The 144,179-nt window shown below is 31.3% G+C and overlaps 3 protein-coding genes across 5 annotated transcripts; all 3 read right to left on the reverse strand.

The window, feature by feature from the left end:
• Positions 1-4,186: 4,186 nt before the first annotated feature.
• On the reverse strand, positions 4,187-8,546 carry LOC139483214 (protein HtrL-like). Its single transcript, XM_071267246.1, has 2 exons — positions 8,474-8,546; positions 4,187-6,165 (listed from the first exon to the last, which is right to left on the reverse strand). Exons 1-2 carry the CDS (start codon positions 8,544-8,546, stop codon positions 5,366-5,368), a joined length of 873 nt encoding a protein of 290 aa, XP_071123347.1. The 3' UTR covers positions 4,187-5,365.
• Positions 8,547-35,172: 26,626 nt separating this feature from the next.
• On the reverse strand, positions 35,173-107,659 carry LOC139481781 (uncharacterized). Of its 3 annotated transcripts, none has more exons than XR_011654683.1 (6): positions 66,840-67,007; positions 52,378-52,455; positions 47,465-47,683; positions 42,350-42,784; positions 39,480-40,576; positions 35,173-36,262 (listed from the first exon to the last, which is right to left on the reverse strand). XR_011654683.1 is itself a non-coding variant. In XM_071265282.1 (6 exons), exons 2-6 carry the CDS (start codon positions 66,880-66,882, stop codon positions 39,567-39,569), a joined length of 1,785 nt encoding a protein of 594 aa, XP_071121383.1. In that variant the 5' UTR covers positions 66,883-67,007; positions 107,499-107,659; the 3' UTR covers positions 39,443-39,566. The 3 variants fall into 3 exon arrangements, 2 of the variants coding, with proteins under 2 accessions (XP_071121383.1, XP_071121382.1); XM_071265282.1 differs by lacking the exon at positions 35,173-36,262 and adding an exon at positions 107,499-107,659 and having other exon boundaries at positions 39,443-40,576; XM_071265281.1 differs by lacking the exon at positions 35,173-36,262 and adding an exon at positions 82,605-82,712 and having other exon boundaries at positions 39,443-40,576.
• LOC139483215 (uncharacterized) lies at positions 77,500-79,384 on the reverse strand. The gene is made up of 2 exons (XM_071267247.1): positions 78,676-79,384; positions 77,500-77,565 (listed from the first exon to the last, which is right to left on the reverse strand). The coding sequence occupies exons 1-2, from the start codon at positions 79,378-79,380 to the stop codon at positions 77,500-77,502; spliced, it is 771 nt and encodes a 256-aa protein (XP_071123348.1). The 5' UTR covers positions 79,381-79,384.
• Positions 107,660-144,179: the final 36,520 nt, after the last annotated feature.

Genomic DNA, 144,179 nt, shown 5'->3' on the forward strand with positions numbered 1-144,179 from the left:
GCATATATCTCCCGGTTGATAAACTATTCAAGAAATAATAATAAAGAACGCTATCATGATGTGAATACTGATTGACTATTTAGGTAACACGGATATTATAACACTGTTAAATCCACCATCCAAACCTCTTTTTGTCAATTATTTAATTACGAAATTTGACTTTTCTCTAAATTTTGACCATATTAGAGCCGTTTTATGTGCCAAGTCAGGAATTTAACAGTTGTTGTCCATTCGTTTGATATGTTTTATCTTTTGATTTTGCCATTTAATAAGAGGCTTTCCGTTTCCTCGGAGTTCAGTTTTTTTATGATTTTACTTTTCACTATTAACCATTGGATGGGCACTTGACACTATTCTCGGATTTTTGTGGATAATATTAAAAGTATTTAACTAAAGGTTTAACAACTATTGTAGACTGTTGTTTTACCTTTTTGTCATCGTGTCTTTTTTGTTCTCTTCGATTTTTCTTATTGATAATTTCTGTTAATTTTCTTAGACTATAGTCTATGTTAGGATAACCTTATCAAGTATGATTGAAACAGAATATTTTCTTTAGTTAGATTTATAAAACATTGAGTGCATTTAAATAACGCAAAAACTCTGTCTAATTGTAGAAATAATTTTAGATCATTGTCCTGTTTTACTAAATATATCCATTGTATCCTTACACATTTAGCATCAATAGAAAAGACACATATAATTCATATTAGTTTTAATAGCTTGTTTTTAGTAATTATGTTTACAATACCCACTCATTATTCTACGATAAAACGATAACAGCGGATGCGTTATAGTATCTAAATGCTAAAGTAAAATATTAATAGTTGGACATAATGATTTTATGTTTAAATTTCGCTTTATAATTAACTGTTACGTAGTTTATACATATAGATATATTAAAACATTGTTCTTTTAAGGAACAAAATTAGAAATAATTCAAATATTTGAATATGTTTTGGTTAACCAATGACATTATTTGTATTTAATACAAGTATTGCCATACAATCATTAAAGTTTGATATTAGTAATAAAATAGGGTGTAATTATAGGTTTTTGAATTGTATTTAACAATGTATCAACGTAATAAGAATCTTTAATTATTTATTTTTCTGAAATTACATATTTGAACGCTTCTTTGTGTTTATGAACTATTATCTACATACATTGAAATTACAATATTCTATAGGATATAAAGGTTAATTTGTCGATGGATGTTCATGCTCTTATGTTAAAATCCAGAACGCAGAATTACATAAACTTTTCTTAGATACGAAGATTAAGATTTTATACGTCAGACACGCGTGTCGTCTACAAAAAGACTCATCAGTGACGATCAGTAATTAAATTTAAAACAATTTAAATAAAGTACTTATTAAAAGAGCACCGATGACTCCTAATTTCAATCAAGGTTTATCAAAAACAGTTAAGATAATCCATTCCTAAGACATTTTGTGGGAGGTATACATGCATTTCAAACTGGTATAAAAAGTAAAATCACAAAAATACTGAACTTAGAGGAAGATCAATTGGGAAAGTCCATAATCACATGGCAAAATCAAATAACAAAACGCATCAAAAACGAATGAACAAGAACTTTATTTTCTGAAATTACATATTTGAACGCTTCTTTTTGATTATAAACTATTATCTATATACATTGAAATTACAATATTCTATAGGATATAAAGGTTAATTTGTCGAAGGATGTTCATGCTCTTATGTTAAAATCCAGAACGCAGAATGCAATAAATTTTTGCTGTGCATGTACCGATTTATTATAGTCATAGATGAATACCCCAAATCCTTTGGTTCTATATTTCTCGAAGGATTTATATATTTCTGGTCCATATAAAAATATTCTACGTCAACTATAGTATATGAAAAAAACAGTCCTAGTCAACAGTTAGTACCGATAACAATCTTTGAGAAATAATCATGAAATTAACAATTTATAATCTAAAAGATTCATTTTTTATTCCCAAAAATGAAAATAACGTAGCGCCACTTGATGAAGTTTTAGTGATTTTTTAACGTTGATACCCAATCAAAACATTTTTTGTTGTACGCTTTTCCAAAATATTGTCACTAAAACGCAAGAACCTGAAACAGATTTTTTTTTCTATTTGGAAACAAAAATCAAATCTTACAATTTAAAAAATATGAATAATATCTCGAGACTGAATATATTAAGTATGTTTTGACTGTAAAGATTGTTGTCTGCAATTTTATTGCAGTGAAGCAATTGTACGACCTGTAAATATGCAGATTGTGTCTAGGTTTTTTATTTTAATATTTTCAACAGAGACTTGATTAACATGGCGTTTGTGGTGTGTGCTATAGAAGACATACATTCTGTCGATACATCATGCTATCTTCATAATAATTTAAGTACACAAAATATTTTAAAATGACGTCTTCAAAATTATTTATATTGTTAACTATTCACACGAGAGAGAGAGAGGTTAAGCGCTATAAAAGCCGGTTCAATCCACCATTTTCTATATTCGAAAATGCTTCTATCAAGTCAGGAATATGACAGTTGTTGTCCATTCGTTTGAAGTGTTTTATTTTTTTATTTTGCCATTTGATTGGGGACTTTCCGTTTTGAATTTTCCTTGGAGTTCATTTGACTTTTTACCCCTGTATTAATTTCGCTCATAGGGTATATACCGGGAGGATTATAAGTTCTATTGGTCTAGGAATGCTCAAATCACCACCAACATCGAGTGACATATTGTGTTTTCGTCTATCATTGCAATTTAGTTGAGGTTTCCGATTAACAACTGCTTAATGACGATTTTCTCTTATCGTATCTTAAACCAAGTTTTCTGCAATCGGTGCTGACCTGTACATCATCTTGACGCAAACGATGAACCAATTCAAATAAGTAACTATTTAATTGCGTATTACATTGTAATAATTACATTAGATGTATGTTTCATTACAATACGTTATTCTGATTGGCTAACTAGCAATCTCGTGATATTCCTTAATCACTTGTATCACTCAATAAAACTTCTCATTCATGATGACACGAGTGCACAGGTAAATGAAATAAAAACTTGATAAAAGGCGTGTTTTCATGATCCTATAGGTAAAAATGTAATTATAAGTATTGAATGCCTTTTTTGGTAACTTTATAGGGTTGTAAAAGCGTTGACCGTGCGCACATTTTAAGTATGAAGCGCTTCCGCGCTTCATACAAAATGTACTTCGGTCAACGCTTTTACACCCCAATAAATTTACAAAAAAAGGCATTCAATTCTTAAATAGTCACTGTAAGTTATCGATGCAAACCCACTACACCAATCAACATTTGAGTATAAAGAACTCGTTGCTCTCACAGTGATATATATGGATTCTTTAATCATATTAAGCATAGCTCTAGTCCATCTGATATTCCTTTGTTGTTATTATAGGATTATTTTATGCATATATCATTGCTCTCTTTGGTATTTCTTTAATTAAATCAATTCCATGAACCATTCGTTTTTAGATTTTACTATGTACATGACTTCCAGTTAATAAGAAATGAACAATAAATATGTCGCAGTTTTGAATTTTTCATCACGCAGTTGTTTGTTTATGACTTTCCTTGTTGACCGTTGCCATGTAATTTTCGCATCATTGCCTTGTTCCTGGTATATAGTATTGTAACTGCAAAATCATGCAAAATATTGAATGGAATTAATAAAAACTAATGTTACTAAGTTCAAATTTATTGATATCTTATATAGCAGAACTTTTCTGTTGATACACTACTTGAATCATAAAGAAAACCGTATCTCTTAAGAAATGTTTTCACATAAAACTATACAAATACACTTTCTTTGAAATGTTCGGATTTTCGTGCTATCCTTCTTCTTATTTGAGTTGGCCTTGCAATTGTTTTATTAAAGCACCACATATGAGTTTAATGTAGATGAAACGTGCATTTGGCGTACATAGTTATAAATCTTGCATCTTTGATGAGTTTTTAAAATTCAAATTTTATGGTTTAATTTTGAATTTCATAAGCTAACTAAGCAAGGCTGTAATAAATTTCAATTTACTTTTCTTCAATTTTATTTTGTTTACTATTCAGGTTTATATTCAAATGTACATTATATATTAAAATTTCACATATTGGAATTTAGATATCAGGAAAATGAGAAAAAAATTACCTCTAATCTACGATACTGGCCTTGCGGTCATAAAACTTTCGAGTCAGTTTTCCGTACTCGTATTCGAAAATCAACCAATCAAAATGCTGGATTTCATGTTTCGAGCATGATTTTTGTGCTCCAAGCACTGAGCAAAGTTTTATGACTTCAACGCCTGGTCTACTGATAGATGGCCTACTGGCCTACTACTTTTGAAGACAAAAACCAGATTATTGTTTTGAAAACTTAATTTTACAGTCGGAACGACTTAAATACACTGTATAGTCTGTCATTTTGAGGTTTTTATCGGATGCTATTTCATGGTGATTTTGCCCGCATCTTCTTGAATAATTTGGTATGTTGAATAGTTTAAGTTCTTCTTCCAAACAGCTGTTATCGTGGTCATGTAGGTCAGTTGCTCGACCTGCTGAACACTATGATGAAGTACTGGTCGATGAGTCGATGTCAGGAAGCATTATCAGGACCAAATTCATGAGACTGTGAAATGGGGGCTCATTATCCAACACTACGAATACAGGTTTACGGATGTCAGTCGGCATAACATTACTCTCCCATCAATTTGAGGTTTGGAGTGAATACTAACTCGGGCATTTACACTCATCGAATTTAAAACTTAACTGCGTTAAAATGGACTGGATTCTTAGAATAACAAAAACATATGAACACAGATTATAGGAAAAGATGTAAAACAAGATAATGCATGGTGCTAGATATCAAGAAATCATAACTTGTAGTTTAAATTAAGTACAACAAATTTATGATAGATATTGTCAAAAAATTTAAAACAACACGTATAATAATTTCATGCGCCCGAAGAGCTTTTCTGGATTTACCTTCAACGCTCAATGCCAAACATTTGAAATCCGAAGGATGTATAAGTACCGAAACAGTTGAAGAGCTATTTGATCAAAATACCTGAAAAAAATAGCCAAATTCATCTAAGGTCAATTTTGCCCGAGGAGTTGAATCCGTAGTTTCTTTATGATTTTAAAATGTATAAACGGACAATTTCAGAAAAGTTTTTGTTATAAATCATATGTCTTCTTAATTGTAGCTGCTAGTTGGTCATATAGCTCCTAAAATAAAATGCATGTATTTCTGTATCCTTTGCTTATCAAATGTTTGAGTTTAAGCTTTACAGGTGAATGTTAATCCAATAAATCGCTTCTAAAGCACAAAAATTAATTAAGTGTTAATTTCATTTATCCAAACATTTTGAATGCGTCAAACCATCCACCTTTCACCAAATTGAATAGACGTGGTGTTTCAAAATAACAAAATAAAAAGGCATTTTGATCATCATCTACAACATTTTCAATTAATAGTGATCGGAACATTTTGTTGTAAAGATGGTACAATTCTAATACAGCTGATTTATATCCACCAAAGAACCCTCCAGGAAAAGCTGGGTCAATACTTTCTTTATGTATTCTAATCCCATACTTTTTATAAATTTCCGTGTCGTGTAGTTGAATGAACGTTACTGTTTTGTTCAAGGCAAGAAGTCTTAATGGTGTCAATCCTTGAACATTACGAAATATGTTTGCATCGCCATGACCATAACCGCCATCTATCCAAAAGAAATGGGAGGAGTTGAATATGTTAACCTCCATTGCCTCCTTTAAGAAGGACAGCTTATTATTCATGAGAATGATATAGTCTACCGAAAACCCTTCTGGGTTTTGTAGCATGGTATTATTTTCTTTAAACTCATCTGTTTCCATTATGTTGTATATGATGTGTCTGTATCTTTCGAACTCAATTTTAGAAAATCGTTTCACAATAAACACAACATTTGAATGCAACAGATGTCCATATTCTTTTCTTATAAATTTTTCTGTAGATTTTTCACAAAAGACAACAAGTTTTGCATTCAGTTTCAAGATATGCAAAAAGTACTGGATATATGTCAGAAATGATCTTTTCCAATTGTTCCAGTTGCCTCTGCCAATGTCATAAATAGCTGTTACCAGTGTGGCAGAATTGTCATTATATCTTGTATCTAAAATCATAAGGAAAATCTAAAAAGTTAAAGACCTTAATAATAAATCAACATGTTTGATGTAGTTTACTATTTGATGTGATGAATTTTTTGTTTACTACATTTACGTATATTTTGTCTTTTCAGATATATGAATTTTGTAATTATCTTAAATTTATGAGTTTCATCTTATCGTTGTGAATGTAATAATGATTTTTTTACTGTTGAAAAACTATATGAATTTGCTAGTTTTGCCATTATGTTCGCAACAAACTCGCGGAAAATGAGATAATCAAAAAACGATATTCTAAAAAGAAATTTAAAATGATAGGACTGTATATGTAGATTAAATTTAATGAAGTTGTTTGTCTTTTGATCGCTTTTTGTTTTTCAAATTGCATTGTCATTTTATTTCCAGATAATGACTGTGCATGTCCCTTTCGTATCTTTACCTATCTTTTAAATACATTTTTATTTAGAACAATAACAATAAAAGAGAGAATGGTATCAATATTTTAAGTGTAACATACCCTTCATCAATGTTCATTAAAGATATTTAAAAATATATAGAACAAAGGATAACAGATAAGGAATCACATCATGCACATATTCAATTTATCACTATCAAACGAATGACAAAGTTTGCAGTCTAAACATTAATAGATGGCGTGAACAGCTTGCGATACAAAGCAGGAAGTACAATAAGAGCCTTTATCGCTATTTTGTGCATTTTTCCTTTGATCTTTTTTTGTGATAATTTTTCATATCAAGCTACTGGCTTGAGATGGAAAATTATCGCTAAAAACTAAGGAGGCACGTGGCGTTGCTAATGAAATTAACATGAAATTGACAACGTCGTCATAGGTAAAATAGCGGTAAACAGATTATCATTGGTCAACTCAACTCGATTGCGTTTCTCGCTTTCGCCGTCCCGGCTCAAGCGAAAAAAGCAATCTCGTTGAGATGAACAACGATAATATATAATTATTATAACTCCGAAATTACAAATGTTTTAGACTTCCAAATTAATGTTTATTTTATAGATAGTTGAATTGAATAGGTCAACTAACAGAACGAACCAAACGACTCCGGATATGCAACACAGAGTCTGTGATACAGCACATGCAAATAAAAATGTTCTACCAATATGCATTGTAGCAAATACGTCATATTAATAAGAACAAGTGCGAGGATTTCCAATGGGTCAACTATTCTTAAAAGACCAAGGGTAAGGAAATGATAAACTAGGGGACGCTGCTCGTCCTTTAATAATTCCTATGCTATTTATAGTGCAATTTACGATATGAGTTTTCATATCTTTGAAGGACTTAAAATATCAGGGTGCAGTTCGTATGTTGATACCATACTTTATAATACTAAAAAAACACAGCTAACCTAAAGCAAAACACTGAAGGATAAACAAGCTTGGAAGAAGATAACCAACGGCTTTTATTAATTTACAGCCAGTATGCCTTGAATGGTCAAAACAATGTAGCTACGTTTAACATGTGTATAAATAGCTAAACCCTACCATCATTTATGAGACAGTGGTATGACAGCATCACACTAGAACATAATTTAAATCTGTTGGAAATAACTTGTTTAATCAAATCTGTGAAACAGACACGAACACCATCGGTTTCAAAAGATAGATGTATGATAAATATGGCTAATATTTCAAGTAAAGTCTTGCAAATATGTGATGGTATTGTATATTTCCTTGTCCAAATCTAGACTGTATTTTTGGCTGTGTTTTTATACATTTTAAGCAAACGTTTGAGTAAATGATTCCCTGATATGTTGAGAAAAGTATTTTGAGTTTTTCTTATAATGATTCCGTGAAAGCTCTTTAGTAATTTAATAATTCTGCCATCAAACTATTGTTTTTATCTTTAGTATTAGGTCAATGTCTTTTTTGGAGCACTGTATGTCTACAAGTTATTGCAGACTATTATCGAAACACATTATAGGAAAATTCTTAAGCTACAAAAAGCCAAATTACATTCACAGTAAACGCACAACACTTTTTATTGAACTATGAATCAATATATTCATTTGCAACTATTCATATTCCCATTTAAGCTTGTTCAGCTCATCAACATTTACTTAATCTGTTTGATTCTGAAATAATGAGTGTCCAAAGGCAAAGTCTAACCATACCAATACCATTATTGAAATTGACCCCTAGAGAATCAAAAAGTGTAACAGTTTAATATTATTACACCAAAGGTGAATAATTGGTCGTTGAGGACTTTTCAAATGTTCATACATTATGTTGATAAATTACCCACACCATTCGCACTTTATATGAAAGTTTTTTTTAACTTGCCTTTCATAGAAACATCTCCAGAAGCTGCTTCTCTACACAAATAAAGGAAGATAACATATATCACTAGACCCATGCTTTATTTGAACAGTCGTTTGACCATTAATCTTACTTGACTACAGATAAGAAGATAACAGATGTTTTCATACAATTGTACTGCCTTATCTAGTAATAATACAAGTAGATGTGACCAAAGCGACCGTACTGACCTCACTATAGCATACAATATCAGGAACAACCATACACAGACATGATTCTTATCAACGCAGACATCTGGTAATAGCAGATATACACTATGTAGAGTTCAAACAATTGTGTTTAAATCCGTTGTATATGGCATCCACTGAGTTTTAGAAGTAAAAATCGTTTGCACGCAGTAAACTATATATTACAAAACACAACGTACTTAAAGACTTAACAACTGATGACACCAGTTCTATCATAGAGTTTAATTCTGTAGAAAGTTATGCATTGTTTCTGTTTATGATATATACGGCTTGTAATTTCATTTTTTATTTGGTTTCGTTTCTATTGTTTGTAAGATGACATTTGTTATTATCTCCCTGTTCTCTTTTTTCTAAATAACGTAATCATTTATTATTTACTTTGGCCATTTATCGGGTACATCCGAGGCATAAAAAGACTATTTATTCTGCTTACTTTCAAACATCTCTTCCATTAAAAAATATTGACATACTACACGTAACTCATTTATAAGTGAACATTATATTTTTATAAATAAACGTAGGAATCCACATTTAGGAACACATCATTCCTGTTTATACTTTATTTGTTTTTCTCACACATTTTTGCAATCTATTGGAATTTTAAGCCCCTGTTATACAAGTGATAACTTTGTTTAGCTTTAAAACCAGAATAAATACACCTTTTTCTACATAAAGAAATGCCTATATAAAGTAAAAAATATGACAGTTGTTTTCCTTTTGCTATAAGTGTTTGAGATTTTGAATTTGAAATTTTATAAAAAAAACTTTCCGTTTTGAATTTCCTTAGGCAATGTTAGGAGTGTTTTTTTTTTTTATTAGGTCTTTCCACTTTTCTGTGGAAAGACCTATTGTTTTTCTTCTGATTATTTTTTTTTTTCTTCCGCCTAATTTTGTTCTTGCGATAAACATTTGTTTCGCAATATGTCGCTTAGATATTTTGTATATGATATCGAACAGTTTATGCGCTTTTGAAATTTACCCTGCGTAAACGAATACTTTTCTTTGTAGGAGTTATCTCCCCAAACACTGTTTTCCTTGTTATGGCATCTCCTTCGCAACCGTTAAAGATTATGACAAATTTATTTTACAAAATTGTTCGTTACATCCTCAGTAATTTTTGGCGTATTTGGATCGAAGCGATTCGAAGAAATTTTATAGGAGTTATCTATCTTTTCGGAATAAATTTGTCGGTATGTTTTTTTAACTCATAAACCGTTAACCGTATAACCCTGGAATGTTTTTATTTGAGTCCCCTGATTCCTAACTTAGAAAATTAGGTCAAGGTCAAAGGTCAAGGTCATATTTTAGATTTTCATATGTCTTTGATTTCCCTATAACTCTTGAACGGTTATAGATACAAAAAAATTAAGCAGTGAAAAATGCTTGGTACTTCAAGGGGCAACTTTTTTTACAATGACTATATTGGTTTTACCATCATGTAAGGGACATAACTCCCATCGATGGTTTTTAAAAGGCCATTTTTAGGCAAAACTCTTAAACAAAAGGTCCTTGACCCATAGGGTCTTTTGCAATGACCTTGTGAAGCAATGACCTTGACGAAGGTTACAAGGTCAAAGGTCAAGGTCATCAAATTATGTGGTTTTGGCACTATTTAAACAGTTTTATGTGTGTTTGAATTTCAACCAACCAACCAACCAACAAACCAATCAATCAATCAATCAATCAATCAATCAATCATGATCATGATCAATCAACCAATAATGATCATGATCAATCAATCAATCATGTTTCCGTCTCATGTGTTTCTTATAGGGTTCAACCAACCAACCAACCAACCAACCAATCAACCAATCAATCAATCAATCAATCAATCATGATCATGATCAACCAATCATGTTTCCGTCTCATGTGTTTAATATAGGGTCCAAGATCTTCTTTGTGTCTTTTTCCGTGTTTCAATTGACCCTATCCAATGTGTTTAACCAACCAACCAACCAACCAACCAACTAATCAATCAATCAATCAATCAATCAATCAATCAATCAATCAATCATGATCATGATCAATCAATCATGTTTCCGTCTCATGTGTTTAATATAGGGTCCAAGATCTTCTTTGTTTCTTTTTCCGTGTTTCAATTGACCCTATCCAACGTGTTTAACCAACCAACCAACCAACCAACCAACTAATCAATTAATCAATCAATCAATCAATCAACCAATCAATCAATCATGATCATGATCAATCAATCATGTTTCCGTCTCATGTGTTTAATATAGGGTCCAAGATCTTCTTTGTTTCTTTTTCCGTGTTTCAATTGACCCTATCCAACGTGTTTAACCAACCAACCAACCAACTAATCAATTAATCAATCAATCAACTAATCAATCAACCATGATCATGATCAATCAATCATGTTTCCGTCTCATGTGTTTAATATAGGGTCCAAGATCTTCTTTGTTTCTTTTTCCGTGTTTCAATTGACCCTATCCAACGTGTTTAACCAACCAACCAATCAACCAACCAACCAACCAACTAACCAACCAATCAATCAATCAATCAATCTGTATGACTGTTTAATCATGACAGTTTATTGAAGGAACAAACTCTCAATTATTCAAGAAAAATTGAAATTTAATATTGTTCTTACGTCACTTCTGAAAAAAAAATCCACATGTTCTCTGAAACTACAAGTACAATCGACCTCAAAATTTGCAGTCAGCAGGGCATACATGTACTAAACGTTTATAAAAAAACTTGGTGCAGATATCTCTCAAAGCTTTTCCTAGAGAAAAGAAATGGCAATGCCGTAAAAATAGCTTGCTAGGTCCGTAAATCTCAGTAAAAACCTACAATAAAATGTCCGCTCCGAGTTTGAAATACTAATCTGTGTTACAAACAGGTGCTGAAAAATGTACATTATCAGAAAATAATCAATAAATGTGTTTTAAAGTTACACCGGATCAATTAAATCCAAAACATGCACTACTTGTGAACTGTCATCAAAATGTCAATTTCCTAAAATGACAAAAGAAATTACATTGTGTACATTCCATCTCTATAGATGTTGTCTGTTTAACGTCCCCACCTAAAAAGAAATAAAAAGACTATCTTTTCGTTATTATAAACCCGTGTCACGTGATGTGGCGCGCGCGCTGTACCTAAAATAAAAGAACAACTTTCCAAACTAAACATGAAACTTCTCCGGTAACAATAATATAGACCCCATACAGAAACAAACAAACAAACAAACAAACAAACACCCCCCAATTCAATTAATTTTACAGGGGGAAAGACCCCCTACAATTGCTTTTTTAAAGCAATTGATTTATATTTATTATTATTTTACTTTTTATAATCCAAATTGACGTTCAGTTAAAACAGGTATTTATATAAATGTAGAACCCTTTACATTTTTATTTTTATGTATATTTTGAGGTTCTATGTGTCTAATAAATAATATACAAATATATAAAATAATATAAGATCTTTTTAACTGTTGCTCAGATTAGAAGAAACTGAATTTGACTAATGTCTGCAGTCTTACATTTTTACCTGAATTGTCTGGTCTAAATCTTATGATTGTTTTTATTCCTGATTGTAACCTTTTGATTTGATGTGATCATGATTTTGCATGGCGTGTGATACATGCATACAGCAGACACAAATCTGACAATTTTGTCATTTTTGTTTTATTAGTTAAACAAAGAAATGGTTTTATCTTTTCATTGGATCCTTTGAATACAGTATGTCTTTAATCGAATTTTGATTTAAAATGTTGAAAATTTAAATATCAATTCTTTTCACCCTTTTCAACCTTCAAACAAGTTATTGTGAATCTCTACTTCAATCTGTAATTATCTTTGAAAATTTGATTATATGTTTGAATATCAAATCAAACCTTTGAAATGTGTTTTATATTGATGTGCATATGAGGTTTTTTTAAGGCGTCTTTCAGTAGCATTTTATTAAAGTTAATTGTTTATTTATATTTGAGTTAAAATTTCAAATAAATTCAATAGAAATACGAATGCATTTAAGTGAAGATGTAAATCAATTTCAAGTTTTAGCTACGCAGTCGTTTTGAAAAAAAGCATTTTGTTAATTTCCCAGGAGTACTGTTTCGTGGGTTAATTTATTTTCATTCAAGAAGCCATGCGAAGTAATCTTTTCTCAAAAATTGATTTCAATCAGCATAGAAGTAGAAAGCTTCAACGACTTTAAGGCAACGATGTTTTAACTTTTTAGAGGGGTATGTTTTTTTTCTGAAAATTAAATTGTTGTTCCCTTACAAGATTTTGCTAACAATTTGCAACAGTCACTGTTTTTGTTAAGCAGCAAATTTAAATATTGCCGTTACAAAACTGAAATAGAAAGTGTGAATATACGAAGCGCTAACATAACCTTGATACAGTATTTATTAGATTATTAGATTTGGAGTCTTAATTTGTGAAGGAATATATCCTCGTTCATCGGCCTTTATTTTCTTAACTTTCCTTTTTTTTAAATTGTATTTGCTTTTTGATAATTCAATTTGAAAACCGAATTAAAATATTGCATTTCAAATTTTCAACATTTCAAACAATTTTTTATTGATCTAGAATTTTGCAACGTCAATGGCCTTTCTTAGATACATAAATTAATCATAATTGAAACAGGAAAACTTTTTAAAATAGTAATCTTCATTACAAAATGCATCGAGGATTTTCTGTAACACTTACAGTACTGTAGTCCTTCAAGACAAACTTTAATGTATATTTCGCATTGTTTCATCTACGTTCCACTTCTTTTAAATGCAATGAAACTGCAAATCATCAATTTAAATTAAATGTTAAGAAACTATCAATACGAACGACCGACGCGCACCAAATATTACTTAAAGATCTCACCATGCATCTCTCTCCATGTACATTTTTATATTTATAAGAATATATCGTATCATACCAAGATGATACAAACATGAATGCTTTTTTATATTAACTTCAAATACACATCTATTCATGTCAATTAAGATTGAAATCGTACGCATCTACCACATGCGAATTCCAACATTGCAAATTTTCGAAAGGCTTGTAGTATCAAAGTTGGAATTCTATAGACCACTCGGCTACGGAGGCTCCTAAATTACCTTTGAAATTTTTATTGTAGTTTACAACGATTGTATAGAATTTAAAAAATACCTATTGATTACGACAATTTTGTTTCTTAAATGTGATCGATTGTAGAAAACATACATTTTTTGATTTGTTTTAAAATACTAAAGCTTTTCCACCTCAGGAAGAGATTACCTTAGCTGTATTTAGCAAAACTTTTTGGAATTTTGGTCCTCAATTCTCTTCAACTTCGTACTTTATTTGGCCTTTTTAACTTTCTTGGATTTGAGCGTCACAAATGAGTGTTTTTTAGACGAAACGCGCGTCTGGCGTAAATACAAAAATTAATCCTGATATATATGATACATTGGATTTTCATTTTGGTTTTGGTATTGATTGGTCAGTTGTTCCGTTTTATACATGTATAAACATGATACATGCGAAAGATGATATGATGTACCTATATTTTTTTAAAAATGTTGTTATGTCCCTACATGCCAACAAAAATGATCATCTAAAATTATAGCCGTATAATTATATACGTCAGACGAGCGTTTCGTTTATTAAAAAATATTCAAATACGCTCCAATAATTGATTATATCTTTTGTCAATAAAGACAAAGACCTTTTAAAATGCATTCCCGTGGTGTTTTCTACATAAGTCGTGTTATTTTTCAAGTCTACCATTATTAACAGAGTTGCATATAACAAAAACATTTCTAAGTGCTTGTTTTCCACAGTTTGTACAGGTATATAACGGGGGGGGGGGGGGGGGGGGCTGGGAACAGTAGCTAGTGTACATCAGTAATCAGTATTTACAACATAGCATTTTTAATATTTCTAAAAAAGTACGTAAATTTTAAGAAACTGAGATTCAATCTCCTTCAAGAAAAGTTGAAAAAATGCGATGAATATGAGTAATTTGTGTTGTCTCCTTTTGGACATGAAATATGACGTTTTTATTTATTGTCTTCAACTGTTTATGTTTATTAGTTCCATTAAACATCAATGAGAAAAGCTCTTTGTATGATTACATTTATAAAGTGTGCTTTACATGTACCTTACTTAAGGTATACAACTAATTATTCATAATTTTATTGCTTTCTATGGTAATACCTGCATAATTTTAATGCTTAAGTTTAAATAACAGGCATTTAATGTCAAAACTATACCTTCTCCTGACTTGTGCTGAAAAATTCAACATACTTTTAATTCTATACGAGAGCTTAATGAGAGATTTATGAGTTTGACTGTCCCTATGGTATCTTTCGTCCCTCTTTTACTGATTCCAGGAAGTGTAATAATGCTTCAGTATTATCGAAAGACACTTTGTAGAAGGGTCTTACAGGAATTATAAGTCTTCAAGCTTTCATTTGATACCGAACTACCTCTTTTGATAGAGATAGAGCTATGCATAAAAACTATTTTGTTTAAAATATTTACTACTTTCTTGTATTTTCTTTCGACCGGGCCTTAATTAGTGGTTCTGTACTTTCAACTTTAACAAAAATATAGGCATTAAAACCAAAATACATTTCGTCTTTCCAGAATGCCAATTTTTGTTTTATCAGAATGTAAACTTCAAGTAGTTTATATTTTAAAAAAAGCGAACTTTTATAAGAATTTGGGTAAGAAGACTTGCATATTGAAATATTTGGCATACAACTCTATTTGTAATTTGCTGTTAAAATAATTTTATCGTGTATGTTATAATTTATAATAACACTTTTAACATTCAATTTAAGTATTTTAAGTGTAAATTGCGTGATTTGGTATTAACAATGTATTATTAACTGATGGACGACATTACTTTCCCTCTGTGAGCCTCTGACATTCCTTAGTGTTCTGTTTGACTAACTACGTCACCTAGTAACCAGTGTTATGATGACCTTTTTCAGATTTCAGTTGGGGATAAAAACGTCATATATACCCCAATAGTTTCCTGAATATATACTGACATCTTTGTGTTGTTATCCAATCACATATCTCGACACATTTGTAATCCGACATCGACAGGGTGAGCATCTTCTGTTGTTCATGCTGCTTCCTCCATGTCAATTCATTTTCTGAAGAAAAAATGACACAATCGGTTAAATTACAGATCAGAGGACAGAGTATACTGTATAATAAGATCATACATTTTTTTTAAGTATAATGGTCAATTTATTGTATTACGATTACGATACGTAATTGACATATCTTACGTATGAAACAATACAATCTGACAGAGTAGTTAACATCATTTGACAAAAACAAGTAATACTCTTGGGAAATTAAAGATGTAATTTGAAAATTAATTTTGTACATTGAACTTGTTGGTTTAATCAAGCATACAGTTTTGATGAGTAACACACATGCACAACATTTAAAAGATCCTTAATTGGTATGATCAAGTTCAATGTCTTCTAAAACATTCACTCCCATTAAAAAAAGTTTTGGAAGAGTATTCATTGCTTTGGGCAGGAACTTTCAATAGTGCATTAGACTTTGCAATGTTTTATGATAAAGCTTCGAGGTTCCCGGAAAAAAAGATTTCATATTCTGACATCGGACTCGCACTTCTTTTAAGCTAAGTTTTAGTTAAAGTATTGTCGTGTGTTTGTTTATTCTATTTTAAATTAGCTGATAGTATAAGGAAGGGTTAAGCTCACATAACACATGTTTAATCCCCCAAAAAACTTTGCGTCTGTTCCAAGTCAGAAGCTCTGCTCTTCGTTAAAATATTTCTTTAAAATTCAGTTAATTAATTTTAAATATACTGGAATTAAGTGTGACGTCCATTTTCAATTAAATAATACACATGTTTGTTGAGGGGTCAGCTGAATCCCGCCTCCTGGTACGGAACGGTATTGCAATGTTGAGGACCCATTGGTGGCATTGGGATAATGTTCTCATCTTTGGTCGTGTTGTTTTGTTGATACGTTCCACATTTCAATTTTCATTTTTTATTCTGAAGGGTTTACAAACAAAAATGTGACACAGCAAGTTGAAGAGAGAAATATTTCTAAAAAACGTTTTAACCAATGCATATTTTTAGCTTTCAGGCAAAATAATTTCGTATTTAGTAGGTCAGTGCAATATCAAATCTAACAGCTAGCCTGTATATGATGTTAAACTTTTTAATAAGATATTATCTTTAAATTTGAAATTATTTGATTTTTTCATACTCTTATGCCGAGCATTTCATTCTCTTTACTTTAAAACAGTAATTTAAAATATCACTATCAGTCCCTTGATCTTCATGTTGGTTTTGAACAATGATGGTTTCTTGTTTATAATTATCTTACTAGTAAAAATTTCTTTTATGACTACCATATGTCGGAACCATTTGTTAGTTACCATACTTGCTTTATTTTTTTTAATTAACCATTTAAAGTTATCACTTTATTATGGATTACTGTAAGACATAAAGAACCATTGTCAACCGGTTTGTCTAAAGAGTAAAATTATTTAAATATCTACAAAGATAAATTTTCAACGGCAAAATATATAACTTTCATCTTTGTTGTAAAAGTAATTGATGTTTCGCAACAACTGAATTAGTTAATGGCCAAAGAATCCACGTTTATATTTTAATGAAAAGAAAAGGTCTTTTCTTCTTTCAGCAATTATATTTTTCTGATTTTTTTCTTTAATATATTTTTAAAGACAAAAACAGGTTAACCTCTGTTATAATTGTCTTCTATTTATGGATCTTTTATTATATTACATCTCATTCTCTTTGATAGCTTGAATAATAAGAATGTTTTAAAACCTTATCTGCACTTAAACAAAATTGACAGTACCTGCACGTTATCAATTATGGTCTGACGAATAGAAACACAGAAACACAGAAGTTATTTGAGGAAAAAATGGTTGATAGAGACATATTCCAGTTCGAATAAAATAGGTGTTTCTTAGTTGGTTTTCTTTGTTTTAATAAGCGTTATATAAGCTGTATATCTAATCATAAGACACGTTGATCGAAACAAACGTTATACGGATAAATAAACATCTGCACTATTGCATGTATTGATGGCGTCAGTCTGATGATAATAATACTTCTTTTTGTCAAGTACAGAAAAAGCCGTATTAGCACATTGTTTATTCCATAACATGCACGTTAGATGCAAATAGCTTACGACTCACCAAACTCTGCAATTATTTTTATGCATGAAATATGTCTATTTATCCATTTATTGCAATAACTTGTTTCCCAATCTACTATTAATAAACATGTTTATATAAACGGACTTGTTGTTCGGTGTGAGCCAAGGCTCCGTGTTGAAGGCCGTACCTTGACCTATAATAATGGTTTACTTTTATAAATTGTTATTTGGATGGAGATTTGTCTCATTGGCACTCATACCACATCTTCCTATATCTATGTTTAAATTTTCAACGGCAAAATATACAGCTTTAATCTTTTCGTTAAATTTGAAACAACAATTTAAAATATCTTACATGTACATTATAAAATGTTTGCCCTATTGAAAAATGATTCAAATACCACATTTAAGACAACCAACGTAGGTACTTTCGTTGCGTTTGTATCTCTCTCCGATGTATCATTATGTTGTTTAGTATTCTGACCTTTGTCTCTTTTCAAAATCACAAATGATCTTTTTATTCGATTATTTTACAGATATTTGTAGTTTTGTCATTCTGTATTGAAAAAAAATCTTTATTGTATAAAGTTTACATATTTATTTTCTAAAAAAGGCAGGAACAGGCCGAAAATAGTCTTTAAAAGATAACAATATAATATATTATACTCATATTGTCAAACATATTTGAATTTAACCAACATTTTAGTTCTGAAATAATAGTAGACTTTTTTTTATAAAGGCATTGATGTTGCGCAACGACCGAACTAGTAAATGGCCAAAGAATCCACGTTTATATTTTAATGAAATAAAAAAGGACTTTTCTTCTTTATTAACTATATTTTTTTGATTATGTTCTTTGATATATTTTCAAAGACTAAATCAGGTTTTCCTCTGTAATAATTGTCTTCTATTTATGGATCTTTTATTATATTACATTTCATTCTCTTTGATAGCTTGAATAACTAGCATGCTTTCTAACCTTACCTGCACTTAAACAGAATGACAAATTGCATGTTAGCAATTATGGGATGACAAAATACGTAATATAAGGATACACATGTGTACAAATGCAGTTCTAAAACAGCCTTTTTTATGAACATTATATAAGTTATATATCTAATCATTAGAATTCGTTGATCGTAAAAACGGTTACGGTTATACAGATAAATAAGAATCTGCATTAGTGTCAGTATGATAACAATAATAAGACTTTTTGGCAAATACAGAAAAAAAAACGTATACATGTAGGCCCCTTGGGTATTCCATAACATGCACCTTAGATGCAATTAACTAACGCCTCACCAAACTCTGCAAATATTTTCACGCATAAGATACGTCTATTTATCAATTAATTGCGGTCTTATACCTATTTAGTATAAGAATATGAGAACGTTTTATATAACTCTCAATTTCATAGGTTAAAAAAAATGCGAACTTGATTTGTGTCATTCCATATATAAGTCAATTTTAATGTGATTCAATATTTAATATTCGCTAATTTTTAAAAGACAAAATATACCTCTTCTAAATAAATCCCGATGAAAACGATGACAGAAATTCTTAACTTTAACTGAAAACTTAACATAGTTTAAAACTTTTTTGATCGATTCAGACTACATGTCTGTTCGAACTCAAAACGTATGAGTATGTTAAGGGGATGATATCAAATAATGGGTTTTCCTACCCAGATGCAATAGAAATTTACGAAATTTCATTATCTTGTCGGGGTGTTATTTCGTATTTCTCATTACAGCAACCAACAGGTGTAAATACTTTCTAGTATAGGGTGGATACAATTGACCATGCTTTCCAAATAATATACCGTCTTTCATTCCAACTGCAACGTAGTTGTCATAATGATGCTTGTTGCATTGTGTATCTTATATCATGTGTTTTACTTTTACGAACTAAGGTCTAGAAAGGCGGACTAGTTTGTGTCTTAACTGAGAAAGGCTATCAGGACCATCGTGTGCTTTATTGTTGTTAGAATGGGTTTTCTTGGTAAATAGTGGGATTTTGTTAATTTTTTTAGCCGATATGCAATACCTTACTATCGGTGATTTTGGTAACCTCTTCATATACTGTCTACATAGTGTTTCGTTCATTTGCATGTGATGAAAGGTACAATAGTTATAGCAGTTTAAACTGAGTACTAGTTTTCGTGATATAGGATTTTCAACGTTTAATGATCAATAGACTTTTATGCATATGGATCTTCACTATTTAGTATATTAATAGGAACATTATCACAACAATTCATTTCTTTTTAGACAACACATCTTTCTTGGGGATTGGAATATACAGTGTAATTAAATGACAAATATAACATAACACTAATACTTTAAGTAAATATAGACTTTTATAATGACAATGTTTACACGCAAACAATACAATATGCGTTTAACTATGCTGCATGCTTCGTCAATATTAAGTTCTTTTGTTGTATTTGTTTTTCGTGTTTGTCGTTACTCCTGTTAAATAAAAGGAATATAATATTTTTTGTTTTCTTCAAAAGGCCTCAAAGATCAAAGTACATAATTGATGCAGGAAATGACTGCTTATGATTATACGCTGTGAGAAAATGTCTGCAAGTTAACGTTTTGTCTTCAGAATTGGAAATAATTTGTGAAACAAATCAATTTCAAATAAACAATTCCATTATTTGGAAAACATATTGTTGAAATTCAATGTCGTCGTGTTCCTATCCGATGACAAAATAGATAAAGAAAGTCTAAAAGACACGGGAAAAATGTGTTTTGCATTGTTTTTTTTTTCAATAGCTTCTTTTCTTTAAAAAATGAAAATATGATTAGTGTGACATCAAACTAAAAAAAAAGTAAATAGGTAAAACAAGTACAAGATTACCTTAGCTTAGTTATTCATGAAATGTGACATTCTGTAGTGCTATTTAGGGATGTATCGTTTGTTAAAATAAATCAGAATGAAATTACTACCTTTGATTTGCCTTTCGTTTCACACTCTGTTCTGGGGAAAGAACATTTTTGAGGAACAGTTGCATCTGTTGTTGTTTTTATTTCTATAGAGATCTAATTTGGATATATGTTTATATTGCCCTAAATATTTATCCTGAAGTCGCTCTAGTCAATGAAAAACATATTCACTCAATGTATATAGTTATGTTCTTTTTTATTTATATATATTTTTTCACCAAATACGTCTGTAATCACAATGAATGTGACTATGGTTTTTGAGAAGACTTCAACATAAAAGATAATTCTTAGGTTGGAAACAAGTATAGGAATAAAAAACAAAATCATTTGATCACCTTGATAACTGATATAGTGACAATTACTTGACTTGATAATGGTAGGCCTTGTAACCCCAACATCTTCCTCTTTTTTTTAATGTTTCTTATATTTACCGAATATGCTTTGAAAAGGCAGGGTTTATGCAGGATCTGTTATAAATTCACCGTTGCGCTTGATGTTTATGATATATTAAAAGTGACAGCTTTAGAATTCCTGCTACACGGTCGGAGAAATAGTATTCATATATTATTGCGTGGCTTTGTCAAATTTTCTCATCGAAAATAATAAAGACTCCTTAAATGAATAAAAGAAACATTTGAGAAAGTTAATCTGAAATAACATGGTAATATGGATGCTAAGCCTGAATGACAATAAATGGTATAAAATAATTCACCAACTCACCTACTCAATTATTATATTTTTTTTTCAAACTTTGACAGAAAAAAAGTTTTCGTTCAAATTTCTGCAAACAATTTTTAAAACAGCTGTTAATTAACCATGTAGATGACAGACTTTATAAAAATTAAATGTAATTTCATTATCTAATGATTGGTATAGCCAATTTGTCCAATTTCATAAATACTTCTGCATCATTTTCATGAGAAAATATAAACAAACGTCAATATATTTCTAAAACGAAAAATGACTTCTAATATAGTTGTAATAGTGTTCCTCACATCCCAGGTCTTTAGCCTTAATTGGTCAGTTATTTAAAATATAAAATATGTCTAAGATTGTGCAAAAGGTAAAGAAATTTTACATGTTCTCAAAAATAAACTGGTTTCAGCGCAAAGAACAGCCACTCAGAGCTACACATCATTTTGACATTCAAGATATAAATATTGTAATCAACGAACATAATTAGATTGTTTACATATTTTTTTCATCAGTGTTTCTTTTTTATTTGATATTTTATAAATGATGTCTGATATTTTCTAAATTATTATCGTCTAGTCAGCAACTAAACAGAGATTGTGGGCTTTTCCCGATTGTGACATTTAATTGAGTGGGATTAAGACTTGCAGACGAAAGCAGGAGATTGTTAACTTGGCGACGCATCCGCTCCCACTCCGTTTTGAGTCCATGCAAGTCCTTCATTTATTGTTTGTTGCTTATATTTGTATCTTGTTAAATATATTACTAGATTTTAACATCGGTAACATAGTGCAGCCAATATTTTTACACGTACTTGGTTTTTTTTTTAATCACGTAACTTAAATGTATGAAATAATGTTTAACGTGATATGCTCTTTCTTTTGCGTTTGTTTTGTAAAAATTGTATTATCGAAAATCTTTTTAACCAAGTTTTACCCTGCAACATTTTGTATGTGTCTGTCTCATGCTGGCTTTGGTTGTTTTACTTACTGCACCAAGTCTGAAACACGGCAGTTGTTATCTAATATTTCGTTTCTATGTATATTCCATTTTCGTATGTTTCTGTTGCACTTCAGTTTTCTGTTGTTTTGTTGTTTTCCTCTTATAGTCTATGTGTCTCTCAGTTTTAATTTGTTACCAGGATTTGTTTTCTCTCAATAAATTTGTGACTATGGACAGCGATATACTATTGTTACCTTTATATCCATGAATTGGACATTTTTTGTTGCATTTATTATATATATATGAGCAGTTTAGCATAAAAACGTACACAACAGACATGTATTATATACAATAACTATAGCTCTTTTTAATGTTGTTCTATTTTTTGAACGTGTGATGTTTTTATACAATTGTTTTTAACTCTTTTTCATATGTGTTCTCTTGTTGTTTAATAATACTAGTGATACCTTGTAATATTTCATGTATTTAGAAGACATACAATTTATAATATGATTGTTCTCGTACTTCTATGAAGAATAGCAATCAATGTAGAACAAAAGGTCACGAATTCATTTCAATGATAATTTCATGTTGTCAACTTTATCTTTTGATAAATTGGCTTTGATATTTTTCAAAGCCGATCACGTGTTTTTCTTTCCTTTGATAACCGTTTTCTTTGTATGGAACCTTCATTTTGATCCATTTGTTTTTTTATTATTTTCAATCAGGTTTTGTTCACACTTTTCCACTGCTAGGCATCCATCAACCATCATAGCTACGACTTCATACTTAAGTGCTCCACGAAACCTCTTTCTAAATTATTAACATCTATTTTATCAGCAATCAAAGACGGGCTTCAAAGTTATTGTGAAACTGCCTATTCTAGAGGTGGCGTGTATCAGATGTTAAAACATTGTTGTGACGTCATTCTATTGTTATACCCGTTCTTTATTTCAGTGATTAGACTATCATTTACCTGCGAGAAACCATTATGTTACCTTTCACTGTCCAATATTTTTAAGAATAGCCCTCCTCTTTCTTAAAAATATTGGACAGCTGAAGGTAGCATAACTGATTCTTACAGGTAAATGATAGCCCAATCACTGAAAAAAAGATCGGGTACAACAATAGAATGACGCCAATTGTTTTCATCATGTGAATAGAAAAAATACAACCAAATATCAAATGACAATTACAAGAAAACATTTTATTAAAGTCATCTTCAAAAACAATAATTTTGTCACTCGTCGAAACAGTTTCCTGAAAACAAAAATCACTTTCAAATTGATTTTAACACAGTGACTTCCAAAAGATTTATTCTCGTCCGTCTTTGGTTATCAATATTGACCTCTGTTGTTGCTTTTATTCTTCCTAACATCATTTTCATCTACAATTAAAATGGAAAAAAACCCCAATAAAGTAATGTTTCTAGCGTTTGATAGATCATACCGCAATACAGGGACCATAACTAACACAAAACTCATCCTGTGTTAAAATGCAAATCTATAACTTGCTTCTTAAACTAGGGGACTACAATAGTTTTTATAATTTTCCGGTTTCGACGTTGATTTACAAGTTGTCGTTTTTGGAGTTTTTGTTTTATTGCTTGAATATGACTATTATAATGCAACATATCATTTCGCTAATTAACCACGATGAATATGGGAATGTTACCGCATCTTATATGTTAAACAAATCAACCGTGTGTTCGATTTGCACTTTGTTCGTAGTAACCGTTGTATGTTATAAAAGAAAATAAAAAGGTTTTTTTTGCAAAAGAAATTGGCAGACAATATAATGTTCAGTAAAAAAACAAAATAAAACACAAGGGACACCAATACACAAATTAACGCGGAAAAAGAGGTAACACGACCTTCCAGGATATTAATAGATAAAAAAGGGAGGGGTTAACCTGGTGATACCGTTTGGGTAAACAAAAACATTTTTTTGAAAATTCCGATGAAAAACAAAATAATTTCAAATGATTGCACGTTGTTTTCCCTTAATTTGATCATAATAATTATATATTTGAATCAAAATCGACTGCGGTGCACTTAATATGGTCCAACGTGTGCCGTCACGTTATGCCGTCATATGTGCTTTTCTTTTTTATCTCTCATTCAAGTAGAAAGAAATGAAACCCGATTAGAAAAAAAGAAGCTAATAGGAGTAAGGACTACAATTTGAAAATAAATTATATATAAAACTTGCCATTATTAGCTGCTGAAACTATATCCTCTTTTTAATCCACACTAAAATCGAATATATCTGAATACACATTTAATTTTAATCCAAAGTTTTAAACAGCACAATCACTAAAAAACGACACCATTATATTCGTTTTATTAGCATTAGGAATAAACTTTCCACTTGTATCCATTTTGCAACACAAAAAGCATGTATAAAAGGTATTCACTGAACATATTATGAGTAGTCCTTTCGCACTCACAAATCATGATGCGCATACCTTGAGTCTTAATCTACATGTAGCTCTACATGTTGACAATGTTTACCTTCAGCTGTACTTTCTTTTTTCTCTTGTTTAAGTTGAGCTACTGTTTATAGGGGCCAACATGTAGGATACATTTTAATGTAAAGAAAGCTTATTCACAAACAATTTTCACTTTTGATGAAAATAAAACTTTTTTATTTGATTGCATTTGTTCACCTTTTTGACTTGTTAAACAATGTTTTAAGTAAGATATAAGCCTCTAACAGTCCATTCTGTAAAATATTGAACAGGTCTTCGGCCTGCGGCCTCAGACCTGTCCAATATTTTACAGAATGGACTCTTATCGGCTTATATCCTTTACTGGATACGTAAAAATTCCAAAGATCTTTTAGAGTACATACAATCTAACTCTCTTTCATCTGTAAAGGATATAAGCCGATAACAGTCCATTCTGTAAAATATTGGACAGGTCTGAGGCCGCAGGCCGAAGACCTGTTCAATATTTTACAGAATGGACTGTTAGAGGCTTATATCTTACTTAAAACATTGTTTAACAAGTCAAAAAGGTGAACAAATGCAATCAAATAAAAAAGTTTTATTTTCATCAAAAGTGAAAATTGTTTGTGAATAAGCTTTCTTTACATTAAAATGTATCCTACATGTTGGCCCCTATAAACAGTAGCTCAACTTAAACAAGAGAAAAAAGAAAGTACAGCTGAAGGTAAACATTGTCAACATGTAGAGCTACATGTAGATTAAGACTCAAGGTATGCGCATCATGATTTGTGAGTGCGAAAGGACTACTCATAATATGTTCAGTGAATACCTTTTATACATGCTTTTTGTGTTGCAAAATGGATACAAGTGGAAAGTTTATTCCTAATGCTAATAAAACGAATATAATGGTGTCGTTTTTTAGTGATTGTGCTGTTTAAAACTTTGGATTAAAATTAAATGTGTATTCAGATATATTCGATTTTAGTGTGGATTAAAAAGAGGATATAGTTTCAGCAGCTAATAATGGCAAGTTTTATATATAATTTATTTTCAAATTGTAGTCCTTACTCCTATTAGCTTCTTTTTTTCTAATCGGGTTTCATTTCTTTCTACTTGAATGAGAGATAAAAAAGAAAAGCACATATGACGGCATAACGTGACGGCACACGTTGGACCATATTAAGTGCACCGCAGTCGATTTTGATTCAAATATATAATTATTATGATCAAATTAAGGGAAAACAACGTGCAATCATTTGAAATTATTTTGTTTTTCATCGGAATTTTCAAAAAAATGTTTTTGTTTACCCAAACGGTATCACCAGGTTAACCCCTCCCTTTTTTATCTATTAATATCCTGGAAGGTCGTGTTACCTCTTTTTCCGCGTTAATTTGTGTATTGGTGTCCCTTGTGTTTTATTTTGTTTTTTTACTGAACATTATATTGTCTGCCAATTTCTTTTGCAAAAAAAACCTTTTTATTTTCTTTTATAACATACAACGGTTACTACGAACAAAGTGCAAATCGAACACACGGTTGATTTGTTTAACATATAAGATGCGGTAACATTCCCATATTCATCGTGGTTAATTAGCGAAATGATATGTTGCATTATAATAGTCATATTCAAGCAATAAAACAAAAACTCCAAAAACGACAACTTGTAAATCAACGTCGAAACCGGAAAATTATAAAAACTATTGTAGTCCCCTAGTTTAAGAAGCAAGTTATAGATTTGCATTTTAACACAGGATGAGTTTTGTGTTAGTTATGGTCCCTGTATTGCGGTATGATCTATCAAACGCTAGAAACATTACTTTATTGGGTTTTTTTTCCATTTTAATTGTAGATGAAAATGATGTTAGGAAGAATAAAAGCAACAACAGAGGTCAATATTGATAACCAAAGACGGACGAGAATAAATCTTTTGGAAGTCACTGTGTTAAAATCAATTTGAAAGTGATTTTTGTTTTCAGGAAACTGTTTCGACGAGTGACAAAATTATTGTTTTTGAAGATGACTTTAATAAAATGTTTTCTTGTAATTGTCATTTGATATTTGGTTGTATTTTTTCTATTCACATGATGAAAACAATTGGCGTCATTCTATTGTTGTACCCGATCTTTTTTTCAGTGATTGGGCTATCATTTACCTGTAAGAATCAGTTATGCTACCTTCAGCTGTCCAATATTTTTAAGAAAGAGGAGGGCTATTCTTAAAAATATTGGACAGTGAAAGGTAACATAATGGTTTCTCGCAGGTAAATGATAGTCTAATCACTGAAATAAAGAACGGGTATAACAATAGAATGACGTCACAACAATGTTTTAATGTAACAGTATTAAAACATTTGACTGTTCTACTCTTTACACAAGTATTCCACATTCCAAACTAAAAGACAAATTGAAAAAGTTGGTATTGCTTTGCTTCATAAAAAAGAATGGCCTACGTAGATACAAGTATCTTGTCTTAGGGAGGGATAAATCCTACTCTGTAAAGGATCACTCTGATTTAAACAAAAAAATCTCTGAAACTGATATTATCAAGATGCTTGATTTCTTGATTGACAACATATTTGTTAAGTTCGGAGGACGTGTTTTTCAACAGACTGTCGGCATTCCAATTGAAACAAACTATGCCCCTCTACGTGCCGACTTGTTTCTTTATTATTATGAGGCTGACTTCATGCAGGAACTTCTTAGGAAGAAGGATAAGAAGTTAGCAATATCCTTTAACTCTACTTTCCGCTATATAGATGATGTTTTTTTACTAAATAATTCAAAATTTGGTGACTATGTGGAACGCATCTATTCCATCGAGTTAGAGATAAAGGATACTACAGATACATTGTATAGTTAAGTCGGCCTCATATCTTGACTTACATTTAGAAATTGACAATGAGGGTCAGCTGAAAACAAAACTTTACGACAAAAGAGATGATTTCAGCTTTCCAATTGTGAACTTTCCATTTCTAAATTTCTAAGTAGCAACATTCCAGCAGCACATGCATACGGGGTATATTTCTCCCAATTGATACGATATTCCCGTGCTTGCATTTCCTATCATGATTTTCTTGATAGAGGGTTGCTGCTTACAAGGAAGCTTGAAAACAAAGAGTTCCAAAAGGTGAAGTTAAAATCATCACTTCGTAAATGTTACGGACGCCATCAGGAGTTGGTTGACCGTTATGGAATAACCGTTTGACAAATGATATCGGATATGTTCCTTACGTCGTAACTACAATCACCTTCCCTTTCATGAATGTGACCTACCGAATTAGACTATTTACCGAATTTGTTATCACATAAGCAACACGACGGGTGCCACATGTGGAGCAGGATCTGCTTACCCTTCCGGAGCACCAGAGATCACCCCTAGTTTTTTGGTGGGGTTCGTGTTGTTTATTCTTTGGTTTTCTATACTGTGTCATGTGTTCTGTTGTTTGTTTGTCTTTTTAATTTTTAGCCATGGCGTTGTCACTTTGTTTTAGATTTATGAGTTTGACTGTCCCTTTGGTATCTTTCGTCCCTCTTTAAAACAAAACGCCACAAAATGGAATACGAATCAGTCGACAAATCATCAGATTTAAAACCCTATACGAGTACAGAAACAAAGCGACTATTAGATTGCAGATTTAGTTCTAATTAGAATACCGAAAATTCTTTAAAAAATCAAAATTCCGAAATATGACCAAACTACATTTAAAAAAACAACATATACAAATGTAGTTTAAATACAAAAAGTTCTATTGTTGCATAAGAATAATTTGTTCAAATCAATTTTAATAACAAAACAATCAAAAAATATCTATTTGTTCCGTCTAGATAATTTTTTAATTTAATGTTTTTTATTACTCTAAAAAATAAACTATGCAAAACAATACAGCAAAACAAAATATTTATCCATGTCTTGGAAGTCGATAATTTTATAAGATCATAGACAAAAGTGCGCTTTTACCATTTTTCTCCTACGGTCGTACACAAGGGACGAGATCAACATATGTTTTCCATTATAAGTCCCTGTATTCTAAACAGTTATAGAATATTCCTATTGATTCTGTCTCAATCTTATTTATCAAAGACAATTACTATAAAGTTCTATCACGCATCTTCAACATGTTTAAATAGATATAAGAAGATGTGGTATTAGTGCTGATGAGACAACTTTCAATCCAAGTTATAATTTGTAAAAGTAAACTATTATAGGTTAAAGAACGGTTTTAAACACGGAGCCTTGTCTCATACCGAACAACTAGATATGAAGGACCCAATATTACTACGGTTAAACTATTCAAACACGAATACCAACGATCCAAGTCTATATAAAAAAAACGTGAAACGAGAAACCACATCAACAAACGACAACAACTGGACATCAGTTTTTCAAAAGAAATAAAGAAAGAAAGATTAGACCTGTGCTTTATGATATGAAAGAACAGATTAATAAGGTATACTTTTTACAGTTGTCAATGTTAAATTATTCAGAAATTTGAAATACATGAAAATTAATTGATATGAGAGTAGTTTTTTTTTTTTTTTTAAAACCAACCACTTGTTAGATATATCTAACAAATCAGTTATAAATATGTTACTTTGAAAGAGCTTTACTGCATAGGTTTATATAAAAATCCAAGCATCTGACGCCGAGTATGTATATTAAACTCACTTGTTATCAAAAGGAATATGTTCCAAACTAGCCGATTACATGTAGTTAGTCAGGGCTACATCTTCGTTTATTTGATATTGCGATCTGGTGTAGCACGATTTGCAATTGAATTTGGAAAAAATAAAGCATTATTGGACAAGAACTTAAGTTACCATGTATTTGTAATCCAAGTTATGGAAATATAGCAAAACTATCAAAGAAATAAAATACAATTAATATGGATATTATACATCTATAAGGTACAGTTTTACATGCAGAAATCAATAACTTCCGAAAAGTTGAATTATACGAGAATTTAAATCTTTGGTGATAATTTCTGTTAATAAATAAAAACAGCAAAATATTTTTGAAGTTATTTTATCATGAATTGAATAGAACATGACCACTTTTATTAATCTAAAGTCCCATTTTTATTCAATACCATATTTTTTCAGGAACTTTCTCTTGATCTTTACCTTCTTTAATGGTCTTCTTCTTTTGTAGCCATGGCATTGTCAGTTATTTTTTTATCTATAAGTTTGAATGTGCCATTTGTATCTTTCGCCTCTTTTTTTTATATTATAACCATACATTGAATGTTTGTGGAACAATTGCGCAACTTATAACTAAATATACACTGTATTTTTAAGACTGTACTAATTATTATAATTTCTTATTTTACACTACTTTTTGCCGTGGATAAAAATCATTATCATACGGTAAGAATGAATATTTTGCCGTTCCACTACGGTTCTTTATATATGTATTCAGTAAACCCTACATTAAGAACATTAACGGTACCAATTGTCCTGTACCAGATGCGCATTTCGACAATACATGTATCTTCAGTGATGCTCGTAGCCAAAACATTTGAAATCAAAAGCTTACATAAAAGATGAAGAGCTATAATCCCAAAGGTCCAAAAGGTATAGCCAAATCCGTGAAAGGAATCAGAGCTTTGCATGAGGGAGATACATTCCTTAATTTATAATGATTTCCAAAAATTTAACGTCACTTTCCCTTAGAATCTAAAATGCACTTAGGATAACTACTGTCCAATCAAAAGAATAATTGTACCGCTACAATCTAGATGAACAGAAGTGCGACCATCAATTACATTGATAGTACATCCAAGAGTATGTCTTTGTTTAAGTCAAAATATTAGTACTACATTAAGATATGTTTGTATCTTAACATTGTTCAAGAACGAGAGTTAAAATCATTCCTCAGTAAAGGACCTAAATATCGTCCCCCGTCAATTATTAATTGGAATGAGTGTCGTAATATCATCAACGACTCACTCCATACTTACTGTATGAAATGGATAAAACGGGAAAAAGCTGCTAAAAAATCTTTGGACTCTTTTTTTAATTCAGTAATGAAGATAGTTGATATACGTATTCAACATTTTAAAGAACATTTTACTATAAACAATAACCACAATAAACCTATTTCTCGTATCAAACATAAACTAAAAGAACTAGCCAAGGAATTTGTTTTTGTCCAGGCAGATAAAGCTGCTAATAATATTATTATTGTTTGACGTAAATTTTACATTGAGGTTCTGAAAAAGGAAATCACCAATTCACCAACATTCCAACTGACTCCATTTTCAGAAAACGAAATCTGTAACAAACATAAACTTTTAGCCACCGCTTTACAAGCAGAGCCAAATACAATGAAAGTCCCAACTATGTATTGGCTTCCGAAGCTACACAAAACCCCTTACAAATATAGATTTATTTCGTCTTCAAGCCATTGTTCAACTACTAAATTGTCTATTCTTCTTACCAGCACACTTGGTACAATTAAAAACCTGATAATAAATTGTTCAAATAAGGCCTTCGAAAATATTGGAATTAATTACTTCTGGAGTGTCAAGAACTCGTTGGAAGTACTTGATAAATTGCATGCTTATATTGGTGATTTTGAATCTGTTCAAAGTTTTGATTTTTCTACCCTGTATACCACATTGCCTCACATTCTCATTAAGAAAAAATCACACACCTAATTAAATGGGCATTCAAAAAATCAGAATGTGAATATATATGTTCAAACTCTTGTAGGTCATTTTTTAGTGGCAATAAACAAAAAAACTATGTTAATTGGACATGCTTTGATACTATATATGCCCTTGAATTTTTACTAGATAACATTTTTGTTCGCTTTGGGGATTCCGTATATCGTCAGATTATCGGAATTCCAATGGGGACTAACTGTGCACCACTTATTGCGGACCTGTTTTTGTATTGTTATGAGTTACAATTTATGACAAAAATAAGCAAAGACCCATCGAAACAACATCTGATAAACAAATTTAATAATACTTTTAGATATTTGGATGATATTTTGGCTCTCAATAATGACGACTTCAGTATGTATATTAATGAAATTTATCCTGTTGAACTTACTTTAAATAAAGCTAATACTAACAATGACCACTGCCCTTTTCTCGATCTTGATATCTATATCACTAATGGAAAGCTGAATACTAAAATTTATGATAAAAGGGATGATTTTTCATTTCCTATCGTTAATTATCCGTTTTTAGATGGTGACGTTCCCTTGTCACCATCTTACGGTGTTTATATATCTCAACTTGTACGATTCGCTCGTGTATGTAACAATGTTTTAGATTTTAACGAGAGAAATTTATGTATTACTGAAAAATTATTACACCAGGGTTTTCGATATCACAAACTAGTCAAAACATTTACTAAATTTTATCATCGGTATAAAGACATCATTCGTAAATATAGCTCAACATGCAGACTTCTAATACGTTCAGGTATTTCACATCCAATTTTTTATGGTAATATTCTTTATAAAGCACAAAGGTGTCAGTATTCACCTCAGAAACTTACAAAACCTTTGAATAGACTTATTAAGAAGGGATATAATTACGATACTGTTGTCAAGTCATTAAAGATTGCATATTTTGGCGTTAATATTGAGTCACTGATAAGGTCTTTGCATCGGAACTAAACACATTATTTTTTTTAAAAACAGTTGTTGGCATGACACGGGTTATGTTCTTCTCATATATGTTATGATGGTATGATACTAAACCCCTAACGGGAAGGATTGTGCCTGATGTTCATATGATGAAATCATAATCTTTCAGTCAGTTTAATTGAAGTCTGGAGCTGGCATGTCAGGTAACTGCTAGTAGCCTGTTGTTATTTATGTATTTTTGTCATTTTGTTTATTTTCTTTGGTTACATCTTCTGACATCAGACTCGGATTTCTCTTGAACTGAATTTTAATGTGCGTATTGTTATGCGTTTACTTTACTACATTGGTTAGAGGTATAGGGGGAGGGTTGAGATCTCACAAACATGTTTAACCCCGCCGCATTTTTGCGCCTGTCCCAAGTCAGGAGCCTCTGGCCTTTGTTAGTCTTGTATTATTTTAATTTTAGTTTCTTGTGTACAATTTGGAAATTAGTATGGCGTTCATTATCAATGGACTAGTATATATTTGTTTAGGGGCCAGCTGAAGGACGCCTCCGGGTGCGGGAATTTCTCGCTACATTGAAGACCTGTTGGTGACCCTCTGCCGTTGTTTTTTATTTGGTCGGGTTGTTGTCTCTTTGACACACTCCCCATTTCCATTCTCAATTTTATTGTAGCTGGAATATAACTGCATTGTTTGTTTTGTTTTGTAAAAAGGTTTTGAAAATCTCATGTTACACACTGTAAGTGAAATGTTTTGGATTCTAACACTTCTTGATGAATACAAAGGGAATATTCCGACATCAGATACCAAAGAGACACTGAAAACGTCATTACAGATATAAAAACTGGCACAAATGCAAATAGTTCGTCAACCTTTGACAACGTATTAGCATATGGCTCTGTTTTTATTTGATTTTAATCTCAAAATATAAAATCGTTTAATTATATGATATAATCGATTTATTAGATTAGGATATATGTTGTAGATTGTTAATAGTTATCAAAGGTACCATGATTATAATTACGTACGCCAGACGCGCGTTTTGTCTACAGAAGATAATTCAGAAAATCGTGCGTTGTTGTCAATGTTAAAGAGATAAATGATGTGAATTTTATAATCTAAGTTTATTTAATTATTTTCTCCCGATTTACATGACTGAAATATGAAAACAAATCACAAAAATACGGATGTCAAGGGTGAATTATAAACATGATAAAGGGGGAGTCCATAAACACTTGGTGAAATTAAACGTTATCAACAAGCAAAACTAATGAATTACAACGGTCAAATACATTTTACCTGACTTGAAAACAGGGATGTTCATTGAAAATTGTGGGTGAAATTTTGAATTGATAGCTACACCATTGATAAAGATCAGATCGTCGTTTTTCCTGTCTGAATTGATTTACATTTGCCATTTATAGCTTGCTGTTTGGTGTGAGCCAAGACACCGTCTTGATGACTGGACTTTGACCTATAATTGTTAACGTTTAATCGTTCGTTTCGATTTTGGTTTACAGAACGAGCTTTGTGTTCCTGCGAAATAAGTTATAATTAATTGGATAAAAACCAATATGGTATAAAAACTCAAATGGTCCGGCCCGTAAATTATCAACCAAATATATTCTCATATAGTCCAAAATACTTGTCTGGTCCGGAACAATTATAAACAATCTTATTCCAGGCATAGATTTCGTTAGCCGTATTTGGCACAACGTTTTGGAATTTTGGATCCTCAATGCTCTTCAACTTTGTAATTGTTTGGCTTTATAAATATTTTAATATGAGCGTCACTGATGAGTCTTATGTAGACGAAACGCGCGTCTGGCGTACTAAATTATAATCCTGGTACCTTTGATAACTATATAAATGTTCGTTCTTATTTTCTGAATGTTATATAGCAAATTTACCTGACGATATTGGGATATCGGTATTAAGTCGGATCTTAACTTGCACATATGATTTGTTACAAACCGGTATTTTTAAAAATAAACTAACAAATGTCGAAATGTTCAGGACTTAATTAAATCTGTATTTGGGTAAGCAAACATACTATTTTTATTGCGTCTTACACTTTGAGAAGCAAATAATCTTTTACTACTTTATTAAAATATTGCGTAAAAAAAGAAATATTATTTACAGTGCGTTAGCTTTCATTAGTCTTCACATCCTATAGATTAACAACTTTTGGTTTTATTTATAATTTAGAATCTTCATTGAAGGTGGAGCACGAATGCACAGTTAATTAATAATAATGATGTGCCATTTGTATACAAGAGTGCCGATTCGAAAAAGATATGCCAGTATTGTCTCCCTTTAACAGGTTCATTATTTTGTAAATAAGAATAGGTTTCGGATATAATGTGAATACTTACAAAATGTATCAATTCAATATATTTCCGTTTTTGTTATTGGTGTATCAAAAACATTGATGTACGAATATAATTTCATAAATTTGTAATGTTTATAATGATTACATACCAATATAAAGAACCGTTCATCATTTTTGAATAGGACTATAAATGAAAGACAAATTAATTATCTCCCTTTCATGATAGATTGATTGGGAAATTAACCAGAGTTATTTAATATCAATCACAGAGAGGGACTAGCAAGCAATTTTTATTTGTAGCTTTTTTAACGTTAAAACACTTTTCCACTATAAACGATTGTTACTTTATACAAATATAAGGACTTTGTTAGCTAAATCTACAAATTTTATTAGATATTATGAATTTGTATTACAATGGATTAATATGCTATATTATGCGACACAACTTTACCGTTGGAAAACTTATAAGTGTTAACAAAAGTTACCACGAATACATACACTTCGTCAATATATCATTTACAACCTTTGATGTTCTAATTGTATTAGCAGTGAAGCCTTTGTGCGATCACATTTGATCGTTTAAGACAGAATGTATAGTAAAAGATACAGTTATCGAATAAGTGTAACATAATGAACATGAATATATATCAATTTGTAACATTCATCGCATACACTACGTCTATATTAACGGAATTTAAAATGAATAAATCGAATATTTCTTATATGAACGAAATCGATCTGAAAATCTTTTCGTCCAATTAAATCTGGATTATTGGAAAGGTTATTTTTGAAAAATTTTAGGTTTGTATCATAGGAATAATATTAGACTTGAGGTTTCGAATGCAAAAATGGTCTCAATATGTCTTTAGTAACATATCATAACTATGTGTATTTGTAACCTACTTGATTATATCTATGTGTTATAATTATAAGCCGAACGTACCCTTTTTATCTGATTACACTAAGAGCCTGTTGATTTTTTTTTTTTGAATGCCAATTAACTATGAATTTTTATATTCAATTCATAACACGGCAGCTGGCTCTATTGTAACAGGAACAGCAAACCTTATTGAGTAACTAGATTCAACAACGGATTTTGCTGGTTGTGTATTGCCTAGTATATGAACATCTATTTCAAACTGAAACTGTCATTTTGATACGAACAGCTCTTAAAATAATGATGAATACAAGATTTATTCATGTTGAATTTAGGGGCTCCCTGAAACCCGCTTCCGGTGAGCAATTTTTTGCTGCGTTGGTGATCAATTGTTGGTCTTTTTCTGTGTTCTGCTCTATGGTCTGGTTGGTGTCTCTTTTACATTTTTCTAATTTCAATTCTCAATTTTATAAAGTAATCATACAACTTTCAGACTTATCCACTTCAGTTAATTCAGTACTGCTCATACAATATCGCTTTCAGTCACACTTATTACCTTTACAAAACAACAACGTACTGAAATGTAAGAAAAACTATTGATGTATACTTGATTAGATGGAAAAATATGTTTTAACAGTGATAGATTTACTACAAAGAAATATATGAAAAAATTACAAGTTTTAGTTTAATTCTTTGAGCATGATGTTAAGATCTAAATGCAGTATTTTGTTTTTGTTTTTATTGTGTAGGTTGCTTTTATCTTTTACGGCTAGTATGTTGTTCTTCGACTAATGATTTGATTGCAACTTTAGCATCGTCAACTATATCAATCTGATATATCCTTCCAAATGTGGACAATAAATTGAACGATACCCATCACGTGACTGTCCCTTTCATGCCTTGACATATACTTGTCTTTTGGTAACAAGTAACGACTATGGTATTCCCATGTGTATTCCACCTACACACTTACAGTGTAGACGAAACGAGCGTCTGGCGTATTAAATTATAATTCTGGTATACATTTGATATAACCTTCCATCATTACCGAACTGAACAAAGAAATATCACGACGGGTGCCGTATACGGTGCAGGAAATGCTTACCCTTCCGGAGCATCTGATTTCACTTATTTATTATTTTTAACTGTTGATGTAAATGTCTTTTGGGTTTTTTTAGTCTTTGTTTACTCCTTGGTTTTGATTGTTGTCTAATTATAAAGACTATCTTAACCATAGTGTTAAATATTCAAGATCTGTGTGATGTATAGCACGTTTGACATTTACATTTCCTAGCATATCTACAAAACCTTGATTTTCGTGTTTTGAACCAATTTATCAAGACACATCATTTCCATTAAACCTACGCAATTCAATGACAGTATAGATGTAATGAAGACAAATGCAATTTTGCAGAAACCATTTATATGGCAAAAATCTTGCTGTAAAACCTTTTTGATGTTAAAGAGTGCCTTAGGGTAAACCATATGATGAATTGACGTAAAATTGTGTCCAAAAGATATCGCATTCGATATTGATTATATTGATGACATGTTCTCATTATTTTCGAATATAAAAGTTAATCATACATGTTATGCAATAAGACAATAACAATCAAAACCCAGGAGTAAACAAAGACTCACAAAACCAAAGGACATTTACATCAACAGTTATAAATAATAATTAAGAAACAACACAAACTCCACTAAAAACCGTGAGAGAAATCAGGTGCTCTGGACGGGTAAGCATTTCCTGCACCGTATAAGGCACCATGTAATAACAAGGAGGCTTGGACAACTGGATAAGAAAGACTTTTAAATCGTTCATCAAAAAACGCATTGATTTAAGCAATATGTTATACATGTTATACAAACATTTTTGTTCACACATACTACAATTGCAGTTCTGAAACGGAACAACGAAAGTTCATAACGCGTGATTAGAATGGTGCTAAGTAATTAATTGATTTATTTGTATCGAACACCACTTGTGAAAAATGTATTTTTCATGATTGTCAGTTTTTATAGGTGAATGAAGCCTTCAGAGAACCAACGAAGTTAGGTAGGAAAAGTCATTGTTATTTGTTAACATTTGTATGACTTTTGTGTATAATTGATCGATTAAAGAATTTAACAAAGATATACATTACTGCGGGTATTAATATCTACAAAAATGTATAAAGTGTATTTTATGGTAGAAAAGATCTTTTGGAAGAAATTAATTGATGTTTAACTTGTGATAAAATTAAATAAAATTCCAAGTACGCTATGATACGTTTATAATTGAGTGTATACATTAATAAATTCCCTAAAAATATTCTGTGTTCTTTAGTTATCCTTATCTAAAGGATTTATCCCAAATGAATATAAATGAAATGTAACATAACCAAGGTCGAATACAAATCGGTATTTCTTTTAAAAAAATTTAACAATGAAACATCTACCGATATATGTGTTCAGTTTTCTAGATGATACCGATTGGAATCAGGCATTTCAGGTGCATTTTGAATATTCATCATCGCAATCAAAAAGCAATATTTCTCAAAAGAAGAACTTTCGTATGAAACATACTGAATTAAACAAAAAATACCACTCCGAGTGTAAAGATATATTCTTGTTTCTCTATTTCTTAGTCGATTTATCATTTTCCTAACGTGTTGATTATGTTTATGTTATCAAAGTGTGTTTCGCTTAAACTCAGTTATTCATTGGTCAAACAGTTATAACGTCCCAATGCTTTAGTTTTTCCTATTGTGATGTCACAAACGAAAAAGGAGACTATTCCTGATGACATTACATAGGATTAAAACATCATTGATATAGTCATAATAATAAATAACTGTTAACAAAACTTTGAATATTTGAAATACAAAGGCTTGTGTACCTCAGGGGAAGATTACCTAAGCTGTATTTTGCAAAACCATAAGGATGTTATTGTCCTCAATACTCATCAACTTCGTACTTTATTTGGCCTTTTTTACTCTTAGATTCGAGCGTCACTGATGAGTCTTTTGTAGACGTTACGCGTTTTGCGCAAAAAAATAAGCAATGATAGTATCTATGAAAAATATATCTATTTGCAGATCCGTGGAAGAAAATAATTTGTTTGCATATATTTGGAAACTTATTCTGCCATCAACTATTGTATCACATTCTATGTAGATTATATATCCCAACCACTGTCCAGAAATCAAATTAATTCTACGTCATATTACAGTTAAAATAGCAAAGTCTCACTACAACCTCGCATATACTTGAGGCTAACTTCTAAACAACGATATTGCATTTCAGTGTCGTGGTTTTATTAACTTTCTTAGGCAAAAATCATTTTTTGTTTCTTTATTCATCAGACTCTAAAATTTAAATGTTCTTATGATATAAGGTTTTACTGTGTCATTTATTTTTACATTCAATAACAATTGTCATAAATAATGTAGTTTTATATCTAATTTTAAATTATTTTCTATAAGGAAATGTGTACTTCTAAACCATAATAAGGAATAACATGCAAAAATACCTATAAAAGAGGGACGAAAGATACTAAAGGGACAGTCAAACTGACAACGCCATGGCTAAAAATGAAAAAGACAGACAGAAAAACAATAGAACACATGACACAACATAGAAAACTAAAGAATAAACAACACGAACCCCACCAAAAACTAGGGGTGATCTCAGGTGCTCCGGAAGGGTAAGTTATAAATGATGATGGAAAAGGGATAGGAAACATCGGATCACTGTTGTTATTGACAAAATTAATAAGTCGAACAAATAATTTAATATTAATGAAACATACAGTTATTCTTGCATGCAAGTTGTCACTTGATGTAGTTGGCGAGCTTAGGGAAGAAGATTTTGTTGACACGTTACTGCAATATTACACTCATGTTACAAACGGCCGAATTTTAGTGTTGCGTATCTGTCGTCGCCTTCGTAAAATTTCTAGCAACAAAAAAGTTGATATAACAGCAATGACTGCAAATATTGCTGTGCATAAGGAGACTATCACAGCTATCAAATATGTGCTTAAAACACTATCATCGGCCGGTATCTCCTCGTACATAAATGGGAATATCAAACGGTTGTTAATTGGTTCTACTGCAGTAGTCTCGTTTTGAGTTGAAGTGTTTGACGTTAAATAAAACAGTAATCCAAGTTTTGGCACAGATTGAGCAGATTGGTTAATCAGTGTATTATTTTGTGACTGTATAACCGTGGAATAAGAAACGGTAACGTTCTCAATATAAGCACCAGAAAAGTGTTTTATAGGATGTGTTGAAGATACAATGTCATTTAGCACAGAAGTTTGTTCCACTAAGGTGTTTGTCGGAACGCTAGTTTCCTGGTTAAAAGTAGATGTTTCCGAAGATGCAAACATATCGCAATTCATATTGTCTATTCTGACTGTCTGGTAATATCTACCATGGCTCAAATTCAAATAATAAAATATAAGGTGTGCAGAACTATTTTCTGATTGCACAAAATAGATGCCGTCTGATAAACCACTGATTTCAAAACTGGCAGTCGTTCTATTTTGATCTACATCTGATGTATTGAATGAACGAACGATTGTCTCTTCGATATTATACATATTGACACGACCGATGCCATTTTCGGTTACAAGGTAACCACAAACGTTGTTGGTGCAATTCAAAATCGTTACATATAGACAATCATTAAATAGTTCTGATGGGAAAACACTGAAAACATTCGTTGCTGTACGATTCGTGTCTGTTTTTAGTTTATAAGTGCTAAAGACTGAGACATGTGTCGAAGAAGTCATGTGAACGTCACGTGCATGAGACACATTTATTATTTTACGTTCAAAAGCTTTTAAGTTAATTGTCGTCAGTTCATCCGGCAAATGTAACTTTAATAGGCCATCTTCATAACCTATAAGTAGAAAACAGAGTTTGTTACATTTCAAAGTGTCATATTCAAATGCATTAACGTTTGCCATTTAATAAATTATCCAACTGCATATAGAATTTCCTATTTTGATGCCATGTTTTTGTCTGTCAATTGCTTTTTGATTACATCGTGACAAAAACATTTTAATTCGTTGGAAATGTAGCTATTGAGTTTCTAAGGCATGTGTACCAAACCATGTTTTTGAATGTAATAAAAAGTATTTAAGAGTTATTTGTGTTGCAGTCTTTTAAAAATTGTTTGGATGTTATTGTATTACTTTATAGTTTGAGTAAATATTAAGGGTTTTCTCCTATTCTTTTTAAAATAGATATTTTCATTGGACGACAGCCAGAGCAAATAAGCCAGTCTATGATTATTTAAGACGGATGGTTGCTTCCTATTTTCCTCTAAAAATGCTACTGGTGAAATTGAAAGGGAGTATTTTTACATGTTGTTTATAAAAAAAAGAAAAGAAAATTTATTGAAATCTAAAGCATTTAATTCATAACTAAAGAAACATTTCATATACAGTTTGATATACTTAGTATGATCTATTGCGCAAAATTCACTATTCGTTTTATGGTCACATAAACAAAATATACTTCAATACTGTGTAGGTAGGGTCTTCGATTGCTACTTCGTGAACAATAGGTTTATTGGCCACATATATTCTTGTATGACTTTCACAAAAAATTGAATACAACCCTTTTTATCGCATCGTCTTTTAGGGGATTTCTAACAGTGATCAACACGAAAGGGGTGATAGCAAAATGTTCCATAAAAGACTAATATCTGCAACAAAGTGCTAGACGAAAAGCAGAAAAAATACTCTATTCATCCCCCGTTTGTCGACAGAACAAACACGTTGGATTACTAAAACAAACCGAATAAGTAAAACTACAAAACACTTAACAGAAAAAGTAAAAATTGAGCAACACAGACTCAAAAATTAAGTATCAACATGGTTAATCATGTGCTGCAAGACTTGCGGTATCCGTCGACTTGATGGCCATTGTTAATAAAAGAAATCAAGTTATACATCGCATTCGTTGATGTCCAGAGCTGCAAAAACAAATGGACTTTGCTACAAGTGGATACTCTTAGTTATTTGTGACAAAAATATACCGGTATCATAACGGTCATTATGGCGTCCATAAAACTTCAGGCAAGACACATTCAGCTTGAATACGGACTCTTATATATCAGGCAGTTCCATGCAGCATACGCTCATGAACAACATTAAGATTGAAAAAAAATGTGTAGGTACTTGTGGAATTTAGCTGCATAGCTTTGAATGTTCATAAAAGGAAACTGAAATATTTTTTTCTTGTTACGTTAATTTCTTTAAATCTGTCCCCTCTAAAAAAAATTTAATTTTCAATTGTTAGTCATATCAAAATGTGGAACTTGATGGCAAATGTTACAATGCTAGCTTCCCTTCATCTATTTAAAGTGCTCTCTTTTTGAATAAAAAAACTCAATTCAACCAGAAGGACCAAAATACAAAAAAAACTCTCGTACTCTTTAACATGAAAGGGATCAATGTCTTTTTCTACAGATGTTTTAGAAAATTTCAGTAGGGAGTCCACGTATTGTATATCAATAATGATAAACTGCTATTTAGTGATATTATTTTAAAAGACAAGCATAGCTTGCTATTCTATCAACTACACAATACTATTCCAACTGATAAGCCCCGTTGGTTTGAAATTTTGTTTTATTAAGTTTTGAGTGTTGGGTCTATAAAGGACTCACCTAAAACTTCCAAAAAGGCACTTTCTACATCAGTTATATGTATCATAAATTCCTCTCCGTTCTTCTCAACAGGAGGAATCATTTCCCAAAGAATATCGTCAGTTTGATCACAGACAGTGTTTCTGCTTATATCTACGTTACTATAAATAATTCCGATTTTACCCGATGCATTTATCTGATAAACATCGGACAATTCCGGATCAAAAGTTACAGTATTCCCAACATCAAGTCTATGAGCTTCAATCACAGTGTCATTCATACTATTGATAGTCACGTTGGTGTCAGAATCAGTTCCATAAATTGTAATAAAATAATCTTTATCAGAGTAAACTATGTAATTCCGTCCTAACGAATTTGAATTAAATATGTGTAGTACGTCACCGTACATGCGGTGAATCTGTGCCGATACTGTGTAATTGACGTTCCATGTAAAAACTGAAATAAAAAAAAACATTGTCAAAATTTGAATAACAAAATGACCAAACTGCAAGAAAATTTCAAATAATGAAGTCCATTATCAAATGACAAAGCAAAAGCTCATACACTTCAAACGAATGGAAATCAACTGTCATAGTCATGACTTGGTACATGAATTTCTTTTGTGAGTTTAAACGTAGTTTTTTAACCTCTTATTGTATGACAGTTACATAGAAATCAATTATAAGACATCAGTGAATTACAAATGTACAGAACAATGTAAATGTAAAGGTAGTAAAGAAAGTAAAGAAATAATATAATAGTAAGCAATTACGGAAATATTGTGAATGTGAAGAAGTGAGAGAACTTATGTAAAAAAAAAAAAAGAGGGACGAAAGATACCAAAGGGACAGTCCAACTCATAAATCAAAAACAAACTGACAACGTCATGGCTAAAAATGAAAAAGACAAACAGAAAAACAATAGTACATATGACACAACATAGAAAACTAAAGAATAAACAACACGAACCCCACCAAAAACTAGGGGTGATCTCAGGTGCTCCGGAAGGGTAAGCAGATCCTGTTCCACATGTGGCACCCGTCGTGTTGCTTATGTGATTACAAATCCGGTAAATAGTCTAATTCGGTAGGTCACATTCATGAAAGGGAAGGGGATTGTAGTTACGACGTAAGAAACATATCCGATATGTTATGTAAATGAACAGCAATAACAGAACTAATGCAAGTTAAGGAATCAGAGATGTAATGTAAATGTGACGGAATTACATAAATAATATTCATGTGAATTACATAACTGATGTACAGGCAAATTACTGACATTATCTAATATAAAGGAAGTCAAGATATAATTGAAATGTGTATTACAGAAATATTGGTACATTTAATATGAAGGAATTAGAGATACAATGTTGATGAAGGAAAGCAATTACAGAAAATTTTAAAACGGGAAGGCATTGCATAAATAATGAAAATGAAACGCATTTGTTGAAATAGTTTAAATGTGAAAGAATTACAGAAATTATGTAAATATTACAGAACTATAGGTACGTGAGGCTAATGATGATACGAAGATTTATTCTATCAGTCTCAAAAGCTTTTATTTATTAAAATTCTAGTAGAAACCTTCAAGAGTCAAAAATCACATTGGATAGGTGTAAACACGTGGACAACCCAGCATGTTGTTATGAAATTATTTTCAGATTTTTGCAAGAGGTACTTTCGTTCCTTGAACCAAGATGGTTCCAGAAACTAAGCAACCAGGCTATAAAAATCCCCAACACGACTAAGCGTAAAACAATTCAAATGAAAAATTTGACGCCCGATTTATATCAAATTATCAAATAAACAAAAATGATATACAGAAATAAACAAAAACTACTGATTTACACGCTCCTGACTTGGGACATACATATACAGAATATGGGGGGTTTAACAATTTAGGATTTTTTTTACAGCTATACACAAGGTTACCAAATGTAGTTACTGATCTGTTAGATGCATGCACTTTTAGAAACATTCACTACTTCATCATTGTCACATAAAAAAATGTTCCTGTCTAATAAATGTTAAAAAAAAAAGATGAATACAAAATAATGAATTTATGACATTTTGTATGACGTATAGTTTACAACTGCTTTTTCCACCTAATCGAGTACAACCTTGAAGATTATTCATGTTATTTTCCAAGTGATTTCAGAGGGAAAAAAACGCCGTTGAATAAAGTCAGTTCATGTGTACACTTTTTTATTCAACGGACGATGTGTTTTGGTTTTGAATGAAAACAACGTCCATTGATTATAAATAAATGTCAATTTACCGGAATAAAAAAGTCATTTATCTAAATCTCTGTGGGAATTAGTTTGTATCCTTTCTGGTTTTGGCTTTCGACAGCAAATACGTGTCTTCCAGATCGAATAATTATGTTAAAAGACAATACCGTATAATTTTCCTACCTTCGTCGCATTCAAACCTGATTTAATTATAATTGATACAGCAGTCTTACTGGTCCTTTTAATGGATAATGTTTAGCCCATGAAAAAAGTTTTCATTTAATTGGGTCTTGATAGATTAATTGATGTTGGTTTGCCATACACTGACCATTAATTGGGGTTCATTTGGGACACGATCCAATTATTGTTGACGTAAAAGGCTATTTGATATCCAAATGATTACTAGTTAAAAAAGATTGTTCATGTGAAGAAACTACTAATTCTCTATTTGGTTGTTATCTATTTATCATGTTTTTATCTGTTTTTCTTTTCAAATCCCAAATGATCAAACAAATTATGATTTGTTTTGTAATATAATCCTTGCTGACATTTTGGGCATGATAAGGACATCGTAGTTCTAAAATGATTTCATATAAATGTGCATGAATCTTCCTATATCTATGAATTAGTTCCGATCCTAAAGACTGTCTAAGCATTCCAAATATGAGAATTAATTAAACTTCATATCAAAATGCTACATTTTGAAATGTTAAAACGGAGAGATAATTTGCTCTGCCCCATAGCATATACTCTTTAAATACCATTCACAGAGACGCTTAATCAAGTACCAGTGTGCACTTCCTTAAATTCGGATTACTGTAATGTAAAAGACAAAATTATCTTTAAAATTTAAAATGTTATAGACAGAAAAAACAGGACATTCAGTTTGCTAAGATAAGAAATACCTATCTGAGATGGTGATAGAGCTGATTATTACCTCTTGAAAAGACATTGTCGACCTCAGCTCCGCCTCGGTTGACAATATTATCTCAGATTAACAATCTGCTATATCTCTTTTTCGGCTATGTGTAATTTGTATAAATCATCCCATAATCTACTAGTATATCATTATAAGACCTCTTTTAAATGTGTAACAACACTAAGATAGACCAAGCAACAACAAACAAAACTGGGATGTTTCAATATATATAAACTATAGTATAATGTTAAAGAAAATTCATCGTTTTATTTTCAAGTTTTAATTGTTCTCCTGGAGGGATTCAAAATTGAGCTGTATATACAAAGTATACGTTCGTTTGAGACATCATCAATCTTAAACCCAAACAAAATCAATAAAAATAATGTCCTAAAGACGAAGACAGATTTGAGTGAAAAATTACCTTTCTCTTTTACATTAGTATTCATGTGCCGGGGAAACGCGACATTTCCCGTCAGCAATTCATAAATGACTGCTAGTTACTGAATTGTTTTTATTCAGGAAAAATGATCAACATCCGGATGTTGATAGCTAGGATAATTCATAACACATTGTTGGTTAACCATTTCCCCGTGAAATCAGGATTGTATGGCATAATGTCAAGTCTTTCATCTTTCGCTTCTCTATTGAATTATCATGTAGAACTGATTTAAATGAGGCATTAAAAATTCTAAATCTAATCACTCGAAGACATTGATGTATGTATATGTCTGTAAATGGTAATTTCTGTGTCAAAAAAATGTAAAATATTAGGAATAAAGAATTTGTAATCGATTTGGTTTATTTTATTTTAACCTAATTGTTTAGATTGAAACTTTAAAATATGTTGGATCGCAATAGCAACGTAGCATATGGCAAAGAAAATTGAAACAATAATTCTGTGGTACTTAATTCATAAAAATAAGGACGTGGAGAGGGGTTTCAACTACCTTGACTACACATGGGGGTCCCACACGGCCGGTATTAAAAGTAATTCCAGGTATTAAATTGTAAACTCAATTCATTAATTGGTACCATTAAACACAATCTAGTAGATGTTTCGACACAAAGACAAAGACTGAAAACAAGGTTTAGTTAATTTGTCTGTAAAAAGACGAAGCGCTATTGAAATGTACTGATACAACTTGATTTTTAATATACAAATAGTTTATCTTTTAAATGGCCTACAAAAAACTAACTGGGGACAATACATCATTATAATAGCATTTATAAGCAAAACTGAGAACCTCAGCCAACCGCCTCCCGCCTCCCTACAATACGCTTTGTATTTTGATAATACAATGGGTTTGAAGGTTCTGCAATTGCCTGTGGATCAGGTATTTATGGTTCGTCAATAGGACCTAAATTCAGTCCGGGGCTTAAATGATGGGCTCGCATTCTAAATCTTAAGCTTTCCGTCTAGCGTTTATATAAACTGATGTTGTTCGTCCCTTTTTTTCTTGATTTTTCAAATGATGTAATTGTTATTTTTTTTTTAAATGAAATGTCTTTATTGTAACAAATAAACTAGTACAACATGTATGAACAAAGTTATACAGAAGTGCATATATTCACACAAAGGAAGTATTAAACAATAAAACAACAATTGAGTATATAATGGTGTAACGATTGGTTGAACATAAGTAATTATCTAATATTAATGGAATCTAATTTGTTCTTGCAACAACCATTTGTGGTGTTTAAATCAAAATTCGATCGTCTCTTTTCTTTTAATGTTGTCCTTTTGACAGACTAAATTTTCCTTAAGTTTCGAAATATGCCAACGACGGACATATCATTTTTAGTTGGTTCGTTTCCTAAGCATCTGAACATATCAGATTTCTAAAGTTTCCTTTTATCTCTAATGACAGAACATGTTTGATACATTTAACTAAACTTCATCGCAACTGTTATAATATAATATCTTTAAACGAACGACTTTCTTCTTTTAAGATGATTAAATATCATAGCTAACATTATTTCTACAAACCTTTTGAAGCATTGAAGCCTAGATACTGTTTCAAAGGCATAACAAATGGTGTTTTGTCTAAGATATTATCGTAGGATTCGTTGTAATTAGTTGTCATGGTAGCGTATAAAGCTGTTCTCGAGAAAGACATCATGTTGAATTCAATTACCATATCACAATCTTCAGTGCCATCTGAGTACATGGGAAATGTAAACTTGTCATTCAAATTGTTGCTCTGGCCTGGAAATAGAAAAATGAAAAAAATTAAGATTCCTATGAAGGGATTTGTCAAACTGAGTAATATATATATTATATATATATATATATATATATATAGATTACACAAATGCAACAAGTTTGTTATCATATTTCTCCACTCGAGACAATTGAATCTAGATATTAAGGGCGCGAGGCTTGCCGAACTTTTTAAATATTTAAATTTAAATGTTGAAAGTAGAGCTATCATAATACACTAGTTGTTGAGGTAGAATCTGTTTCTTTATAGGTTTTTTCCTTCCTTTTCTAAGATTTTTTTGGAGGCGACAACATCAGGCATGGTCGCCTTTTTTCAGGACGTCACAATAGGAAATTCAGAAAATATCAGGAAACATTCAACTTCATTATTAAATTTCGACCCACCATTCGCTGGGAACAGATTTTTCACTAGTGAGGAGAAACGTGTTTTCACTTCGCTCAAGAAATGTGAAAATAGCACAAAAATTAGAAAAGTTGTCATTCATTTTGTTGCTCTGGTTATTGAAATAGAAAAATGAAAAAAATGTCAGGTTCCCTATGTGTAAGGTATTGTCAGACTGAGTTCGAAATTGGTTATATTTGTATAATTCTAATCTTTCTTAAATGTTCTTGTTCAAATCATTTTATTTGTTTGTCAAACTGAGTAAGAAAACTTGTGATTCATATTGTTGCTCTGACCTGTTAAGAAAATATTTCAGATTCCTGTGAAGGGATTTGTCAAACTGAGTAGGAAAACTTGTGATTCATATTGTTGCTCTGACCTGTTAAGAAAATATTTCAGATTCCTGTGAAGGGATTTGTCAAACTGAGTAAGAAAACTTGTGATTCATATTGTTGCTCTGACCTGTTAAGAAAATATTTCAGATTCCTTTGAAGGGATTTGTCAAACTGAGTTAGAAAACTAGTGTTTTATATTGCTGCTCTGGCCTGTTAATAAAAAAAATTAAAATATTTCAGATTCCTATGAAGGGATTTGTCAAACTGAGTAGGAAAACTTGTGATTCATATTGTTGCTCTAGCCTGTTAATAGAAAAATAAAATATTACAGATTCTTGTGAAGGGATTTGTCAAACTGAGTAAGAAAACTTTCGACTCAAATAGTTGCTCTCGTATGGAAACTGAACAATGAAACATTTCAGATTCCTCATTGTAAGGCTTTATTTTATTTTCGTACTTTATATCAATATAATTGTTTTAAGTGTGATTATCAGCGCATATTATTTTGTAATAAGGGTTGCTTGTTATACGTTTGCTGAAAATGGATTCAAAGATGATTTATTTTTGCTTTCTTTCGTGTGATTTACTAGAGTGTACAAGATGCTAGCTGCACGTTTAAAGCAAGTTCTGTTTTATTTTTATATAAGTGATTGTGTATGTTGTTACAGTATTAGTATATCCATGAGAAAAATACAATATTCAGCGTTGATTTAAACTAATTCTACATATGAAATTTAATATTTACGAATTTGCTATTCATTATGTCAATGTCAATCGAACTTAAACCCTTCTTACATGTTGCTTAGTACTTGGGGTCAATTATAAATAAATCAAATTACTTGATTTCTCGTTCTCTTGTTACATCGTCAATAAGGTATTTATAAATTAATCAAAATTTGTTCTTCAACTATCAATCAAAACTATACATTCTTTCTCGATCTTATAATCTAAAAGTCAAATATTGTTCTATTGATTGGTTTCCACGGAAACGTGTGTTGATTCTTTTAAATATATATAGAAATGGTTTACTTAATGAAGCAATCAATAAAACCAAAATATATTTACATGCCAAGTGATTTTATTCTCAAATAAAATTACGGCTTAAAATGATCAAAGCTGACTTCTCTGCTTACAATCTCATTATAGAATCTGTAATACAGATAATCGGCCTTATTAGTCTATGAACAGGAAATTAAAGTATTGTAGCATACAATTTGACTAATAACAGTACGTCAATACAGCACAGATACATGTATTTAATTGCTGCTCATTGCGCTTATGTCATTCATTGCGTTAGTGCAAACAAATGACATATTCAAATTCCTTCACTTCCGAATGAATTGATTTTGTTTCCTTGATTTTCACTGTTCTATGTTGTGCTGTCTCCTATGGCAATCACTTTGTTACTGATTCGATCAGCGATTCTCACTATCATTATTCGTAGGAGTAGGTCTTCGTTTCACATTGCCCTGTGGATGTGTAACCTTTTGCGCTGGCATTTCGTGATTTATCGACAATGCGTTTTTCATTTAAAAGTGAAATCATAACAATACTGAACTCCTAGGAAAATTCAATCGTAGAGTCCATATTTCAATGGCAAAATTAAATAAAAAAACACACCAAACGAATGGACAACAACTGTCATAAAATTTGTTTGACATTTTGTCCTTGTTTTTCGAAGTTTTTGGTAATTATATTAGTCTTATGATTGTTCACTGCTCTATGTTGTGTTGTCTCCAATAGCAATCACTTTGTTACTGATTCGATCAGCGATTCTCATTACCATTATTCGTGGGAGTAGGTCTTCATTTCGCATTGCCCTGTGGATGTTTAACCTTTCGCGCTGGCATTTCGTGATTTCTCGACAACGCATTTTTCAAAAGACATTTGACATTTTGCCCTTGTTTTTCGGAATTTTTAGTGATATTCATAGTCCTGCATGTTTTTTATATCTAGCTCTATATTGTGTTGTAAATTGTATCTAACGGCAATAACTGTGTTACTAATTAGATCAAAAATTCTCAATACAATTATTCGTGGGATGATGTCTTCTCTTCATGTTGCCCTGCAGATATTTAACCTTTTGTCCTGGATTCCATTGGTTTCCCGAAATTTGTATTTTGTACATGATATTTCATTTTTCGTCATAGTCTTCCGAAATTTTAGCGGATGTCTGGCATTTTGTACTGGTCTTTCATAATTTGGCGACCTTACCTAATCTTGTGTGCATGTTCAAACTTTTGATCCGTTCTTTCTAAGATTTGATGACCTTACAATGTCCTACGCATTTAAGTATTTATTGCAGCTTTTTCGTGTTTATTCCATACCTTGTACAATAGTGCATTATATATGTTAACTATTTTGATGACTGTATTCCGGAAGGCAAGAGAATCGGATATTTTTTTTTCCGCAGAGAAAAGTAATACGTATTGTTAAATCAAAATTAAGTTTTGAAAGTTTTTGCTATTTATATATGTTTTCTCTAATGTTGAAAATATAAAAGGGTTTGGATGGGGTTTAAAGAAAATAGGAAGACGGCAAAATAAATATCTTGTATTATTTTAATTTCAATTTCTTGTGTACAATATGGAAATTAGTATGGCGTTCATTATCACTGGACTAGTATATATTTGTTTAGGGGCCAGCTGAAGGACGCCTATGGGTGCGGGAATTTCTCGCTACATTGAAGACCTGTTGGTGACCCTCTGCTGTTGTTTTTTATTTGGTCGGGTTGTTGTCTCTTTGACACATTCCCCATTTCCATTCTCAATTTTATCATATAGAGGAAGTTCAATAGTAAAATTATTGTCATGGGAATATAACAAAATAAGCTTTCTTCAAAATAAAGAAAAAAGCCTTATAAGTTTAAAGAATACAGAAAACTAGACCCCCTATTAAGACCTTCATTTAAGTGTAAGCAATCGAACAAATGCAGAAGCAAACCAACACGAGACGGACGGACGGATGGACAGACGGACGGACGGATAAACACTATGATCATTATACCCCCTCATATTTTAAGATTACACACCTATCGCAGGTTGCTTAAACTAATCATTTCCTTTGAGTTCAAATAAAACATCTCTCAATAATTCCTAAATGAATTTTCAGTGGGTGCTTGTTAAAACCATACTTAAACCTTAACACGTAATTACACATTTATTTAGAAACTAAACTCCTTAAGACAAGAAACAAGAAAAAAAAATAATGTTTTCATTTATAAATCAATACTTTAGCACTGATTTAAATGATAGCGTACTTAATACTACCATGTTTATGTTTAATTCATACCTAACTAATGAAATCAACTCAATAATATTCTCTGTTTTATCGACAAATTAGGAAATGTGTCAAGTTTCCTATTGAAATCAGTAAATGAAGTACATGTAGGTGATCGTAGTATTGGTTTTACACCATGCTATCACGTCTGAACAGGTTGATATTATTTGTTCTCTCAGATATTTTTATTGATATGATGTTGTTTACAAAAATGCTTCTGAACTATGTGCGCTTATATCAAATTTAAGATTCAAGTTATTGGGGGGGGGGCGTATGGGGGTCAGTCATGCCAGTATCATGAGTATGTTCAGACGGTTTCATGACTTATTTGACAATTACGAAATATAGTGACAAGTGCTACATTAGATGTATCAGAGAACCATTATAATTCGCGTGTATGACTTGCAACCAACGATGTGTACGTTAACCGACAAAAGAAAACATACGTCGCTAGTGGGAAATGATAAATTATATTCTTACGGTGCAGCAGAGTTCAAATTCCATATTTTACAGGAATTCAGGTAGTTCGATTATTCTAGTTTTCTAAATATTATTTCATATCTATCTTGTTTGCTAAAGGTGTTAATCTTTCAACGGGCATTTAATCTGAAAGGCAGTGTTTAAGCATGTTAAATTGATGTCCATGCAATAAGGAAATAAAATAGAAAAAAAAGTATACATACCTTTTGTGAAATTTGCAAGCAAGACCAGTGCAATGAAGCTTAGTCCCATAGACAGTACCAAACGCTCATTCGAGTTTACTGAAAGAAAATACAAATAATATAATATTATCATGATAGTTTAACACACGCTTATGTATATACACTGCAATACTGTCAAGGGAAATAATTTCAGTAAAACCGATAACCACCAGTAAAGCAGGGGGGGGTTAGTTTAACAATGACTGTGGTCATACTTTGTCTAGCTGCCAGTAGTAGCGTGCACAGTTTTACTCTGCTTTTAAAATACATAATATACCACCATTATAATCCTTGTTTAAGTTAGTAGTCGTGCTGTTAGTAGCTTTTTATTGTGCTGTTTAATGACACGACAAATGATCTAGAAAGGTTTCGTTTCAAACCATCTGTTGTTCCTTTTTCTTAGTCAAGTGTATATTAATGAGAATTATGCAGATGTTGGTGGTTACATGTACTTCTATCATTTTTCTGTATGTTTCTAACATTTTGAAATTCTAACAGCAAATCCATGTCTTAAATAGTGTATGAATAAAACAACAAAACAGAGATCTAGTTACAAGAAAAGAGATACAACAGGTGTCAAGTAAATATCACACGTCTAAGAAAAATTGACAAGCAAAACACAGCAACTTAATGAAATGAAATACAAAACAAAACAAAACAAAAAAACAGAAGCAGAAGCAGAAAAATTACATCCAGAGTTAATCAGTCAAGCAAGTTTCTATATGATATATCAAGGTGTTAAACAACTTAAGCCAAATTGAGGGGTTGAACTAATTTTGAAGATTTCAGCATTTCATTAAATTCCATTCATTTGAATTAACACTGTCAAATATCCTCCAACAAAATGTAAATTATAGGTCAACTATTCGTTTGTTCTATAAGATACCTTTTAAAGGCAAAAGCATAAACGGAATGTTTTACTACTACTATAGGATATCCTTGTTGTTTTAAGGTTTGATTGGTCTTCTGTAATCAATTATTCTCTTGATTATTGAATCTCAATATAGCAGGAAGATAAATTTTTTCATCATTCATTGTAGCTTCCTTGTCCTATTTTAAGTTATCTTTTTTTTAGATTAATGAAACACGTCTTCCGAGTGCAAGTGATCGTATTGTGTATAAAGTATTGTACTCGATCACATTTTATATTAAAACTTTTAGAAAATCTATTTGATTTGTTGAATAAACAACAAGATGCATACTGTAAACGGGTAATTAAAATATACATTTTTGTTTTATTGCATTGTATTTGCATTTGAGTTACACTTAAATATCGTGTTCAAAGTAATTAAACGCCCAGAAATGTGTTTCATAAGTTCGCTTGGAGTAAGGTTTTAACTATTGCTTTTTGATAAAGGCCATGACTTTTCTGCGCTTCGAGATGACAAAAAGCAATAAAAAGGCTGTTCGTTTGATATGGATTTGTTCTAAGAGTATCGGATGTGTAGATAGAATCATAACACTATATTCATTCTTTTCCTAAACGAAGTAAGAGTCAAAAGTAAAATGTGTCAAATGTATTGGACCTTTGTTCAAGCGTGAAATGAAAATAAATTAAATATATTTGTGTTTCTTCCTGGGCTGTTTACCATGTTGAATGTGTCAAAGAGACAATAACCCGAGCAAAAGGGCAGAAAACAGCCGTAGTCAACCAATTGGTCTCAAACAACTCAAGAAAATCCCGCACACGGAGTCTAGCTTTTGCAGTTAGCATTTATAACTTCTGACAAACAAACCTGTACGAACAGTGAAGTTCCTACACTACAAGGTTTGGAACGGAAGCGTTTCTTTTTAAAAAAATGTCATAATCAACATAAAAGACAATAATATTCCTCATAAAGTTGGCAAAATTTTTCACTCACATTGAAGATAATCGATTACTGTGTATACCTCGTTGACCTCGTTGACTTAATATTCCTACCTCTTTTCTAGATATTCATATTTGCTGTCTTAGATGACTTTGATTATGAAGAAGAGGAAATTTAAAATTCTATACTCATTAGACACATTTCAATTGACTAATTGATATAAAATTTCAAAGCGGTGTTGAATTTTGTGTTAGAAAGCTTTCTCCAAATTCTGATTAAAGCATGTCATCAGTTGTTTTAATTTTTATGAGAGGGAAATATTTGTAAAGATCTGCCTCTTTTAGAGATTGCGGCACGTTCCTTGCACGTTACGAACCCTAGCAACAACCGTAGGTGGCCTGTTGTAAGGCAAAATTTCTGTCCAATTCAAATTAACTCCACTTTTTCAGTTGCAGTCTTAATTTCCCCAACCTGCATCCCTGGCGGCTTCTATTACAGGACAAATATATACGACGGGTGTCAACTGTGGAATGAATCTGCCCACCCTTCCGGAACACCTGAGATCACGTGGAGTTTGTTTTTGGGAGATTCGTTGTGCTCATATTTTAGTTTCGTTGTGCTCATATATTAGTTTCGTTATGCTCATATTTTAGTTTCGTTGTGCTCATATATTAGTTTCGTTGTGCTCATATTTTAGTTTCGTTGTGCTCATATTTTAGTTTCGTTGTGCTCATATATTAGTTTCGTTGTGCTCATATTTTAGTTTCGTTGTGCTCATATATTAGTTTCGTTGTGCTCATATTTTTAGTTTCGTTGTGCTCATATTTTAGTTTCGTTGTGCTCATATATTAGTTTCGTTGTGCTCATATATCAGTTTCGTTGTGCTCATATTTTAGTTTCGTTGTGCTCATATATTAGTTTCGTTGTGCTCATATTTTAGTTTCGTTGTGCTCATATTTTAGTTTCGTTGTGCTCATATATTAGTTTCGTTGTGCTCATATTTAAGTTTCGTTGTGTTTTGTATACTGTTGATTGTCTTATTGTCATTTTTTGCAATGTGTTTTATAATTTTGTTTAATAACACGTGAGTTTGCTAATCCCTCTGGTAGTTTTTGTCTCTCTTTTCTTAAACGATTTCAGTTACCAATAAAGTTAAAGACAATTTTTTTTTAAGGTTTAAGTATGTTTTTTTCTTCTATTTTAACTATAACTTGTTCGTGGAAAAAACATTTTTCACAAACATATCTCTTTCTTTTAATATAATCATCAAAAAGATGCCAATCGAATTATATTCCTTTGTTAAGCAAGCTGTTAAACCCCTTAGGAGATTATGGAGACTTACATCTGCGAGAAAATATAATTCCATTGATGTGGGGAATTTAAATCATACAAAATTCAATTTAAAGTAGGATATCTGATGATTGCTCTTATAAATTGTGAGGCTTCATTGTCGTCTTATAGATAAGTAGAAAGAATAAATGATTTCATTCGCGCCAATTTTGAATCGATATCAATTTGAACAACTTCAAGATCATGATGAAGACTTTCATCAATAATTTACATACTCTTATATTCAAATAAGTGGGAGCTATTAATAAATGGCAAACAATTATCTCATTTTCCCACGTTCATGATAATAACTATGTAGGGCACAATTCAGGTATTTTAATTCCAGAAAAGATGAAATTCTTATTATATAGCTGCCAATCATTGGTATGATTTTTCTCATTGTTGATGGCCCTACAGGAAATACCCATAGTTTGTTAGTTGCTGTGTCTCTTGTTGAAAGTTGTCTCATTGGAAAGCATAACACATCTTGTACTATGTATTTTCCCTTCCGATTTGGTTTTTACTTTTGTCACTTTACAATGTAATTCAAAGGGATCTGGGATTTATCTTTTTACATGTTTCTTTGACAAAGGTCAAAAGTCAATAAGTCAGAGGTGAATATTACTGTAACGTGAGCCAAGGCTCCGTGTTGAAGACCGTACCTTGAACTATAATGGTTTATTTTTATAATTGTGACTTGGATGGAGAGTTGTCTCATTGGCACTCACTCCACATCTTCCTACATGTATATCTAATGACTTCTCAGACAATTGTTTTTGTCTTGAGTTTTTTACATCGATAATTTGATGTTTGCTGTCGTCTATTGCCAAACAATGTTTATAATCATGTATCAATAATTCAACAACAAAATTACCAGAAGACAATTTGAAGTCAGTAACAGACGACAAGTGTTTACCTTTAATTAAATATAAAAAAAGATGTGGCGTAATTGCCAATGACACAACTCTTCACACGAGACCAAATAACAAAGATTAACAAATGTAGGTCATCGTTCGGCCTTCAATAATGAGCAAAGACCATACCGATTTTAAAATTTCCTAAAAGCTATGAAATATCTGCCGTCAACACTTAATTTCAGAAATGAGATCAAACACAAAACTAAATTTAAGACAAATGTTGCCACAGTACAAGCATTGGAACAAACACAAACAGCGTTGTTGTCCATATATCTTCTACCTTCAACCAAAGAACAGCAAAAACTATAGACGTTAACGAATCAAAATAAATCGTATATATACTTTAATGAAACTATATAATATCTATTTAAATGTTGTAGAGATAGTGTTTCAAACGAATCTAGTAGTTCTGATCGATCAATTCCCACTTATTAAACTTCTTTACTAAATTTTAATATGCCGTTTTGATTAAATTTGGAAATGATACTGATAATATATTTGAAAACTAAAGACATATAACTCCGAAAAATAGTATATAATATGATCAGAAATTAATTAAACGAATAAAAGAACTAGGACATTACCATATTAATAAAAATCAATGTAGATTACGAACGTGATGTAGAACAACACCAAGTTTGACAGATTTCCTTGTTTAGCATCCTTTTATTGTAGTTTTAGAATACTTGTGTCTATTTTCTGCTGCCAAGTCGGAAGCACTCGAATGGCTTTTGTAGGCGTACTTGACTCCAACACTTCATAGACAATAATTCTTTATGACAACTTTCCCTGATGGAATGCAACGTCAATACCGATATTTCTGCTGTCAATTATTAAATGATTACTCATGAATAATAAATATCAATTTAAGAAATGGCCACAATCAGACAGTTTCTTGTGAAACTCTGGGTAATATATCAAACCAAACCTGCTAAATTCAATTATTAACGGTAATGTTGATTCCAAATTGATCTAAATTCCATTGCATAGCAATTCTAAAGGGACAGCTGATTTCCAAGAGAAACTTAAAAATAATCAAATATTCAACTTTTATGATTTTATTAAATGTAATTTCATGATTTGCAAATCCCCTGTTTTATTGTTTGTGAGGGAATAAAACAATTAGAAGAGATAATTGAACAATGACGTTATAATAATTGAAATCGACATAAAAACTAGAGACCAATATAGCTTTATTACACAATTCATATAATAGCTGATCACTTGATGCATTGGATCTTGAATCAAAATAGCTTTAACAATTTTCAAAGAATATATAATATATAAATGTATACTAAAAAAAAGAATAGTTAAACTTATTTTACTTGACAGGGCGCAATGAAATCGACAAAGATATGCGTTAGATTAAACTAATTTCCTTTGCCAGACACAACTCTTTAATTTGACGCTGGTTTTGACGTCATCTATACTTTTAATGGGCAAACTAGATACCTTTATTCTTGAAGGACTAACGAGGGCATTGTGTGTGCTTTAATGCTACAAGCATATTTGGTCCCAATAGATTAGCATGTAACAAAAACATTTTAACAAGCTTTCAGTATAAGTACTGCTAAATTGGTTCTTCTTGTCTTTATTATTTTGTTTTTTTAATTTAATTTTGTTTCAAATAATGATTTTTCGCGTTTATACTATTGAGATAATTATACGTTTGTCTTAATGGCGTTGATTCAAACACCTGTACGCCATTAAACAATAAACAAAACCTTATCAAGTTGTAAGCTATACAAAGCCTTGAAAACAAATAAACAGAGTAATTTAATATATCATGCTCCTGGGACAGGTACATACATTATGTTACGAGGTAAACATGGTATTAGTCCCCAACCCTCCCCTAACCTGATAGTGGTGTAACAGGGTAACATAAGGAAACTTTTTGAAAAAGCTTGTATTTATTACCGATCTGATCATGACCAGCCGTTTCCAAATATATTTTTAGTTTGTTTAAAGGTTACATGTATGTTGTTACCCCACGTTCCTACCTAAAGGAAGGGAGCACCAACAAACATTTTTTTCCAAGTTGCGGTATGTGTGTGCCAAACCAAGTCCAGACTAAATCTATTGGCTATTATTACATGTAGTTAATGTCTTTCGTAATGATATTTTGTTTATTGGTGTACATGTAGTTCAGGCCGTTGTTTTTTTTTTTTCTCTTTAAATAATTTGCTTTATTTGTCGTTTCGAGATTTCTATAAAATAATATGTGGGATGCGTTTTGCTCATTATTGCAGGTCGTACGGCCACGATTTGGGTTTTGTCATTTAGATATTTGTCTCATTTGCAGTAAAACTATACTCCTAATTTTTATAATGATTGCAAGTTCAAAATGTGTTAATGAATCTGGTATGTGTTAGTGCGATCAATATGTTTTATATCCTTTTTCTGTTTTTACATATGCAGCATGCTGCTTAATCAAATATTCATCGAAATGCACTCTGAAAAGAACAGCACTGATTAAATAATCAAAAACAATGGAGCAGCGACTTATTGAGTATTGTGTATTAGAAAACGAACATCTTGTTAAGATATGAATAAATAGAACCGTTTGTACTATTTATTCCATTGCAGTTCCACTTCTGCCCGAATGTCTGCAATATGTGCTTAAAGTATCTATTGTGTAACGTGCCAGATTATAAATAATAGAAAAAATGCTGTGTCAAAGAATCACCGGTTGGTTAATAATTATTGTTGACGGGAATCAATTCAAACGAATAAAAATCAAATCTAATTTGACAGAATATTCCTTTTTCGTAGCAATCGAACTGCAGAGCGATTGTCTGAAAATAGGTCAATAAGTCGTTACATCTATTTAACAACTTTTTTGCACTAGAGTTTGAAAATAAATTGTGAAAATAGTTGTTTCGTGTCCATTATGCTTATATTAGTATAAATAATTAGGTTAATTGAAAGGACTGGTATACCTTGCCATAAACCTTCTCAAGTTGCACTGACACAAAATTGCAGATTTTCACGGAGTAATTCTGTGCTTTCGGCAAAAAATTGATTACATATTTAACTGTAGCTATGTATATTATTTTCATTAACGTATAGGAATAATATTTTCCGAATCATTTTATCTTTGATTCCTCCATGTTGCTATGTATTTGGTATAAAATCAATAGGATATATTTACAAGTCATTAAAGAATTATTCATTTGTCTACTCGTTCAACTTTTCTCAGAAAAACGGATAGTTGTAATTTTTAAAATCCAAACAGTGTCAACCAGGAAGACAAAATAGTATGCCTTTAACAATTCTATATGGAATGCAACTATCAGAGCTAACTAAGAATAATTCTCCGTTAATTGAACTGAGCATTTGGTTGAATTTGCTTTTATTTTTAGATCTATTTTTGGTCATATAGCTCATGACTTTTTTCGGTACTTAAACTTATTTGCTTTTGCTTTTCTTATATGTGGCTTTAGGCTTTCATGGTGAAGGCAGAGTACTAAGATAAGCGCAACAGTCGGGGTCTTTTATAGCTGACTATGCGGTGTGGGCTTTGCTCATTGTTGAATGCAGTACGGTGACCTATAGCTGATAATGTCTGTGTCATTTTTTTGTCTCTTATGGACAGTTGTCTAATTGGCAATCATACCACATCTTCTTTTTTATATTATGAAATTAGTAAAGTATTATATTCATTTTGTTTTCAATCTCAATAAAAACAAACAGCTACAGTCACATTTGTATAAAGACCGTCTCTTGAAATAAAAAGGAACCTGGGCCCAGTTTCACGAAGCTGTCTTAGGACTAAGACATGTCTTAGGATGGTCTTACGACATATCTTAGTCCTAAGTGGGTTTCACAAAGCGGTCCTAAATTAGGACTTCTCTTAAAGTTGGTCATAAAGTTAGGACAACGCGAGAGGTGTCTTATGATGGTCTTAGGATAGTTATACGTTTATTTATAAAAATTACACTCATTTTTATATTAATTTTGAAAAAAAAATATCTTATTATTATCTAATTATCTATTCTCCTGTTCCTGCTTAAAACATATATACATTGACGGATTATCAGGATTTGTCAACAATGAAAATTCGATGTATTGATATAAAAATGGCACGATTTTATCTCTTAACCTTTTATAACCAATAAAGTCGAAATTGAATCCAACTCACTTGTACCAAAACAATGTCATAATTTTATATTCTTTTTTCTTAATTTTGCATTGAAAATTTCATATTTATATTGATATATTGTTTAAAGATGATTTATATATAAATTACTTTTATTTTTTTATATTTATTTTGCAAATCATGTCATTATATTAATCAATACGTTTAGAATAATTTATGGTAAGACATACTACATTTACATGATTTTTTCCGTAGATCATATTTATATTTTAAAATTTAAAGAACTTGCGACAGGTTTAGGATGTCTTAGCTAAGATGATCCTAAGACAGCTTCAAGACGAGGTCTGAGATATGTCCTAGGATAGTCATAAGAGGATCATAAGACATGTCCTAAGATATGTCTTATGACATGTCTTAGGATAGCTTCGTGAAACCGGCCCCAGATGAACTAAAGAAAGTTATTCTTTTTCCAATATAAGAATAAGAAGATGTGGCATGATTCCCATTGATGAGGCAACTTATAACCAGCGACCAAGGACCGAGGATCATTTGGATAAGTCATTACTCTTCAAAAAGTTACGCAGTTCACAACCAACTGACAAAAGGATATATAAAATCCCAATTACCGACAAGAATATCAATCATTATATTACCTCCTATACTTTCCAGGAATCTGATTGGTTTGGAGACCGTGTATATTCCATATTAGGTTAGAAGGGAGGCGGGGATTATTTCAATACACGGTTAGTAGGGGTGTTCCGTCCCTTTATAAAAACAAAACGGTACTCAGAAAATATCTTAAAGTTTTTAACAGACGAATGAATTGATAAAGATTAAAATAAATAAATTAAACACTTTTAAAGCTAACAAGTTTTTATTGGTGGCATCTGTTTTTGTATGATCATTTGAAGTAGTTTCTTATGTTAACGAAATTGAACACTTGCTCATTTTGATAGGTCACTAGTCTAAATATAGTCGGTAAGATAAATTTGTTACATAGTATGCTTCGCTCTCACTGACCCCATATATACCGTGTTAAGTCATTAGTACACTATGTAACTAATAATACACACCTATCTGACTGAGTGTACATAAAAAATCCGAGAGCGAGTTAATGAACGGCCTTGTGCAATTGCAAACTATAATCGGTGACAGGATATAGGATCATAAGTGCTTATTCACTGTATAGCAATCCATAGTCAGTCCACGCATTGTATTTATTCATGGTTCACGTGTGTGAATCTAGTTTACTTTTAAGTATTTGGATAATAAATTTTCCGTTAAGATGCAAAATAGCAAATTTAACACAGATGACTTAAATGATTAACTTATTCAAAGTTATACTATGGATATGATATTGGTATACAATCACATCAATACCATTATCTTACAGTCAAAATACTATATATATGTTTAAATAATAAACAATAAGTTGTAATCCCATACCAATGAAACTGGCCAATAACAAGGCAACGATAGAGTAAAGAGGAAGTGAAAATTAAATACAATTAGACGAAAGAAAGCAGACAACTTAAGGTAAAAAAAATACACCTTAATACAAAAACAAGCATTCAACAAAACACTGCACACAAATTTAAAGATATAAAAGCAAAATAGACCCAACAAACACAGGGGTTAACTCATGGGAAAATGTTATCTGTTCGTTGCTTCTGGTTTAATATTGTTTTCATAATGCTATCGTAATGTGAATAATGAAATGAAATTATATACATTTAAAGGTAACAAAAACAAAAGAAGAAATGCCATTGCAACTCAATCGGTCAAATTCGACCCAAGACGGAGAAGACGGGTTGTTTTTTTATCATGTTTATAGGTCATGTCTTTTGTTTAAAAGGTTTTCTCAAGATTACAACCTTAAGGAGATTTTCCTAGTAAAAGACATGACGGTACATGTATCGTCCGTCTATATTGCAGTTACAAATTTTAACCAATCTGGTTTCAATTCTTTTCTTAGAATGTTGGCTTGTTTCTGTTTACTATAGAATACGTGACTACTTTTTCAATATCAAAATATTATTATTTTAAAATAAACTGTCGTCAATATGGCGCGGTGAACTTGATCTGCGAAACAAAATTTGTCAACACATTAATGAAGTTCAACATTTAAATGTTTGTCAAACATGGTAATTGTTGCTTTGATTAACTGAAATTCCTTATAACTGTCAAACATTCTCTAATTGACTCTGGCAGATATTTGATATCAAACCTAGAAATGCATTTCAAAATATTCTTTCAAATATAATTATGATCTAGATTTTCAAACTCCAGGGATGTACATTGCTGGAGCTACGATGATCCCTTTTGTCTTTTATAAAATGTATTAAAACCAACTATTCTTAAAGTACATGTCGAACTTGAAACAACAACAAAACTATGCTATGAAATAAGTTATGATACTATTTACATTGGAGGAACCAGAATTATTAGGATCGACGGATAAGATTGTCTTTTTTATCAGGTACCAATCGACAGAATATTGGCTGTACTTCGTAACAACCCTTTTATCTTTCCCTACACTTATCTTTTAAACAATATCTGAATCTGAATCCTGTGTTTCGTAGAATCTACAATACTAACTTGTGTGCACTAAAACTTAGTTTGAAACTACTTACTCAAAGTTGAACTGAGCTGATTTTGCTTTATGGTTTAGGTCCTTTTTCATTTGATCCTTTCAAATAATTGTAGGTTTCTTACTATTAAAAACTGTAATTGCTAGCTTACTCACAAATGTTTTTACAAAAAAATCACGCCAATTTAAACGCCTTCGACTTGTAACAATATATGTTATTCGGGATCTTTCACAGTGTATATAAATGGACTTCTCTGATATTCTCTGACTCTGTTTTTATACCACCTGAGACGTTGGGCGAAGGTGATGAAGGGCAATGATATTCATTTGTTAAATCTTCGTTTATAATTCACGGTAACCAAACACGTACACAATTAGCCGGGATATTCCACGCTGGTGAAATACACGTGTATATTACATTACAACACACATTTTAAACGCCCCAATGAAGATAACTACTAAATAATAAAAATAAGAAGTGTTCACACTGAATGGATAATAAATGGCTATCATATCATATCTCCTTATTTTGAAATCCTAAACAATCACTCTAAACCCAATCAACTTGAAGTTGATAGACTAAGAAAAGAGAAAATGTCAGAATCAAAGGAATATAGTGGAGATCACTTCTAACCTCTCATTAGAACTGTTCTAACCTGTCCTAGAACAGTTCTACCTAGAACAGTTCTACCTAGAACAGTTCTACCTAGAACAGTTCTACCCTAGAACTGTTCTAAGTAGAACTGTCAGAATCAGTTCTAGGTAGAACTGTCAGAATCAGTTCTAGGGTAGAACTGTCTAAATCAGTTCTAGGTACATGTAGAACTGTCCAAATCAGTTCTAACCGTAGAACTGTCAGCAGAACTGACTAAATCAGTCAGGACTGTAGAACAGTTCTAAATGACGTCACTGCAGTAAGGGCACTTTAGAATTTAGAAGAAATAAATCACTTCCAATTACTTTGCTATAGCAGATTTTCTATATTTTTTACTGATCAAACGTTACATGTACAAATATCGAAGTGAATAGAAGGTTATCCAAATCATCGGAGAAATATTTTTATAAGATTGCATAGGAAACATCATTGTTTACGTTTCTTCGTTGGCTTCTCCGTTTTTAACAGTCTCTTCGTAAATATAACTCTGCATTTAATTCATGGAATTTTAATCGTAATTTACCTTGTTTGCCTTGGATTTACATTCATTTAAGATTCTGTTTTGACAAATGTTCAAACGAAAATTGTACAGTGAATGAATTATGGGATATTAATGACAAAAGTGTTGTATTATAACGTAAAAAAACTATATACATTTGCACCATCTCGTCAATTTAGCCAGACTTATCCATAACGATTATAAATGATACCAGGGAGTCTGGAACTCAGAAAAATATACTCATCTGAACATGAATGCAACTTTTGCCCCTGGACGTTCGGCTACAAACAAAATCATGCATTTTTCTTTGCCTTCTTCAAATTATATTAACAGTATACTATTCCAAGAAGAGAATTTCCCATACATGTACTTTTTATTTTAAAATAAAGTATATGAATCAGTCATGTGAGTGTTGGATGATGCTTTAAAGTAGTTTTGTGTTTAAAAAAACAACATTACTAACCTGAGACTACTATATACTACTATATAGTAGTCTCAGTACAAACTAACGGACTTAAAAAGTCACTTTAGTGACGATTCATTATTATGGATACAGAGAGGAAATAACGGCGCGCTAAATTTTTAGATATGGTATAAATACACCTTATCGCTATTTGTCTGCCATTACTGGATATCACACAGGTTCCCGTAAAAATTTGACATCATAAAACAAAATATCTGACGCCACAATGGAAAAGTGATTGTTGTATGCTTTAAAAGTTCAAGAGGCCGGGTCAGCCAGGATTAGCAATAAGGTGTATTGTGTTCCAAAGTTGGTGTCATTTTGAAGCAGTTAAGTAAACGACCCTTGTTTGTTTTTACAAATATAGTCTTTCGTTTTTGATATGATATTCTCCGATGATAATTCAAATCAGGTCAAAGTTGGTAAAAAATATCTCAATCCAATCCTTCCAAGTTTTAGGGTATAACTAGTGAAACATTAACCTACATATAAAAGATATTAACGTAGATAACTTATAGTATCGAAGGATGCTATAGGATGAAAGACCTACATAACTTAAAGACAGGTTTTTTTTTATATAGATTAGACCGTTGGTTTTCCCGTTTGAATGGTTTTACACTAGTAATTTTTGGGCCCTGTATAGCTTGTTGTTCGGTGTGACCCAAGGCTCCGTGTTGAAGGCCGTACATTGACCTATAATGGTTTACTTTTATAAATTGTTATTGGATGGAGAGTTGTCTCATTTGCACTCACACCACATCTACCTATATTTAAGAATTTTGAATTTTCAGGAGCATACATTATACTTGAATAAGCTGGATATAAAAAAAAAACAGCTCAAAAAAGACTTTTAATTTGAGTGTTGACAGTAATAAAATCTAAGACTAAATTTTCCTATTACTCACTTCAGTCTTGTATCGGTAAATCGGAAAATCAATAAGCAACAATAATATGTCTTTCGTGTTTAATGTAATGGATATGTCTTTAATACATTTTATTCCAAAATATGTGAAGCGGGCTAAAAAAAAATGACGCTATTGATCTGAAATTGATTTGGTAAACTATTGTCATTGATCATTATAGTTGAATATTTTTTTTAGAAATAATGACAATGTCACTTTATTTAGAATGTTATGCGCTCCAAGAGCTTTTGTGGATTTTACTGCAACAGAATTACCCAAACCTAAACACTTAAAATAGAATTGATAATGGAAATGGTGAATGTGTCAAAGAAACAACAAACCGACCAAAGGTAAAATAAAACGGAAGGCCGCCGTCTTCAACACAGCGAGAAAACCGCACAAGAATGCAGGTTTCAGCTTACTCCTAATTCGGAACAGGCGCAAACATGCTACGGCGTTAAACATGTGTTGAGAGATCTCACCCCCTCCCCCCCAATAAATACCTCTACCCAATGTATAATAAACAAACACACAGAAATATGTACAGTAAAACTCAGTTCAAATAGAAATCCGATTCGAAAGCCAGGTTTGTGAAAAAAGGTAGCATCCAAACTTCAATTGATTATGATTATTTTGTATATTTCATTTCAATTTCTTTTTGTACTGAGTTTTACTGTACGTATTGCTGTGTGCATGTTTTGTTTTTATCTTCATTGGGTAGAGGTATGGGGAAGGGTTGATATCTCAAAACATGTGTTTAACCCCGCAGCATTTGTGAGCCTGTCCCAAGTGATCAGGAGCCTTTGGTCTCTGTTAGTATTGTGTTGTTTTTAATTCTACTTCATTTATATGTTTTAGAGTTTAATGTGACGTCCATTTTCACTTCAAACAAGTGCACATTTTGTTAAGGGGCGAGCTGAACCCAACCTACATGTGAGGGATTTTCTATATATATAAAACAACTTTTGAATTTTGGATCGCGAATTATCCTTTCCTATATTAAATCCCTATTACTGTAATTAAGTTTTCGTTGTAACAATTTTACGTTCAGTATAAGCATACTCTGCATATTGAAAATGTATGATCAAAATATCAAATCGTCAAATAAAGTTCCTGAATAATATTTTATATTAAACAAAGATAACAGTACAATATTAAGTATGCAATGTAAATGTAACTTACCAGTTTTGATGTAATGTATTGACAAAGTAATCCAAATAGACATCTTAAGCCATCTGGTCCTATGAAATTTGCATTTCACATTTCACTTAATAAGATGGTGTAATTCCTTCTTTTTATCTCCATTTAAATGTGTGTAATTGTATTCCAATTTTAATTATTCATTCACATCTGAAAATAAGTAAAACAATAACTTTAAATACAGTTTTGCGGAATAATTTTTAAAAAAAATAAAAAAATTTAGCGACGCTAAAATTTCCATTTAATTTTCTAAAATTGATAAAAAATTAAAGCGTTGATAATGAATTTGAGAAATGTTTACTGCTTACAAAGTTGACTAATAAATTCCTATTTTACTCGACACAGCGTTTTCTATCCACAACGAAAAATTCCAGCAGTCTTTTTAATCAACTTACGACAAACGGAAACAGTTAATAAATTTACTATTAAAAGTGAAATTATATTTATACAAAAGAAGTTCCAATATTCACTGTTGTTCCTACTGATTGCAGTTCGTTCTTAAACGGTGAGCTGTATTGGATTTTGTGTCGCTGTCAGCCAATAGTATCGGTATCCAATGTCAACAAAAATATATATCAACTATAAATACCGAACACAATACGGGCTTAGTTTCCGTCATTGTACATACCTGAAGTATAGAATATCATTATGGATACCCTCAAGACGCTGAGAATTTAATATACAAAATTCTATTAAGAACTGTATTAAAAATGTACATCAACTATTTATACCGAACTAATACACGGGCTTAAATTTCTGTCATTGTACCTGAAGTATAGAATTCCATTATTGATACCCTCAAGACGCTGAGAATTAATACGCAAGATTCTATTAAGGTTTAGATTTCTATACGGGTATTTTAATAATACGTTTCCGAGATCAATACGAGAACTCTTCAGAGTATAATGGTAAAAGCGTGCAGGCTTTTTTAAACTATTATTGGATTTGTTAAGAAAGCCTGTAACCATGGATTTTATGTTATGAAATATAATACATTCGGATGTTATTAAGATTATTAATTTCTTGTGATATACAACTTATTAAATGAGGGTATAAGATGTTCATATAAGAGGATTTCTGACGCAGATAGTGATTAATTCCGTTTTTGGTTACAATTATTATCAATATTCTTGTATTTGAATTAAGCATACAATTTTGAGGACTGTAAAATTCCTTTATGCGAGGTTTAGAAAAGAAAGAAATGCCAATTTCGCTTACATGTAGCTCGTACAATAGTATTATCCTAGTTGTCCCAAAGCCGTGTAAAATACTAACACGTATGAATGTTCCTCCAATACTAAAACGCCTTAAACTGTTATTGAGGTACATGTACATATTCGTGAAATAAATATGTTTAAGATCACCAAAATGTCTTATATTGTCAATACATATAAAAGTAAATTATATATTTGATTTAACTACCCAGATAACGCAGTTTAGAAAAGAAATAATGATATTGAGACCTTCAGACAGAGAGACAGACATAAAATATCTTCTTTTTATCACATATCATTTATTTTTTACGTCATACTTAAATTTGTCATTTTTATTTTTAAAAGTTATGGTTTTTAAATTACTTATTTTGATTTCTTTTTATGATGCGAAAAATCCGGATAATTTAAAACATTTTTGACATTTTACTATGTTTTACAATTTGAATTTGTAAAATAGATATTATATTTGTACATAATGTGTCTCATAAGCCTACATGTATCTAGGCTGGGTATTTGTCTTATTTTATTATTGTGCAATGTATAATATATAATCTGTATAAAAATCTCTAGACAAGTATGTGACACTTTAATAAAATAAATTATTATTATATTATTATCATAACATTTTGAAATAATTTAATTTTGGATGTAACGCGTCTTCTGATTGATTGACGTTTTTTTGTTATCAGCCAATAGACATAATTTAGTCATGTGACGTTGATGTCATCAACGTTTTTTCATGGTTTTCTACGATTTAAAATGGAATTTAGAATTAAATTATAAGAAATGACTGTAATATTTTTTCTGTCTATTCGAAATAACATAAAAAATGTGATGCACAGTGTTAAATAACCCGTTACGCGCGTTATTCAGTGTGCATCAAATTTTTTATGTTATATCTTCATAGACAGAAAAAATATTACAGTCATTCCTTAAATAGATCGCATTGGGCTAACAGCATATATGAATTCACTGATGATTCTGAAGCTTGGTTGACCTTTATTCCTGTGTATATTCCATACGTTTTGTGTTCAATGTTAACATATGTAGTAGTTGACAGAGCTCGAATGGTGAACACATGTTCTACTTCGGGTCGGCAGTACTGCCGAGCAGTAATCTAGAATCATATTTTGATTTAAACAAACTCATCCCCTTTTCCATATCTAATCTATATGTTGTTCATATAAAACACATAATAAAAACTCGTAAAAACTCCTAATGCAAAGAGAAACTGAAAACAGACGATTTTATACATGTGTATCAATTTGTTTTTGTTAAAAGTAAAATCGAATCGTGTCGTTTTAAATTAGAATTATTTTTGCTTTATTTTTTGTTGCTATGGCAATCTCTTCTTAGATTAAAAACAATTAAATATTTATCGTTTACAAGATTCGTTTAAGATATGATCAAACACAATAGCGTTGTCAATTACATGCATGTAAGATGACGGCGTTGATGAACATTTAAATGTTTTAAAGTATTGATTTGTACCGAATTTCCCAATTACTGTTTTAGAAAACGGGGTTGGTAGAAAAACTAAATTAAATCTAGACGTCTTATAGAAAAATATATACATTCTGTGAGTAGGAACATGATAATAATACTCTCAGATACTAAAATGTCATTGTCTTGCTAGACAATTCCATTAGAACTAAAGTATTTCCCACCTACATGTAGTACATTAAGCTTATATACCAATTATATCAGTTCCAGTGTGCATTACACAATTATACTGATGCGATGTTTTATCTTGATGTCAAAGAAATTCATTCGACAAGAAGTCCATCGATTTTAAGCAGTTTTGAATATGAACAAGGCTAAGCTTATTCAAATTCCATATAGAGTATGAGAGTTAGATTTTTAAAATCAGATTCTTTCTTTGAAGTAATATACTTTAGAAATAATATTGTAATTGATTATTGATTGACATAATTTAATTCATGAAGATGTTCAATGTAGAATTTCATGACGAACCAAAAACAATTTAGAAAACAACAACCAACGACAACTACAATGTACTATACATAGAAGGAATTTCGTTTACAAATATAGAGTTATTTCATTACACACGTAATAAAAAGTTAATGGACGTCGGACCCCAAGTTTAGTACATTCGATATGAAATATTTCTATCATATGCCTCAACAGAGAAGAAAACACATTAGTATGATATATTTTGATATGAACGACTCGATAAAAAAATAATTCAGCAATGTACATAATGAACACTGTTTGGAAAAGTCAACTTTTTTAAAAGTAACTATTTGAAACTTTTAAAATATGTATTTAGTTGATCATTTATTTGTTGTTATTTTTTTTCTTTATTTTACACAATATACTTTCCAGTATCCAGTTTTGTACCTTACTTTGCAATGTTTTTAACTGAAAACGTACAATTGAGGTGTATTTTCCGCAATTTGACGAGTATCACTGGAAAGCCATGCGATAACGTTATGGAAAGGCATTTGATAACCGTCGAAGCATGTGATAAACTTTTCATATCAGCCCGCTAAGCACCAATTCGAAAAATATGGAATTTACGTTAATTTAATGCTATTATCATACTTAAAATTATATGTTATTTATACTAAGTATATGATAAATGTAGTTACTAAATTATTGTTGGTATATTAAATATCATAGGATGATGGTTTGGACCCTGAAAGACTGGTCTTGGTGAGATTTAAGATCTCAACATAAGGATATCCAAACGCAATGTTTCTATGTATGAAATATTCAATGCACATTTGTAATTTCAGGAGATGTATGATACTGTTTGATTTGATAAAGCAAAGTAGTGCTGAAAGTGGCGTTAAACAACATCCAATAAATTAAATAAACACTATCGACGCACTTGTATCATCAATATGATTCTTACTGTTTGAAGCACTTTATTATGTTTAAAACTGATTAATAACGGTAACATTAAATTCGCGTTTACAAATAAAATCTATAACATATGATATTTTGTCGATATGGTGTGCTTCTTAAAATTGCTGAAGTAAGTTATATTTGATTGGGGTTACAATAACAGGACAACACATCATGGTTTGTTTACATTATATGATGAAGTTGTTTTCGCTTCATATGTTGACCAGTTCAGACGAGTGTGATGATTTACTGCGGATTGCAAAGCAAAAAAATTATTACGTCGTAAAAAAATGGATGGCTTTTATATAGATTTGATTAGTCTGGTATGAGATTTCAGAAAACGCTCCCAACATATAAAAAATACATGAAAATCCGTGAACACATCAAAATAGCTTTTTAAGTCTTTTTAAATCCGTCTTATCGTCAGAGTTTACAAACAGTAATCTGGTCTAAACTTTTTATTTCAAGTCTTTAAATTCAAAAAAAAAGATAAGTTCCTTACGGTACCAGTCTTGTATTACAGTCTTGTATTACAGGTGCATGTCACAACATGGAGTGAAACAAAATAGTGCATTTTTTTTCTGAATTTTTTTCTGAACTCAATTTTTTTTTGTTTGATTATAGGTTTATACTGAATTGAAACATATATATAGACTTTAAAAAAATATTGCATCTTTCTTTTTTTTTGGGGGGGGGGGGGGGGGGGTAGATATCAATCCAGGAAATTGGAAGAATATCATGTTTTTTGCTGGCAGTGCGGCCTAGTGAAAACAGCAAACAGAAAGTAGAAAAAAAATGTTTTGACTTCAGGATTACGTAATTTTTTACTCTTCGTGGCATGACCAATTTTTTTTTCTCGAGTAAATCACAATTTCACATTAGTACATACATGATATGAACATGATTTTTTTTAGCTTTTTTTCAGATTACCTTACCGGTTTCAACAATAAGCAAAATAAATACCATTTCGTTGACCAATGAAAAATGGGTAATAAAAACAATTCAAAAAATTAAATGATCTGATTTATATTACAACAATAACTTCAAAGACATAAGACAGACAATGACCGACGGATCCATGTATTGGGACAGTTCTTCAAATTTCAATTTATATATGCATCTATTAAGCAAATAGTGAACGTCCCTGGTAAGAACACATCAATATACACAAAGATAACTAGCACAACTAAAATGAAAGGCAAGGCGGGCAAATTTTTTAATTTTTTTTATTTCAGTGGGTATAGCAATATTGCATTTTGGGTTGCTGTCTGAATTACTATTCACTACAAATCTTTTTTGTTTAGGTGATTTTCCTCACATATCCGTCTCAGTTTGTATTAGGTCAGCTGACGATAAACTATATTTAGATTCTCATTCATCATCCCAGAAAAAAACGATTTTCATCTTTTTGATGGCTTAATCATTGCAGAAAAAAACAATACTACAAAAGGAAGATGATAAAAATGTAGAATATTGATGTCTTTATACTTTCTTTCAAATACCTATCGATTGATAATTCTTATCTTTTCATAAAAATATCCGATAAATTACATAGAAGGAAATGCACTAACTGTGACTATCGTTTCTAATTGCAGCAATTTCTGTCATCACACACAGTAACTGCCTCGGTTTCATGTTAACATATTGACAGATGAAAAAGGCAAATCCATCCATTCGGATAGAACGGAAGTAAAGAATAAAAGAGAACTTTATCGCCTGAATGCCTCCTCCGTTCATAATTAATCTCGACATGCAGACAAAACTGAGGCATCGAGCTTCTACAGAAAATGTTCAGAATCAGAAATAAGAACGCATTAAATGATTCTTTTTCTGGTTAAAGTGCAATTTGCATCGGAATTCTAAGGTTTTCAAACAATACATAATGAGGGTAATCACTAATTAGACAATACACTTTGACTTTTTAATCCGGATATGGGAGAGGTTTAGAATTTAATGCCATATATAGAAAGCATTTCATGTGCGTGGTTTATATATTCATTACGCAATATTGCTATTAAGAGCTCATCTTTTTTTTTATTCTACTTGTATTGTAACAAATGATACCACGTTGTTCGTTAATTCCGCCTGAATCGCCATGATGGATTTAATGCAAATGTTGGAGGTCGTTAATAAGAATCCTTTCGGATTACAGATTTTAAAAGCTCACTGGTATTTTCTAAATCCCAGTTTTCAAACACGCTTCATTTAAAATATCTTCCAGATGCATGTCTTCGCTAAAATACAGCATCCTCATTTTCAAATTACATAAAAGATCGTTTAATTTCCAATTCTACAACTAAATCGGCATTACAGTTACAGTCTGTACACAATAATTTAAGTCTATCAAAATTTGTTACCTAGATGCTAAAAGACATTACAATATACTGGTACATGTAACGCACTCAAGTCGGCTTTTTATAGTAGCGCCAAGAACAGATTTTCTGTAGAACAGTTTTTTTTAACGTGAACATAATATCAATTGAAGTATTATGTTTTATTAACATCATTTGGTTATGGTTAACATGTAAACAGTGATACTGATATGCCGAAACGTAATGATTCTGGTAATACAAATTCAGAATGACTAAAATCGGTCGATGCAACAGTTATAATGGTCGTTTTACTTGATTCGAGTTTGTATCTTAGGCAAATCCGTAGGTAAACAAACAAACAAACAAACAAAAGAACCAACGGACACAAGGTATACCATCGTTAGAGCTACATTATACTTCTTCTAATTGTAGATCTTGCCATTCGTATCAATACGAACTACATGTACTACTACAACACTTTTAAATTAATTCGAACATTCGGGACCCTGCGACTGTTTCTGTTCTCAAAATGATCATATACTTGAAACATGAGAATGGTTTCACTAGCACAATTGACTATCATGAGGTCATTGTTTTTATTTTCCAGAAATGAAGAAGTGTTTGTTAACTCATTTATTTTCATTAACAATTCAAAGACATTTACGAGTCATGACATTCAAAACATTAACTACAATTAATCGTCTATATTGGATTGGACATAACTGTTAATTGATATTTATATCTTTTTGAGTACTATACCTTTAAGAAATATTTCTACAAAATTTGTGTTAGTAAAATGATGTTACAACTAGATGTGTCAAAGCGACACGAATGGCCCCGTCTCAAAAAGTTGAAAAATCTGCAATTTCAATAACACATGTGGACACAAACATGTTGGTAGTCTCACAAATTAAAAATCGGCTCAAAATCTGGAGGTGTATAAAAAAAACTCTGTATAACTGTGGTTTTCAACAATTTTCAAAGTTGTAAACCCTTAATTTTGTCAAAAATTAGCAGAGCGGAACGAAACTTAAACTTGATCTGTAACTCATCATGAGTAACTCACATACCAAAAATTAGCCCAATATCTGATAACCCGAATAAATCGTTCGAGTTAAATATCTGAAAGAGTTTAGAAAAAGGTCCGTATAACTGTAATTTTTAACAATTTAACAAAGTCCAAAACCCGTAATTTCGGCAAATATTAGTGGAGCGGAACAAAACTTAAACTTGACCTGTAACTCATCATGGTTAACTCACACACCAAAAATCAGCCAAACATCTGAAAGAGTTTAGAAAAAAAATCCGTATAACTGTGATTTTCAACAATTTATCAAAGTCCAAAGCCCGTAATTTCGGCAAAAATTAGCGGAGCGGACGAAACTGAAACTTGATCTGTAACTCATCATGGTTAACTCACATACCAAAAGTCAGCCCAATTTCTGAAGGCGTTTAGAAAAAAACTCCGTATAATGGCTTGTTGCGGAATGGCGGAATTTCGGAATTACAGAATTTCGGAATTACGGACAAGTGTAAAACTATATGACACCGACAACTTCGTTGCAGGCCATAAACATGCTGTTTTACACTATATCATATCAGCCACTTTCAACTTGGAAATAGATTGCAAATATCACCGTCATGAAAGTTACGGAAAACATCTTTGGTTGCAATGCCAACAGTACAAGAGCACAAAATGCATGAACAAAAACTTTAAACAAAAATGTTTTGTTCAATTTGTCAATATTCAAACCGTATATTTTTTCAATATGCCTGCGTCAACACTCTTTTCAGAATATGCATGAATTTTTCAAGAAGTTAAAATGATTTTCAGTACTGTTTACACTCATTTTAACTATATATATGATATGAAAATTGAATTGTATATATAATCGTGTCGTGTTGATCGCACATTACTAAAATATGTTTATCTGTCAATATTTAAACTGTATAATTATCTTTTTTAATATGCTCGCGTCAACCTCTATTCAGAATCTACATACATTTTTCAAGATGTTTAACCATTTTCAGTACTACAAGTATACTATTCATTTAAACTATTATAATATGAAAATTGAATTGTATAAAATCGTGCAATATTGATCGCACATTACTTAAATATGTTTATCTATTAATGAAATAACATTTCATCTACAATTTCACCTACGTAAATATGGATTTTGATATCTTTTAATTGATACAATTTAAATACGTATGTAGTCTATTAATGCTATTTTAGATATAAATTGTGAACCAGGAATAAATTGAGCGTTACTATGTCCATAAACAAAGGAAGTATGAAAGTTTTGAGTTCTATTTAGGTCTTATAGGAAACGATTCGGTCAAAATCAAACAAGAATGTCAATGATGGGATATAATTAATATTCCATAACTGCGATCGGTTATTACAAAATGAATCAACTACAGCAAAATTCTTGAATGTGGTTAACAGCATGATTGATTATGGTGTCTTGCAACTTTGAATGCACTTCAGTCCCGACACGAAAATATGGATAATGTGTTTTTATAACTTGCTTTTACAATTTCAAGAGTCATTTAGATTGATTGGTTGTTGGTTGTTTGACGTCCAGTGACAAATATTTCATTAAAGTTCAGGACGATAGGAGATATGATAAGAATCATTTAGAATTGAGGAATTTATTATATATATACCTTCCTCATGAAAATGTCTGATTCCTTACCCGGCTTTTTCTATATCTTTTTGCATATTTTGTTATATGCAAATGCACAAGTGCTTTATTTTTTCAATCAGTTTTTGATTTTCGGATTTTTGGCCACGGGAATAAGGAATAAGTCATCTACACTGTCAAATTACTCGACTTTTGCAGTAAAGCGGGTACACTTATAATGTTCTTTGAATAAAATTATTGTTACTTTTGTAAGTAATGAATTATGATTACTCAATTCATATCATTCGTGACAATGTACAATGTAACACTTTGCTAAAACAGTTCATACGTTAATATAGTCTTTGGAATACATTTTAAATGGTATATAATCTCAGCCAATATAGGAAACTCGAATATTGGATCATTGTTGACCGGTTGTTAAACTTTTAAATCAATAGTTTCTACCAAACAAACGATTCCCGTGTGAACAACTTGATGTTTGAATAATGCAAGTAATTTCGTAGAGTATTGGGAAATCTTTAAGCAGTTATATGCTTTCTTCGTTTTTAAATACGACTTAATACGTTTAACGTTCTATTATGTTTGTTTGTAATGTCATGATGAGTGCTTTTAATTGATAAATATGGAAAATAATACAATGACGGTTTAGAATTACATGTACATGGTATGAACATGTATCTATAGAAGAGATTACGACGGTACCAAAGGGATTATTATATTCAAACTCACAAATCGGAGACAATTTCAAAGGGTTAAAAAAAAAAGACAACTGTAGCAGACTTTCAGCCTTCAAAACATATAAAACAGAACATAGAAATATTAAACGAACAACACGAACCCCATTATAATCCACTGGTTTTTGCATTCGAATAAGATTTTTTTTAATTTTAAAATTTATTTGGCTTAAATTATTTGTATCTAGTTTTTTTTACTAACATCGAAACGTTTTACAGAGACTTTACTGAAATTATTTGATGGTGGTTTGTTCTACCTTTATATTTTCAAATACACAATGACTTAACATTTTAAACAAAGCTTCAATTTTTTGAAAACGTTAATTTTCCCATTGTTACAGGCAGCGACCAACCACGTTTTATTTACTATAACTAAGTCTTACTAAATCATACCTTTCATTTACGTCAGGGAAAGAATATAATATCTGCATTTTCTATATCAACATGACAAATTCATAATGATAGGTTTTATTTACAAAAATTTAGGTTAACCAAATTATACCTTTCATTTATTACGTCAAGGAAAGAAATTTTAATATCTGCATTTTCTTTATCAACACGACAAAAATCATTATTATCAACATGTTTAACATTTCGTGCGACCTTACAGTTAAGCAAATAAAACTATTGAGAGGAAAATACGTAATCGTAAGACTTTAGGCCTTCTATCAACACGGTAATGGCAATTAATGTATTGATATATTCATTTAATGTGGTGATTACTGTCAATATAATAGCAATTACTTTATTTTTGTAATACCATTATCACAATGTATTTACAAATCACTTCGGAATATATTGACCCATCACGACTGGTTCCGATCTACTTCTCAGTGCAAAAATGTTGCAAAAAGCATTTGTCATTTGTCGAATGACTGTCCAGGGAGTTGAATAAACATTGATTTTTGTTTGTTTCTGGATATGGCCTGAAAATAATTTTACGATTATGTGCTCACAATGCGAATCATTTTTATGTTTTGGCATGGCTACTGGACCGGACACTTCGAGACCCGATATTGTAAAATAAATGAAAATTTTCTTGATAGTTATAGTATATCTCAGTTAGAAGAGAAAATGTTTGATAAATATAAAAAAGACTGGTGTACAAGAATTTTTTCATATAGTACCGGTTGTAAATTGAGAACATATAAACTTTTTCAGTAATATATCTTTATTTACAAAAGTCATAACAACTATAGGCATACAACATATAAACTACACAAAGTATACATAGATAGCAGAAGGTAATGTGTTAAACATATTACATCATGTTACTAGATCTTAATTGTTGTGCACGAAATATAAATTTACCCAAATTACATAATTCTCTAAGATTATTAGAACTCATTAATTGTATATATTTATACATAGAAGGTTTTCTCCAATAATATGGTTTTATAAAATAAGATCTAAGACCTTGATAAGTAGGACATTTTAAAATAAAATGCATCTCATCTTCAATGTCATTTTTACAGAAACTACATAGTCTATTACTTCTTGGAATTGCAGAATAGCGACCACATTCTATAGCTAAATCATGGCTACTAAGTCTTATTTTGGTAATACATGTCTTATAAATAACTGGTATTGGTTTACATAAATAATTTTGTAAACAAAAATTTTGAACCATATATCTATAACTTGTACATTTAACTAAATTATTCATTTGGCTGTCAAAATCTTGCTTCCGACAATCAAACAGGCGTTGTTTAATTATCAAGTAAAAACTACTGGAGAGCTTACTATCTAAAAATAAACCTTGATTATACCAAATATCACCTAAGGGAGCTACCATTTGATTTTTATGGGGGGGCTAGGATGAAATTTGAAAAAAATAGGCAGGACAGGAGTTTTGAGTAAAAAAAAAAGGCAGGATGAGACACTTGCAAAAAAAAAAAGTCAGGACGACAATTTAGGTAATAAAAAGTCAGGATAAACTAAAAAAAAAAAGGCAGGACCGAACAGAGTGAAAAATAAAAAGGCAGGACAGAGATTACAGCTAAAAAAAAATGCAGGACAAAATTTTTCATCCTAGCCCCCCCCATAAAAATCAAATGGTAGCTCCCTAAACCTATACTGAGCAACTCATTTTTAATAAAATACAACCAATTTGTCTTATTATTTGGACATTTTTGTAAATCGTCATATAAAAAACAGTAACAGTTTTTCAAAATACAGTTTGTAGTACATAACAGCTTAAACCAGTATTTAAAAATTCGACATTTTCTGGTGTGCAATAATGGCAATCTACCTAGCTCGTAGTACACCATGACATTACTAGTAGAGCTTTTTACTTTCATAATATTTTTACAATAGCCCAGATGTATCCTTTCTATAGCTGGTGCCTTGTGAGTACCCCAAATTTCACAACCATAACAAAGTATACTGTTTATATAAGTATCAAAAAGCGAAAGTAAAGTTACAAAATTCAAATATATATCTTTTACATTTCTCCTTAAGGCAAACACAGCTTTTCTACCCTGTTCTGAGAGTTTCTGCTGTAACACATTATATTTACCATTAAAATTTAACAAAATACCAAAATAACTAAACTTATCTACAACTTTTATTTCCTGGTTATTATAATACCATTTCTCATTGTCATGTATTTTTCCACCCTTTCTAAAAACAACAATTTTCGTTTTTGCTATATTCACACTAAGTGACCATTTGGAGGTATAATCATACAAAGTATCAAGTAATGTTTGTAATCCAGATACATTTTCTGAAAAAATAACCATATCGTCAGCGTACATTTATTTAGTAAAAATAAATTTAGTTCCTTCATCTCATAAGGAATAGAGTCACTATTTATAAAAGCCATTTCACAATCATTGACATACATAGAAAAAAATATCGGTGATAATACTTCACCTTGCATCAAACCTACTTCATTAGTAAAATAATCAGAGTTGAACCCATCAACACTTACACAAGAAGTGACATTAGAATACATTGCTTTGATAACCATTAAAAATTTACCTTTTTAAACATACTTATAACACTGAGCAATATTTGCTACAGAAAATGCCACAGCGCCATCGTAGTGCTTTTTCAAAGTTTAGATGTGGTGTAGCACCATTGAAAATTGAAACTGGTCGATATGAAAAGAAAAATCTAGACGAAAGAGTCTGTTTTAACTGCAATATTTTAGAGGATGAAAAACATGTACTTTTAAATTGTCCCTTGTATGAAGATCTAAGACATGCTCTTTTTATTGATATATTGTGTCATAATGATATGTTTTTAAACTTGTCTGATGAAGAAAAATTTATATATATGTTTAAAAATACCAATATTTGTAATATTGTTGCCAAAACCTGCAATAACATTTAAACAAGGAGAAATAGTATTTTATATCATTAACTACTGTATTTGTAGTATTTTATAAAATGAATAAGTATTATTTGTATTTTGATAGTCTCTCATAATTCTTTTAAGAATGGCACATACATGTATTTTATTGTTTTAACTATGTTTACTGTATAATTAATTTATATTTGTATCTTGTTTTGATCATGTTGTATGTGGTGAGACTTTAATAAACTATTGAATCTGAATCTGTGTTACATGTACCCTCGTCCGCCGTCTGAAATACAACCGATTTGTCTGGTCATTCTGCATGTACATGTACATGTAGGTACAATGTATAACCTTTGTATTTGAGTTCAATTACAATGATTAATTTTACATATTGAGTTTTCGTTCCAGGCGACAAACCTTACGAGGAATGGTAGGACTAAAAATTTTTTGCAAATTGTAATTTTTCGCCATTTGTTATAACTTACTGCAAAACTTTTTTTTTTTTTACATGTTGTACTTTATTGTATTCTAATGATTTACCAAATCGAGTATACTTTCTTATCCGTTTCATCAGCTTTTCGCGAAATATAGGTTTGAAGTTTTCCAGTATGTCAGAAGAAATTCATGGGTTAATATTGTACATGTACAATGTACCCCGAACAGAAAAATGCATGTAACACTAAATTTAAAATGTTACATTTACAATTTAATGTGGTTAAGAAACAGGAATCCTTCTTTGTGTCAGTTTTTTTAAGGAAGCATTTAAAAGAATTAAGATTGGTTTTCCTGCTCTTTTTCATTTTCTACATTATTGTATTAAATATGACTGTTTTACTGTCAAATACAGTTCGGTTGTTTCTTGTGTGTTTTGCTATAATGGTTTTGCCTGAGTTCATTCTAGGATTTGACTGGCCAAGGGGAACTTGCATTATTGCACAATCTGTTTTAGTTTCCTATGAAGTGTGTTGTTGACTGTTTGTTTTTATTGTTTGTTTGATGTTTTATATTTTAATTTTTGTCATAGAACTATTTGTTCTTTCTCGACAAGTGAGTATAATAATCTAGTTAGAATATTCCAAAATTTAATATCTTCTATATTCAATGGAGACCTGGGTTTCCGATCTAATCCTTTTCCTATTACTGGTATCCTAAGTAGTACAACAAAGTAGTAGGAGTTATATATGAGGCATTACAGGTTGTTAAAACAGCACCCCAAGTCATAAAACTTTGCTCAGTGCTCGGAGCACAAAAATCATGATCGAAACATAAAATCCAGCATTTTGATTGGTTGATTCTTGAGTCTGAGTACAAAAATCGTGCTCGAAAGTTTTATGACCGCAAGGTAAACATACATATTCTTTCAATTGCCCAGAGATTATTTTCCAGCACTTACTTCTGACAATCCGTAAGTGTTGTAAACCGCTCGCGACAATAAAGTAAACTGCTCGCCAGAATCCGTAAATAAATAGAAATGTTTTATTTTAACGATAGGAGTCTTACAGTTAATTTACTATTTGTTTACGGATTGCTACGAGTGTTAAAATGTTGGTCACGATTTCATTCGGAACGTGTGATGGTGGCTTTACTGATTATAACGTGTTATTACAAATACTTCACGAATAGATACGTATACTTTTTTATATGTCACCGTACGTGTTCTATACGATTTGGAGAAAATAAAAAATACTGCTAATCATGCGAAATCGTAGATACTCGTACTTTATTTGTAACTTTTCGTAACAACGCGTAAAAAGGTGTTACTAAAACGTTAGGGTTTCGATTTTAAAATATAGAAAATCCGTAATATATTCCAAATCTGCAAAAAGCTCTTGCAATGCCCATAAGTTGCTCGAAGTTATCCGTTTGAACTCTTAACAATTGTTAAATTTTGCCGTACATCGTAATTGCCATTAAGTTAACTACTCGTTACAACTCCTAAATCGGTCGTACAAGTGGCCAAATGGTAGTGATGCGTTATTTGTGCTATCCACGAGAACTCGTCAGAAATATATGTGAATGGGACACCTCCAACACGGAGAACAAGTATGCAAGTGACAGTTCTGATAGAACGGAGAAATTACATGTAAAGGTACTTGTATGGTCTGCTCTAAATGAACTAACACAACACCCGTTACAAGGCAATTTTTGAAACATCACTGTAAGAATTTTCTTTACCAAAGAACGTCAGTTATGTGCAATTCAGATAGAGATAAGGTTAAGCCGAATTTTTATTATTCATATGCAGTTTAAATTCACTTCAAAAACAGAAATACTTAAAAAATGTGTTTTAGTTTTTACTTGAAATGTTAGTATCACAGACTCATGTAAGCACTCTGCGATTCTATTACCATTATATTTGTAATCGAATTTTGAAATGCTTTTGTTGCATACAGTGTAGCACTGAAAACTGCAAATTTTGACAGCTTAATGTGTTTTTAATCGATAAAATATGTATGAAAAATCTCAGACCAATAGAAAATTTTACTGAAAGTACAGGTATCATGTATCGTCTTTATAATGTCATATATATTTTCCGGATTTATTTCCGATTTACATGCTGACTTTCCTTAATAGAAGATGCAACGCATCTGTCCAATTTCTATCTTATTTGTTTAATGATGTTTCACAAAAATGTATATGAAGAAAATGTTAGCATTCTTACCTCTGAGCTTTTGTGAATTATAAAAACAAGATATCCTACCCAAGTAGATGCTGACTACCTTATCTCTTTATAATATAAGGACTTTTACAGTAAGCACTAGCTTATAACTCCGATAAATGACAGTATTGATAAATTAAAACAAGTCAACATAATTGGTTGACTAAAAAATTGCAACTAAATTGACCAATCAAAATTATTACTGTATATATTAATTTATTGATCGTGTATTACTAGATAGAATATTAATTATATATTTTAGCGAAGAATACATAATATTAAAAACAATACAAAGAAAAAACGCACACCAAAGGCAACAGGAAAATTGCAAATCAAAGCAGAGACTTAAAATGCAGAAATATAAAGGAGGGGGGGGGGGGCAAGGGGCTTAACTGTTATGCTGTTATGGGGCAATTTAATTCTTTGTTATCTGTTATTTTGAAAATATATTTGCTGTTAGCTGTTATTGGGCTTTTAGTTTTTTTTGTTATCTGTTATTGTGATAATGTATTTGCTGTTAACTGTTATTGAAAATTGGAATGTTAGCATTTTTTTTTACAGTCAATATTCGGTATAGTCTACCACTACTAATATGTTTGTCCCGTATTGAGAGAATGATTCCATTAACATATATATACCCATCACAGAAGTGAGGTCCAGGGGCCTGTTTATCGAAACTGTCCTAAGATCGGTCCTAAGAATTTCTTAGGACAGAAGTTAGGATAAAGTTAGGACCGACTTACGACACGTCTCAGCATGCACATCGAAACTATCTTAGGAATATCTTAGCTAGAACGTCCTAACTGATGTCATAAGTATTAGCGGAAAAGAAAATACAAACCGAATATGAAAAAAAAATAATTATGATATCATATTTTATCAATAACTTTTATTCAAATATGGTTAATTAGAATCTAATAACTAATATGTAGTTTTAAATTAAAGGTAATAAATATTTTTTTGTAAAATAATTGTACATTTAAACTGTATGAAACAAAACATGACACAAAAATAAAAAATCAACAAACTAACTGTAAACAAGATATATAATACGTAAAAATCGTAACATGTTTTTGAGTGAGTTGAATTCGAAGTGTTACATTTTCATTCTTTAACAGTTCAAATGCAAATCTCGTGCATTATTCATATCATTACGGAGAATTTCAACTATCTTTACTACTGTTTTAAAAATAAGACGCGCGAAAATGAACAAAAGACGAAATTCGAATGTATCCTAAAGTTAGGACCATCCTAAGACCATCTTAGGACACCTAAATTGGTATCCTAAAGTTAGGACAATTCCTATGATTTTCCTAAGTTGCGACATGTTTGATAAACCCATTTAGGACTAAGATGTGTCCTAAGTTGGTCTTAGGACACGTCCTAATCCCAAGAGAGCTTCGATAAACAGGCCCCAGGACAATTCAAGTATATCTTATGATTATATATCCTTTGTAAAAAATACCATTTTTTTTTATGAATGTGTATTTAGAATTATCCTAATTTTTTGTATGAGAATAATGTTCCTTGTTTACCGTACGAACATATTTAATTAAAACAATTCTTAATATGACAAAAAGGAAAACATATGGCCAGGAATATCTGACAATGATGTCAATTAAGGACTAGGTCCTAACAACCACTTAACCTTTTATATAATATGGTACATAGACTCAGCTCTGTGATTCTTTTCAAAGCAGAACCAAATGCATTGTACAATGATAGTTCCAACCATGTACTTGGGTCCGAAGCTGCGCATAACTCATTACAAACAAAGATTTATTTCGTTTCAAGCCATTGTTTCCCTACTAAACTATGTATTCTACTTACTAGTACACTTGGTACAATCAAAAACCTCAGCTGATAAAAAATTGTTCAAATAAGGCCTTTGAAAATAGTGGAATAATTTTTTTCTACCCTATATACCACTTTGCCTCATAGTTTTATTAAGAAAAATTCCTCATTAAATGGTCATTTAGAAAAAGTCAGAATATTCAAACTCTTTTAGGTCACTTTTTTGATTAGCAACAAAGGGAGCTTCAGTCAATATATATAAACAATACACCAAAGTTTCATGAGAACTGCTGAAAACATTTTTGTGTTAATGTCTGAAAACTGAAAAATCACCCCTTTTTAATTAAAGAAACCTGTTAACTCGGAAACATAAAATCTAAAATTTATAAAAATTGCAAGTTACCTCATGTTAATAGATATAAACAATTCACCAAAATTCCTTGCTTTTTGAAAGCATTTTTGAGATATTATCAGAAAACTGAAAAAAAAACACCAATTTTATTGAATAAAAACCCATTACCCAGAAACTTAAAATCTAAAATTTATAAAAAAAAAAAGGAAAAAAAGGGAGCTCACGTCAATAGATATAACCAATTTCCCAAAGTTTAATGCAAATGGTTAAAGAGTTTTTGAGTTAATGTCCGACATGTTGACAACAGACGGACAACAGTATACCATAATACGTTCCGTAAACGAGCGTATAAAAAATATTATAATATATTGAGTAGTAATTTAAACACATTATATACATAAATTAATACTAAAAACATAGTCATAAAAATGGAATGCATTACAAAGGATTATATCCGTAATAAGAAATACTGATTTGTCAAAGACCGAATTATTTTAATATTTCATTTACTATTATCTGTTTTTGTACATTTTAATTCCTTGTTATCTGTTATGAGCCAAATCAATTTGCTGTTTTGCTGTTATTAGGACCCCCCTTGCCCCCCCCCCCCCCTCATAAAGTTGTTTGTGAAACGTTCATTAGCAAATATTTCACGAATATTAAGAACGAGAACAAATAAAAATAGTACGTCCAAGCAGAAATGTTTTAAAGATTTATGCTTATACTCGTATCACATTTTTATCTTATCTTCCTTTATTTGCATCGAATTTGCCACTGGACGTTAAATGGACATTATTATAGGGTTATCATGGTCCATGTTATTGAAATATGTAATGAATGTTAGTCCAGTACAATAGATGATTTGAAATCGGTAAACCATTCACTTATAACGTGTGAAAACAACAATGTTATCCTATGCACTACATAAAGTAATTTGAGGAAAAATGTGTTATTCCCCTCCTTAAAACAGAAAAATACTAAGTACAACAGTTAATTTACATTTATTAGAAAAAATTAGACTTAAACTTTTAGACATTTAATGTTGGTCTCAACTTTATACTATGACAACTATATTTATGCAAAAACGGAACTCTTTTAAAATTATAGGAATCAGCATTCAATCTTAAAGAGAGAAAAGAAACAGCAAGTATTTTGCATGAAATAGGAAAAGAAAATAGTTGCATAATGATTATTAACTTAAATACATTTGTCACTTGTTTTTATAAAACTGTATTTCTAAATAGGTAGAGCGTTAGTTGTTTGCTAGACCCCATTTAACCTTTTCCGAGTGTATTTATTTATTGCTGCACATCAATACTTATAACGTTCTGAAGCACTGGCATCACCGCCGGATCTGAGTGTGAGAGGTCCACGAGTGGTCAAAATTATAAACCAGTCAACCTTAATATTCTAGTAAGTGTTGCTTAAGGTGGTACCCAACACTTTAACTAAAATTAATTTGGCTCGTTAAATTTTCTTAAATTTTGACAAAGTATTTACTTTGACCCTTTGAAAAAAATATAAAAAAAAATTAAAAAATTGAACCAACCGTTTAATCAGAAAAATTACACTGGTTATATAGCAGTTTGACAAGCACTCATTTTAATCATTGAGAAGCTTAATATTCCCTTAAGAACACAACGTCATTAAAACGTTCTGCTGATTTTACAGAGTTATCTCTTAAAACTACTTTCATAATTCGACATAGATTCTTGGTTACTTAAAAACTAACCATTTTGAAACTGAAAAGAAACAAAAACTGGTTATCTATGCTTAACTTTGTTAACAAAATTATTGCCACTTAATCGGTATCATGTTTCGCATTTTCTGTCTCCTTTAAAGAGTATGGCGACTCATACTTTTCAATTAAATGTAAATGGACAATAGAATGTACTTTAATAAATGTTTTAAATACAGAACAAAATACCACAAGTAGCATAATTTCGGGATATTATCAAAATCTCACTTTCAGCATGTCCATATGGGAAATCGTATTCGAATATTTACTGATAAACATCTAACAATTGTATTCAATGTGAACATTATATATTTTTCAGTAAAAAAAACATCACTTACCCATTTGTGCAGATTCCAGTTGTTGATGAAAAGCTTTCAGACAGTTCGCTAAATTGATTTGTAGCTGTTTTTATTGAATAAACAATTCCTAGGGCAAGAGTTTTATGATAATTTTACGAGAATGTTTCCGTAAATCTGAAGTAACTTATATTACTTCGTATTTAATTGGTTTGTTTTGATATTTTGGATTTTTTTATCACAGTTTTATACAGTCATCATTCTTTAGTAAAAGCTGCATAATGTTTACAACATAATCCGCTATGCAGAGAGTTACGACAATAAAGAACAATAAAACATGGGTTGAAGACACTTGTCAAAAATAGACTAACAAACCACGGGGGGGGGGGGGGGGGGGGGTCTCAACATGGGATTTTGGGTACAGGTGTGCAGCTGGGATTTTAAAAACACCCCCCATTCATATATTGAATAATTGTGAAATCCCTACCTATACATATATTTCACAGCGAAATCATAACCCATTCATATATTTATCACCCATTGATATATCACAATCGGTCAATTACTACCTATTGATATATTTCCTCGGTAAAATTGCACCCCATTGATATATTTGACGGATCAAAAAAGGGACCCATTCCAGCGGCACATATGTATATACCTTTATATAGGAAGAGACCCCCCCCCCCCCCCCCCCCCCCCGTGTAACAAACTCAGTGTCAAAAACGAAATAAGACAAACAACATTCTACAAAACTGCACTTAGAATGTGTAATGAATTTTTAGAGTTATTGGACTTACATGTACGTCATTGTGACGACAATTCAACGACACTGAATACTTAAAAAATAACGAATATTAATAGCCTTATCTGTATAAACAACATAGTGAATACATATAAATGGAATTGTATAACAATATCATTTTCTTTTTATTTGCTAGAAATATGATTTGACTACTTTAATTACATGTTTAACTACAAATTACTTTATAAGTGAAATTCACGGTAAAATTGAAAAAAAACTCTTTTTGTTGACATTTCAAAGTAGTCATCCGATAACGTTTTTTTTTATGTAGTTGAGGCTTAACTTTTCTGATTGGTCGACACTCCAGTTGATGAATATGGATTAATACGTTGTTGCTTAGGATCTTAGAAACTAGCGATAATTTTCATTTTCAAGCAAGTCGAGTGAGAATAAAAAAATACACATGTATCCATTACCCTTAAAAGAATTTTTTGTATTCTACAATTTTAACAACACTATAACAACACGTTATTACGAGAGTAGCCATTTTCGTCAATAGTTCTTAATCTTATGGGATATTTTACCAATCCCATTTCTCTTCATATACGTTCTTTATTAACTCTCTAAGACTTATAGTAATTGTCGACTGATTGCAGCTCTTACAAAAATATAAAAAGTATGTAAGTCACGGATCCAATTCCGTCTGCGACTATGATAAATAGACGGGTCGAAATTAAGTCAAACCCAACAATAGTTTTTCAATCAACTATGATGATATTTTCTGGATTAGGCTGTTATCGCAGTTTGTTTTTGTAAACAAATTGATGTCTGCCACCTGAATAAAAAGAAGATCAACGATTCATACCAACAAAGGCTAATGGCTTTTTTCTGATACTTGTTTAGCAGTTTTAGAATTCCGATGACAACTTATTACTGTTTCATATGAATGGTTTAATATAAAGTTATCAGTTGGTCCTGATATAATCTATTGTTGTGAACTGAAATTGCCACTATTATTATCAGAAAAATGGCTTTTATAGTAAAATACAATGACCTATCATTGTTGGAAAGTAAACACTCAAGATATGTTTGTTCTCTCTAATAAAATATAATATTTCGTAATACAAATATCAAATCAAATCTTTTACAGTAAATCAATATAATAAACTGAAAATTCTCAGCTTTATGAGAATTTTTTTAGCAGATGACAAATCACTTCGTCGACTTAACCATGATTACCGCATGTTCTCCGTGAGTAGGAGACATAATCGGTTGTTCAAAACATCGACTTTAAACTTGAAAAAGAGGCTTCTCCTCGATATACACGTGCTGTAGATATTAAATTCGAATGAAAAAAAAAAATAGAATTGATTTATGGAAAAGGAAAAAGGGTCGAAAGATACCAGAGGAACAGTCAAACTCATAATTCGAAAATAAACGCAATGGCTAAAAATGAAAAAGACAAACAGACAAATAATAGTACCTAAAAAACAACATAGAAAACTACGGACTGAGCAACACGAACCCCACCAAAAACTGGGGGTGATCTCAGGTGTTCCAGAAGGGTAAGCAGATCCTGCTGCACATGTAGCACCCGTCACATGTGAAGGCGAAAATAGGACAACTTGTTTTCTTTAATTCATTTTCTTAATCATGGTGGACATTTAAAGAGATACACAATGACACAATCATGAAAACGCTACATACAAAACTAGAAAGAGAGCTTCACAAACCCCACTAAACATTGGGTTGATCAGAGGTGTTTCCAAAAGGTAAGTAGATCCTGCTCCATGTGTAGCACCCACCAGATTGACCAGATCTTCATTTAAATGATAATGATGGATATACGGAAAGTACAGTGTTCTAAAAAAAAAACCCACTTGGAACCTGTACTTTTGAACGATGAAAAGAAAATTTCAGAATTAAGTGAAAATGATAACTGATTGTTCGACTGTCCTTTACTGAACCTCTAGTTGCAAATATAATGAAATCATTCAGAATCAATAAATGAAATAGGTTGGTTTGTCAAAGAGATAAGGGTATGCAAGGTGTCAACCAAATTTCACTTTTTTTTATATAACTTTAGATAATTTGTAGAATGTTTGAACAGGGTATACATTATCAAATACTAGTAATCTATTTTGTCTTTCGTTTTCTGACAAAAAAATTCAGGAGAAGATTATCAATTAAGTTGAATTTGTGTTTACACTGAATGCGCTGTTGCACTTGTCGTGTACTATTCCAAGGACGTCTTCGTATCAATAAAGGTTACAAATAACGATGTTTATAATAAGAATATTGACGGACAAGACTTCAACTTGAATGTCTATGCTTATTCCGTTAATTAAAAAAATGTCCTTTTATATTGGAGAATAAACTAAAAATATCTGCTAATGAGTACTACGTCTTTAAAGCTTATAACTTCCTTAGTAAAGTCATATTAAGTTGAATGATATCACGTACAGTTAATAAGTATGTCCTTTACCCGATAACTGGTATGTACTTAGTATTCTAGAGTTAAAAAAGTCCGAGCAGTCCGAGCTTTAAATCGAAAGGTTAACCGGGCGTGTTTTTTCTTATTATTATTTTTGCCTACGCCTTTTCGCTTGATGACGTTTTAGTCGAATCCAATAATTATATTATTCGTTAGATTTTTTAAATAAAATTTAAAATCATTCTCGTTATGATTTTTAAAAAGTGGCATGTTTGATTTCTTTTGTCTCAGCCTAAGCCATTGTTTTTTTTGTTGCAAGTTCTATGCCACCGCGAGGTTAGACGTGATGAAATGTTATTACAAATACAACCACAATATCTGCCAGACATAATAATTACTTAGATAAATTAAAAAAATATCCCAGGTGATAAAACTATCGTCAGTTACTTCCAAATACCCTGATCAATTTTCCAACTTACATATTCCTCATTTAAAATTCAGAAGAAATCTTTTAACATATCAACAACATAGTAACCTAATAGGAAAAATTCATCTTAAAAAACTTTTCCTTGTCTATAGGCAAATAATTTAATTTGGGATGTAACGCGTCTTCTGATTGGCTGACGTTATTTTGTTATGAGCCCATAGACATAATTTAGTCATGTGACCGTGACGTCATCAACGTTTTTTCATGGTTTTCTACGGTTTAAAATGGAATTTAGAATTAAATTATAAGAAATGACTGTAATATTTTTTCTGTCTATTCGAAATAACATAAAAAAATGTGGTGCACACTGTTAAATAACCCGCTACGCGCGTTATTCATTGTGCACCATATTTTTAATGTTATTTCGAATAGACAGAAAAAATAGTACAGTCATTCCTTAAATGGGATAAGATACATTTATTTCCCTGACTAAGGGAGATATGAAGATTTGTTCACCCAAGAATATTCATATTTCATGAGGACTTTGATTTGAGGTTTAGAGGGTGAGCAAATCTTCAGTTTGTTTTTATACAGTAGTTTCTATTGTTCTTGTCTTCAACTAGTTTAGGACGTCAATAATTTAAACAAAGGTAATAATTTACTATTCTTTATACTAAGAATATTGATGGAAAAGACTTCGTTATTATTGTCTATACTTAATCAGTCATTAGAGAGTTGTTTGAAATAAAACCCTTTTATTGACAATTTAAACATAGAAACATCTACTAATGAACCCTGTGTCTTGGTAGTTTATTACTCGACTTGATAGTTTCCTGTTAAAGTCATAAGTTAAATAATATCACGCATTGTTGATAAATATATCCTTTTGCTCGATAACTGGTATGTACTTAGTATTCTAGAGTGTAAATAATCTGAGCTATCAATCAAAACGGTTAGCGAGAGGTGTTTTTTATATCGCTTTTGCGTTTTTTGGATATACTATACAATTGAATCCGGTCACCCTAAAATTCATTTTAAATCAGTTTTAATTATAAAATTGATATCATCACAACTATTGAACATTTCTAAGTTGACTAATTAGTTAAAACACGAAAATAAGAAAATATACTGTGATTGCAAATGGGATAACCTTAAACCAGAGATAAACTGATGCAGAAGGTTAGCAACTATGGGTCACCACTTTTAAAGGACAGTTAGCTACAGTATATGTGGAACAAAGTATAAACATTTTTGACCATCAATTACCCCAAACGATACCTTAATCTATTGCTTACCTTACATATTCATTATTCTCAATTCGAAATTAAAATCTTTTGAAAAGGAGATTCGAAAAAACATCAACAATATAGTAATCAAATAGGACAAATATGCAACCCCAAACTATCAACAGTTACTGTACTTTATTTTCGTACTTGGTCGTACTAGTTTTGTCAAGCTAAACATATAAATGTGCTACTTGTCGGTCATTGATTATTATTTTTTAAAAAAACCTTTGACGTTTTCCTTAAAATATAAGATGCGAAAATTCAAATGTTCAAGATTTGTTTTTTTTTACATATTTGTTTTCGTCATATGTCATACTTTATTAAATTTGAGGTTTTCCGTTAACTGTAAGATAAATTTTAAAATTATAGAGCCTGCTAAATCTTCAATTCACCTTACAACAAACTCGTGAAACGGTCAAAAGGGTTTATCAGACTTATCACCGGGTTTTTTCTTATGTGAGCAAAGCAACAGTGCACCATGAGTAGTAAGATGTGTTAACTGTTGCGGATCAACCCCCAGGCCTTGAAGGCATAAAACTTTGCTCAGTGCTCGGAGCACAAAAATCATGCTCGAAACATGAAATCCAGCAATTTGATTGGTTGATTTTCGAATCTGAGTTCAAAAATCATGCTCGAAACATGAAATCCAGCAATTTGATTGGTTGATTTTCGAGTCTGAGTACAAAAATCATGCTCGAAAGTTTCATGACCGTGCCTAGGTTGTTGCTTCTCAGTTTACAATATTCGATGCTGTGTTTTGTGTACTGTTGTTTGTATTTTTTTTATTTTTTTTTTATCTATTTGACATTGCGTTGGCGTTTTAATTTCGATTGAAGTTGAAAGTCTCTTTTGTAATTTTCATCTCTCTTTTATTAAGATTAAAATTCAAAATCATGCTTGCTGATTCGACATTTTTAGATTTTTGACAGAATTTTGTATACCGTAGAATGTTACCATCTTGGATTGTGATTAACATCTGAGTGTTTTATATCATACAAAGATATTATGTTATAAATCCTGATTTTGATTAATGTTTGGAATGTACTGAAAATTCCTGATTTGAAATATTGCCCGCTAGTCTTTGTAAGTTAAACATATTTGCATGTTTACTTACATTATCTATAAAAAAAAAAACAAATCAGACGTTTTTTATCTTTTGACCATGAAGGTAATACAATAAACTGCATAATATATACTAATATTGAGGGTAATAACGTATTATTGACAGATATAATGAATATGAAACAAAATGATAAATTCCCGTATGTGTTAATATGACATTTTGATTGCAATTTGTATGGCAACAAAATTGGCAATACCAATACTATCGTATTTACAAAGTCATTTTATAATACTTATATATAAACTAATATTGCTAACAAAACACTTATAAAGGAGACGGATTTATATAAATTCTTTATTTTTGCTGAATCACTGTTTTTCTTTTATATAATTTAGTTTGTGTACTTTTGGAGAAAAAACAACTTTTGTTTGAACTAATTTCTGCGAATGAGTTACTTTTCATTCTATATTTAATTGTTTAATACCAGGATTTATTAACACGATAACAAAGGTACATGTATACAAATCTCGACAATATCTGATATCACTTATATGTTAATTGATAATGCTTACAAAACATTATTAAGGGGGACGGATTCATATAATTTCTTCTTGTTTCCGAGTACGTGTTTTATATTGTTTAATTGTAATCCACTTTTAGAAAATAATATTGTTTGACCTAATTGCTGCCTTTGTTCTATATTTCATTTTCATGACAAGGATTTAGTTACACAATATCAAAGTAATGTTAATCTGGAAAATATATTATATAACATGCACATGTTAGTTTTAGTGAGAAATCCAGCTGTTTGGTATGATTTTAATTTGATATTTTAAAGAGACATCAGCTGCATAAAATATGTTTTTGTTGTATTAAATTCTGCTAGCATGTTTTCTTGTGCAGTAAAATATTCTTCAGACGGACTTTAATCGAGAATATAAAAGGTAAAATAACAAAGATACCGAATGTCGAGAAAAATTATATAGTCCCTTAGCAAATGGCAAAGTCTGAAGCTCAAACACATCAAACGTAAAGCCATAATAAAATTTACAGTATCTTAACCATGTTAACAGACATATTGAATTTAAAGATAAAGCATTTCAAGAAAATTAGAAAAATAAAGGCAACAGTAGTATACCGATGTTCAAACTCATAAATCCATGGACAAAAAACAAAATCGGGGTAACAAACTAAAACTGAGGGAAACGCATTAAATATAAGAGGAGAACAACGACACAACACTACCATGTAACACACACAGAAACGGACCAAGCAACAGACAAAATCCCACGAGAATAACAAATATAACATCAAAACCAAATACATAAATTTGGGATAGACAAGTACCGTGACACGTCTTATCGCAATGTGACTTTACACTCAAAAATAAGAGAAAACAAACGACGCAACGTTAAAATGTAACACATACAGAAACGAACTATAATATAACAATGGCCATATTCCTTACTTGGTACAGGACATTTTTAAAGAAAAAAATGGCGGGTTGAACCTGGTTTTGTGGCATGCCAAACCTCCCCTTTTATAGCCATGTGAAATACAACATTATTAGAAACCGTATATTTAAATTACAAATAGTAAAATAACGAAAAAAATACCGAACTCCGAAAAATTCAAAAGGAAAGTCTGTAGTCAAATGACAAAAACAACTAATGAGTTACCTTTTGTTCTATATCACTTATATTTAAATTTATAACGCTAACAAAACATTAATAAGGGTGACGGGTCTATATAAATTCGCTCTTTTTCCGAGTTATTGTATGTCTTCTACATGATTGTAACTTCTGCAATTTTGGAAATAATATTTTTGACCTAATTGCTGCCTTTATTCTATTTTTCGTATTGATACTATTTAGTCCCTAAACAAATGGCAAAGTCAAGAGCTCAAACACATCAATGGTCAAGCCGAATAAAATTTCCAATATTTTTTCAGACACATGGAATTTAAAACTGACCAATGCAAATAAGAACAGTAAATTAAAATAAAATACATTTTATTGTAGAAGAAAACAAATTCTGAAACCGTTCATATTCAGTTCCGTAATTCAGTTTCATAAAGTATAAAATGTAAATCAAATTAGGCATACTTTCAATACCGAATTAGCAATTTGTATTTTTGAAGAAAATTACATTTAACACAAATCCGAAATCAACAGTCAAAAGAAACACTGAAACATAAACCGTAAAAACGAGAGAGACTAAATTTCTAGACCAATCAGAGATATCAATATTACTTCAAATCGATTATAAAAGTTTAAGCATTTAGATACAAATAGATTTGCTATTTTTGTATTCTTATATTTCCTACCGGTATTCTGACTTTCCACGAAAATTAAAGTTACATGTATTTTATTGAAACAAATGAACAAAATAATATCACATCATTATATAAAGTACTTCGAGGTATCTTTTGAGTATTCTTTATTAATGCATGGTTATTTTTGTTCTGTTGTTACTTTTTTTCTGCGATAAATTATGATAAAAATAATTGAATTATGATAAAAATACAGATCATGAGTCAATGATTTGACAATACTACATTCTACTTTCTGAACTGGTTATTATTACGCATGTCAGCTTTTCAAATTGTTTAAGATGTGCATCATTATGATAAAACATAAGAAACCAGAACAGTCATCATAACAGAAAGTAGACCAGCACGTTGTCAGATCTTTGAACTGTTTAAGAATGCGACACTCACTTTGCGTTACGACCAATTGCAACATTCCTTTTATGGGTATGTAGGTTATCTTTTGTAATGGAACACTTTCAAGCGAAACCAATACTCTTTTTTCCCGAGTTTAATTCAAGCACTAGCTCTAGCACTTTTTATAGAATCTGAAAGTAATGTTATTTATTTATGGTTATGACATATTTGTCATTTGGAGTAAAGCAAACAATAATGTTTTAAACAGTTCATTATAATGTCTTTCCAAAAAACATGGAATCTACCAAAAAACGGTATCTAAGAAATAAATATCATGTTAGAAATGATGACTGTATTCGTAAACGTGAAACTATCATACTCATATGCAATACCATAAAATAGGAAAATTATATCATTGACATAAAGGTTCCTCAACATTTACAATGAATACGAGTGCTTGAAACAAATACAAATTAGAACATTACTTATTTATCGTAAAAACATAGCACGGCAATTTATTTCAACAGAAATGTCATTTCAAATAAAAAAAACTACAATACCTTCATTAATATCGTTGATTACTTCTCTCACCTAAGGGACGTGGTATTTTAGAAAGTTCCAAAGATCAATTCACGATATTGCCTTTTGTCAGCTAAAAAAGGAAATTTAATTGTCATACCAATATAATTGTCAATTTTTATACAATATCTCATTTATTAAAAAAAAAAAAAAATACACAGGAATATTTCATCTTTTTAATAAAGTACAAACAATGGATTACCAATATAAACCTAGAAGAGCGCTCAGTGATAACTCAAATGTCTGAAGTAAATCATTATGATAATGTCGTGTATGATGTTGGTATCAATCTCTTTCGACATCAATTAGTAAATTGTTTCTAATATAACGTAATAACCTTATCAAAATAATGTTATAAATACGCATTAATGTATTGATTCCTTTATAATAAAATAATGGTTTTGATAGCAGGTCTTTGACAATCTTTGTTAAATTCGGGTTTTTTGTTTTACACCCTAGTTTTAAAAAAAGAAATATATATTAGGCAAGAGTGTAATGCATGTTTACCCCTTATATAATTTATATTTCCACGATCTGCAAATAATTACAAATTTATAGAAAACAATAATGACAATCGGTACCCTAAAGATATAACCGGTCTTTAATCAAAGCGCCCTTTGAAAAATCAACAGCAAAAAAAAAAAAAAATCAAAAACACAAAAACAGTGCTATCAAAAGCTTGTATTCTTTTTTTAATTTTGTTTTGATTTACCAGCCCAAGATTAACCGGCACTCACTGATCCTCTCAATAAGAATCAAACTACGATACTACATCATGTCTCTAAAATTAAAAAGACAGACTTGTGAGGGACAACTTAAATAGATGATTACACTGCAAACAATCAGATCGTTCGTCTACAATATCGAATTAAAAATTGTATTCCATGGTCACCTTAACAGGTATACTATGTAAGTCATCCTTGTAGTTTGCGAATAGTTGACTCATTGGCAAACATGTCATATTTACACATGTTTATATACTATATATGAGAATTAAACTTCGGTATATAAAGAAAGAGGAGTGCTCTATACATGTAGCATAAATGTAAGAAAGACACATCAATACGGGTTTATAGATTCAAGTAGTCATTGTACACAATGCAGTGATGTTTTTATGTAACAGTGAATACCATGGATTACGACATTTCCACATGTCATTTCTATTCGATATATTCATGGTACAATATGACCCCTTTCACCACAAAATGAGCATATTAAAAAAAACATCCATTTTACTGCATTTTAAATACATTCATGGTCATGAACTGCGAAAAAATGTAGACGGCGAGTTCTATGACAAAAAAGCGCATGCAAATCCAGACGCAGAATAACTCGATAAACTATGATCGTCAGAGGAATAAAATGCTAGATACATTTTCAAGGAAACATATTTCAGTCTCCATTCCGATATCTAATTGATATAATTATCTTTTGCCTCTTGGGTTTCTATGTTATTGAAACAGTTTCAATGTATGTTTAATGATAACTACTAAGTACATATTAGGTGACATGAGGAACTTATTTTTTCCTTTGAATTTTTAACCCCAAATATTAAAATATCAACTATTCAAATATCATTTTCAATCCCATGCGTTTTGTATTGCATGTATTAAAAAATTGAGCTAAGTTCTAAATTACTTTTAAATCAAAGGGATATTCAAACCCTATCACTTTAGTTTATTTAGCAAGTGACTGAAAGGAGAAGGTCTGGTTAGGACTAATTACTATTCTTCAACATTAAATTAAGGCAAAAGTAGTATACCGCTTTTCCAAATTCATAAATCGATAGAGGAAAAACAAATCCGAGTTACAAACCAAAACCGAGGGAAACGAATCAAATATAAGAGAACTACGACACAACAGAAACTCAACATTAAAATGTAACACACACGGAAACGAGCTATAATATAACTTTTGCCATTTCCCTGACTTGAAACAGGATATTTTAAGATAAAAATGGTAGGTTGAACCTGGTTTTGTGGCATGCCAAACCCCCCGCTTTAAGGGCAATGTTAATTATAACATTAAAATGACAACATTACATAACAGGACTACAATACAAATCAAAAACCAATTCTTCAGAGAACAATTGAAGGTCTTTCCACCTCGATAATAAGAATTAAATTTAAAAAACGATGTTAGAAAATGTCACTCCTTGTTGATGTAATTTGGTTCTTCAAATTGATATAAAAAATAAGATTAATAGGTATAGGCAGAAGACTTAATTGTTTTATTATGAACAGAAAATAATTTTTTTCAAAGGTCAAAATGTAGAACGTCAAATTGACCTTTGATCTTGACCTCAATTTCAAGGTCATAGGTCAGTGATCTCAAATCAAAAGACCCCAGGTCAATCATTTGTATGGTTGTGGAGAAATACTGATTTCAAATACATAAGGGGAGAAAACTCATAAAAGGGTTAACTAAAACACTTCGACTGAAATAGGTTGAAGTTTCGCCTTTTTGTAAACAGTAATTTGGCAAACAAATCATATCATTAACTGTAACAGTTTCTTTTGAATAATGTTAACAAGCAAAATTTAAAATTTATAACATGACCTTGACCTTCGACCTTGATCTTAATTTCAAGGTCATAGGTCAGTGAACTCAAAACGGAAGACCGGAGGTCAATCACTTGTATGGTTGTGGAGAAATACTGATTTGAAATACATAAGGGGAGAAAACTCCTATAAGGGTTAACCAAAACACTTTGACTGAAATAGGTTGAAGTTGCGCCTTATTGTAAACAGTAATTTGGCAAACACATCATATCATTAACTGTCACAGTTTCTGTGTAATAATGATAACAAGCAAAATTCAAAATTAAGAACATGACCTAGATCTTTGACCTTGACCTCAATTTCCTTCAAATTGATCAAGGACTTCATATCAAAAGTCTGTAGGCCTCTACGACTTAATACGTATGAATTTATCCAACAAATCGCCTATCTTTAATTTTCAAAGGGAAATAACTCCCATAAGATGTCTTCCGATCACTCAAGTCAAATAAACCAAATCATTCTCAAGAGTAGACGAACAATTTAGTGAAAACAGTTTGCTAAAATCTTTTACGGTTTTTAAAGATATGATGTTAAAGGATGAGTTTTGAAACCCCCATTACTGTACAACATCATTGGCCAAAAAATCCATTCGATATGTTGTAAGACAAAAAAGCATCTCAGACGGCAGAAGAAGAAAAGAAAAATAATCAGAAGAAAAACAAAAGGTCTTTCCACGAAAAGTGGAAAGACCTAATAGTCAGAAGAAAAACAAAAGGTCTTTCCACGAAAATTGGAAAGACCTATATAATAAATGGGAGAAAAGTACTGGTTATTGTAAAATATTTGGACTGACTTGGTCATAAAAAAAGCACAAATTCCAGTTAAGGTATGACCAATCTATAAAACATGATATTTCCTTTTACCCGATAACTGGTATGTTCTTAGCGATCTAGAGTAAAATTAATCCGAGCTATAAATCGGAACGATTAACAGGCGTGATGTTTTCTTCTTTTTGCCTACGCCGTTTTGCTTGATGACGTTTTGAGTCTAATCCAATATTCCTAATATTTGTTTTTTATCAACAGAAGAAATCATAAAGGGCCATAATTTAAAACGAATGAGAATAATGGACAAAACAAATAAAACCATAATGAAAATGGCATAAAAAAATAAAAATAAACAATTGAAGGTCTAGGACCTACACCCTTATGTGTTTATCGGTTTAACTGTTTCTCTGTGTCTTAAATGGTACTTCTAACAAATCATAACAACAATTATTTTACACGGGGGACTAGTTTCCACTTTGAATCTTTACATTCAACAATTGAAGTATCAACTATAATAATTGTAATTTTATTTTCGATCTCAAGAGTTTTGTTTCGCATGCATCAAAGACAAAGTAAAGTTTCATTGATTCTCTAACGCAATTAATAATAAACAAGAGGCTCTCAAGAGCCTGTGTCGCTCACCTTGGTCTATGTGCATATTAACAATGGACACAGAATTTTTTGTGTTTTGGTGATTGTGCTGTTTTTGTAGATCTTTCTTTACTGAACATCCTTGTTGCTACAATTATCTCTATCTATAATGAACTTGGCTTAGTAATTACAGTGGAAAATATTTCCTTAAAATTTACAAAAAGTAACAAAAATTTATGAAAATTTTTAACAATTGACTATAAAGGGCAATAACTCCTTAAGGGGTCAATTGACAATTTTGGTCATGTTGACTTATTTGTAGATCTTATTTTGCTGAACATTATAACAGTTGATCTCTATCTAAAATAATATTCAAGATAATAACCAAAATCTGCAAAATTTCCTTTAAATTACTAATTCAAGGGCAGCAACCAAACAACAGGTTGTCCGATTTGTCTGAAAATTTCAGGGCAGATAGATCTTGACCTGATAAACAATTTTACCCCATGTCAGATTTGCTCTAAATGCTTTGGTTTCAGAGATATAAGCCAAAATCAACATTACACCTCTATGTTCTATTTTTAGCCATGGCGGCCATCTTGGTTAGTTGGCCCGGGTCACGCCACACATTTTTAAAACTAAATACGCCAATTATGATTGTGGCCAAGTTTGGTTAAATTTGGCCCAGTAGTTTCAGAGGAGAAGATTTTTGTAAAAGATTACAAAAATTTACGAAAAATTGGTCAAAATTGACTATAAAGGGCAATGAAAATTTTGGTCATGTCGACTTATTTGTAGATCTTACTTTGCTGAACATAATTGCTGTTTACAGTTTATCTCTTTCTATAATAATATTCAAGATAGTAACCAAAATCTGCAAAATTTCCTTCAAATTACTTATTTCGGGGCAGTAACCCAACAACTGGTTGTCCGATTCATTTTTGAGAGTTTCAGGGCAGATAGATTTCCACTTGATGACCAATTTTACGCAAGTCAGATTTGCTCTAAATGCTTTGGTTTAAGAGATATAAGCAAAAATCTACATTTCACCTCTAGATTCTATTTTTAGCCATGACGACTATCTTGGTTGGTTGGCCGGGTCACGCCACACATTTTTTAAACTAGATACCCCAAAGATGATTGTGGTCAAGTCTGTATTAATTTAGCCAAGTAGTTTCAGAGGAGACGATTTTTGTAATAGATTATTAAGATTTACGAAAAATGGTCAAAAATTGACTATAAAGGGCAATAACTCCTTAGGGGGTCAATTGACCATTTCGGTCATGTTGACTTATTTGTAAAACTTACTTTGCTGAACATTATTGCTGTTAACATTTTATCTCTATCTATCATACTATTCAAGATAATAACCAAAAACAGCAAAATTTCCTTAAAATTACCAATTCAGGGGCAGAAACCCAAAAAGGGTTGTACGATTCATCTGAAAATTTCAGGGAAGATAGATCTTCACATGATAAACAATTTTATCCCATGTCAGATTTGCTCTAATTGCTTTGGTTTTTGAGTTATAAGCCAAAAACTGCATTTTACCCCTATGTTCTTCTTTTAACCATGGCGGCCATCTTGGTTGGTTGGCGGGGTCACGCCACACATTTTTTAAACTAGATACCCCAATGATGATTGTGGCCAAGTTTGGTTTAATTTGGCCGAGTAGTTTCAGAGGAGAAGATTTTTGTCAAGGTTAACGACGACGGACGACGGACGACGGACGACGACGACGACGACGACGGACGCCAAGTGATGAGAAAAGCTCACTTGGCCCTTTGGGCCAGGTGAGCTAAAAATGTAATCTTATAATGCATTTTGCAAGCTGTTGATGATTGTCATAAACAAGTCTATTCTCGGATACGGTTTAAGTATATAATTCGCTCTTGATGGCACACAATTTTAGAGAATAGATCTCTACACACAACATTTGTTGTTGCTCTTATCTACATCTAGTGACAAAGATATGATGCATTTTCTGAGCGAGACAAAATTTAAGGATGTCCCATGTGGGTTGACCTGTATGAAAGGGGAAACTGTAGGCTGCATCATATACCAATTTTACATATTTATTTATAGAATATGTTTTGTTGCAATATAATAAATACAAAATTAATATGAATTACATTGATTTTTTAATATTTGTTCGCTATTATCAAATCTTTTTGTATTGAACGCATTGTAGAGCAAAGCTTTACGCAAATGTCACTGTGTAAATTTTATTACACAACAGTTGTACTTAATTAAAAAAATTTCATAAGAAAATCTAAAAAAAATGAATTACAATGCAAAGAAAAAAAATCGCTCATACAATATATAAAGCTGAAAACACCCATAAAATACTTTTTGTTCACTGATTGCATAACGTTTACAAAGACTCATCAGTGACCTTCGAATTGAAACAGTTTAATTTTCAATGCACATTTTGTAATTATCCCTCAGTGTCATTTAGTCTTTGGCGAATATTTGTCTCAATGGTAATAATACCACTTGTCCTTAATGTTTCAATATACCATACAAGTTTAACCTTCTCAAATGGTACGCATCCTGTGCACCACCCTGAATCACGATCCAACAGGAAGCAATATCATTGATAGCATCTTGAAATCCCATACTGTAATGTGATATCTTCTACTGTCGGGAGCATGTTCCCAATATGATATCCCATTCTAGCTACTCCTATATATTCACATAGTACAGCAACCAATCAGAAGCAATATTTGTATGTTATGATATTAAGACGGCTTGAATATCCAAACAAAACTGATAGAAAGACTTAAATATTCTACCTTGGCCCTTAAACAAGGAATGTTACTAATAAATAAAGGGTGGAATATTCATTATCTTTAGCACAATCTCTTTGGTTTTATTTTCAATATATTTAAGGTACAATGTTAAAAAAATAAATGTATCATACTTTAACATTTACACATCCTTATCAATCCATTGTACACATGTACATGATATGAATTTGGAAAAATGATTTAAAGCGAAGAAGATGTAAATGTCCATTATATGACCCATACCTCAAATAATGCAGCGAACATATCGCGACAAACGGTATATGTAAGAGGAATACAATGTTAGATATGATGTTTTAAATATGAAACATTCCATTCGTAATTTCATTATTGATTATCTAATTGATATAACTAATTTCTTCCTCGTGGGTCTGATTGTGTTGAAACAGTTTCCCTGTGTCTTTAGTGATAGCTATAAAACACACATTACGTTACACGAAGGATTAATTTTCACTTTGATTTAATAACTGAAACATTAAATATTCACATTTATTTTTTCTGTCTCAAGAGGATTTTTATCGCATGAATCAAAATTAAAGCAAAGTTTTCGTTGATTCTGTCCTTAAATTAAGAGGTAATTTGAAACGTATTCTTCTTAATCCATTAAGTAAATTGATACTTATTATCGTAACATCTCAGCTCCTTTGTTCTAAGGGATGATCTGAGCCTGATCACCCTACCAGATCACCCCAGTTTGAGTGTCTTTGTTATGCATGCTTTCCTTTTTTTCTGTAACATTTTGGCGGGAATGTATAATCCACTATAAAACTTATAATTAATTATGCGAAAAAGAATATCTATCAAAATTCACGTAGAAAAAATCCAGTGTATATGCTGGGATTCGAACTCAAAACCTTTATCATATCAAGCCACGACATATACACTAAACCAGGACGACTGGATACGAACTAACAGTAATTTAACATGCTCAGAGGAAGCAAGATATTTTTATAAGTTGGGCGAGTTGGCAGACCTTTATTCAGTGGGTTTCAACCTTTTCGTTAATTAGTGAGTTGCCTGACTGATTGTTCAATTTGATTTTACACTTTTTAAAAATTGGGCGAGTCGGTAGACAAGAGTGGGGCGATTTTTTATTAAGTGGCGATATAGTAGCATATTAATCTATTGTAATAAAAATTCATAATATCTAATAAAATTTGTAGATTTAGCTAACAAGGTCCTTATATTTGGATAAAGTAACATTTGTTTATAGTGGAAAGTTGTTTTATCGTTAAATAAGCTACCATTAAAAAATGCTTGCTAGTCTCTCTCTGTGATTACCTTTAGATAACTCTGGTTCATTTCCCAATCAATCTATCATGAAGGGAAGATAAATAATACGAATTTCAATCATAGTCTTTTTCAAAATTGATGAACGGTTCTTTATATTGGTATGTAATCATTTTAAACGTTTCAAATTTATGAAATTATATTCGTACATTAATGTTTTTGATACACCAATAACAAAAACTGAAATATATTGAATTGATACATTATGTAACTATTCAAATTTATATCAGAAACCTAAACTTAATTATAAAATAATGAACCTGTTAAAGGGAGACAATACTCGCATAACTTTTTCGAATTGGCACATAATACAACGGAATGTCACTCTTGCATACAAATGGCACATCAATATAAATAATTAACTGTGCAATCGCGCTCCACCTTCAATGATGATTCTAAATTATAATTATAACCAAAAGTTGTTAATCTATAGATAGTAAAGACTAATGAAATCTAACCCACTGTTGAAATATTTCTTTGCATTTTTTTTAAAACTTCCTCGGTAAAATGCTTGAGCCACTTGACTTTCATAGCTCATAATTAACGTTTTTACACAATACTTAAATAAAGTAGCTAAAGATTATTCGCTTCTCAAAGTGTAAGACACAATAAAAATCGTATGCTTGCACCATCTTACCCAAAAACAGATTTAATTAAGTTCTGAACATTTCGACATTTCTTCGTTAAAACCGGTTTTAAACAAATCACAAGTACGTGTTAAGATCCGACTAAATACCCATATCCAGATATCGTCAGGTAAATTTGCTAGATATAGTGAGGGCCCATTGGCAAGTGGGGCGAGTTGACATTGTTTGATAACTACTCATCGTGTTCGGGGATCATAAAGAGTATACAACATATAGTAATGTATAAAGTATATTATAATAGTTGCGTGGTGTTCTAAACTAGATGTTATGAATTGTAAATGGTTTTTCGTCTAATCTAAAACATCCGGGATGTAAAATAGTCATCCCAGTCGGACTTGGTGTGTCAGCGTTAGAACACACTCTGGCCTCCGGCCATCGGGGATGATCTTACACTGACACAACGCGTCCTTGTGGGATAACTATTACTAAAACTTCAAACTGCTTTGATTCGAGTACAGCTGGTGAGTCTTATGACTGGTGACAGTTGTTCAGTGGTTGGCATTTACCGATGATTGATTCGTAAGTTTTTTTCGTTTCTTGTTTTTATCTAAAAGTTAGAACGTTGCTTTTTCTTTTTGAATCATTGTTTTACACTATTGATATCGTGACCTTATATAGCTTGCTATTCGGTGTGAGCCAATGTTCCGTGTTGAAGGTTGAACGTTGTTGTGTAACGGTTTATTTTTACACATTGTAACTTGGGTGGAGAGTTGACGCTGATACCACATCTTCTTATTTCTATAGACTGCAAAACGGATATGTGGAATACCAAAATATAACCCTGATATCTTTAATGAACTTCATAAAATATTTATTATAAATATGTAGGTATAAGATAATAAATTTATGTAGAAATAAATCTAACTAGGCATATTATTGAAATTAATATATCATATTGCATGAATCATACTAGTCTTATACTAGATCCTCATAAACAATGTTGAATTATTATGAAAGTGAGTATGTAGATCACGTGTATGCTTGTTTGTTTATGTTTGATATCAAAGTATATTTGAATGGTTTCTGGTCAAATATTGAGAGATCAAATGTACCCGTCATCGTCTATGTCAAGTTAGATTTAACCAATCATTACCCGTCATCGTCTATTTCAAGTCAGATTTAACCAATCATTACTACGCATTTAAGTAGGAGCGCGAATAGTATCCATTTTCTAAAATGGTCAAATCAAATATGTATATGGACATTAAATTATATTGAAACCATTCATACGTATAATTAACTCTTGGCAATTGTGTTGGTATATTCTATTTTTTGTATTATATTTTATTGATGTTATACCGTTCAATATATTACGTAATAGACGGAGTTATCAAACTGGAAATGGAATTGAAATTATCAATTATTTACAAACTTAAATGACTTATTTTGTATTTGTCCTTTACAAACTATAGCAAAGGTTGTTATACATTTCTGCTGTGTTACACATATATACATCTTTTTTATGTGCAAAACATATATTTCTATTCAGATCTACTTTATCACAAATCATATTAAATGCAATTTAGAAGGGGCTTCTATATAGATAAATTACTGAACATACAACAAATTAACAGGCATACATACAACAACAGATGACTTATGAGATGCAATCGAATGCAACTTAATCTCTGTTTGGCATACTTTGTCTTACCAAATTGTTGCATCGACTAAATATCGTCAATATGAAAGTACAAAAACTGGGTGCATGATTTCAAAACCACATTTAATAAGATGAACATAAAATATAATTTGAATAAAATTGATAATGAATGCAAACATCAATATCAAGTAACAGTTACGATTAATGTTTGTTTTTAGTTTTCATACCTAGTTGTTAATTAAATTAAAATTCGTTTTTATAGTAGTACATCAGATTCGATCTGTAAGTTGGTTGTCCGTACTGTTCGTCTGTATCAAATGATAGTCGCATTTGTCTCAGTAGAAAGTAAAATCACAAAAATACTGAACTTAGAGGAAGATCAATTGGGAAAGTCCATAATCACATGGCAAAATCAAATAACAAAACGCATCAAAAACGAATGGACAAGAACTGTCATATTCCTGACTTGGTACAGGCATTTTCAAATGTAGAAAATGGTGGATTAAACCTGTTTAGCAATTATACATGGTTTTGTGACAAATGGCACTAATCCTTATCTGGAAATGACATACACAATGACACGTTTTCATCTACTTCTATGTGAGCGGTACATAACAAGGGACCAACAGGCCACAGTCCTGAATTCCATTCTTTAATACAGATGTTTCAATTATGATGTGCAATGTATTTTGTCTCATCCAGTGATATTCAAAAACATAAGAGTATGAAATAAAAAATAAAACAAATAAAGCAGAAACTTATTGTTACACTTGTTATATCTACAATAATAGTTAGATCGCAGGATACTTTAACATATGCAGATATGTTTATAGATCTCAATAACGCTATCCCTTTTGACATGGATGGCCCGACCATGAAAATAAAACTTAAGATAAAAAAAAAAACAAAGAAAAGAAGACGAATAAATAGAATTAACTGTCGTATCTGCAATTGCTGGATTTTTTTTTAAAGTTCCTTGAAAAGAAATTATTCTTTTGAATTAAAATTCTTTTGTTTTATAACGCTTAAAAAGTTGTTTCAAATTTGAAGTGATCTTGATTCAACGTTGTGTTCGAAAGCACACATTGTATTTTAAAATTGTATTGGGCACTTTTCAAATAGTAAAAATATCATTCATCAACAGTGTTCGTTTTATACAATAAAAATAAAAAATGTTTTTTTCAACAGTTAAACAAAAATAAAAGACGATATTATCACGATTCTCTTAAAGACAGTTTGATTAAGATAAACATACCTCAATGCAACTTGTATTCTTTGTTAATCCAATAAAGCCTCAACACCTCTCTTATTACTAACATTTCTGATTGACAACAGTCATGTTTCTAATTTCTTATTTCAACAATAATCATATCTATAAGACGGCAGAATGACAGTGCTACTTTATCCCGTTGGTAGCTAGTCGATCAGAGTTATCCGTTAAGCATTTGAGGTCTGATACACCAATGTTTTTAGTTCGTCATGGTCTATTTTAAGATTTTTTTTCTGTTTTATATCAAAGAAAAAATAAAAATATTTTCTTGATTTTTGTAGCAACTAATTGTCACTAACGTACGGTTTTGATCAATTAATAACGAAGCAGCTTGATACCGTAGGCGATGCGCGATAATTAATTGAGATGACTCAAAAGATAAAATTGAACTTAACAATCTGATTTTTGGTATGAATATTCCCTAATTAATTGATTTATCGACAGACTACGGTGACAATTACCAGAGATGTTTTGTATTACTACGCGCAATTTCTCAAGCAACACATAAAAAAATGATCATATTATCGATCACTCCCAAGAAAATATTCGACATTGCTTTAGATATTATAGATTCAGAACTAGTAGTTTATTACTTGGTCTTTGTTATGTTTACATATTACTAGCTTGAAATCAATATGCTGCAAGCGAATTCAGATAGCAGTTTCTGTTTAATTACTGTTATTGGATATATTTTCAATCCATGATCCTTGACAGTGTCGACAGAGGCCGGACAAAAGGTGTACTATTTGTTTGTTTTTAATATGTTTTTTTTTTGTGATCTCGTTATAATGTAAATACTTTTGAATTATATGTATATGAGTATATATGTCGAACGTGCTGATGATGCGTTTTTCAGTTGAGTTGTTATCATGAAAGATTTTTCAAACAAGATCGGAAAAAGTAAAGATACTAATTGGATAAGAAATTGTGAATAGAATAAATTCACATAGAACCAATCAATCATCCACAAAAGTATTTCGATATAAATGATCAGATTGAATTTAATATATCACAGTAAGAAAAAAGTATTCATAATACAGAAACACTGAGAAAATCTTCAAATATTTTTCAAAATCATTCCGTTTGTAACTATGGATATACGAAATTGCATCACGCCGAAAACAAAAGCTTTTTCATTAAATACCTGTACAAAATGTGAGATTTTTAAATCAGCCAATGAAACAGGAGGGAAAGTACCATTCGTTTATATCTTATTTCGTAGAAAATATAAATATATTTTGTATTTGCTGACAATCTCCTTCTTTTTTTGTATGCAATTAACCTGTTTCATTCAATACTGTTCCTTAAATTCTAAATCGTGTCTGGTTTCTATAGAAATCGAAATGAATTGAAAGTGGATGACAATGAGGACTCAAAAATGAAAATCGAAATTCAAAGTATTCTTTACATTTTCATGATTCTTATCGCTCAAAATAAAAACAGGATTACAGGGATTGGTTTTATGTACTTAACAATTTATACAAATATACATTATGTATATCAGGGTTGAGTTCAATATCGTAGCGGATACGAAGCTGCTATCAATATCTATGTAACAACTAGTATATAGCTACACGTTCAATAGTCGAAGTATACGTAGCACTACGTAGCTGCTACGATATTGAACTCAAGCCTGTTCTTTGGACACTAATCTGCTTGTTGCATGCGCAATAACTAAGGATATCTAACACACATAGAATGTTGAAATCGCTAGACAATATTTATACTCTGAATAAAATTACATTGTTAAAATATTCACAATATTCATAATACACGCCATGTAATCCAATCCAACTATCATACAATTAAAATAAAAACTCTTCTTGTGGTTACACTGTTCAGCAATCGGCGTGCAAACAATTAAACAGTTCGAAAATATTCAACCACCAAAAGAATTGAGAATTAGCCAACATTATTACTATGTACAGTTTAATTCCTAATACTAGAAAAATTGCACAATCATACTACATTCCTTTACTGTCTGGCGTTATTAATAACAATATTAAAATTATACTGTCAGGCAGTATGAATAGTCACAATAAACATTATCTATAATACTAAAATAACGAGGTCCAATTTGTCAGCCGTCATCGGGTAAAAACGACAAAGAAAAGAATTCAACTTTATATATAGCTAACATAGGACAATGGTGTAGATTAAAAATTACACCACTCCAGACCTTTTTGTTTTCCACATAATTAATATTGCCAATAAGTAACAAGTTCCGGGTCGAATCCAATACCGATAATAGTATTTTCATCTGTTACCTCTTACCTTATCAGTACGTTCACAGGGTTGACACTACTAAATTCAATCATTGTCAAATTGTTCCCTATTGTAGTATTTCAATCAGTAAGACTGTCTAATATAACAATACGAATTTTAAAAATCTGGACTTAAAATAAGGCATATAGGAACAGATTTCAATTTGTTAGCGGGCATGCCGTAAAACAGCGAATAAAAGAATTCAACTGTATTTATAACTAATTTAGGACAATCCTGTTGATTAAACATACTCCTTTCCAGGACCTTTTGTTTTCCAAATAATTAATATTACCAATAATTGATCAGTTCCAGGTCGACGGGTTCAAACAGAAAGATTTTGAAAGCTGAGAAAACTGTGTATCTCATAATCGGCATGACTTTATCAGATGACAATACCAATACTTGAATAAGGCTTACGCATAGTTATATACTTTAATTCAGTCACGGACCCACGATATCATGGGTGTGTTCTAGTGTTCATATAAAACTATAACAAAGTCATTCAATAATTCTACATTGAACACATTTACACTGTCATTAAAAAAATAATCACGTCGAAATACCCAGAAAAAAGATTTACCTTAGCTGTATTTGGAAAGAATTTTTGATCATCAAAGCTCTTTAAATTCGTATTTTCTTTTGCCTTTGTACCCTTGTTTGATTCAAGCGTCACTTATGAGTCTTTTGTATAGTACATGCACGTCTGATGCAAGAACAAAATGTCAATCCTGGTATCTATGATGAATTTATTAATAACTAAAAATAAACAACTATACTTTCATACACAGAAAACAATTACACTATCATACACAGAAAACAATTGCACTGCCTTACACAGAAACAATAACACTGCCAAACACAGAAAACAATTACACTGTCATACATAGAACACAAGAAGACTGTTATACACAGAAAACAATAACATTGTGATACACATGACACAATTACTCTCTCATACATAGAAAACAATTACTCTCTCATACACAGAAAACAACTAAACTACTACACATAGAAACAATTACACTGTCATACACAGAAAACAAGTACACTGTTATACACAGGAAATAACTACTCTGTCATACACAGAAAACAATTTCACAGTTATACACCGACAGGCAATATTCATAAAATTTGATACATTGTACAAAAACACTTTATGAAAAATTCAAATATCATATTCATGTCGTCGTTCGATAAAATATTTTTATCTTACAACAATTTCATAGGTAAACAATTTGAATTACATATATTGTATACAATAACACGTGCTGATAATATTGAACTTCGTACTTTTTTGGAATTTTGGACTGTTTAGATTCGAGCTTTACTAACAAATCTTTTGTAGACGAACTGTGCAGCTGGCGTACAACATTTCAATTCTGGTGTTTATGAAGGTATACCTTTGTTTTAGAGACTATTTTATTTGTTTTGTTAACTGAAACCTAATGTTTGATGTTATCTAATACAATGATATGTAGAATAAATCATAGCTTTACTTCCCTTGTAGATTCGGTGAAATTTAAGATCATCTTTATCATGTTTATTACAATGATTTATTTAAATCTAGGATACAGAATGACAAAATATCTATAATTTTATACAACTGACATTAGACTATGGTTTTTAGGGGTCTTTAAAGCTTGTGTTATCAAACAATTTCTCAAAGATCGATTTACATTTTTTAACTAAGATTTTACCATTTACGTCTTCTTAGTAAATCATTGACATATATATCAATAGTATTTTCTGAAAGGAATTGAGTATTTTTGTGATATAATTCTATTTAATCAAGATGAACTTTAAGCGACCAATCGTTGTTTCAGAAGCATTACGAACCAAACTTCTAAAAGGATTAAAATGTTATGATGTAATAGTTGTTATGACAACTAATATGTATCTAGTGAAGGTTTCTTGTAAAAGTACATATTGCATAATTTCATCTTATATACGTTCACAGGGGTTAATTGGTTAATAGGTAGTATAATTCATTTACCTATTATCTTTTCACAAATGGATGTCATAAATATTTTACAACACAACCGTGACTTATATATTTTTAACCTCCCTTTTTTTTACTTTGCTTCATAAAAAAGAATGGCCAACGTAGATACAAGTATCTTGTCTTATGGAGGGATAAATCCTACTTTGTAAAGAATCACTCCATTTCTAACAAAAAATTCTCTGAAACTGATATTATCAAGATGCTTGATTTCTCGATTGACAACATAGTTGTTACGTTCGGAGGACGTGTTTTTCAACAGACTGTCGGCATTCCAATGGGAACAAATTGTGCCCCTCTACTCGCCGACTTGTTTTTTATTATTATGAGGCTGACTTCATGCAGGAACTTCTTAGGAAGAAAGATAAGAAGTTAGCAATATCCTTTAACTCTACTTTCCGCTATATAGATGATGTTCTTTCACTAAACAATTCAAAATTTGGTGACTATGTGGAACGCATCTATCCAATCGAACTAGAGATAAAGGATACTACAGATACAGTTAAGTCTGCTTCATATCTTGACTTACATCTAGAAATTGACAATGAGGGTCGGTTGAAAACAAAACTTTACGACAAAAGAGATGATTTCAGCTTTCTAATTGTGAACTTTCCATTTCTAAGTAGCAACATTCCAGCAGCACCTGCATACGGGGTATATATCTCCAAATTGATACGATATTCCCGTGCTTGCATTTCCTATCATGATTTTCTTGATAGAGGTTTGCTGCTCACAAGGAAGCTATTAAACCAAGAGTTCCAAATGGTGAAGTTGAAATCATCACTTCGTAAATTTTACGGACGCCATCACGAGTTGGTTGACCGTTATGGAATAACCGTTTCACAAATGATATCGGATATGTACCTTACGTCGTAACTACAATCCCCTTCCCTTTCATGAATATGACCTACCGAATTAGACTATTTACCGGATTTGTAATCACATAAGCAACACGACGGGTGCCACATGTGGGGCAGGATCTGCTTATTCTTCCGGAGCACCTGAGATCACCCCTAGTTTTTGGTGGGGTTCGTGTTGTTTATTCTTTAGTTTTCTATGTTGTGTCGTGTGTACTATTGTTTTTCTGTTTGTCTTTTTCATTTTTAGCCATGGCGTTGTCAGTTTGTTTTAGATTTATGAGTTTGACTGTCCCTTTGGTATCTTTCGTCCCCCTTTTTTTGATATTTACCAAAATACGTAAACTCATGCATGTTTATACTTAATATAAACTTCATTATACCTGTATGCTCTTTGCACAAATGTTGTTCAAAAAATGTTATGAGGAAGATCTAGTGACATTGATACTAAATACTACCTCCGTTTGTCATAACAAATTGTTTGACTGATACCTTTAAAAAATATCCATTTCTGATATTACTTTGTTAATCCTTTTAAGCATGCACCCGTGTTTTATTCACTAAATTATATTTTATACAAATCAGGCAAACAGTTTGATTATATAATAAATCAGGAGACGTAGTATAATGAAATCGTCAATTGTCAACCATGCGCCATAGACCAGATATCAAAAATGTATAAAAGTACAACTCTGAGTATATTCCATATCGTGACAATTCCTCTAGCTTCGTGATGAAGGTTGTAAAATAGTTTTGGTCATAATAAAAGTAAGTGATAGATAAAAAAGATCTTTTATGTGATGTTTATGTTCTATTAACGTCGATGTAATGATGAGTGTTGGTGATACATTTTGACAGTTGCATCTCTTCAAGTATGCATCCTCTTCAATTGAATTGAAATATTCAAGTCACTGACATGTTGTAATTGTGTGAACAATAAATAATAAGTGTATTGTAATATTCCGTTATACATTGATATTTACCACTTTAGAAAAATACTTCAAGAGTAGAAACTATCGTATAGCGGATTATTTTTGCGGGTGTAAAATTTCTCAATTTTCATTGAATAAGGTACCCAGTTATTATTTTGTCAGATTCGAAACTTTTATCAATACCTTTGCATGTACACTTTTAAATTGGCGGAATTCATTTTGCCGATTTTGTTTTATCCGCGAAAATAATCGAAAATGTACACCCGCGAAAATAACCCGCTATACGGTATATTATAACATTGATAATGTTAAAACACTTGAAAAACTATAAAGTCATTTAATACACGATTGTGAGAATTTCTCATCAGTCGTTTTTTCAAACCTCTTATCCTTTAGGACTAAATTTATTTATGTATACAAATTTTGATGATTGATGTGCTAATGATTTATTGAAAGTGACACGTTGACAAAGTTAAAAACTAATTAACTATAAATGCAATTTAGAATAGAAACAAGGAAGGTGTCTGAGAGACAACCAATCGACAGAGCAGAAATCAGCTAAAGGCCACCAATGAGACTTCAATGTAGTGAGAAAATCCTTCACTCTAAGGCGGGTTGTAGTACGCCGCTTAACCATAATGTATACTTGTACAGCGAAAGGGACACCAGAAAGCCAATATTTCAAAAGCTTATGTAAAAATCAAACAAAATGATTTCAATGTTATCTACCAAATGCAACAATTTTACTTGGTTCGAATTTAAAACATGAATCAATATCATTAAATGTATGCCCCACCGACTTGACATGAACACGTCGGTTGTCTGATTGTTCTGCTTGTCGTGTGTTTTTTTTTTATTGGAAGCTGTACAATGGTTCCATAAGGAACTCCTTAGACGTCATTATTGCATGTTTTATGATTTTGTTAAAAAAAAATGCAAGAACAACCGACTAGTATAGCACTCCAAATGCTTAGTTTTTTGAAAAAGTCAAACGACACATTTTTTTCGCAAAAAACATTCTTCTTCAAATACTTGAAGCACAGCAGTCACTTTTCGGAGTTGGTTCTGATACCCCTTTTTAAAGTTCGAGCAAAATTTTAAATCTGGAATAAAAAACTTCCAGGAAAAGGGTATCAGTGAACTAATATTCACCTCAGCTTTCATATTAGCTATGCTATTGTCAATTTAGGATTAAATTCTAAAGAAATTAACATATTTAACCCTATACCCATATTTCAGAAACTTTCAATTTTGGCCAATAGTAGTATGTAAAAGATGCCATTTTTGAGTTGCCAAATCTTTTTAACAATTTTTACAAGATGTTTAGGTTGGCCTAGTTTATGAATGAAAAAAATTAAGAAAAATTAAACGACAGAATTTTTTTGGGGTATAGTGTTGGGTACCCCCTTAAAACATACTATAAAACCTATAATCTCATATTTAATTTCGAAATTCTATCTTATAGATTTGTTGTTATGCTAAAATGATTTTTTTTAATGAACAATCTAAGCAAATTTGAACAATTTTGAAGGACCAATAGCTTGAAAAAAAAGCACGGTGACCCATACTTTTTGTTATATTTTTGGAAAAAGCATAGTAAAATCTATATTTTGGCAAAGTATAACAACATTCTGACTCAGGAAATATATTTATGGTCTACCTTATGGGGTCTATATTTATGCAAAAGACCTGTACAGATGTTGAAATTCTAATTCAAGATTCAGAATGTGTGTTACTCAAGTAATGCAATTGTTTACCTCCTCTGCAGTCTCACTCCTATATGGTCACAAACGATAACTAACTACTAAAAATATACCTCCAATTCAGAAAAAAGAGGGGTGTTGACTAACCATGACTGTAGCAAAAGCAATGCAAATCTAGTGATTTTAAATTGGTTCGCAGTTTAATATAGCAACAATTCCAAAGCATCATAGCTGTGCTTGTATCTTATAGTAAGGTGCAAAATGAGAAATCTGTAGTCTTTGTTTTTAGTGTCTACTGCTGCTTTTCGTTGTCGTAAGGTTGTAGTTTCTTGATCTTTTTATTGATTCTAAGGTATTTTCTTCCCGATTTGTTTACAATATAATTTGAATTATAATATTGCCTAGTGAAGGTTTAATCTCAAATAGCTCAGCACCTTTTTTTAACTTTGACCTTTGACATGGATCTTTATTTTCTGCCTAATGGATCAGGCCTGTAAAAGACGTTAGGTATCTTTGATTTGAGGTTTATACATTCAAACAAAAATGACACAAGAAATAAAACATAGTATGTTATCATCAGAATAATATCAAATGGTACTTGCGCCTTAACACCAAATTATTATTTTAGTTTCATAAAACATGTTTACACAATTTTTGTTTATGATATGAATGTTTTTTTTAATGCTCAAAATTTAAGAGCAAATGAATGACACGCAGATTCAACTAATCTAAAACAATAGTATTCTTTAGTGAATGAAATTTAACGACTTTTGTTGAAAACAGCTGCCCTAATTTTTAATGACCCGACTATTGAGTATTTTAACTGTATATGTTAACCTATTGGTTATATACTAGAACCACAAATGAAAATGTAACATCAAGTAATTTATATTTTAACATCTTTATTGTCTTCTTACATTACCAGATTAGAAACCTTTCAGGTTGTTAATCATTTGATATTAGACATTTAACACAGAAACCGAAGGTCGTGTACATAAGACATGATGGTAATGCCTAATAAAGTTCATGTAGAACCTTTAACATTATTGCTATGGTATTATACTCTGTAACAAAAACAGTCGTAAACAACTACAACAGTCAACACATTGGTCACTATATTTTTAATTTTAGTAACCTGAATCTAAATTGTTTCTTTTTCTACCACTAAGAAGTGATGAATAAGTTTAACGATTCGAACTTTAATGTTCTGTTTACATTGATACAAACAAAGGTGTACGTGATATTGGTATGGCATATCCAATTTCGATTCATCCAATACAGTTAAACAATGTCAAAGAATATTTTCAATGTCAGTGGATAAGTAATTTCTTCTTGGAGACATAGAATGATGTGTTTCACTTAAGTGGGTTAATTTTTAATTGATTTTATCATAGATTGCATACGACATTTGTTTCTTCAATTAAACTTGAACATGCTTGAAAAGATAGATATAGATATCTCGCTGTATAGATAAATAAAGATTAAATTTTAAGTTTTAGTTTGTACAGCTATTTCAAACATTATGTCTCTTTTTGTGGAGGTATTTAATATGTATAACTATTTAATTTGTTAATTTAATTAACATACTGGGCTGAAAATATTTTCTATATGTTTCATCTCAAAAAGTACATAACTTGAAAATGTTACCAGTATAAATACAAATGGATAGGAGCGATATTGAATCATGAGAAAGACCAAATGGGAAAGGTCTTATAGTAAAAAATTCAAGTATTAGATTAAACTTTTAGAACTTTGGGGCAAAACAATATTGAAAATATACCGCACAACCCCATGATTTTGCCTTTGAATATAAATGTGGTGTATATCAATTTTTTTTATTCTATGATATCTTCTAACGACACTTTCACTGTTTCAGTCTTCCTATTTTAGTCCCTATGGAAAATTGCATGGTATCTTTTGACAAAAGTTCCAACACGACGGGTACCACATGTGGACCAGGGTCTGTCTACCCTTCTGTAAGCACCTGAGATCACCCCCAGTTTTTGGTCGGGTTCGTGTTACTTAGTCTTTAGTTTTCTATGTTGTGTCTTCTGTACAATTATTTGTGGTTTTATATTTAGCCATGGCGTTGTCAGTTTATTTCGATAAATGAGTTTGACTGTTCCCCTGGTATATTTTGCCCCTCTATAAAGTTAAATGAACCAAAAAATAATTCAAGTTATTGGAGGTGACATTTGAAAAGAATAAAACTATTGCAATTGTCTAAAAAAAAACCGATGCAAATGAACCATAACACATGCATAAGAACTTATTGTACGTTTGTTACTTTGACATGTGGTTGTTTTATGAGGAATCATTAAAAATTAAAAGTTCATACGTAATGAAAAAATAATATTTCTGTATTTAGTGTGAGCAAAAAGTATAAACATATTCAATCCACTACACGACGATAACTGACAAATTACTAGTTTTTAATACACCTTATTTTTGTACTATTCCACGTAATGTTGATATCCTGTATAATTTGACATATTATACCTTCTGAACGAGTATTTATCGTTCCGGACAGATTGAGCATAACACCCATTGGTTGAGTTGATTTGCTGTAGCAAAATACCACAAGGAGATCAGATTAAGTCAACCTTTGTAGTCGCTAAACCATTTAATATTGAACTGAGTTAATGTGTGTAGCAGATAAGTACATCACTCTGCATTATATTGAGCTTCCTGTCTAGCTTATAAATTAATTTAACTATTTATGGTTGTTTTTCGACAAGTGCATAAAAATAAATCCGAATGTCACTGGGTTCTTATTTTCTTGTTAATTTAAATGAGTATGACTCTTATTCGTAAGAAGAAAAGACAAGATAACAAATAATCTAAATTGTTTAATAGTAAAATTACCATTTACAATAGAGACACTTACTTACATATAGTGTAATGTTAAGACTAGTAATGCTTGTGAGTATATTAAAGCAATGCAAGGAAATAGAAAAGCGATGGATCGGTAAGAAGATAACATGAGGCCGTTGATTTTGAAAATAATGTAGATGGCGTTGATGATCGAAAGTTAGGATTTTAAAACCATCTGTGGTATCTACTATCACGGAGACTACGTCTGATTGTGAAATAGCGATCAATCCGATTGGCTGATAGTATAAAATTTACATCCCCAAAAACTCCAAGGAAAATTCAAAACGGAAAGTCCCTAATCAAATGGAAAAAAAAAACAAATGTTCCAGCAATTTAAAAGAATGGATATCAACTTACTGTCATATTCTTGATACATGCATGTTCTTAAGTAAAAGGGGGTAAATTAAATCTGGATTTACAGCTAGCTAAACCTCTCTCTATGTGTTGATGATTGTGGCATAGGAGTCTGATATGATGTCAATATTTTTTTTATAATTTGAGATAGTGTTTTTCTATTAAGAAAGCAAGCTAGAAATAGAAATAGAGTATGGACAATGATTTTTGGAAATTTGTTACATGTATCGTTGGTTTTCATTTTTTCATGTATTATTTATTTTGCAAATGTTTAGGACAAATCAGGCAATTGGTTTTCTCAAATGATTTCTTTTACATATTTTCTATGTCGCTGACTCCGGTTTAGTGACCTGTAGTTGATTACTTCTATATTATTTGGTCGCTAACAGCTATTTGTAGCATAGACATATGTATGAAATCTCCTTACCGACGAAAGCATTCGTTTTAAAAGTCTTGACAATATATTTTTTTTATTCGATAATCCGGTCCACAACCGGTCATTAAACATACTGTGTCATTAATTTGTTGTTATATATCGAATGTTATTCGTATTGTATTAAGATATTCACTTTCCAATATTTATAAAGTGAGCCCTCAAGTCTTCGACGTTAAAGCTGTGATCTGACGAATAAATGCTATTTGAAAAAAAGTTACTGAAATACACTCTAATAAATGAATTCTTTGATATATACAATCCTGTTTTTGCTTATATCTTATGACATTTGATTAACCTTTCGTGTCGTAAAAGAAAACACGTAATTTTCTATCAAAAACCCCTGGACTTAATCAGTCGTCGCCCGGGGAAACCGTCTGATATTTTGTTGTTTATGACTACGATTGTTGAAACGTATTGTTATCATAAATTGTTCTTATTCATTACAAAAGACTTATTTATATTGTTCATTTGTCTATATTGAATATCAATAGTTTATGGATGACATTGCATTTTATTTGTTTTATAATAATTTTGAAAGAATTCTTCATATTTCAATAAATGTCAGAACGGGGCTTACAGGATAGACAGCAAATTACCAAAGAATGTGAAAAGGAAAAGTTATCAAAAAATATAAATAAAAAAAAATAATGGAATGCAAAAGAAAATACAAAATATAGGAAGTACAATTATAAACAATGAAATGAAACATTCATGATAGCACGTGCTGCTGCGTATATAATATAAAACTAAGGATAACTTTATAAATTGTAGTTGTTAAATGCCTCTTTCAGCACCATAATCTATTTCGGGGCCGCCATTTTAATAAAAGGCGCAATTTGTAGAACCTTTGAGAGAACCTCGGCCTGCGGAGGGAAACTTCCGCTCTCACTAAGCTAGACTGGAATTGATCTGGTGGATTCTGTAAAAGAACTATCACTTAGTCACCGAAATCCAAGAAGATAAGAAGGTGATGTATGATAGACAACAAGAAACTCAAAGTCTAAATTATGTTGGTGAAAACAAGTAGGGGTCACAATTACCAACATGTATATCGTATCGTATAATAATCTATAAAAAGGAAACGAAAAAGCGAAGCATCTTACTAATACAGACTAATACAAACCAATATTCGATAAACTAGTATGACAAAAAGCAACTATGGACAACCACTGAATGTGAGTCTCCTGTATTTGGACATCATCATAAAGAATATTAAAGGTAAAATATGAATACGTGTCCTCATTTCTTCCCTTTCCATAAAATGATACAACACAAATAAAACATCAAGTGGGACGGTGTGTCATCAGATTTACATTAAACCTCCACAAAATAAAAAAAAAACAAGGACAACAGACATAAAATAGTGACAAAGGTCTGTGCATAGTAACTAAAATATGGTTTAAATCTAGTAACTAAAAATTTAAAATCAATCTTTATCTAGAAGACAAAGATAAGCAGAAAGCAACTAAAGCACATGTAAAGCTTATAATCAGCCGAGGTCAATAGTCTTGTAATACTTGTGCTGTATGAAGTTCTTTGAAGTACCGTATATAACATCAATGTAAGCACCGAAAAAAAGATTCAAATTAATACGATCTTAAATTTAGAACTAGAAATAAGCTTGTTCAAAGAATCAATGAATTTACCTAAACCTTTTGTTAGTTTCCGGGCCCTTTAAAGAGCATCCCCATTATATTCAGGATGTAATATCCCGTTTTTAATAAGAAATTAATAGGTAATATCAATGTTCAAAGTAAATTCTGTGTATAGATGACAAAAGTTTAGGTTTTTTTAAGTTTTATGTACTCTGTGGTTTCATAACATATCAATTATACTAGTGAAAAAGAAACATCCCTGAAATTTTTTTAATAGGAAACAGAAATTGTTGTCTTTTCATGGCCTAGTATGAAACTGAAATATCTGAATCTGGATCATTACAACTGTTATTTTATGTTAAGTTTTAAATATGTGGTATTGATTTGTAACTTACATTTTTTTTCCGTTTTATACATAGATAACGTTCGATGCAACGTTACAAAATAAGTCATCAGCAAATTAAAAAATAAATAATTTAAAGTTGTATTCTTTTTAAACGGGATGATCAAAGACATATCCACGTCCATTTTATATATACAGAGGTTAACGCTTACTACCTGTCGAAACATTTATTTTTGACATTGCACAGGTCATGCCTTCTTTGACTGTTCTTGAAATTTAAACATTAAATCCCTGTAATGTGCTTTTGTTGATTTTAGTATCTGATGTATGATACTTTAACTAGCAGTAAGTAACTGTGAGTAGTATCCAATCGTAATTTTTTTGTTAATTTGACCTGTTGATGCAATTTGTAGTGCTGTTTTGTTATTTAATGTTAATTTATTCAAGGTTATATTTTGCCTATATACCAGCCTTGATAAGTGTTTGGTATGACTATAAATTTTCACTCCAGCGTACTATGAACAACAAAAAAAATTATTTTTTAGAAATATTTCCTCCCTCCATTTCAACTGTATATCTCACAACAAAATTATTTTCATTTACCTTTGTGTTTTATTTATTCAAGTTTATTGTTTTGCTAAAATTGCTTAACATAATAATCATGATTTCATGTATTATTTGTGAAGTAGACCCTGATTATTTATCTACTATTGTTAGGTCTTGGGAACATTCACAAGAACAGTTTTAGAAAAAAGACATAGGCGATATTTGAAAAACTCTGACTCATTAATGTTTTACCAAATCTGAGTAAATAAAGGCAACAGTAGTATACCGTGTTCAAAACTCGTAAATATATGGACAAAAAACAAAATTGGGGTAACAAAGTAAAACTGAGGGAAACGCATTAAATACAAGAGGAGAACAACGACACAACATTAAAAAAACAAATATAACATCAAAACCAAATACATGAATTTGGGATGTTCACTTGTTATGCATTTGTCTTTTGATTGAGTTTTGCCATTTCAATTAATATTTTATATTGTGTCTTTCTATGTTCATTACTTTTTCAGATAAGGGAGAAGGTTGGTACCTATTAAACGTTTCAACCCGCTGCAAAAAAGGGGCGAATGATACCAAACAACACCATGGCCAATAATGAAAAAGACAAACCAACAAATAATAGCAAATGTTTGCACCTTTCCTTCGTCAAGAATATAATGTTTAGTAGTTGTCGTTTGTTAATCATGTTAATGTGGTTCATAAGTGTTTCTCATTATTTGAAATAGATTAGACCGTTGGTTTTCTCGAATGAATGGATTAATTTACACTAAAAATATTTTGGGCCCTTTATAGCTGACTGTCAGGTGTGGGCCAAGGCTCCGTGTTGAAAACCGTACATTTATAAATTGTGACTTAGAAAGAGAGTTGTCTCATTGGCACTCATACCATATCTTTTTATATCTATATAGAAAAGTAAATAAGATTATTGGTTTAACTCATTATTTCTTGGTTAAACCTTAAAATGTTAGTTGGAAAAATAATGTTTCTCTCTGTAATCATGATACGGTGTTAATCGTGTGCACACTATAAGTAGGTAAGAGGAACGAAATATACCACAGGGACAGTCAAACTCATGAATTGAAAATAAACTGACAACGCCATGGCTAAAAACGAAAAAGACAAACAGACAAATAATAGTACACATGACACAACATAGACAACTAAAGAATAAGCAACACGAACCCCACCAAAAACTACGGATGATCTCAGGTGCTCCGGAAGAATAAGCAGATCCTGCTCCACATGTGGCATCCGTCGTGTTGCTTATGTGATAACAAATCCGGTAAATAGTCTAATTCGGTAGGTCACATTCATGAAAAGGAAGGGGATTGTAGTTACGACGTAAGAAACATATCCGATATAATTTGTGAAAATGTTATTCCATAACGGTCATCCAACTGGTGATGGCGTCCGTAAAATTTACGAAGGCATGATTTTAACTTCACCAGTTGGAACTCTTGGTTTAATAGCTTCCCTGTGAGCAGCAACCCTCTATCAAAAAAAATCATGATAGGAAATGCAAGCACGGGAATATCGTATCAATTGGGAGATATATACCCGGTATGCAGGTGCTGCTGGAATGTTGCTACTTAGAAATGGAAAGATCACAATTGGAAAGCTGAAATCATCTCTTTTGTCGTAAAGTTTTGTTTTCAACCGACCCTCATTGTCAATTTCTATATGTAAGTCAAGATATGAGGCTGACTTAACTGTATCTGTAGTATCCTTTATCTCTAGTTCGATTGGATAGATGCGTTCCACATAGTCACCAAATTTTGATTATTTAGTGAAAGAACAACTTAGCATCTATAATCATTATTTCATGTATTATTTGTGAAGTAGACACTGAATATTTATCTACTATTGTTAGGTTTTGGGAACATTCACAAGAACAGTTTTAGAAAAAGGACATAGGCGATATTCGAAAAACTCTGACTCATTAATGTTTTACCAAATCTGAGTAAATAAAGGCAACAGTAGTATACCGCTGTTCAAAACTCGTAAATATATAGACAAAAAACAAAATTGGGGTAACAAAGTAAAACTGAGGGAAACGCATTAAATACAAGAGGAGAACAACGACACAACATTAAAAAAACAAATATAACATCAAAACCAAATACATGAATTTGGGATAGAAAAGTACCGTGACACGTCTTATAGTAAGATATGCAAGCTGAATATCGAAAGAGATGATACATGTGTACTCTACACGCGAGACAGGTTGAAATATTGCTGCTTAGGGGAGAAACATTAAAATCGTCCCGTTTGTCATATATTATGATACTGAGGTGACCATTGTTTTCAAATTCGAGGTACATGTCTAGAAATGATGCGGAAGAAGATTTATTTGTAGATTATTTAGTTTCTAGTTAATAACGATTTATCAATGACAACCATTCAGAAATCAATGGGTTGTAGTGGAGATAATATCATCTATATACCTGTGTGTGCAATTAAAGTTATCAACCTCTATGATATTCCTGATTTTTTCAATTTTCATTAGGAACTCAGATTCATAAAAAAAAATTAGAAAAAAGTCGTCCGTCCAGGAGATGTGCATATTTGGTTCCCATGGACAATTTTGCATCAAAACTAAACAATATTATTGCCAATGAGAAACTCAAGCACACTGATCACATGTTCTTCGGTGTAGAACGTTTACTTTATGGGCTATTCTGTGTTATGTAAGGATAAATCAATTTTAATAATAAAAAAAAAGGCTTTGATATCTTTAGTTTTCTGCTCTTTGAACGGGTAGTTGTCTCAATGACGCATTGCCCATTTCCATTATCAATTTTATTTCTTTATTTTTTTAAGGGAATTTGAATTTTCAATATTAAGATATTGAAGTTCTTTCGTGGTCACACATGGTTTATGCTTCTTTGTGAATAGGTTTCCGACATGAGACAAAACACTGACAAGGTTTCCGACATGGGACAAAACAGTGTCACTTTATTTCTGTAATCTCTCTTTCAATGTGCACACCATTTTTGTAAACCAAGCAAACAATTTCGCTGTAGTTCATACAGATTAGCCTGTAATGTACCATTAATTGTAAGAAGCATTGTGGTGTTTATGTATCAGATCAAACAATGAAAGTCCTCAGATTTATTGTTCATTGATATATTTATTATATCCAAGATCTCATCTTTATCAAAGATAACGATTTTATACGTAGGATTTACTTGATTATTAATGTATGCCTTACTCTATGATCAGACACTCGTAGTAATAAGGTTTTAATATTAAAATAATTTTGTTTTCAGCTATGTTTACAAAGAAAAAAAAACCAATATAATTGTCATGAAAAGACTTCAGACATTTCACAATGTTTTTTTCTCTCTCTTATATGAACTTAACGACCTAATTGCTTTACACCATTCTGATAAACTGTCTAGTTCAACTTTTTTCGCAATCTCCTACGTAATTCTCAACAGAATCAATTATATAAAAAAAACTTATCTTATATAGATTGTTTTCCTACACACATTGTTGATATACTAATCTTGTAGAAAATGTTTGTCTTCTTTTTATTTTATTTACCGGTGACTTTATGATAACAGAAACAAAACAAGCATATTCATATATCTTGCTGTTCGGTGTGAGTCAATGCTCCGTTAGAAAGACCGTACCTTGACCTATAATGGTTTACTTTTATAAATTGGTATTTGGATGGAGTGTTGTCTGATTGACACTCATACCACATCTTCCTATATCTATATTCATGTCACAAAAATATCAATCAGCTGATTTCCCCCTCCCTATCTAACTAAACCTTTACTGATTGTTTAAGTATGTATACGCATCCATTATTTGCTATTCATAGAAGTTAGTTGAAATTTCAAACCATACGTGTCCATCAATAAAATCATTGCTGAATGATTAATATTTCTCAACTGTCTGGTGAAAATCATCCTTGAAAATGATAATAAACAGAAAACTAAAATAAAACGTAGCCTACGGCGGCCGTATTTTGAACTTGAATATCTGTATTTATATAGAATTGTGACATGGGATTTCCTGATATAAGTACTGCAGTTAATAGTTAAAGTGGTACCTAACAGAGAAGATAAGGTCTGATCGTATAGCTTAAAGCAAAACACTGCTAGATTATTCAACCTCGACAAATGCTCTTAAGTTCAAACAACTCAAAATGTTCATAAATAATGAATATGCCCGATCATACATTACTGCGTTGTTTTCAAAAGTAACAAAGCTGATTTGGGATTGAAATCAGTGGGACAACAATCCTATTACGCGAGGAATGTAGGGGCAATATTATTTGATTGTTCTGTATAATTCATTAGAGAGATACACTCTTTAATTTACCATTAGGATAAAGTTTTCGAAAACAAAAAAAACATTAATCATTTTTTTACATAAATAAGGCCATAAATGTTCTCGTTTGAATTGTTTTACATTGTGATTGATGGCTAACTATGCGGTATGCACTTTACTCATTGTTGAAGGCCGTACGGTGACCCATAGTTGTTAATTTCTGTCATATTGGTCTCTTGTGAAGAGTTGTCTCATTGGCAATCATACCACATCTTCTTTTTTATAATAAAGATGAAATGAATAACTTTGATCAAAAATAATTTATATCGCTTACTTTTTAATCGATTAGGATCTAGTTTATTTACCTATGTTAAAACAATATGCACGTATGAATTGATGTTTTAGTTACTAGGATTTAGTACAGCCAAGAAATACTTAACTAAGTAACTTATTTTAGTTTTTATGATGTTATCATCTATTCTCATTATGAACATCTTAAAACCTAATATATACTACAGGTACATACAGTAAACCTTATCACTAGTTTTATGTCGATTTGAAAATAAAACACTCAACTGATTTGGTAGATCTGCATGTGATTGCAACTATCTTATCTATACACCTAATATATTACAACTTTTGTTTTAAACTTAAAACGATTGATATATGTCGATTGCTGAAGACGTTCTTTCACCATCGCCATGTCTATTTGGCTATTTTGTAGTTAGGGTACTGTTTCATTGACGTATAAAAGAGGGACGAAAGATACCAAAGGGACAGTAAAACTCATAAATCAAAAACAAACCGACAACGCCAAGGCTAAAAAGGAATAAGACAAACAGACAAACAGTAGTACACACAACATAGAAAACTAAAGAATAAGCAACACGAACCCCATTAAAAAACTAGGGGTGATCTAAGGTGCTCCGGAAGGGTAAACAGATCCTGATCCATATGTGGCACCCGTCGTGTTGCTTATGTTATAACAAATCCGGTAAATAGTCTAATTCGGTAGCTCAAATTCATGAAAGGGAAGGGGATTGTAGTTACGGCGTAGGGAACATATCCGATACCATTTGTGAAACGGTTGTTTTATAACGGTCAATAAACTCGTGATAGCGTCCGTTCAATTTACGAAGGGAGTATTCCAACTTCTATAAACTACTATAGATCAACTTATTTTTGCGGATACAATATTTAACGTTTAGCCCTTTCTAGTCTATTTCGCACCAATTTAATTTCGCGATTCTCAAATTTACTTGGTGTAGTTTTGTAAGGAAAAATCCAAGTTTTACATATTCGCGACGATTTAGTTTACAGTATGTGTCTTTTGGTTCGTATATAACCGGATGTTGTCGTCTTACACCTTTTCAAACAGGAAATTTTCAATTTTCAACGACACAATCAAGGAACTGGTTAATAATAAGGTTTTAATTATATTGAAAATAGTGACAATTATGTAAGTGTTTAAAAAACTTTATTTAAGAAAAAAACTATACAAGTTATCAAAGGTCGAAGCATCATATGTGCCCGTGTTAAGGGCGTTTTATTAACTACTACATTATATATCTAATTTCAAATGATTAAAACTTCAAGGTTTCCTTATCTGTAAATGTAATACGACAATAAACATGTCAAAAAATAACTTACTTTATACTGGTTAATCGGTTTGATATTAAACCTTGATCAAAATTAATTGTTCAAAAAAGTACGCTGTATATGACCATGTACAAATACATTATTAACATGAAAAATTGAACAAAAAAGCTGTTCTAGAATTTTTTTCAAATTAAATCGTTATTGTACGTGATTTTATTTTCCTTCGAATAATGAAAGAAATACCTTCCCTTTACTTCCTTTTAACTAGCAATTCTCTGTGTTGTCAGAGATACCAATCTCAATTAAATAACAGAGAGAGGCCAAAGTACGAAGATTGAAACATCCCATACATGTAGTCCACCGTACGGCCTTCGACAGTGGGTAAAATCAATACCACATAGTTACCTTTAATATGCCCTGTCAAACATGACAACATTTTAAACATTTGAAAACATTTGAAAAAAAAACTTACGGCATATTTGATAACAAAAACTCTAAATTAACAAACAGTCATCAACCAGCGTCAACAACTGAACTATATGATATTAACTTTGACCATGCACATAAAGAACGTCAAGTGGGAGCGCTTAGTATTCCTTCTCACCTGCATGAAACAAGTAGTTACATATACCACATAAGAGCAAGCTGTAAGTATTAGGTTTACAGGACTCGAATCATCATTCCGAACAAAACATGAAAATTAATTTTCAAAAAGACAAAAAGAAACATAACGTACCGATCTCAGAGTAGAGTACTGCAAGCTAGTTCAACACCACTGTAATAGTACGGTTGCACTAACAAAGAATGTAAATTACACACTCCAAGGCTATTAGCGATCTATGAGCCAGTGCTTTAGTACTAGCATGATTTTAATACATTTTGACTATCAATTGATTGTGGTATGAACAATAATGTTCATAATTTTACTAAATCAAAGTATATTATTTGGATTTTTATGGGAAAAAGAATATGTTTTTTTTTAATAATTTTGCTCTCTGCTATAAGTTAGTTCGGATATTTATAAAACGACTAAGTTAATTGAGCTAATAAATATTAAAGAGGCAAAAGGACATAGTCATGCGTTATCCAAGTCGTTATAACGCGTTATTAAGTGGTTTTCTAGGCTTTGCCTAGACAACTAGGTCGCTTTTAAGTGTTAAACAGTTAGTTATCTTGTTTTAATGAGTTACTAAGAAAAATATATAGCTTAAACATTAAAGATGTAACATTGCATATCAATAGAGCAAACTTACATTATATATGATCATATTTTATCCAACTACAATATCAAGAAATTGTCAAATTACCCCAAAATGCTGTAAGAACGATCCTGTATTGTCGCATCTAGATAAACCTGATTTGACTGTCAAAAATGCAACTATTAAAATATTTCAATTTACCTGGTTTCGTTTACCAACACATGGACCAATAAAAAAAGCCAATAAGTATAGTTTGTCACATAAAAAGTGCATTTATAACGTTTTTCAATAATTTTGTTTCTCTACCAATAAAAGACCACATAGTAACCGCATTTTTTTTTAGGAAAATATATATCTTATTTATACACAAGACACTTTGAAAACATTCCAAAAGGGCTAATTTTAAGTAGTATGCAACTAGTTGTGTCATTCATCTGAAAATAAGTATTTAGTTATTCATATTTTGTTTTTACTTTGAAAATAAGTATTTATTCATGTTTAAAGACAAATCTAACTGTTTAAAATCATTTTACTTTTATGCTTTATAATGCTATATTTTATAAGATTCATCAGTGTCACTTTATGATTATACAATTCCCGTGCAAAGAAATTCGAAATAATTCAAATTAAGTTATTTGTGCAGAATACCAATTAACGAATTAAACAAACTGAAAAGCTTTCGCACTTATCAAAATATTTCAGCTGTACAAGACGACATTGATTGATTTAAAATTTCAATTAAAATGTACTTAATCATTTTTTCTTAAATGCAAAATCAGAAAAGGAAGAGATTATGTAATTATTTAAAAGAAAACATTATGTGTCAGTAATCCAAAAATAATGAATAAAAAGCATAGTTAGTTCTTGTGGTAAAGTGAGAACATGCTTTTATTAGCCTACATATATGTATATGTTGTATGCAACTAGTTTTTTTAAAATAATTTAGGTCTTGTGGTAAAGTGAGAACATGCTTTTATTAGCCTACATATATGTATATGTTGTATGCAACTAGTTTCTTTAAAATAATAGCACATACCTTTGTCATCTGGTAGAGCTTTTAACATTAACGGCGTCGGTACTACAATTTCATGGTGTTATCTTTGTTATCATTTTTTTTCATAGGTGATTGTTCCTGTAGAATTTTGTTTGTCTATCAATTTTACATTTTTTGGCTTTGCAGTTGTGACCCCATTAAATAGATCCCAAAAACAAACTGTCAATCTAAATTTTGGTCTTGCAATTCATACATAAATAGTTTAAACAAACCTTCCACAATTTATATGTGAGTCTCTCAAGTCAGAAGCAAGTTGTCGTAAGTTGCTTTTAGTTAAATATGTTTCACAGTGCATTTTGTGTTTCATTTAAGCATTTTTCATTTATTTCCAGTAACGTCGATGTAACATTGTATTTACAATAGTTAATTTTTTTAAATGTTTCCTTTATTACCTTAAATAAGTTCATTTTCAATAGACTTATATTTAGTAATAATCCAGTTTCTTATTTTTTTTTACACATGCCTTCATTTGGCAGGTGACACATGATTATATTTCGTAATTATCAAGCTGATGAATTTGTTGAATATGAAGCACAACCTTCTTTTGCATTAAGCTGTCAATACTGAAACAAGATTCGGCAAGCTTTTATTCGACATGTGTTTTGCTTATACTAGCACTTGATTCCAGCATAACATACTAGTCTTAGTTCTTTTTGCATGAGTGTTATGCATAAAATCAAATTAAAAGATGTTGTACGATTTCAAATGATACAACACTCTATGGAGAGCAAAATGAGGTAGACATAAGCACATCCAGGTCACCGTCAGGCCTAATGCTAGACCTTAAGCATGTAGTCATGTGTTCTGCTTGTGTATACACGTTTGCAAAAAAATAATGTCTTGATCATGTCATCTATAAATTGAAGTTATGGTAAAAGCCTTACAACCATGATGAGAATCAAATGTTTTCGTTGTAGATTATATTTGTTTGCTGATTGGCTATGATTGACTGACTGGTACCCGACTAGATTGTTTAAATGTTTTCAACTACGATAAATATAACAAAACAGGATGCAATGTTCGAATATAATTTCCTCTGGTCTTGATTTGTTTTGATGTTCAGTTCAAGCTTTTGAATTATTCATAAACTGATTACTTGAAACATAATCACAATGACATAATATCATGAAAATGTTATCTTTACGTTCCATTTGACATTTAAATCACAGAAATCAGAAAAGTACATTACGTTTATATCTATCAATACTTTATTTGCAGGATTGCTCTGTAACAAAACTGTCAAGTAATCTGGAATTAATGTTTCTGTTCTACTAATAAGTTGATTCATCGCTTCCATACATAGACGCTGTATAAGCGGTAATTGCTCTCCAAACTACAAACATTAAACAAGTTATGTAATAATTCAAATGAAGCTGTGTTCCGTGATTTCAACTTTTATATAGTAAACAGAAGCTTAATGTTTCATCTGCCCTTTTTAGAATAGTTGTTTTTTCTTAAATTATTCATCGTTAAAACACGACTCTTTTGCGTAATAGTCAGCGATTTCATTTATCCGGTATATGTAGATTATGATTACAGTAAAATATAATATCCAAGGTACCAGGAAATGTGATATACATTGGGAATTTATTAATTAGAGGACGACAAATGGAAAACAAAGTGTAAAAAGTATAAATATGGTAGGAAGTATTAGGCGGACACTCAACTTACATAAAATCCAGAGCAATTAAATTTACAAAGCGAAATCACAATATAACCGAAATCTGAAGACGATTAACCACTGAAAGTCCCTAATAAAATGGCAAATTCAAAAGCTCAAACACATCAAACGAATAGATAACAACTGTAATAATTCTGACTTGGTACTATTTTCTTATGTAAAAAATGTTGGATTAAACCTGGTTCTACATGTTCTATAACTAGCTAAACCGTATAACGTGTATGACAGTCCCATGAAATTCGATTATATTAACAACGATATAAGAACAAAACAAACAGACATAATAGGTAAAAATGTCAAAATAGGGGTACAATAAACAAAAGTGTGCTATAATCCTAATCGCTATAAAGGAAACAAAAATGCAACAAAGTAACACAGAAGGGTATATAGACAAAGCACATAAGCAAAAATGAAGGACAAGCATACAAAAATTTACCATTGCACCAAAAACATAATGACAGGATATAATTATTTACCGAGCCACGTCAAATGCATATCACCGGAACTAAACGAGTTCATTACCAGAATTATCAAACTTGAGACTTTGTCAAACAAACTCAAGTGACAGAAAGAAATTGTTTATATAAAGGCTATTTTCTTATAGTTTAGTTGTTTCAAATATTTAAATTGTTACATATTGTAACCTAGTTTTCTATAGTTTTACGGACAATATATTTATAATAAAGGTCAACATTTCTGCTACATTAATTCTTTTATCCACATTGTAGTCAAATACCAATTGAATTACATCAAATATATCTGCTAAAACATTTCTTGTAACAGGAAATCTCTCAAATTGCTAATGTTCTTCTGAATCCATTATCACATAACTAAAAGTGAAAACATCCTAAATTATATTACCCTATCCGACGAACATCATTACGTCATAACTGACATCGAAGTAGAAGTACACTTCTTTGTCTATACTCTACCAATACAACCAATTCTTTATATGATTCAAAGCAATTCTATATATCTTTTATTGTTTATTTGATTTATGTGATTGATCACAAATTAAAACCAACCAATTTATTTTTTTCAAAAGGTTACCAAATTACCTACTGTAATCCTTAAACATCATAGAAAGTAATGCATACATATGGTAAAACATGTAAAACATGTATAGCTAAATACGATCAAAAACGTTTACTCTATCGTTTCACTCGGTCTTGCTCTAATGGGAATTTATCTTTTTTTTTTTATCGCAACAAAAAAGCTACCTTACAACTAAATTTTATTGATAAAATATATACTCAATGCCTGTGCCAAGTAATATGACAGTAGTTATCCATTTGTTTGGATGAGTTCGAGTTTTTGATTTTTCCATTTGATTAGGGACTTTCCCTTTTGAATTTCCTTCGGATTTTTGTGATTTTACGTTTTACTGACAACGTTCTGTAAAGGATGTTCAAACATTCTTGAACGTCTAGACGGCAGTGCTGTCGACCAATCGTGGCAACATGTTATTCCTGATCTTATTGAAAATGTTAAATTAAAAGCAAATATTTTATTAAATTGTCATCAATCAAAAATGCTCCACTTACGTAACCACGAAGAAGTCAGACCATGAAATCAATAGACTTTTAGTGAAGTACTTTCCCGCTCTCAGTTTATTCAAATTGATTTTCATACAAAATTAAAAAAGATTTATTCTTTTCTGCACTAGAAAAATTGAAACACAACACAAGCATGGAACCACATACAAAAGTTAAATGACAAAATTACCAAACTCAGACGAAAATTGAAAACAAAAAAAACCTTATCAAATACTAATCTCAAGCCCAAACACTTCAAACGAATAGAAAACAAAATTTATATTCTTAACTTGGTTCAGATATTTCCTTTTAAAAAAAATGAAGGATCCAACCAGTTTTCTAATAGCTAGCAGAAAAGTGATATAAAAGAAACACAGTTTTTCTAAACATCTTCTTTGCATGGCAGTCGAATAAAAGTACATTTAATGGATCAAAATAAACAGACATATTTTACTTTTTACTTTTTTATGAATTATTTTACCACTGTCAATTATATTGATTTTGGTTGTAAACACGAAACCCATTATTGGTTGAGCATGTGATAATTGTCCTTCCAGAGAAACTGTTATACCAGAATGCAAAACTACATGTATCTATGTTATAATTTACGAATTAACATTTTTTTTCGTCTTCCTTATACATCAGCGTATAGCCCTGACGTACGCCGGGCGTGTTAAAAAATCATGTACGCTGCCATTACGCTAGTAATTTTGGATGCATTCAACCTGTCAATCATATCTGTAACGTGTGCACAACGAGCTATAAGCGTGTATTTGGCGTACGAGAAGCGTACCTAAGCGTTTATCGGGCGTTCAAGTAACGTATGTTGGCGTATGCATGGCGTGTTGTCTTACGTAGATGGAAGTCACGCCCCGAAGGAAAAAAAATTCCTTAACTTTTTTGAGACGCGTCCCGGACGTGCCTTGGACGTTCTATAATGGGGTGTTTGTTACAAACACACCCGCATACGTTTTAGCTAAAGTTGAACGATCTTGAAGCGTGTTCAACGTGCCTTACACGTGTCTCAAACTTATGTGTAGCGCGTTAAACGCGCTTGTAGCGTATGTGTAACGTGCGTGTAGCGTACAGATATACGCTAGACACACGCTTGAGCTGGATGAAATTTTTATGCTGCATACAAATTTCCACGAGTTGTAGCGTTCACCAAGCGTATACCTTTGTATTTAGACGTACTCAAACTTATGCAAAGCACGTTTAACGATTGCTTAGCGTTCCTCTGGCGTGCAACAAACATATACCGACTTTGTCAATTTTCTCTTTACGTTTGGTGCACGCTGGTCTATACGCCAATGTGTGACGCCGGTATTACATGTACATCAAGTGTATGCATATTGGTTAACTTTAATATATGGTTATATTATTACACCCCAAAGCAAAGAAAAATAAAACAGGAACGCATTTAATTTAACCAACCGTAAATTATTAAAAAAAAGGCTTGTATTGGTTAATAAACTCATCATAGACACCAGGATTAAAAATTTATAATTACGCCAGATGCTCGTTTTGTCTACAAAAGACTCATCAGTAACGCTCGAATCAAAAAATGTTTGAAAGGCCAAATAAAGTACGAAGTTGAAAAGCATTGAAGACCAAATTTATTTTGTTAAATACAGCTAAAGTAATCTATTCCTGAGGTAGAAAAGCCTTAATATTTCAAAAATTCTAAGTTTTGTTAACAGTTAATTTATTATTATGAACATATCAATGATAACTGAAGTAAACACAGAAGTGCTGACTACTGGGCTGGTGATACCCTCCGGGAAATACATTTCCACCAGCAGTGGCATCGACCCAGTGGGTGTAAATAAACTTATCATAGATATCAGGATTAAAATTTTATATTTACGCCAGAGGAGCGTGTCGTCTACAAAAGACTCATTAGTGACGCTCGAATAAAAAAAATGTTTGAAAGGCCAAATAAAGTACGAAGTTGAAGAGCATTTTCCTCTTTCAGAATGTCATCTTAAAAAAGTAGCAAAACAATATATCTTTTTCTCTCTGAATGTTTTGCTGTGTTAAAGTTTGTTGTATCCTTTGTATGCTATTTTTGATACATATATCCTTGAAAACCTATTCGAATGCAGAAAGTGTTTCAATTTTTACGTAATAATTTAGTTTGTATGCCCTTTTAAATTGCAATGAGTTTATGTTGACTCTGTAAATTAATGTCACTTTCCGTTCAATGTTCTTGAAACCTTATGGCCTTGGTTGTATCACAGCTAAAGTACATACAGATGACATAATTATTAATGGTACAAAGCTTTTAACGGATGATGCGGGCAAACTATGTTTACATGTAAAAGCAGAAAAAAAATTGGAATCTTTTCAAACAGATAATTTGGACATACATCCAGTTGTCAATACATTGGTATACCGATTGGCTATTTTTTTTTGTTAGGATGCTGTTTAATTGACGGTAACCTGTATACCTATTTTGATTAACATGAACCGAATTGTTGGTGACTTCAACTTCTAAGATATTACTTTTCCAAGAAATCATAAAGCTACAATTATGATTTATAATAAGGTTGCAATAAGTTTAATTAAGTGACATTAATGTAAGTGTCTTAAACACTATTTCAAAAAGAAATTACACAATTTATTAGATGTCGAAGCACCATATGTTCTGAGTTGAGGGCCTTTTAATAACTACTCCAATACGTTTCTAATTTCAAAATACCTCAAAGGTTTCTAATATGTAATTTATAATAAGACAATAAAGATGTCAAACGATAATGTACCTTCTATTGCTGGAACTCTTTGACGATCAACCTTGATAAGAATACAAAACAGTAAGTACGCTGTATGACACAATTGACAAAATAACTCAACAAAAAGCTGTTTACACTTTAAGTTAAATATGAAATATTTTTAACATCAATAGATATTAGAAGATTTAGTATGAGTGCCAATGAAAAAATTCTCCATTCAAGTCATAATTTGTAAAAACAAACAATTATGATATGTTTTGTAATACATTTTATTTTCCAGTGAAAATAGAAAGATATTTTTTCCCATTTTACTTGCAATTGTCTGTGTCGTTTGAAATACCAATCTCATTTCAACAAAAGATGCCAAAGTACGACGATTTAAACATCCCTTTCTTGCATGCCACCGTACGACCTACAAAAAGTAGTAAAACTACTATTCATACCACATATAAAGTTAAAAAAAAGTCCCCGTCATAACACAACTTTAAGCTATTAAAACAAATAAAAAGAATACTTAATGATGAAAACAATAACAAAACCAATAGGATCAAAATCAATTAGCGTCACCCACTGAAGTGTATGCTATTGACTTGAAACATTCATATTGAGAGCGCTCAAGCATCATCCTCAACTTAAATAAGTGCGTACAAACAAAACATAGGAACAAACTGTAAATAAGTGTGTACAAAAGGGCTCGACTCACCATATCACTGACATAGTACGTTTGAACTAACAAAGAATATAAATTACAACAATCTCCAAGGTTATCATTGATCTATATGCCAGTACTAGGATGATTTTAATACATTTTAACTAAAACATATTATTGTGTTATGAATAAATAATGTTCATAATTATCCTAAATCAAAGCTACAACCTTAAGCAAAGTTGTTCTTATACAGTGTTGACTATATCCTTTTAAATTTTTTTCTGCTCCCCAGTCTTTTCATGTTTGAATATTTGCTCTCAAGACAGGTCAAGACTGATATTCAGTTAGTACCTCGTTATACGACACTGCTAACTCGTTATCATACCTAACCACTCGTTGTCATTTATAACATGTATAAGCTAACTCGTTATCATGGTTGAATAACTCTTTTTTTACAACTGAGGCGTTATAATTGGTCAATAGTTCATGGTTACGCGTTAACCAAATCATTATAACGAGTTACTAAGTGGTTTCCTGACTTATAACGAGTTTGATTATAAGTTGTAAACAGTTAGCTTTATTGTTTAAAAGAGCTAAGAAAAATACGCAGAATAAGCATCAAAGATCAAACCATGTATATAAATTGTTAATGAATAATGAACATGCTTACATGAGCAACACGACGGGTGCCACATGTGGAGCAGGATCTGTTTACCTTTCCGGAGCACCTGAGATCACTACCAGTTTTTGGTGGGTTCGTGTTGCTTATTCTTCAGTTTTATATGTTGTGTCATGTGTACGATTGTTTGTCTGTTTGTCTTTTTCATTTTTAGCCATGGATTTGTCAGTTTATTTTCGTTTATGAGTTTGACTGTCCCTCTGTTATCTTTTTTCCCTCTTTTACAGATGGTATCATATTTTATCCAATTACAGTTTTGAGAAATTATCAAATACCTCTGGGGTCCTGTTACAACGGCTGTTATAAACATTTTACATGATTTAAATTTTTATTATTTTGATAACTAAGCTGATTTTTAAGTAGTTGTCGTTTAATTAACTTTAATAATCTGTTCATAATTTTCTCTTAAGTTTTCTCGTTTGGATTTTTTTTTAATTTGTCATTTCGGGTCCAATGTTGAAATACCGTACATTGACCTAGAGTTATAAATGTCTGTTTTTGGTCTCTTGTGTAGTTATGTCTCCTTGGCAATCATACCACATTTTTTAAATTATATATTGATATACCATAAAAACATGTTTATTGTGATATTTAAGTTATCGACCTTGAAACACGAGGATAAATATTGGATATTAAAGATCATACTTCAAGATTTAAACCCCAGCATAACACAAACACAGGTCTAAGATTAGTTTTCTTTATACATGTTAATTAGTGTAGACTTTTATAAGGGTCAGTAACCGTTTAAATCAATATTGTGTTTTCAACTATTAGTAGAGTGACAGATCAAGAAAAAGGTGCTTATTTCACGACTTTAGTGGACCGGCATACCTGCAGGCTAAAAACGATTTTTTTGCAAAGCCAATATATTAAGCCATATTCTTTGCCCGGTCGTAGACATTTCATGCGATGCAGTTTTTTATAAAACGAAAAGAAAATAGACATTTGGATTCTTTTTCAAATTTCAAGATAGGAAAAAAATTGAATTCTGTCTTTTGCCATATGATTTTGCATTTTATACAAGTTTAATTGTTTATTCATAATGTAAAACTAGAATTTCTTAATTTTTTTCTAAATTTTGTCCATTTTTACTCAGTTTTGCGAAAGCACACTCTGTATTATTTTTGCGGAGTGGTTACATCATTTGTTAATTTAGATTACATTGATAATTTCATGATTTTCTGAATTAAATTTTTTTTAACTTCCTATTGTAAAGTTTCGAGGCCATTCCAAGTCAGTATTTCTTATAATTTAACTTTAAGGATATACACTTCTTAGGAGCCAAAAATTTCTAGAATTAAACTTTTTTTCTTAACTTGATTTTTGGATTTATACGACTGCAAAAAAATTATTGGAAAAAAAATAATCATGTGGTGGTGCACTTCTTTTTTTGCTACGGCCCTTTGAAAATGCCCCATTTTGATGATTTTCCCATTTTTCATCGATTTTTAACTATTTTTGGGCTATTATCGTGAAAAAGATCACAGTTCCACAATTAAACTTTTTGTCATACTTTCTATAAAGATGAAGTGGACCAATCTGAATATTTTACTTAAAAAAACTATAGGTAGGTGTTAATATAAGAAAGTTTTATCATATTTTGACGCTTTTGTGTGTAAAACTTACCATGCTGTCAATTTTGTATTGTTGTGATTTTTCTCAGTTTTAAGATCAATACATATTATTTCAACTTTTTTGTTATAAATGATTGAAAAATACATATCTTGGAAATTTGGAAAGACCAAAATGATATGGAATATACAAGATTCTTGTAAAATCATTTTGTGTATCCCTCATCCTTTTTCTCAAAATTTTGGCTAAAAATACTGACTTGATTGGTCGTAAAATTTGAAAACTAGAATACTCAAAAACCATTCATTGTAAATACACAATTTTTTTCAGAGTTATGTTTGATTATAATATTTTTAAAATTCATTTATATTTTCCAGTTGTATCACATGTTTTCGAAATTATTCAAGAACGAGATATCAACGAGACTGAACGAGACTGAAAAGTCAGAAGAATACATCCTTAATGGGGATTTTAAACCTCGCATTATAGTTCAATGAATATGATATGGACCTCCTCGTTAGTCTTATGATCATTGAAAGATTGTAGTAATGTTTCTAAACTTTCTGTCGACAAACTGCGAAAAGTCCTGGCAATAACTAAATTCATACTTGCTTTAAACATAAACCTGTTAACCCCATAGCATCTTGCTTTGACATTACAATTACATCATGAGTTTGGCTTTTAAAATATTGAAAATCCAAACTCTCATGGTTTTTGTGCATCCTATTCTGAAGTACGTAATATCGGACTAGTTTAGTAAATTTGGAAGTAGACAGAATCCAAGACATTTCCTATGTACCAAATGCAATTGCTCTATTTAACAAACGCCCACATGAGTTTCATAAAGACTAAACGGGGACTAGAAAGATCTTTGACGTTGAATGATTCGAATACCAATCCTTTGGCATGTTTACCTTTCGACAAGCCAACAGTACGGTATGGACCTCCTCGTTACTCTAATGTGCATGGGAAGATTGTGTCTTGTTTCATGGAAAACCGAGATATATCTGTCCTGTCTTTGGCATTTCTGTGACTTCTTTCGGGACAAAACATTGATTCGATTCCATTTTCTGCAGAAAGAACTGAAAGATTTTGAACCGGTTCTTACAAAAGGCTAAATCTGCAATTTTGTCTGTAGCCTATGCTCCGGTTATAGATGCCACTCCTAGCGACATGACAATAATATGTACAACTATGAAACAATGTTTAGATATGTCAAAACGTGCTGGTCAACAATATGCTGTGCTAACATTTTACAATTAATTGCATGATGTTGCCCAAATGTAAAATGGTCTATGTCAGACGAGTTCGAGGATTAACTTTTAGACGCTTTTGTTTAATTTGAAAGCTTTCTTCAATTGTTGTAAAGACGAAAATCGTTTAATTTATAATGAACCAAATTTATGGAAGACGTTATTTGACTGTCACAGTTCATTTGCTGAAACACATAAAACACTGAAGGTATTGAACAGGTTTTGTTTTCTAATTTTAAAGAACATATGTTGCCATTGTTTGAAGAATTCAGAATACACTCTTGTAAACTATCACAAACCTTAACATTTTGAAACTTGTTTCTTCGTTCAGTTGAGATATTGTTACAGAACATAAGGACTGAACGGAATGGGTTGTGGCTTTTACATTTGCAATGCAAGCTGCAATGTTTTGATCCTTTTTCATTACCAATCGGACGAAGTATGCTAGATGGACACCAGTCTACATATTAGATATTTTGAATCTGTCTGAAACGGTAAAATATGTCTTTATGTCAGGTGAGTTTTCAATTAGACAAAATCATGGAGCCTTAAATAGTATCTGGAATGGCTTCAGAGAAAACTATTATTAAAGATATTAAAGGTTGTAGAGGCATAATAGGACTTAAAAGGAAAACCCGCTTTACTTCGATGGATGCTTACAAGACATATCCTTGCACATTTTAGTTCTGAAATGAGATCAAGATCGGGATTAGCCACAGATGCAGAAATTGAGCACGACGAAAACAAGCCAACGACAATGACAATGACACGAGACCAGGAGAATGTCTCTGATTTGATAGGGTAAATGCATTCAAATATGACCGATTCATTTAACGTTGCCGATCATCCTTAGCCATTAATAAATATCTGTACATAATGAAAGACTCAATACATGTTCAGGATGCTCTTCTAACATCTCTTGAACGTTGCAACCAGATGGTCAAATATTCGGTGGAAGGTTGCTAAAATTAGTCTGAAAACCATGTCTTCTACAGTCCTATATCGAGGTCTCCACTCAATACTTTTGATGATACGACCAATACATCAAAACTCAAGTGTAAATCAGGTGACTTTGTTAGGGAACATATAAACCCAGTAAAATGAGTTCATTGTGCTTACGTTCTTGATAATGTTTGTGAGAACATAACTGTAGTCAGGATATTGGCATATCCTATTGGTCCCATACCTTTAGCGCTGTTCCATGATAATGATACCATGTGGAAATGATGTAAATCTGATATAATTCACCTCCTTGAAGAGAAAATGTGCTCTTCTTTCAATCTTTCAAGTTATGACAATATTTATCAAAGGTACCAGACTTATCATTTGATACGCCAGAAGCGCGTTTCGTCTACATTAGACTCATCAGTGACGCTCATATCAAAATAGTTAGAAAGCCAAACAAGTATAATCTTGAAGAGCATTAAGGACAAAAATTCTAAAAAGTGGTGCCAAATACGAACAAAGTAGTTTATGTCTGGGATAAGAAAATCCTTAGTTATTTCGAATAATTAATACTTTTGCAAACGGTAAATTATACATGACCATCTATAATACTAAAATTACGAGGTCCAATTTGTCAGCCGTCATCACGTAAAAACGACGAATCATAGAATTCAAATTTATATATAACTTATATAGTACAAAGGTGTAGATTAAAAATTACACCACTCCAGGCCCTTTTGTTTTCCACGTAATTTATATTGACAATAATTAAGAAGTTCCGGGTCGAGTCCGCTACCGATACCAATAGTATATTCACCTGTTACCTATTACCTTATCTGTACGTTCCGCATCTGAAAGGCGCACCACCAAACGTTGTATTCAGGATTAATATGCTATATACACGGGTCATAACCACAGGGTTGACACTACTAAATTGTCAAATGGTTACCTATTGTAGTATTTTAATCAGTAAGACTTTCTAAGATTACAATACGAATACTAAAAATCTGGACTAAAAATAAGGCGTATAGGTACAGTTTTCAATTTGTTAGTGGGCATGACGTAAAACAGCGAAGCAAAGAGTTCAACTTTATTTATAACTTATATAGGACAATGCTGTTGATTAAAAAATACTCCATTCCAGGACCTTTTGTTTTCCAAATAATTAATATTATTGTTTCAGTTCGACGGGTTCAAACAGAAAGACTTGAAAGCAGAGAAAAACTGTGTATCTTATAATCGACATGACTTTATCAGATGACAATACTAATACTAAAATAAGGCTTGCGCATAGTTATATACTTGAATTCAGTCACGGACCCGTGATATCACGGGTGTGTTCTAGTATAATTGATATTAATGTCAACACCGAAGTGCTGAATACTGGGCTGGTGAAGCCCTCTTCCAATAAGTTTTTAAACGGGAGATCATGAATCGCCGTTAAGATTGGAAGTGCATTTATCGCCTCATTGTATGATCCGAAAGGAAAGTACAGGTATCTTCATGATGATCTAAACACGCTCAGAGTGGAGTTTGCCGTCACAAAGGATGCCAGTCTTGCGAAAATTCCCCAATGTGAAAGCACGTTTTAACAGCACATCCCACGTGCAATGCTTCAACCACAATTTTGGATGAACTCTCATATTGCTAAACAAGTGATCACAATTTTCAAAGACTCTGGTTAGTAAGAGGGTAAACACAGTTTGTTCTCGGTTTCCTTTGCGGTACCTTTGTCAGTAGAAATCCTTCAAGACCTTGTATGTACGTATACGGACAAGGAAAAACAGCTTGCAATAACAAATGTGTATGCAACCAACAGAAATCTGCGTATGCCAATATTTGTTTTTTGTGAAGGGTCTGTCAGATGATTGTAGAAATTATTTAACTCACCGAACAATATTGGAAGAAGACGAGGATGAAAACGGTGACTGATGTCAGGTTTTCCAAAGTTGTCATGACCATTGTTTGTTAAAATACCCCATAGAACCACTCTTTCTAAGGGGTACATGTGTGCCTTTGTAAGGCAAAGGCACATAAAACCTAAAAAGGTTCATAGAGCTAAAATATACGGTAAAACTTTAGTCCATCATTAACTCATTTGATTTTAATGCCTTGTCAAATATTTGTGACTGGCAATTAGTATACATCAAAGCACAAACCAAATTGACTTCGATTCTTTTTATAAAAGCCGTTACATTCAGAAATATATCTTTAGAAGTACATGCAATGTATAAAAAAAAATGAATTGAGAGTCGGTTGTTCCATTTTCTATTTTCTTATTGTTGCTAGTCTGGATTCCTTTTAAAATGTGCATTTGGTGGTTTCATTATTTTCAAATTAAGTTGAAAATGAAGTTTCACAGTTTATTTCATTATAAATGTTTTGGTTAGTAACAATTCAGATATTATTTTGAGACTTTTTATAACCTCTTGTGAAATAAATTGACGATAGTGAAAAACTCAATCACTTACATTTGACCTTATTTAAAAACAAATGCACCATATTTCGATTCTACGACCAAGCCAAAATTAAAGAATAAACATTTCTCTTTCCAAAAAGATATAATTTAGCCTGCAGGTAGGGTGCTCCATTAAATTTGAAAAATTCTTGGATTGGTCACTCCACTATATCACTCTAATTCAATTTGGCTTTTAAGCTTACTAGTATTACAGAATAAACATAACCTATCTATTTAAAAGTTGGAAGTATTTCACGAAAACGGTCGGTGTTTTTGTTCTTTCATTTTCTAAAAAAAAATCTATCATTATGTCGTTATTTTCGAATGTAAATAAAGCTTACTCACGGCAAGAAATGCATCTTTTGACAAATGTATGTCAATAAGTCTACTCTGATTACCAACAAATGCATCAAAGACAAGCATTTAATCAAGATTATATATAACTTGTATCTACACGCGACACTTTAAATACATCACAAAAGAGCAAAAAGAAAATCATTTTTAGGAAGTACGAATTTGGTTTTTTCATTCACAAATGTTTTATGAAATAAATTTCAATTAGGAAAAAGTATTCACGAATGCGTCTTTTTTAAAACAAATTTTACTATTTAAAATTGTAAACCTTTTATGCTTTAATATGTTATAAAGTATAAGATCCACCAGTGTCACATTAAGATTATACAATTCCCATGCAAACGAATTAGAAGAAGAAAAAGAAGAAACTCCGTAGTCAACAACGACAAGAACATACAACTGGCAAGAGAAAGCTATATGAGCAAATTATGGACAATCCATCATCTGAACTCTTCTTCAAACTCATTAATAGAAATAAATCTAAATCTAAAACGGACACGTCTGGCGGTGGAATTCGATGGTAAATTTAACTTCTCTTCCAAAAAATCAAAGCCGAGCTTTCACAAACTACTACGAAGATCTCAGCCGTCCAAAAGAGAACTCATATCACAACGCATATCTGGAACTCTGCCAAATAAGACAGAAAATAGTTGAGGAAACTTTCAGTCAGACTATGCCATCAATTGACCCATACACAGAAAAGGAATTAAAACAAGCAATTGAGTACTTAAACACAGGAAAATCAGCGGACGA

Source organism: Mytilus edulis, chromosome 7 (assembly GCF_963676685.1).
Source record: "Mytilus edulis chromosome 7, xbMytEdul2.2, whole genome shotgun sequence".
In the NCBI taxonomy this organism is placed as follows: Eukaryota; Metazoa; Mollusca; class Bivalvia; order Mytilida; family Mytilidae; genus Mytilus; species Mytilus edulis.

Bases quoted from the DNA above. Each gene is read 5' to 3' on its own strand.
- LOC139483214 (XM_071267246.1), bottom strand. From the start codon at position 8,546: ATGGGTCTAGTGATATATGTTATCTTCCTTTATTTGTGTAGAGAAGCA. The intron at 6,166-8,473 runs GCAAGTTAAAAA...TTATGATTTTAG, and splicing joins TGGAGATGTTTCTATGAAAG to ATACAAGATATAATGACAAT.
- LOC139481781 (XM_071265282.1), bottom strand. From the start codon at position 66,882: ATGTCTATTTGGATTACTTTGTCAATACATTACATCAAAACTG. The intron at 52,456-66,839 runs GTAAGTTACATT...ATTTTCTTTCAG, and splicing joins AATACATTACATCAAAACTG to TAAACTCGAATGAGCGTTTG. The intron at 40,577-42,349 runs GTGAGTCCTTTA...TTCTACTTATAG, and splicing joins TGCCTTTTTGGAAGTTTTAG to GTTATGAAGATGGCCTATTA.
- LOC139483215 (XM_071267247.1), bottom strand. From the start codon at position 79,380: ATGGTTATTTTTTCAGAAAATGTATCTGGATTACAAACATTACTTGAT. The intron at 77,566-78,675 runs GCTAGGATGAAA...AATTATTTTCAG, and splicing joins ATTTGATTTTTATGGGGGGG to GCCATATCCAGAAACAAACA.